At 36.1% G+C, this 144,179-nt stretch overlaps 3 protein-coding genes across 4 annotated transcripts; all 3 read right to left on the bottom strand.

Annotated features, from left to right (window-relative positions):
• Positions 1-36,890: 36,890 nt before the first annotated feature.
• LOC113692409 (uncharacterized) lies at positions 36,891-39,680 on the bottom strand. Of its 2 annotated transcripts, XM_027210822.2 has the most exons (4): positions 38,097-39,680; positions 37,584-37,683; positions 37,383-37,477; positions 36,891-37,216 (listed from the first exon to the last, which is right to left on the bottom strand). In XM_027210822.2, exons 1-3 carry the CDS (start codon positions 38,477-38,479, stop codon positions 37,397-37,399), a joined length of 564 nt encoding a protein of 187 aa, XP_027066623.2. In that variant the 5' UTR covers positions 38,480-39,680; the 3' UTR covers positions 36,891-37,216; positions 37,383-37,396. The 2 variants fall into 2 exon arrangements, with proteins under 2 accessions (XP_027066623.2, XP_071909681.1); XM_072053580.1 differs by lacking the exons at positions 37,383-37,477; positions 37,584-37,683.
• LOC113693212 (putative F-box/kelch-repeat protein At4g22430) lies at positions 38,523-39,207 on the bottom strand. Its single transcript, XM_027211782.1, has 2 exons — positions 38,641-39,207; positions 38,523-38,531 (listed from the first exon to the last, which is right to left on the bottom strand). The coding sequence occupies exons 1-2, from the start codon at positions 39,205-39,207 to the stop codon at positions 38,523-38,525; spliced, it is 576 nt and encodes a 191-aa protein (XP_027067583.1).
• Positions 39,681-70,426: 30,746 nt separating the features above from the next.
• On the bottom strand, positions 70,427-111,965 carry LOC113694014 (dihydropyrimidinase-like). Its single transcript, XM_027212856.2, has 13 exons — positions 111,732-111,965; positions 110,634-110,801; positions 107,624-107,675; positions 105,964-106,233; positions 105,642-105,853; positions 103,946-104,066; positions 97,032-97,119; positions 96,815-96,893; positions 72,222-72,309; positions 72,075-72,115; positions 71,871-71,923; positions 71,564-71,720; positions 70,427-70,835 (listed from the first exon to the last, which is right to left on the bottom strand). The coding sequence occupies exons 1-13, from the start codon at positions 111,828-111,830 to the stop codon at positions 70,644-70,646; spliced, it is 1,620 nt and encodes a 539-aa protein (XP_027068657.2). The 5' UTR covers positions 111,831-111,965; the 3' UTR covers positions 70,427-70,643.
• Positions 111,966-144,179: the final 32,214 nt, after the last annotated feature.

Here is a 144,179-nt window from a genome sequence, read left to right as displayed (position 1 = left end):
ATAACCTAGCCTATACTGAGACTTTTGAAGGTTGTAATCTTTTGTGTAAGGGATGAAATCTTTTGTTGCTTTGAACATGGATGACTTAGCATGTTTTGCTACAATCTTGTTTATTCCCTTTTCTTTTGAAATGATTTGATAAACTTATCCTAACTTGATGAAACTATTATGGTCTTTTATAGCAAATGAAAGTTTACTTTGCATTTAATCAATTTCATGACTTATTCATATATCTAAATTTTGTTACGCTTATAACCTTGTGAGAAGGCCATGTCTATAATATCGAGGCTGGAATCAAGTGGGTATTAGGAATAAATATCTTTTACCTTGCATAAATGAATCATTTGGGTATCTACAAGAGACAGTAGTACTTTCCAAGTTAGATTTAATACAGGATTACAACTAATTGAGGATTCTAGAGGAAGATATGATTAAGGCTAGTTCATTAGAAAAGTAAGCACTTTGAAATTCAATTATGCCATTGGGAGTAATGAATACACCAGTAGCATTAATGGATTTGGGTCTTTAAGTCGTATTTGGGTTAAAAATTGGCAGTAATACTCATAAATGACTTGGGGACTACAATAAGATATTATTGAATGTAAGGTTTCATTTCGTACTTCGATATTTGCATACATGTATACGGAACCAGATATGATTTTTGAAGTTATTGATTCTTGAGGGCTCTTACTATCTATTTTGAAAGATTACTAGGGTTAAGGTCCAGTAGGACAAAACTTGTGTGCAAATAAGATCTTATCGAATTTGATCTGCGAGATATTTAAAGTTCATTGCGTATACCAATTTAGAGGGCTATTACATCATTTGTTCTTGAATTGACAAATTTCTTAAGGCAATTGAATCTGTGAACCGCATGAAGGAATTGTTATCTCGCTCGTCGTGAACATATTAAGAAAACAAGACTTATGTGATATTTAATGCGGAATAAGTTTTACAATTCGTAAGAGTGGGATGCAAAAGTGACATCTGGAGTTTTTGAGTTAAGGTATGAATTTCGAGGACGAAATTCTCTTAAGGGGGAGAGAATGTGAGGACCCATAATTTTATTATTTCAAAATATTGTTAAATTTGTCATTTTAAAAATATTTCGTACTCGAGTTACCCAAAAAAAATACTAAAGTACATGAATTTCTCGAAAATAAATTTTACCGATTAGTTCTTTACGCGTATATTATTTTAATGCCCAGATTTATTCAAGATGAATTGCTTATCGTGATTTTTATTGTTATATATATATACTTGGATTATCATATTTTAGAGTTTTAGAATCGAATAAGTTGAATTTCCAAGTTCAAACGAGAAAACCCTTAAGTTTGACCTTTATACGCGCGCGTGCCGAAAAAGCCCCGACAGGCACATTAATTTGATTAATTGGAGATTTTAAGAACATGATATTAGACTACTAGTAATGTACTATTAATGTACTAGGGAAATTACCTTAGAGGTTTAGTGCACAAAAGTTGCAAACGAGCGCGAAAATTGGACACGCGAAGACCCTAAACGGACCTAGCATGAGTTGACACTTAGACTTAAGGCACCAATTCTCTCCACTTTCATTACAATACCTGATTTCATTCTCTCTCCTCTCACCACTCTCTATTGGGCCGAAGATGGGAAGAAAAAAATCTAGCCAAAATCCTCACAAACTTGCTTCAATCCACCTCCAAATTTCATCATCCATTAGAGGGCTTTGATCCTAGCTTGGAAGAGGGGGCTGTTTATCGGTTTTCTTGGAGGAATTTCGGTCAAGATTTCTGCTCTAAATCTGTCCAACTAAGTTCTTGAGGTAACTCACTCACCCACACTTCAATCTTGCAAAATTATAGCTCAAATGGAGCAAAGGTAGCATGGGTTTGCAACCTATGGTAGAATTTGGGTTGATTGGTTGAGTAATTATGTTCTTGCAATTTCATGACATGCTCGAGGGTTTGAGGATGCTTATTGGTGGCTGATGTGATGAATTAACATGTTGTGGTTGCTGATATTGTGCTATGATACATGTATATAGAATGATTGATGGAATGAAGTTGGAAGAAAGTTAGAAATTTGGAGAAGGTACTGTCTGAAATTTCTGACTTGCTGCCCGACTTTCTTGTTTGCTGCTGCCATGTAATTTCGAAAATTTTCTGGTGCAAATTGAGCTTCCAAATTGGTGTAGATATGTTGTGCTATGTGTATTGTGGTTGTCTACCAAAAATCAACCCAAATGGTTGGTTAAATTTTGAGTTACAAGTAAAGAAGCAAAACTGGAACAAGCTCCGGAATTTTCTGACCAGCAACATTTGTGTAGCTATAACGCTTTGCTCGTTGATCGAAATGGAGTACCATTTGTAGCATTTGAAAGTAGACTCTTAGAGCTTTAAAATGGTACCAAGCTCATTTTCTAGTTCGTCCCGAGCGATTCGTGGCGAGTTTTGAAATTTGGCTGCCTACTTATTACTGTTCATCCGAGACTGTCCAGAAAATCCCTTTTTGCTGCTTGATTTTGAACCACTTATGTCTGGATTTTGGAAATGATTTCTTCTACACAAATATAGCCTTATAAACCTAGTTTCTAAAGCCACCAACCGTTTTCAATTTCACTGAGAATCGAGTGAGATACGGCCTAATTAGCGAAGTGCATTAAATCTGGAAAATATCTGGAAAGGCCAACAGTCCAGGAATTTTAGCGAAACTTCAACTTTTATTTCTTGAGCTTGGAACATCGGAATCGAGTTCCATTTTTTTTATTTGAAACCTGGATTTGAACTATACATACATATCAAATTTCAAAGGCTGGTTTTGATTCTATGATTTTTAACGAAATTCCAACATTATTGGGAAAACTTGGACTGTTTTGACCTATCTTCAATGAATAGTAAACTTTCTTGGAGAAATTGACTTGTTTCTGATTTGATTCTTGGAAAGTGACCTTCTACAAATTTGTTATGCTTCGAATGAAGTTTCTGATGGTGTAAAATTTTCCATTTTTACACTTTCCGAACTTCCGGACTGATTTTTTTTCAAGAATGACTCGAAAAGTGAAAATTTCCAATTTGGACCTAAATGTTCTTTTAAGGGCCTAGATTACATTTTTACAACTCTTAGAGCATTTCAAACCTATTTTCATGGTGAACTTGAGTTCACCTATCACTTGATACCTCATTTGAAAGTCGGTTCCTTATGAACTGAAATACTTTGGAAACTTGAATTTTGGAGTCAAAATTGACTATTTCTTTTCTTTACATGAATACTGTATGACCTGGAATTTGAGATACAATGCATTATTGCATACTTTCAGGATCTCAAGAGGACTTCGGGGGAACTCCCGGCGAAGTGTCTTAGAGCTAATTTCTCAAACTTTGACTTTTGATACTTGGTGAGTATCAAGTGCATGTGAAGTGTTTAAATGAAATGATTCTTGTACTTGCTAGTTAATTAGGCTAGGACGTACTTTATCGCCCTTGTCCTCTCTTTCATTAGATTGCTTGCTTGATAAGTGATACGTGTTACATGTGAATGCAAATGAAAGTGTTTTTCGTGAGCATTGAGCGGCAGAATGTATCGTGCCCTTTTTGGGTAGGAGGTACCGCTCATCCCGTCTCAATGCTATGACCAAATCTTGTCGATTGGAGCTTTGTCTCATCGACCTAAAAGTGAATGGGGGGGACGCCCCAACCCATTGGCTAGCCTTGTAACTCGAGCCGGCAAGGGCTTGGTCGAGAAACTTGGTGAACCTTGGGAAGTGTTATAGCTTGATCCAAATAAGGGGTCTTGCTAGGTATACTTGTTAAGTGATACCACCTACATGCTTGTTTGGTTACGGATCCAAGAGGGTGTCATGGTGGCTGGAGGTAGTAAGTGGAGTTCCACATGGATAACTGTGAAAGTTGACGGAGGGTCAACTACCTGAGCTTGGATCGCGCGTGGATTAGCTCCTGAGAGCTTCCATATCCTTTTATTGTGATTAAATTCCCTAGTTGCTTAATGTTTCGCAGTTACTTGTTACTCGAGTTATTGCTTTATATTGTGTCTTTGCTAGCATGCTTGCATGTTATTCCCTTGGCCTCACTGAGCGTTAGCTCACCCAATTTGTTTTCCTTAACAAGTTTGAAAGTAGAAGTTCCGAGGCTTAATTAGTGACCTCCAAAAATAATTTTTCCCCACAGGGCTCGAGGCCAAAGAAAACGCTAGTATTGAGTTATTAGTGCCTGAAGAGAAATCTCATATATAATTTGAATTCGACTCACTTGATAAGTATTTGATGTAATTATTTGAGAACTGAGGACTTTTGTCTTATTCGGGGAATGATACCCTTACTTGAGATTTGTAATGTATCTTATCTCACTCTAAGTTTGAAAAATGTTATTTCGTTTATTCTTGAGGTTGTACCCTATGTTATTGGATGTGTGTGATGTATTTTATTTGAGAACTGTAGTGAGTTCCGGCAAGAACTGGGCAGGCGGTCCGCCGAATCCTTTGGTTCGCCTTAGGGGGAGGTGGGGCTGTCACAACCGTGACCCCCGAACTCGTCTCTCTGATTTTCGTAGGCTAGGAGTCATCTAAAAAGGTTTTACTTCACTTTTTCAAAAACTGCTTTTTGGGTGACTTGGTACACCCTAACTCAATACCAAGTGGCGACTCCTACATTTTTTTTATCAAAACCTTTTTAGATTATCATTTTGGCCAAACCGTCGCATTTAAAACTCCCATGGCCTTTTCCTTTATTTCTCACATTCACACGCTTCACATATTTTACACACTACATGATTTTCAAACGACTCTTTTTTTCGTTTTTCCAAAAATGGGGCGCGACAATGTTTTTTTAATTTTTGGAAACTCTCTTCACACTTAGAGCCCCATATAAACTTCTCACTTTTCTTAGTTAACTCGGTCATGGGTCCCGTAATCCTAGAAAAATCTTTAATAAACCTCCGATAATACCCTACTAACTGTAAGAAACTTCGAACTTCAATAGAGTTTTCCGGTTACTTCTACTTAGAAACTGCTTCAACTTTGGTCGGATCCATATTAATTCCATCCTTAGAGATTATATGACCTATGAAGGCCAATTCCTTCAACCAGAATTCACGTTTACTAAACTTAACATACAATTGATATTCCCTCAAGGTTTGCAAAACAATCCTCAAATGTTTCTCATGATCATCCAGAGTTTTAGAATATACCAATATATCGTCAATGAATACCACCACAAACTGGTCTAGAAAAAGTTTAAAGATTCAGTGCATTAAATTCATAAAGGCTGCAGGAGCATTAGTCAATCCGAATGGTATCACTGTGAACTCAAAGTGTCCGTATCTCGAGTTAAAGGCAGTCTTAGGTATATCTTTTTCCAAAATCCTCAGCTAATAATAACTCTGCCTAAAATCCAACTTTGAGAATACTACTACCCCTTGTAATTGGTCAAACAATTCATCAATGTGGGGCAAAGGGTACTTAATCTTGATGGTAACATCATTCAAGCCTCGGTAGTCTATACAAAACCTTAAATTCCCATCTTTCTTCTTAACAAACAATACCAGAGCTCTCCACAGTGAATCACTTTTTTTATAAAGCCTCGCTCTAGAAGATCCTGTAATTACAATTTCAGTTTTTTTGATTCAACTGGAGCCATTCTATAAGGCGTCTTAGAAATAGGTGCTGTTCCTGGAGTCACATCGATTTTAAAAGTTATTTCTCTTTCAGGTGGCAAAGATTCTAGTTCCTCGGGAAAAATATCCGGATACTCCTTAACTACTGGCATGTCTTCTAATCTCACCTTATCATTAGAAGTATTTATAAGAAAAGTCAAATATCCTTGAGCTCCTTTACTCAACATCTTTCTAGCTCGAATTCCTGAAATAAGAGCAGATGAGGCTAGCCTGCCCCTTACATTCAACTTTAGGGTTGCCTCTCCCAGAATACACGGTTCTATCATTTTCATCTTACAATTCAACTGAGTATGGTAACAGACTAACCAGTCCATTCCTAGGATAACATCATATTCCTTAATAGCTAAGTTCATCAAATCCGCCAACAATTTTCGCTCTCCAACCCATATCTCACAATCCTGTACATCAAGTTAGCAATTAAACTTTGATTCCCAGTAGGCATTCTAACCTCCAAGTCATAAGGTAACTTAATTGCCTTCACATCCATCCCACTCATGAACTTAAGGTTTACAAAAGAATACGTTGCACCATGGTCAATTAAAACCTTAGCTAAATGGTGGAAGATAGGGATCGTATCTTCAACTACCTCAGTGGCATCAGGAATCTATTGATGATCCAAAGTATAAAACCTAGTCGGCACCTTAGGTCGGCTCCTTCCAGCACTGGACTACTTAGATGCCGATTTCTCTGACCTTTGGGTACTATCTCCCTTTTTTGGTATATTTGGACATTTTGAGATCTGGTGCTCAGTACTATCATAGTATAAACACTTTTTCGATTTATTGCAGCACTCATTCTCCATGTGGTTCAGCTTACCACAATAGCCACAAACTACTTGAGGAGCCATGGCCTGACCACTAAAAGGTGTTCCTCTCGCTTGACCTTACCCATTGCGGCCTCCTCTTGATAGAGCCCTTCTTGGTGCTCCAATAGTCCTTACTCCTCCAGTACCTCTTTCCATCTTAGGAGGTGGGTACTCTTACTTGATTGTCCAGGAGAGTAATTAGGAGTGCTCTTTTCTTAGTATGAAAGTTCCTAACTTGCAATCTTGCATTTTCAACTTTCTGCGCTTTCTCTAAACTTTCAGTGAACGTAGAGATTTGGTGTGAGAACCCGTAAATTTTCGTATTTTCAAGGGTTTTATTTTATTTAATCGCATGTTTTTCTGTAATTTCTTTATTAGAAAATTTTCTAACGCGTTTTATAAGTAAATAGGGTTTTTAAAACATTTTTCTAGTATAATGGAGTTCATGAGATTTTTGAAGCGTATATCGGGCGTGGGACCCGCTAGTGCAGTAAATTCGGCCAACTAGGTTAAGTTTAGTATACCGAGTTTATTTTACCAGGTGTTAAGAGACAAGTAGAGGTTCCCAAATGGATTGGTGTGAGAGAGACAAAAGGATAAGTATACATTAATAAGGGTGACAAGTGTCACCTTGTGATGGAATCTTAAGTTTTGACCACTATTCATAACTTTACCATTTAATCAAAATTGGCAAAAAATCATCTTCATTCTTTCCCCTCTTGGCCGAATTACTCTAGGAAGAAAAGAAAAAAAATCTTCAACTTTCTTCATCTCAAATCTTGCTCAATCATCCAATCTAACCGATTAAACTTGAGTTTCCTCCATAAAACCCTTTAGTTTAGTGGTATTAAGGTTGGTAGTGAAGTGGTTTGGAAGGCTAAGGTACCAAGTTGCTTCTTTTCTTGGGTTTGCAAGGTAAGTGACCAAGGAACCTTTCCTTTAATCTTGTTAATGTTCAATTGATGGCTTATGAGAGTTAAATAGATGGTTTTAGGTGTTGTTTCATGCCTTGTGGTGGAAATTGGTGAATTTTCATATTTATTCATGATTTTCTGTTTTCATATGATTAATATTGTGTGGCCATGTATGATGGTCTAGTATGGGTTAGAATGAAGCTTTGGTATGATAATTGTAATGATTAGTGGAAAATTTCTGGTTTGAAGCAAAAATTTCCAGAATTAGGGTTTCTATTAGGCCTGTTCTGGCCGGTACTGTTACCCCTAGTTAGAGGCTGAATTTGCCTTAGTACAAAACATGAAAGTTTTAGAGGATGATGTTTTATAGGTGTCTGCAAAATTTCAGCTCAATCGGAGCAACGTATCTTGTGAAAACATGGAAATACCCCTGCTGCCCTGTTTCTATCCGAACATGCTAATCAGCTTCTGTAATTGGTTGTTGTGACCAGGAATACTACTGATTTGGTTGTCGATGTCTTCTTAAGACTTAAAACCTTGTATCTTAACTTTCAAATGGATTTGGAATCACTTGAATTAAAGTTGTATATGCTGAGATATGACTAAATGAATCAGGACTGCCACAGTAAACTTCGAATTGGAAAATCTGGAGTTGTTTTGGTAAATTTGACCTAGTTAGGGTGAGAACTGGACTGAGTGGTCTCCATGAAAGTTATAGCTCTTTGTCTTAGCTTCGAAACGGTGTAAATTTCACCCAATCCGATAAGTGTAGCTCCAGTTGTGTCCGTTCCGCTAAATGACGTCAAAACTGTCTTTTGGTTCTAGGGTTTATAATTGGGGCTTTTCTAGGGTTTCTTTGTTGAGCTACCATTTGGTTGTTTTGAAGGGTATTGTGGCTCTAATTAAAGGTGTTTGATAGTTTGTGATTGGGTGTTGTGGTTTGGTTGGAAAGTAAAGAAAGACAAGGGAAATGCTGTCAAAATTTTCGCGGAGCTTCTGCACAGTCTCGGGAAATTTGCTATATCTTGATGTAGGAATGTCGGAATTAAGTTCCGTTTGTTACGTTTTAAACTAGATTCATAGGGCTATAAACCGTGTAAATTTCTATAAATTTCAAACCCTGTTTCTATCTGTACAATTTCTGGTGATTTTTCAAAGTTGACTGAAATATTGTACCTGTTCTGTCTTTCACTGGATAAAGCAGCAACTTGAGGCTTGACTTTGATTGACTTGCGTTCTGAATCTTATGAAGGTGTTCTCTCAAAAGTTATAGCCCTTTGAATGCATTTTCCAACGGTATAACTTTTACTAATTTTGGACTTACAAAACTTGAGATATGAGTTTTCATATAGGGTTGCGCGAAACTGGCAAATCCTGTTTTCCTAGTATCGACTTTACTTTCATTTTCTACTTCAAATTTGGAGTTGGTCAGTCATTGTAGGTAGGGCTTTGAAGTTGTTCATGCCTTTAAGACTAATTGTTACCTTTTCACTCCAAGGTCACCTCTTTGCTTTGCATTAATGGCTCTTTTGACTAGGCATATGGCTCGTAATCGAATCTCACTTGCGAATTTCATAGTAGGTCTTGGAGTCGAGTCTTAAGTGTTTGCCTTGATTGTTCTAGGAGGTGCCGACAATTAAAGCCACACTTGGGAAGGAAACTTTTGAAGTTATCCTTATTTGAACTAGTGAGTGTACCACTCCCTTGCATTGTTGCTATTTGAGTTATCTGTACTTGAAATCTATGACATGAATGACTATGAATCCTGTTTAGTTGATTGAGACGAGGGTGTACTTTATCACACTCGTTCTCTTGCCTGTGTTGTACCAACTGAAATCTATTACTTGTACTTGTTATGAACTTAAGCCTGTTACTTGCACTTGTTATAATGTCGTTTGGAAGTGTATCCAATGACCTCCTTGTTAAACCTGAGCTCAAGCTCATGGGGAGTTAATTAAATTGAGCCATGCAAGGGCTTGGTCGACGAAATTGACAATCCGTGGGTGCCTATTTTTATGGAATCTTTGAGTATTGAGACTCTTGATTCCGGTATACTTGAGTATTACCATTCCTGTTTCTATTTGGCATTCGGACCCCCTGGTAAGGGGTATGATTGGTGAATGGGATTTGGCGATAAAGTGGTGTTCTACTGGACTGGTTTCCTTATTTGAAAGTTGACGGAGGGTCAACGTAGTCAAATCAAGTACCGCAACGGGAAATTTGGCTCCTGAGAGCCACTTGTATCCTTTTATTTAAGTTGTTTTGTTCCTCTCCTTATTTGATACACCTATGTGATTAATTGAGCATGAAGTTCCTTGGTTCTTGACTGTTATTATTTTGGTACCTCATTGAGCTTCTATCTCACCCCATTCTGTTATCCTTGTTTTCCTTACAGGAAACCACATTTTGGAGACTCTGATATTTTGAAGCATGAGTTGAGCTAGTTTTAGTATTCTTTTGTATAGCTCCTCGATGGTTGGAAAACCTTAAATGTATTTTAACTAAACAATTCCCTTTTAAATTGTAAATTTGCAACCCTGTGTATATAAAAGTGTTTAACCATGTTCCTAAGTTGATTGGGTTTGGAAATGTTCTTTTCTAAGGTTATCTAAAGTTGTTGTGCTTGTTTGGGTTTCGGATAGTGAATGTTATCTTCTCGAAGTTCTTTTGAGCAGTTGGTAAGGTTTACGCTCGTTCTGGATCCGTAGTACTGGCGTGATGCAAACTCGATTCTCCAAGGACCACTCGAGAAGAAATCGAATCGATCAGGCAGCGGAAGGATCTATTTTGATCATGTTATGGGTACAAAAGACGAATTCTAAACCAATCAAGGACAGCTCGAGATTGTTTAGAACGGTAGAATGGCGCCACAATTCAACATGGCCTTGAATTGATAAGCCGAAACTTGAACAAATGAGATTCAACTCATTTTGTATCAAAGGACGTTCCCAAAGGAACAAGAAAGAGAAAACTCTCACATTTTATTCATTATTGTCTTACTATTGAAAATATCATAACCTTGGCTATTTATAGCCTTACAAGACTCAAAAACCTAATCTAAATTGGAAACAATACAAGTTTCCTTATTTGACTAGGCTTCTAAACTTGACACAATTTTCTAAACAAATTTGGAAGCAATTAACTACTTCCTAAAACTCTAACTCAACTAGAATCGCAAATTAACTAACTCAAATGGGGTTAACTATAGTCAACATGACCTTAGCCTTTATTCCCCTTATTAAGGACTCAAAAATAACTCAAGACTAACTTTAATTAACTAACAATTATTGCTAAAATTTTAATTAAATAAATAACAAGAAATAATCATAATACAAGTTCAGATCTTCAATGATTCTTGAGCCCGATCTTCATGTTCTCATCATTCCCCTCCTCTTGAAAGACGATTTGTCCTCAAATCGAGTGATTGCGTACAAATGAGTAACTCGGAGAATGTCTTGATATATGTAATTGAAGAAGCATGTCACCAACTCAACTTGATTATGAACACGAACTATTGCACATGCTCCATTTGTCAAAGAATATCTTCACCCAATTGTACTTGGCTAGAATTTGGAAGTTCAGTTTGGTTGATTCTTGGATTCACTTTTGGAAAGCAAATTGCTATTTTGAAAAGGTCTCCTAAGTGTATTTTTGGATTTTGGCAGCTGATAATATGAACCAAATCTAACAAGAATTAGAAATCAAAAAATGTGGAAATAAGATTCCAAATTCCTCTTAGTTTCCAAATCCAACGCAAGGCTGCCTTTTTTTTTTCCTTCTTTCTTCCTTTTATTTTTAACTTGCCAATTCAAGAAAACAAGGTAGCCGCACTTCAAGATTCAAGAGGATGACTTTTAGGGTTTCTAAAGTATCAAGATTTTTTTTTAAGAACCCACTATGCAATCCAAGAACTTCAAGAAATTATCAATCCAACTACAAGAAGCAAGAACAACAAGAAACAAACACAAGGTATAGAAAAAAAAAAATTTCTGATGAACAGTACTGCTACGGTTTGATGAACAGTATTGCTACAATGCAGCGGATGAACAGTAACTGCTACAATGTGAACAGTGCCACTAAACAGTACTCCGTGAACAGTTCCAATTTTTTTTTTTTGATGACTCGACACAAGGTTACGACTTCACTTGGAAGAAATTTAATGGGAAACTTGTTTTCAAGAACGTAATCACACCAAAAAAATTTCAACCTTGATCAATCAAGGGATAGGCTAGACTCAAGCGATAAAATCAAGAAAACAAGAAAAAAAAAATTTTGTTTCTTTTTTTAAATAAAAAGATGGCTAGGGTTTTGGTAGAAAAACAAATAGAAAAAAAAGAAAAGAAAAAAAAGGATATTAACCTGAATCAAGAGCCGAAGCTCTGATACCAGATGATGCAAACTCGATTCTCCAAGGACCACTCGAGAAGAAATCGAATCGATCAGGCAGCGGAAGGATCTATCTTGATCATGTTATGGGTACAAAAGACGGATTCTAAACCAATCAAGGATAGCTCGAGATTGTTTAGAACGGTAGAATGGCGCCACAATTCAACATGGTCTTGAATTGATAAGCCGAAACTTGAACAAAGGAGATTCGACTCATTTTGTATCAAGGGACGTTCCCAAAGGAACAAGAAAGAGAAAACTCTCACATTTTATTCATTCTTGTCTTACTATTGAAAATATCATAACCTTGGCTATTTATAGCCTTACAAGACTCAAAAACCTAATCTAAATTGGAAACAATACAAGTTTCCTTATTTGACTTGGCTTCTAAACTTGACACAATTTTCTAAACAAATTTGGAAGCAATTAACTACTTCCTAAAACTCTAACTCAACTAGAATCGCAAATTAACTAACTCAAATGGGGTTAACTATAGTCAACATGATACTTTTGAGTCTTGTAAGGCTATAAATAGCCAAGGTTATGATATTTTCAATAGTAAGACAATAATGAATAAAATGTGAGAGTTTTCTCTTTCTTGTTCCTTTGGGAACGTCCCTTGATACAAAATGAGTCGAATCTCCTTTGTTCAAGTTTCAGCTTATCAATTCAAGACCAGGTTGAATTGTGGTGCCATTCTACCGTTCTAAACAATCTCGAGCTATCATTGATTGGTTTAGAATCTGTCTTTTGTACCCATAACATGATCAAGATAGATCCTTCCTCTGCCTGATCGATTCGATTTCTTCTCGAGTGGTCCTTGGAGAATCGAGTTTGCATCATGACGAGAGCTGGGCAGGCAGTCCGCCGAACCCTTTGGTTCGCCTTAGGGGGAGGTGGGGCTGTCACATTTGGACAGTTGCGAACCCCTCTTGAATCTCCATGTTAAGTCTTTGTACAAAGCATCTTATCCTTCTCCGTTCATTACCACCAATTCCAGAGCGTACTTAGAAAGTTTAATAAACCTCCCTTCATAGTCGGCCACACTAGAAGTTCCCTATCTCAATTTTATGAATTCGTCCTCCCGTTTCTCTTGGATCAGGGGTGGGAAAAACTTCTCATTAAATTGTCTCACAAAGTTTTCTCAGATCCAGGGGGTTTGTGCCATTTCCCATTTTCCCCTTATCACGTCCCACCAAGCACGTGTTACACCCTCAAATTGGAAGGCAGCGAAGTTCACTCGCCTCTCCTTAGTATAGTCTAGGGCAGTAAATATATTGGTCATTCTCTCTAACTAATTTTTCACTAACTCAGGATCAGGTCCCCCAATATACTTAGGTGGGACAAATTTTAAAAACCTCTCCAAGACTCTATCCTCCCCTCTATCCTGAACCCCGAGTTGGTTAACAGGTCCTGGACCCTGTCGCTTGGCTAACCGCTCTAAAATATCCGTCATTCGGTTAATGGCAGTAGCCACTTGGTTATCCCCTTCATTAACTTGCTCTTGACTTGGTCCAGTAGCCAATCCTTGTTCATTCCTTTGAGGTTGGGGTTACCTAACCCCACCCTCGGCCTCTACCACTTTTTCGATCATCCATGATCCTAGTTATGTCTAGATGCAAGAACGAAAATAATTATACGAGAGAATACTCAAAATAAAAGCCGACATGAAAAATATTGGGAATAACAATAAATAGCATATATTAACACTTCAAGAGTCATACAATTAGCAAGTCATTGGGTATTTACAAAAATATAACACACAGGTGCCACAGAATTACATTCAATCATGCACGTCAAAAGTAAATTCAAGTGCTTCAAAAGATAGGCCACACAGTTAAACAAAATACATTGGCCTTTGAACTAGCACCACCCCAGCTAATCCCACTTACAAAAGTCAAAAAATTCATCAATCCTAGCCTAATTCGCATCCGAACCACTAGCCTGGACCTCCTCCTCCGGATCCTCCTCGAAAGGCTCCTCCTCAGGAGTGCTCTCATGAACCGAGCTCTCGACAACATCTATCACCTCCTCTATCAACGTCGTGGTGTTAGCTAAGATCTCGACGGCCCGATCCCGAACCTCCTCGACTACCCTTGTCAGTCGAGCTCTAGTCTTCTAAAGCTTGACACTAGAGGCATCAGCTTTAGTCCACTCACTACCACCATCCCCTCGAGCTCGATGATTCTAGCACCCTGGGCATCCACCATGGCATTCAGCTCCTCAATCTCCTGAAGTAATGTCCCATTAGTAGTAGCCACCAACTGCCGGTGCTCGTCATCAATGGATAGTGCAAGGTCATTAGAATAAGCATGCCTCTCCCTACAGGGACAACAGGAAAACCTAGAAGAAAGCGAGAATCGAACATGAGCTCTACCACCAAGTGCTCGATAGTAGATAAGCCTAAGAGGCTCCATGTGGCCATTAGCAACATGACCTCTATTTCCTTTCTCTATTTCTACAAAACAACCACAAGTTCTAGATTAGAAACTTAAAATCACTAACTCACACAAATATTAGCTTAAGGTATAACTAAATTATTTAATCCCTATTCTCAAGTGTAAAGTCTCAAAAACATCTCCCAAATAGATTTATAAACCTAGACTCTGATACCACCTGTGACGCCCCTACTTCTCCCTAGGACAAACCCAAGGGTATCCGCGGAATGCCTGCCTAACTCTCGCCAGGAGTCGATACAAGTCTAATTCAAACTTATGGATAACAACCAAATAATAAAGGTTGAAGTAAAGAAAAATCACTTCCTTAAAAACTTTCAAGTCTTACATCACAAGTTCTCAAAAATACATCAACTTTTCCAAAATACAACCACTATAAGTGAACTAGTCAATTACATTCCAACATTCTAATCAGAAGTAATCAAGTCGGTTTCCTCAAAATTCTTTCCATTCCGAGCTCCTATTAAGGAAAACAAACTATTGGGGTGAGCGAACGCTCAGTAAGGCCAAGAAAAACATGCAAATACATAGTTCAAGTAACAATAACACTTGTACAAGAATTAAAGTTAGAAAGTTCAAGTAATTCACAATTAATAATAAAACACGATTAATAAGGATACAAGATCTCTCAGGAGCTAAATTTCACTTGCTTTGCCAAGGCTCGATCCAATACCTCCACATGATGACACTCCATCAACCGGGTAGGTATTAAATCCGTAGAAACTTCACTTACTTCCCCTATCCATCATTTCACCCTCTCGGATCCGTAACCAAACACATACGAAAAGGGCGATACTATACGATTATGCCGAACGAGATCTCAATAGACCAAGTTTTGTTTTATAATATTCTCATGGTTCATCAAGCTTCTTGACCAAGCGCATGCCGGCTCGAGTCGCAAGGTTAGCTAATGAGATTTGGGCATCCCCCACGAGTACATGTATAAGTCGATGAGATTCACTCCAATCGACATTGAGTCAAACACGAGTAAAATTTCACGTATGAGCAAGTTAATTAAATAACCAAGTAAAAGAGAACGAGTGTGATAAAGTACACACTCAACTCGATAAGTCATGTTCACGTATACAAGTAAGATTAATCCAGTAAACACAACAATTCATGAACTTGACACTCACCAATTCAAAAGTAATTGATCGAGTAAAGTCTTTAGTTGTCCCCTCCGAGATTCTCTTCAAGACTCACCTGAGCACCTGAAGAAATAGGGACCATACATCACTCACGTAAACTCACGACCACTTATCATTCAAGGAAGAAAGTGCATAACGTAGAACAATTCCTCAAGAGGGCTTTACTCTATTGAAATTCAAGATTCAAAAGTAAGGATTTAAGGTCATAAGGAAAACTTGTATCCTCCATGAAATTGAGTTTAAAACGGTCTATCAATATCGAAAGAAGGTGAAAAGTTCTCGAAAGTTCATTTCCTAAAGAATAAAAAATTTTCAGCTTTGCGCGACAAAATTTGGAAAATTAGATCTTGAGTTTGGTACATCCAAAAATGGAAAACTTTATACCATTGAAAAAATAAATCCAAAGTAGAAAAAGTTCCAAGAAGACACCCTTCCAAGATTCCAAACAGAAGGCATTCATTTTTCAGCTCAAATTTGCTGATTCATGAAAACAAGACAAAACCAATCTTGGTTTTCAGCAATGTTTGGAAATTCGGTAAAATTCACAGAAAGTGAATCAGCCGCTGAAATTTATAACGCAATAAGAGTTCCAAATCAAGTTTCTAACACAACAAGCAGAAATAAATTTGGAGGTTTGAGCAACAAGATATAACAGTTGAAAGTTGGCTGATTTTTGTAATCTGTTCAGAAAATTTCCAGTTTCCAGTTTTAATGCAGTTTCAAAATTAGACCATATCTAACTCTACACAATTCCAAATTCAGAATGGTTTATAGCGTTAGAAACTAGGTTCAAAATGCTACAACTCATCAGAAGGCATCATTTTGAAAATCTTTTCACAACTAGAACAAAATCGAGCCACAAGATGCAACTTTTCTGTTTCATTCGGACAACCAGGCAAAGCAGGACAGTCCACTTTGCCGACTCCCTATAGTTTGCTCAAAATGAACTAGCAAGGGATTCTTATAGCTCTGAATGTCTAGTTTTGAATGCCATAAACGACACTCAATTTTGACTTTTGTACAAAGAGTTATGTTCAGACAAAGAACCACTGTCCGGTTACCCTGCTAGCGAATTTCCAGATTTCAAACTTTTCCAAAACTCAAGTTTTATGCAACTATTCGACATAATTTTTGAAAGATACTTTTTACACACATTTTACAATATATAGCCATCAATTTAACAGCCAACCAAGCATCAAAATTTCAGATTAAAAGCAGAACAACATGAACAGAATTTCGGCTAGCTTTCCTTTCACAATTTTTCCAACTTTCTCTCCACTTTCTAATCATAATCATCTCATTCATCACATGAACAACAATAATCAAGCAATATAGCCTCAAGTTAGCTACCTAAAGGTCTCCTCAAGACATCTAGCTTAGGATTTAAAGCAAGATAAATGTTTCCTCAAGTCCACTAGCATAAACGCGATTAGGGTTTCAAACCCATGAAAACTAAGCTCTACTCTTCTTAAAATTTGAAAGATTAAAGAGGTGAAGAAGGTTACCTTCCAAGCTACTCGACCCTAAGAGTAAGTGAGTGTTTCTTCCAATTTTCACCAAGAAAACTCCACAAGCCTTCACTTTCTTCTTGCTAGAGTAGAATTTCAAGTGGTATGTGATTTGGTGGAGGATTTGCGAGTAAAATGGAAGCTAGAAGAATGGAGTTTCTTCCCGCTTTTTCCCTTGCTTGGTTCAGCCGAATGGAGGAGAGAGAGATGAGGGAGTTGAGTGTGAAGCTTGTGAGGGAAGATTGGAGGGAAAAGTAGCTCTTAAGTTTTGCCAAAAGTCAACTTTCAATAGTGTCGTAATAAGGTTTCGTACTACCACTTTCTCTCTTGTTTGATACACTTATACACTAATCCTCCAAGGTAGTTCCTCTAACACTTTAATTACTCTTACTTATGAGTCTAATACTAATTCCTCAATTCTCTAATTAATCGGACCGGCACAACTTCTGAGAAACTTTCGACGCGCGCGCGAAAAAATGAAATTTAAGAGAAATTCATGCAATACTAGAATAATTAAATAACACTAGGGCAAATAATTATAAAAATGACTAAATTAAGAAATAACACATGAGTCCTCCCATAATCACTTAGAAAATAAGGTAAATTTCGTATTGAGTAAAAAGTACCGATAATATGATTAGTTTTTTAATCAACCTAATCCACCCCCTCTTAAGTTTTTTTCGGGCCTAACACACTTTCATCAACCCCATTTACCTGCCATCTCCTCTATTGGCAAAATAAACCAAGTATAAAAATTTCTATTTATCTATTTACTAATTTTATTGAATTTAGATTTTTATTAGTTGTGTGATTTAGAAATTTATGTTTTATTTGGTAATTTCTTACTCAACAAGTCTCGTAGGTTTTTAATAGGATATTATTTAGAGTGTTTTCTCAAGAAAGTCTATGAGGACCCAAAAATTATTTTACATTTTTCTCTTATTTTTGAAATTTTAATTTATATTTTCTTTTAATTTTACTTTACTTGCATATTTTCTAGCCTTAATTTGACAGTGATTTTAAATGTTAAGTTAAGATTTTTATCATTTTCCTTTCTATATTTAGTGCATGTTAAGTTTTGTAGTGTATTAAAATAGTGTGACCGACTACTAAGATGTGTGTTTTATATTTAGTGGGTGAGAACTAGTGTGGTACTAGAGAGAATATGTCATTAAAAGTGTTAAGAGTGAATTAAAGAAACACAAGATAGATTAGTTATAAGAAACACAAGAGAGACAAAGAGATAGGAATGGAATTTGATCTTGACACTTGTCAACCATCAAGCCAAGACTTTGACCAAGAGAAGTGTTGTATTTATCTTCCAAATTAGCTCCAAAAACTCTCATTTTTCCTTACTTTGGCCGAGCTCCTCACTCCCAAACACAAGAAGAAAAAAAGATCAACTTTCTTCCTCCATTTCTTGCTTCAAATCTTCCCCAAACTCTGGTTGATTCTTGGAACCTTGTTTGAGTTTGGAAAGAAGTCTTGCTTGGAGGCAACTCTCGGAGGAAACTTGAAGTTGTTGCTTGGTTGAAATTGCTAGGAGAGGTATTGGTTTGAAACACTCTCTTTTTTTCAAGTTTCTGATAGATTTGTAGCTAGAAAGATTGGATCTTTGATGGGTTGATGATGGGTTTCTTTGAAACCTTGATTTAGATAGATGATTTGAGAAAAATTTCTGTTTTGAAAGCTTCTTGCTGGCCGAAACTTTTGAGTGCTATTAGCCCTTATTTTTCAAAACTTTTGGGAAAAATTTTACTCCACAAACTGTGTTAGAGATTAAACTTTGATTGTGAATTAGATTTGAACCAAAAATCATGAGTTTAAGTGGGAAGGTTGAGTCAAGTGTTGCTGAAAATTTTTTTGCAAGAGATTCTGAGCAGTCTTGGAAAATCTGTTATGTCTTGGTGTAGAAAAATCTGAATTGAGTCTCATTTGTTACATTTGAAACTAGACTCATAGCTCTTGAACTGTATAAAATTCATGGTTTGGTTCACTTTCTATAAATACCAGCAAAATTTTCAAGAGGGCTGAAAATCCAAAACTATCCTGTTTTTGCACTCAGTTGAGCAGTGAATTGAAGCTGAGATTTGACTAAGTTATGGGCTGAATTTTATGACGGTGTTTTCTAGAGAGTTGCAGACTTGTGAGTTTATTTTCTAATAGCATAAGATTTATGATTTTTGAACTTATGAAACTCAAGTTATGACCTTTCAAAAGCATTACAAAAACTAGGATTTTTCTTATGAAATGACAAACAAAATTTGGAAGGTTTTAGCCGAATCTTGGATTGAAATTTGTCTCGTTTCCTCTAATTTTAAAGTGAAATTTTGCTCAATATAGCTTGCTAATCAATTGCCTCGATTGTACTTTTAAAAGGAGCAACAATTTTGAATTAAAAGGGGTGAAAAGTGGAGCGTCATGCCAAGAGTTTTGTGGGAAAATTTCACTTGCTTGATGTTCAAAACTTGGAGGATTTGTTGGTGTTTTTGCCAAGAAATAAATGGTGGTTTGGTGAAGTTTTGACTTCATAAGTTTTAGTAAACTTGAACGCTCATTTATATATATCAAAACTTGGGCAAAAGATTAAGAATTAAGGAAATGAAATAGGCTTTCCCTCCCACGTGTGTTTTGTTAAACTCTTGAGCGGTTTGGCTAACTTTTGAATCGAAAACTCTTGCCACGTTTTGACTTACAAATGGAGCACTTTTGAATTTACCCTTGAGTGTTATCTTAGTGGTTAAGTGAAGAGAGTTTCTCTCTTAATTTGACAAGAAATTGAGCATGCTTGAGGGGAAATTGTTTGGCCTTGGTTGAATGATTATAGGTAATCATTGATTGTGCATGTCTCAGGTATTCAAGAGAAATTCGAGGGAAATCTCGAGGAGAACTTGTGAAAGTTTTCTCTTTTCTTGCTTACTTGACTATTGGTGAGTGTTCCTTGCATGCTCTTGCAATAAGTGACTATATGAAAATTTGTGAGTGATTCATTGAATGTTAAACGCATTTCAATGATTGCAAATAAATTTTTGATAGGCGAGTATGTACTTTATCGTACTCGATCTAAGTGAACGTGAAATGATTGAATGATCAAATTATTGAATGTTACTTGTGCATGAATATAAGCCTTTGGCTAAACTGGGCCCTTGCCCTTCATTGCCAGTCGACTCGAGACAGAAGCGGACTCGGTCGGACAGCTGGTGACCCTGGGCAGTGTTTGGTATACTCTAGTATGATCATGAAATTTGGTGGAGAACTAACCAGTGAATACAATGCAATGATTGAAATGAACACTCAAGGAGTTTTCACTATTAAATATTTTCAAATGATGGAGGAAGAAGAGAAATGGTTGGCGACTGAATGACTGAATGAATGGCTCCAAGTGAGCATGTATCCTTCCAATAATTGAATGTTTATTTTTTGAATGACTGTTTATTACTGTGCAAAGTGTTCAAACTGTTAAATGTAATACTTCCATGTTTTATCTATCTGATTGCTTACTTAGGAACCTCACTGAGATTTTAGCTCATTCCTTTAGTTTTTGTTTTCCTTACAAGAGTGGAGGCCAGAGCAATTAAGTGTGAACTAGAGTGTATAACCCTCTTGTACTTATACTTTTGGTAGATAGAATGTATTTCGACATTTGATGTTATATCATATATCTGGCTTTTTGGTTGTAAATAAGTATGAATTTTGATTGAATTGTGGAACTTAAATGTTATTTTTGGAGGATTGCATGGTTAATCTTGACAGTTAATTGAAGAGAATGAGTGAGTCCTGGCGAGAGTTGGGTAGGCTGTCCGCCAAACCCTTGGATACACCCTAGCAGGAGGTGGGGTTGTCACAGATGGTATCAGAGTCGCCTTGCGTAGTCTCTACATGGGGTGAGATTGGGCCAAGTGGTGTTATGGTCCCGATTACGTGAATGAATCTGAAGGACAAAGTACTCTTCTTGAGCATAAATTATGAATCATGAATGTTATTAGCGTAAAACCTTTATCATGATACTTGGAGAAGATAGATATGTACGTCAAGTAGGAATCTCTAATATAGGTGATTTATTCTTGGGATCGGTCGGCTCGAGTTGTGAATTATTTTATTTCGAATTTTTGTACTCGAGTACTCAAGAGTTGAAGGCATTTAGATGAGAGTCGACATCACAACTGCCCTTCAGGTAGATGTGAATGAAAAAGGTTAATGCATGGAAGATTTTAATATGTGACCTAGGAATTGAACTAATTGAGGAGAATGGATCGATGAGTGCTATAATGGACTAATCCAGTAACTGATTTGTTAGGGTTTCTATTACTGGTGGTTAGATTGTCATGCATGTTGGAGAAATTAGCACTGCAGACCTATCTCCTTATAATTTGGTCCTTGATTGACTATCCTTGCCTATGCTTCCTTAATACCTACCTCTCGATGTAAAAGTAGGGATTTAACTTTGATTCCTATCTTGCCCAGATTGAGAGTTTTGGATTAGGCATGGAAGTTTTGGAGAAAAGGGTTTGGATTCTAATCTTGTATATATTCTTTTGGCAAATGTAGGATGACCGCTCCGATTGAGAATAGAAAGGATACTATGGGGGAAAGTAGTCGTAGTATCTTTTGGGTATAGATTTGACAATGACCATGAGTAAATTGAAGGTTGCAGACTTGAGTTTTTATGAGCAAAGATTAGAATTTCGAGGACAACATGTTGTTTCTTGCTTGTTTTGCCACGTATGTATTTTGTTCGTGACATGTCAATGCTAATATGTATGGTACTTTCTTTTATCTTGTGTACTTGGATTTGATCAGGTGATATGCGCAGTATCTTCATGACTTAATGTATGAACTTGGTGTGCTATAAATATGCTAAGCATGTTTTCTTATCTATGGCTTTGAGATTTGAAAATGTGTTTATCCTGCCGCTTTAGCCGATTTATTTTGTTTATGTACAATATAGCCTATTTTGACCAAGAGAGAGAGAGAGAGAGAAAGTTATGGAGGAAAGACATAGTCGTTGACGTGGAGCTGGTCAAGGACGTGGGGCTAGGCAATCGCGGGAACCAAGGAATGAAAAAAAAATAGCGACCGAGCAAAATCGTGAACCTAAAGTTGAAGTAGGGGACCAAGTAGCGACGGTGATACAACAAATGATCAATATCTTAACGCGATTGATAGAAAGGCCAAACTTCAGTGAATCAACCTAGGAACCTTGAGATAGGAGAGGATAGGGCCTTAGAACATTTTCAAAAGTTTTCTCCACAAAAATTCTTTGGAGGGCTTGATCTAGAGACAGCTAAGTATTGGTTGAAGATGATGGCTAATATCTTTGCAGCTTTGAACTACACGAAGGAAAGAAAGACAGGTGAACTTTGTTGTATTTCAATTCGAAAGACTGGCCCAGACATGATGGAATGTTATTAGCGCAGAGTGGGAGAGAGAACAGACTGCATGGACTTTGGTAAACTTTATAAGCGAATTTAATGAGAAATACCTCCCACCTTTGGTTCAAGAGAAGAGAGAGGATGATTTTATTAGGTTACGTCAGGGAACTCTGAATGTGGCCAAATATGAAACGTAATTCACTAAACTGTCTAAATTTACTCCTAAATTGGTGATTACGAAGTGAAGGAAAGTGAGACGGTTTATACAAAAATTGAATTTGGAGATCCAAGAAACTTTAGCGACGGTTCAAGTTAATACTTTTACAGAAACTCTTGAGAAAATTCAAAAGATTGAGAATGCAAAAGCACAGGTAAAAACTTTTCAAACATGAAAAAGGAGTGCACCTAGTAGTACACATGAGGAATCTAGAGAAAAGGTAATGTCTCCCAAAGTGCAAAATGTGAACCATTTACCTTACCCACCATAGGCACTAGGAACACTAAAAGAAAGTTTTACAAGAGGGAGTCAAGTGGGAAAAGGGCAATAAGAGGAAATTCCTCGAGAAGGCCAAAAAGTGGCTTCCCGTTTGGCCTGCGGATACTGTGGGAAGACAAATCACACTGAGGATGATTGCTGGAGAAAGGGGCAAAAGTGCTTAGCTTGTGGGAGTACCAATCATCACATTAGCAACTGCCCGAAGAAGCAACAATGAGAGAATAATGCTCAACAAGGGGATAAAACTAATCCTAGACAAATTAATGAAAGAGAGAACAAACCAAGAGTGCCAACGTGGGTCTATGCCATAGACAAGTAACAAGCTCAAGAGTCATCTGAGGTGATGGAAGGTAAAAATTTCGAGGACGAAATTTTCTTAAGGGGGGGAGAGTATGAGGATCTGAAAATTATTTTTATATTTGTCTCCTATTTTTGAAAAATTAATTTATATTTCCTTTCAATTTTACTTTACTTGCATATTTTCTAGCCTTAATTTGACAGTGATTTTAAATGTTAAATTAAGATTTTTCTCATCTTCCTTTCTATATTTTAGTACACATTAAGTTTTGTAGAGTATTAAGATAGCGTAACCGACCAATGAGATGTGTGTGTTATATTTAGTGGACAAGAATGAGCGTGGTACTAGAGTGAGTATGTGATTAAAGGTGTTAAGAGTGTATTAGAGAAACACAAGATAGATTAGTTATAAGAAACACAAGAGAGACAAAGAGATAGGAATCGAATTTGATCTTGACACTTGTCAACCATCAAGCCAAGACTTTGACCAAGAGAAGTGTTGTATTTATCTTCCAAATTAGCTCCAAAAACTGTCATTTTTTCATCCTTTGGCCGAGCTCCTCACTCCCAAAAACAAGAAGAAAAAAAGCTCAACTTTCTTCCTCCATTTCTTGCTTCAAATCTTCCCCAAACTCTATTTGATTCTTGGAACCTTGATTGAGTTTGGAAAGAAGTCTTGCTTGGAGACAACTCTTGGAGGAAACTTGAAGTTGTTGCTTGGTTGAAATTGCTAGGAGAGGTATTGGCTTGAAACCCTCTCTTTTCTTCAAGTTTCTAGTAGATTTGTAGCTAGAAAGATTGGATCTTTAATGGGTTAATGATGTGTTTCTTTGAAACCTTGGTTTAGGTAGATGACTTGAGGAAAATTTCTGTTTTGAAAGCTTCTTGCTGGCTGAAACTTTTGAGTGTTATTAGCCCTTATTTTTCAAAAATTTTGGGGAAAATTTTGCTCCACAAACTGTGTTAGAGATTAAACTTTGATTGTGAATTGGATTTGAACCAAAAATCATGAGTTTAAGTGGGAAGGTTGAGCCAAGTGTTGCTGAAAATTTTTTCGCAGGAGATTCTGAGAAGTCTTGGAAAATCTGTTATGTCTTGGTGTAGAAAATTCTGAATTGAGTCTCATTTGTTGCATTTGAAACTAGACTCATAGCTCTTGAACCGTATAAAATTCATGGTTTCGTTCACTTTCTATAAATACCAGCAAAATTTTCAAGAGGACTGAAAATCCAAAACTGTCCTGTTTTTACGCTCAGTTGAGCAGTGAATTGAGGCTGAGATTTGACTAAGTTATGGGCTGAATTTTATGAAGGTGTTTTCTAGAGAGTTGTAGACTTTTGAGTCTATTTTCTAATAGTATAAGATTTATGATTTTTGAACTTATGAAACTCAAGTTATGACTTTTCAAAGAGCATTACAAAAGCTGGGATTTTTCTTATGAAATGACAAACAAAACTTCGAAGCTTTTGGCCGAATCTTGGATTAGAATTTGTCTCGTTTCCTCTAAATTTAAAGTGAAATTTTGCGCAACATAGCTTGCTAATCAATTGACCTCGAATGTTCTTTTAAAATGAGCAATAAGTTTGAATTAAAAGGGGTGAAAAATGGAGTGTCATGCCAAGAGTTTTGTGGGAAAATTTCACTTGCTTGATGTTCAAAACTTGGTGGATTTGTTGGTGTTTTTGCTAAGAAATAAATGATGGTTTGGTGAAGTTTTGACTTCATAAGTTTTAATAAACTTGAACGCTCATTTATATATATCAAAACTTGGGCAAAAGATTAAGAGTTAAGGAAGGGAAAGAGGTTTTCCTTCCCACGTGTGTTTTGTTAAAATTTTGAACGGTTTGGCTAACTTTTGAATAAAAAACTCTTGCCACGTTTTGACTTACAAATGGAGCACTTTTAAATCTGTGAGAACCCAAAATTTTCTTATTTTTATCTTATTTTACTGGCTTATTTAATTATTTATTCACCTGTTTTCTCTGAATATTTTATTTTAACCATTTTATATCCATTTACATGGAACGGTGTCTCACTTATATTTTAAAACGTCCCGTTACGAAATTTAATTTTTCGAAGGCTCATTTAGCGAGAAATAACGAGTACACATTTTTCGAGACAATATTCAATCCAAGAGTGCAATAATCTTGGAGAATTAAGAATGATCAATAGCAGACTAAGAAAAGTTAATTGAGGGATTAGAGGTGAGTGAGTTCAAATTTTCGCTTTATCGTGCGTGCGTCAATAGTTTCTCAAAAGTCGCACCGCGCGACTAATTGGAGATTTAAGAAATTAATACTAGACTACTAAGAGTGAATAATTACAGTGTTAAAGGAAGTACCTTGGAGGATTAGTGCATGAATATATAAAACCCGAGAGAAAACGGTGGTACGAAACCCTCGCGCGACAACTATTCAAAGTTGACCTTTTTGCACCTAACTTAAAGTAACTTTCCATCAATCTTCCCTCACAAGTTTCATCACTCAAACCCTTCTCTCTCTCTCTCCATAGCCGGCCAAACCTCAAGGAGGAAGAAGAGAAAGAAAACTCCTCACTTCTAGCTTTCATCTTGCTCCATTTCTTCTAGCCGGCCAAACCTCAAGGAGGAAGAAGAGAAAGAAAACTCCTCACTTCTAGCTTTCATCTTGCTCCATTTCTTCATCCCACTTCCACATCTCTTGGAAATCAACTCTAGCTTGAAGAAAGGCAACCTTTTGTGGTGTTTCTTGGAAAGTTTTTGGGTGAAAAATTCTGGTTTCTACAAGGGTTTAGGAGGTAACCATTCATCTCCTTTAATCTTTCCATTTAATCAAAGTTTAGTGGTTAGATTTCATGGGTTTACAACCCTAAGCAAGAAATAAGTTAGAGGACTTGAGGAATTTCATTTATCTTGCTTTAATCTCTAGGCTAGTGGTCTTGAGATGGATTATAGATAGCTGCCTTGAGGATTTGTTTCTTGGTTAATGTTATTTATGTGTTATATGAGAGAATTACGGTTAGAAAGTGGAGAGAAATCGAAGGAAAAATGGAAGTGCAAGCTGGCCAAATTTTCTGTCCATGTTGCTCTGTTTTAATTCAAAATTTTGGTGCTTGTTTGGCTGTGAAATTGATGGTTATATGTTGTATATTGTGTGTACAAAGTGTCTTCCAAAAATTGTTTCAATTGGTTGCTCAAAACTAGGGTTTTCGAAAATGGAAGAAATCTGGAAATGGTGATCAGGAGGGCCGAACAGTAGTTATTTACTTGAACATATCTCTTTGTATAAAAGTTGAAATCGAGTGCTGTTTGTGGAATTTGAAATTAGACATTCATAGCTTTCTAACGGTATAAAAATCACTTGCTAGTTTGAACTGAATGAACCATAGTGATTCAACAAAGTTGATTGTCTTGTTGTGACCGTCTGTCCGAGAGGAATAGAGAAGCTGCATTTTGTGGTTTGATTTTCTCTCACTTGTTAACTGATTTTGGCAATGACTCTCTCTGATGAAATGTAGCATTTTGAACCTGGTTTACAACACCATAAACCATTCTTAATTTGAACTTGTATTGAGTGAGATATGGTCTGATTTCAAAAGTGTAACAAAGCTGGAAAACTGGAAGTTTTTCCTTTCTTGCTGACCGAATGGTCAAACTTGTTTTGGGATGTTTTGTTTCAAAATTTTGATGTCAATTTCTTGTTTATAGGACCTTGGTTTCAAAAGTGGATCGAATTGGGGCTGATTTCATTGTGCAAAACGTTTGAAAAAAAAGAAAAGCAAGACGGCAGATTAGCCTTGAAACATTTTTCGAACTTCAGTCTTTTTGTTAACTGCCTTCCCACATGAGTTTTTGCATAATATTTGATAGAGAGGTAGCTCATATATGGAAGTTTAAGTGTACCAAATTTGGTGTAATTTCAAGACCATTTCGATATCCAAATGATGCTCCAAACATTGCTTGTCAAATCTGGAAATTCACTGTTCAAGCAGTGAAAATTAACCGAACTTAAACTGTTAAATCTTGGTGCTCAAAACTCCAAATTTAGTTCTGTTTGTCGTGTTTGAAACCTTGTTTAGAACCGTATTGTGTTACAAATTTCAAGGGCTGATTCACTTTCTGTGAATTATGTCAAATTTCCAAAAATTGCTGAAAATCAAGACTGGTTCAAACCTGTCTTCTTGGAACTGAAATTTTGAGCTGAAAAATGAGTGCTTTCCGTTTAAAATCTTGGAAAAGTATCTTCTAGGAAATTTTAGTACTTCTAAGCTATTTTCCGATGGTATAGAGTTTTCCATTTTGGGACGTACCAAACTCAAGATTTGATTTTCCAAAAATTGTCGCGCAAAACAGAAATTTTCCGATTTCTTAAGAAATAAGTTTTTGAGAACTCGTTACTCTTTCTTGATATCGATAAACCGTTTTAAACTCGATTTCATGGTAGAGGCAAGTCTTTCTTAGGACTTTAAATCCCCACTTTTGAACCTCGATTTTCGAGTGATTAAGGTTCTCTTTCATGACATTTTCTTAGTATTGCACAAGTGTGCATTCTTCCTTGTTAGCAAGGGGTTTGTAAGTAATAGTGAGTGATAGTCAATTGTTATTTGTTCAGGCGCTCAAGGAGATCTTCAAGAGAATCTTGAAGCGGACGCCTAAAAGCTTGTTTGAGCACTTACTCACTTTTTGACTTGGTGAGTGTCAAGTGCATGAATTGTTGTAACTATATGAATTGCTTCTTATGGATTAAATGGTTTATAACTGTTGAGTCGAGTATGTATGTTTTCACACTCGTTCTCTTTTAACTGATTGTATAACTGAATTGCTCATAACTGAATTGTATTGGTTGACTGGATGTCAATTGGAGTGAATCTCCTCGACCTACAACTGTAACTGTGGGACGCCCAAATCTCAATTGGCCGACCTTGCGACTCGAGCCAGCAAGGGCTTGGTCGAAAATCTCAGTGAACCATGAGATAATCAAAAACTTGATCTATTAAGAGATCTTGCTTGACATACTCATGGAGTAGTGCCTTTTATAAAAGAAGAGCGGGCCCGGGATAGGGGGTGTAACGGTGAATGGGAATGAAGAGTAAGTGGAGTTCTACGGACTTGATACCTACCCGGTTTTGACAGAGCGTCATCCTGTGGAGGTATTTGATCGAGCCTTGGCAAAGCAAGTGGAATCTAGCTCCTGAGAGCTCCTGTATCCTTATTAAGTGTGTGTTAATGTTATTTATGAGTTATTTGAACTTGTTTATTTCTCGTACAAATGCCATTGCTACTTGAACTATGTGTTTGGATGTTTTCTTGGCCTCACTAAGCGTCAGCACCCCATTAGCTTTGTTTTCCATAACAGGAGCTTGGAATTGAAAGAATTTTGGAGAAGCCGGTTTGATTACTTTTGATTGGTATTTTGGGTTGTATTTGATTAGCTGACTTCTAGTGATTGTACTTTTAGGGAAAGTGATGTACTTTTGAGAACTTGTATTGTAAGATTTGAATATTTATTTAAGGAAGCGACTTTTCTTACTCTGACTGTTATTCTTTGGTTGTGTATCTTTAAGCTTGAATTGAAATTGTATCGAGTCCTGGCAAAAGTTGAGCAGGCGTTCCGCGGATATCCTTGGGTTCGCCTTTGGGAGAAGTGAGGGCGTCACAGAATCTACCCTTGAGTGTTATCTTAGTGGTTAAGTGAAGAGAGTTTCTCTCTTAATTTGACAAGAAATTGAGCATGCTTGAGTGAAGGGTTGAGGAAAAATTGTTTGGCCTTGGTTAAACGATTATAGATAATCATTGATTGTGCATGCCTCAGGTATTCAAGAGGAATTCGAGGGAAACCCCTAGGAGAACTTGTGAAAGCTTTCTCTTGTCTTGCTTACTTGACTATTGGTGAGTGTTCCTTGCATGCTCGTGCAATAAGTGACTATGTGAAAATTTGTGAGTGATTGCTTGACTGTTAAATGCTTTTTAATGATTGTTAAATGAATTTTCAATAGGCAAGTGTTTACTTTATCACACTCGACCTAAGTGAACGTGAAATGATTGAATGATCAAATTATTGAATGTTACTTATGCATGAATGTAAGCCTTTGGCTGAACTGGGCCCTTGCCCTTCGTTGGCAGTCGACTCGAGATAGAAGCAGTCTTGGCCGGGCGGCTGGTGACCCTGGAATAGTGTTTGGTATACTCTAGTATGACCATGAAATCTGGTGGAGAACTGGCCAGTGAATACAATGCAATGATTGAAATGAACACTAAAGGAGTTTTCACTGTTAAATGTTTTCAAATGATAGAGGAATAAGGGAAATGGTCGGTGACTGAATGGCTCCAAGTGAGCACATATCCTTCCAATGATTGAATATTTATTTCTTGAATGATTGTTTATTACTGTGCAAAGTGTTCAAACTCGTATATGTAATACTTCCATGTTTTATCTTCCTGATTGCTTACTTAGGAACCTTACTAGATTTTTAGCTCATTCCTTTAGTTTTTGTTTTCCTTACAGGAGTGGAGGCCGAAACAATTAAGTGTGAACTAGAGTGTATAACTCTCTTGTACTTATACTTTTGGTAGATAGAATGTATTTCGACATTTGATGTTGTATCATACATTTGGCTTTTTGGTTGTAAATAAGTTTGAATTTTAGTTGAATTGTATAACTTAAATGTTATTTTTGGAGGATTGCACGGTTAATCTTGAGAGTTGATTGAAGCGAATGAGTAAATCCTGACGAGGGTTAGGCAGGCAGTCTGCCAAACCCCTGGGTACACCCTAGGGAGAGGTGGGGCTGTCACAAAGTCTTTGTAAGGTTTCATTGTGAACTGACTCTCTTCCACTATTTTGAGATATCAATAATAGTATGAATTATTTTTTTCTCTCCCATATATATATATATATATTGAGTATTTGTTTTAGCCATTCAATTTTGTAACCCCTTTTACCCATTAAATTCAATAACCCTAACACATCAATTATTATTAGAACCCTAAATTTAGAGTTCTACATTGGTATCAAGAGCCAAACAACAAGATTAGTCCAAAGTGTTTTTCGTTGTCAAAAATTTAGGGCACAAAGTTACTAAAAAGTATTCAGTTGATTGAGTTAAACCACGAAATTGGCCTTGAAGTGTGTAGTTGATGAAGAATTCTACTATAAGATTGGCTCGAAAAGTATCAAATTGTTGTGGGTGTAATGACAGAAATAGAGAAAAATCCTGTCAAATTTGTTGATTGCTACAGGTTGTCATCTATGGGGTCAAACCAGCTCAATCTTGGCTCGCTCGACCCGATAAAAATTTCGATAAGCCTAACCTTTCATCCAGTTGAGTTGAGATTGAGTCTAAATATTAGACTCAAATTAAATGTGAGTTGAGTTTGGTCCTTATTAACCTCAAATTCGATATAGGTCTAGCCCATTAATCCGTGTCTATAAATTATATATACATAATACATTTATACTTTGGTATCTACAATTATATATCCAAATAAATATATAATTACTAAATACTAATATTTTGGCATATATAATTACATATCCAAATAAATACATTGCATCACTATTGTCACATATGGGTCTTTTGATGCTCAGTAGATGAGTGGTGGTATTGGTTTTGTCATTTTAAATTATTATGATTGGGTAATACACAAACTCTCTAAGAAGGTATTTGTGATTTGTGGAATTGACAGTTCAAGCAGAAGCATTAGCTTGTCTGGAAGCATTACTCTGGGCAAGGAGGCTTTAAAAAAATGTTATGAATGTCATTATTGATGTAACAACTATGTTGTGGTCGATCAAATTAATGCAAGCAGTGTCCATGACATTAGCATTGCAACAGTTCTAGAGGATATTGAGGAGCTGAAGGAAGAATTTGAAGAGTGCAACTTCTCTTTTGTGTATAGAACAGGCAACACGTGTAGCCATACACTAGCTCAAAATGCAATTAAGCTAGTACATGACATAGAATGGAACAATAAGTTCCCGGTATGGCTGATGGATATTGCTAGGAAAGATATGAGGGCAGTTGCCCCTTTATGTAACTAACTCTTGTATTATCAAGTTTAATATATACAAGTACTAATTCCGTTTGTTGGAAAAAAACTATGTTGTCTTTCTGTTCTAAGGTTGTATTAGGTAAGATTAGTACGGATCCGGCCCTTCTTTTCCCATGAGTTAGCGGTGCAAACTCGCTGTAATGTTACTGTACGTCTATACCTTTCATTAATATTAAGGGATACTTTCAGAAACCTTCCCTAAGGATTCTGACAATTTCATTTGCCTCCCTTGAGGTTTGTAAAATTACACTTATCACCCTTGGCAAAATTGTGGGCCAAATTACTTAGATGACATGGGGAGAAATTACACATATACCCTGATATCTAATGATTGAGTAATTAGAGCGCTAATTAACTATTAGTAACTAATTAACAAAAATAATTATTAAAAATTCCTTTAACGAAGAACAGTGCTTGCAATTATAAAATAACTCAAATTGACATAATGGCACTGTTTTGTGATTGATAGAACTTGATAAGGACAAAAAATCAATTGTACACAATGTGAGAAGAAAGGTTTAGGTAGAAGAAATTACACAAGGCAAATGAAGGTTGTTCATGACGAAATTTTATTTAAAACTCTTCAAATTGTAATAGTTATAAAGTAATTTTGTGAAAATAAAGGAGAAAGGAGAGAAAAGAAAGGCAAAACTCAAAATTTTTTTTATTCAAAATCACAAAAATCATAGCAAACCTCATGTTAAGAGAGATGACTGGTTTGTTTTGCTAAATCTTGTGATTATAGTGTAGTTTTGTTGTTGTGTTGTCTATTATATTGAATGTAAATTTTTGAGTAGTGAAATGTGTGTATTAATTATTTCTAATTTTTAATTATTTTCATTCTTTCACTAATCCAATTTATATACATGTATAAGGGGTATTTATGGAATAAAAGTTTCATCTTTCTCCTTAAATTACTTTTTTAATGTTAGTTTTTCTTATTTTGACTAATTTTGTTACCAAAACCTTAACCCTACGGGAGGTTTGTGTAATTTTACAAACCCCAATGAAGGCTAGTGAAATTGTTAGAAACCTTGAAGAGGTTTGTGAAATTATCCCTAATATCAGTTTCCAGTTTGTGTTTTTTTTTTTAAAAAAAAAAAGGTTTTAATGTTATGGTCTTATGAATGTTAAATTAGCTTCAGAATTTAATAGCTATAGTAATTATATTATGGAAATTAAGGAGCAATAAGTGAGTTTGTATTTAGTCTGAATTAAACTCACAACCCAAATATTTTGTAAGTCAAGTATGAACTTCATTTTTATCAATTCGGAATTTATAACCCGAAAATGATTCTAATTATATGACTCGAGTCTAGATTTGTTAAGCCTTAATTCAGTGGCCCATTTTACAGGCCTACTAGCATGGCTAATTGCTTTGATACAAAAGAGTAAAATAAATCAATAAACACTACGAAGAATGCCCATGCAAAGCATGGGAGTTTATACCTGTGGTGTTAAATAATTTGGTAATATTGGACAATTTGTTTTTACCTTAGGCAAGGCATACAATTAATAGTAGCCAAAAAGGTCATAACATTGCATACTATTATAGTAGATAATCAGTTGAGAGATTTATAAAAGTTTACGCAACCATAATGTATGGATAATAGACATAGTTGTTGTTCAGATTGAAGGTTGATGTTGAATAGTTCTACTATTCAACGTCATACTATTCACATAGATAGATAGATAAAGTAGTAGTGCTAAGATATAAGTAGATAAATAACTGAAGTAGCAGTCTCGCAATCTTTTCTATTGAAGAGTAGGTGATATAGGGATGAGAAAGGACACGATTAAATTTCTGCTTCTCTAGGTACGGTGCTTCTTGGTTGGTGGCTGAGCGCCTTCTGCAGAGTTTTGAGTTTTAGTAATTGTGGTTGGAGTTTTTGGAGTGGAGCTTGGTTTTGTTGTTACTTCCAAAGACTTCTATTTCATGAGTTCAACTAAATTCAGTGAGAAAATAACATTGCATATGAACATAAAGACTTGTCTATTCAAATAGCAATTTCAATCTACTGACACCATCTCATGCACTTAATTATTGAAATAAAAAATTTGCATTATCTGTAATATATTTTTAAAATTGGATCAATCATTCACATATTTGTTAAAGGCTCCACATAGCTGTAATCAATGCAATAAAATTGTAATCACATTTAAACAATAGATGACATGCATCAAGTGAAAATACACAATTAACTTGTACCTTTTGGAACAAAATGCAATCTAACAAGAAAATCTGCCCACACTTCACCCACCTGCAATAGCTACGACAAAAGCTAATTCATGAATTTTATTGTGCAAACAAAGCTATACAGTTCACAAAGCCAAAAACATGTATAAAAATGAAGATACCTCTACAAATCTAACTCTAATGGTCGGAAATGGTAGCATCTAAACCCACAATTTTATATATTAATGACTGCCCTTATTGCCACTTAGTTCAGAAACTAATCTACAAATGGTGGAGAAGATGGAGGGTCCTTAGTTACAGTTGTAACGTTGAACTCAAATGATTCTTAATTCCCCACACTTTAATGAGCTCTTAAACATGCTGCAATTACTGGTTCAAATGAATCTGTTTTGTTGGAAGAACTCAATTAATGTTTCTGAGGTCTAACGATTAAACGCACAAAACTTCTTACTATTACAGTTCACAAATAGTTTTCAAATGGTTCTTCTACTTTGGCCCATTAATAAACACATTTAATTCAATTGAATGGCTTACCCCAATTCACCCCACTGCCTTTCTGTCTTACTATTGTACTAAACGGGTAGTTAAAATGGTGAAACTGTCACTAACTGACATATAAGCACCATTTGTGAATGTAATCATCATCTCACAAAGGACACTTAGGTAAACTCATACTCCAATGAGCATGGCATGCTTGTACTCTGAGGTGAATTACTTGTATGATACTTATGCAATTCCTAAATTGCCCCTTAAAATATTGGATGAAAATCACCCAATAGACAAACTATAACTCGTTTTTATATGTATATAAGAAATCATACTCCAATGAAATAGGGAAATAGAAGGATTGGTTACGCACACATCCTGACCATTGGTTCGTTGTAACAGTTTGATGGGAAAGGACAACCTATTCGTCCTGTAAATATACTTAAAAAAAAAAAAAAAAAAAAAAGGTCTTCTCTTTTTTCTTTTTTTTTCCCTTCTTCCTCTGGTTCGCTCCGCCATCTTGGTTTCCTTTCTGCCCAACACCTTCCACCATTTCTAGTTTTTTTTTTTTATGGCTAATTTGACTAGTTACTAGTCTCCAATCAAAACCTCCCTTCCTACTCTTCTTTTTCTAACTGAAACAAACAAACATGTGTACATGTGTGTGTGTGGCTGTGTGCAACCAAAAAAAAATAAAAGAAGCAAATGTACAATTCCAATTGAAGTGTAAGTATAGCTTCGAAATTATGCCATAAAGTGTAAAGTGCAAAAAAAGTCTCCATTGGAACTTGGAAGGAACAATGGAAATAATGGCAACCAAGAAAGAAGCAACTGATTGAGGCAGTAGATGGCGCGGGGTGAGGGACGAGAGAGATGTGAAAACAGAGTGGGAGTGGCTAATTTGAATCATGATTATGGGCCTTCAAGCCTTAAGGGCTTTCCAGTGGTGGTTATCGGGGATGCCACACAGGTTGATGGAGAAGAGATGAGAAGAAGAGATAGGAGGAGCATGACTTTATATATATATATATAATTAGATTACTTAAAGGACTTGTTTAACAATTAACATTATTAACATAGCAACTAGCAAGTAATGCCGATTGACGTAGAAAAATCTGCAGCTCGAAAGTCGAAAGTGGTTCACAAAAATCTTGGATATAGTCACTCCCAATTCAAATGCAATTTCCTTTCCTTGTTCACGGCATTGCCTAGCTTCCAGATTTTGAATTGGGATCACTATTAAAACATCAAGTTTAAGATACCCAGCTTCGCTCCCTTAATGTGTTTAAACTAGAGATTAACATTTTATAATCTTTTACAAGAATAATAGAAGAACTTTTGTTTCACTTTTTTGGTCTAGTTCCAATTTAGGAAGCTTAAATTTGGTGGAAAGTAGTATGTTTAATGAACTATTCAGGAGCACAAGGAAGGTAGAAATTCCATGCAATCAGAAAATATCTTGCTTTAGTCCAATAGAACTGATAATTGTTCTCACACGTTTTCTGACCTGAATGTGACAAGGGATAATTTCAAAAACCTCCCTGAGGTTTCTAATTATTTCACTAGCCTCTCTCCAGATTTTAAAAATTATGCTAAACCCTCTTGAGATTTATTATCTTGTAACATTTAGGTTCAACCAACAATTAAAAACTGATATTATGAGAGAGAAAATAATATGATTCCACTGTTGCCCCTCATCTACTAAATTATTTGATTAATCTAATACACGCCAAACATTAAAGAAAATACTAAAATTTGCTATTTATCATCAGGAATTAAATCACATATGGCATCAAAAATAGTATATCATTCTATATTTATTTTATTTAATGTAAAATTTAAATTACTCTATTCAGCTACAAATTCGTCAAACATAATCAACAACAAATAATAAAAAATAATTGTAACTAAAATATTACAAAGAGTAAATTTTAATATCATAAAATTCTCAGCAACTAACCTTAATTTGTTGATAAGAATATTTATGATGTTAAAGTTTGTTCTTGTAATATTTTGGTTGCAAATTTTTTGATTATTTGTTATTAATCATGTTTAGCAACAAGTATATAACTAAAAAGAGTAGTTTGGATCTTATATTAAGTGAAAAATATAATATAATATACTATTTTTTGATACTATATGTGATTTGATCCCTAACGATAAACAACAAATTTTTATATTTTTCTTTAATGTGTGGATTAGTATTAAATTAATTAAATAATATAATAAATGAGGGACAATAATAGAATTATATTATCTTTTCTCTCATAATATTACTTTTTACTTATCGATTGGATCTTAAACGTTACAAGATAATCAACCTCAAGAGATTAGTGTAATTTTTCTAACCTGAAAGGAGGCTAGTGAAATAATAGAGATTTCTAAAATTATCCCAGATAACAACTACCATCATAGTTTTGAAGCTGTATTTAGTTTGAGAAATGATCTTCCATTTAAGTTAAACTGAGTCCATCGGGGCGGCCCCGGGCCGGGGGATGGGGGGTTGTTACGGGCGGCAGATATCCTTAGCCACCACCGCAAACACCATTGCATGTTCTTTCGAATGTTCTTTGTTTGTGGACCTACTTCTGGAAAAATAATCAAATTCCATACGGGATACATGTCCAAAATTTCCCCTCCAAACAGCAAGCAACAGTAGAACAACCAGCAGTTCAAAACCATCAGAGGACCGAATTTCAAATCCTGTCGTTGGGATCTATCCTTTCTTTCTCAGGTTCACGTACTGTACCAATCCACCTCCTCCCTCAACCTGTGCGACATGTAATTTTTGTAAACCCTGCCATCGCCTTCTTATTCAGATGAAGTTAATCACAGGGTGCTTCAGAATCTCAGGAAATGAATCTCCCGTTCCTCTTTCGCATGGCACAGCAATGCTGTTAGTTTTATATCTCTAAACAACCAAGTGAACAACTATTGAAGCACATAATGAAACACCCCCCTCCCCCCCAAACTCCCACAAAAAAAAAAAAAAAAAATCCAAATCCTGCATATTAGAATTTTTCTACTAACTGCTTAAATCTTGGAGGAACCAGAGTTTAAGAATGACAAAGTTGCCTGCAAATGTGTGAAACATACGAAGGAATCTTGAAGCCAGATATGAAAACTTTTAATATAGGAAGAGCACTCTAAATATGCCTCAATAAATTGTGCGAAAGTAGCCCATGGCAAATCTTCATCTCCACAACAGGGGAGTCATAACAATTTGATAATACCACAAACATCTAGCTCATTCCAGGTCAATAACAACTGATGAAGAAGCAGATTGATAGCTCAGACCTTGCACCCATTTATGCAGAGGAAATTAAGGAGATCTAAGATGATAGCTAAGAGAATGTCTGTACCATCATCTGCTTAATTTTTCTGACCAAAGTCCCACCAAGATCACTTTAAGGATATTTAACCATTAGAGACAGCAACGAGCTTTTGGTACCTACAGAGAAAAGAAAGAAGCATTTAGTAAATAAAGAAAGCACATATGGAATGGGGAAAAAGCGCAAAAAAGCACATATAAAAGAGGGGTAGTGATAATACTAATAAGTCACAAGTGGCATATTAGTTTTTCCCTTTTCCATTATGTTTCCCTAAATCTTCAGGACCTTTAGAGTAACCATCATCGATTTTCGAAAGCCTCCCCTTGCTTGTTTCTCATAATCATGTTCTTATCAACCAAGATGATAGCTGCATCTCTTTGCTGTCCAATAACAAACAAATAAGTAATCTGTTTTTTGGTAATTAAACATCTAAACTTATGATAATAGTCACGATAGAGGAAGCCACAAAACTACAATGTTAGGCACCTTAATATCTGATAATTTCTGTTTGGACAAGGGAGATTGAAGCAACAACAGCGATACATGTGTGATAACTAGATAAAGGGCAAATTTGCCCACTATGCAGCTGCAAAAAAATAAATAAATAAAAAAATATGGAAATTCCATTCATATGCAAAGTAATCTATCACTAGACACACAATTATCCACAGAAAAGGAAAAAACCAGCATGTACGTCTATTAGCCTACTCAATATTGTGTCTCAAAACCTACATAGCAACTAAACTAAATCTAAAAAGCTATCAGTGGCAAAGCCACAAAACTTAAACTCCTGAATAGCAAAATTGCACCATATTTTGCTAGACTTTGATTGTAGATGCCTGGATCGAGACTGGCCACAGGGGAAGTGCGAAGCGGTAGACCAAATACCAGTGGATATCCTTTTTTAAGGTAACATTATCCGTTTGTAAAGTAACATTATTATCCAGCTCTCGCAATTGTTGACTTAGGAAATCATAGGAGAGAATACTTCTACCATACCCGAGATACACAGTATCAGAATCAAATGGGTGGAAAGCAATTGGCACCAAATATGGCGAATCAGGAAAAGAAATATCACATGCAAGTTCACTTAGGCTGATACAGTGCTCCAATAACCAAAGCCCTTCGTCATAGTCACTGAGTGTCCACATACTTATCCTCAATCCATCATTATAAGCATTAGATACTGCAAAAAATCTCAAATGGCCACGATGAACATCAAACAGTATAGTTTTTTCATCAACCCGTTTGCTCCATTCTCTGTCTATATCCCCCGGAAGTTCTATAATCCGACAAGAATGAGGACCTTTATATGGATCGTAAGCTAAAATTCCAAGCTCCCTATCCATAAAATGCAATATTTCTTTTAAAACAACAGGCATCTTCCTGAGAGGCAAAAGTTGAAGTACTTGCTGAAGAGGAATATCAATATCCCTCCATTCACCAGTTTCAGAAGAGAATATATCAAGCTTGAGGATGCTGGTTTTTCCCCTACCATCTTCAAGTCTATTACTTTGTAACTAGCGACAACACTATCTTTCACCTGGCTGATGAACCCTACACAGCAATAGGGAAAGGGACGCTGTGATGGCGGAATTTCAACATACTGCTTAGTGATGGGATTTAGAATATAATAGCGACCTAAATGCCACCCGCAATTTGAGCCACATAACAATAGCCCATTACCGTCCATGGCAATAATGTAATCAAGTATTCCGTATGCCTCAGTTCCATGTGCCTGTGCGGAAGCAGGAAGATCAGACTTAGTAAGACAGGCTAAACCAACATCATTTGAAAACAAATTCCTGAAAAACCCGTGCTCATGATGAATTTCTTCCGCATGTATACATTTATAGAGAAGAGTCCAGAGTTTTGGTTGTGCAGATGGTGATGCAATTCTTGAAACAAAAGCAAGTCCAAAGGAAGGAGCGTCAATCACGGAGCGCCATTGTTTGCAGACGCACTTGCATCTAAAGACACACTTCATTGGCAAACGGATGAGCAATTCAATCACAACCGATTCTGGAATATAAGGGAAACCTGACCTCGAAGCTAATCCAGAACCAGATTCTGGGACGACCCTTTCACCAGATACTCTACCGCTATCCATCTCCGCCGGAGGAACGAGACTACGATCCCAGATGCCGTCTACCAACTCTTAACTAGGATTAGATGCTTTTGTGGGGAAATTCAACAAACAGTTGGTGGACATCCAAACAAGCTCGTCGATTTGCAATTTCACTCAAATACAAAAGGCTGTAATTCCCACTTTTGATGATGATGGCATCCAATCCAAAAGCTTCCTATCGGTTGCAAGCCGCGGCAGGCAAGAAATTATGCAGTTGTAGTTGTTTTTCTCATTATAACCCACGATCAAAGGGTTAATTGATTAGAATATAGGTGTAAAAAAGAAAAGTCAGACACTTGCGGATCTGACAGAGTCCATATATAAAACTATGGGTACCGGACTGAAACAACCCGGCACCTGACAGAAACTTTTTTTTTTCTAAAACATGTCAGGTACCGGGCTGAGACAGCCCGGTACCTGACACATTTTTTTTTTTTAAAACGATGTCCGTGAATTGCAATTCATCCAACTGAGTCAATTGAGTGAATTGCAATTCACTTTATTTGTTAAGCTAGTTGGTAAATGCAATTCACTTTAATTAGTTTAGTGGATTAATTAGTTTAATTAATTGAGTGAAGTAATTTTAAGAGATTCGATTAAATGCATTTAATTAAGGTGATGGTTTAATTTGTTATTTATTAAATATTCATTTATTTGTTATAAATGATTTAATTATTTAATTATAATGCATTATTTGTTGTTATTTGTTATTATTTGTTGTTATTTAATTACACTTTATTTGTTGTTATTTGTTATACTATTTGTTATTATTCGTTGTTATTTAATTACACTTTAGTTGTTGTTATTTTTTATTATTTCTTATAATTATAGAATCGCAATTATTTATTTATTTGTTATAAATTATATATATTTGATTCAATTAATTAATTATTCAAATAAGCATATTAATGAGGTTCTAAAATGCTATCAACACTCGTCTCTAATAGGTATAACATGTCAAGTGATAATTGCTTGGTGATTCAAGTATATTGGGGTGGAAAAATTATAAACGAAGGAGGGTCAATTTCATATGATCTTTCTAAACCGAAACAAGTGTTGTTCCTTACAGAGATGATAGGTTATGATGATTTGGTAGACAAAATATACAATCTTTTGGGTTTAGATCGGAATCTTCTGGGTAGACAAAATATACAATCTTCATTACATGTTTGCTAAATATCAAATATTACAATATGGGAATTTAGCCTTTTATTATTTGAATGCTTATCGTTATTTTTATATTTAGCCATTTCACTGTTGTCATGCTATGCATTTTTTCTTCTTTTTTTGGTCCTTTTTTTATATATTGCACAATAAATTTAGTTTTATAAAATTATAGTGAACATTAAAAATTACATAAAAATTCTAACAAATTATTTCTCAACAATTTGAGAACTACATCTTATTACAAAATGAATGGTATATTTTGTTTGAAAAACATTGTCGTAGTTTAACATCCTATAGGAGTAATTAGTGATTTTGCACAAATCTATTTTCTTCTTTTTCTTACGTTTCAACTTTGAAATGTAAATTAATTAACTTAAATTTCAAAGTATTTAGTACTTTTAGGTCGACTCAGCTTTTTATTAAACTTTTTTTCTTGTTTTGGTTTTTTGATTTGTTTTTGTATGGGAGATTTATGAAATTATCCTCACAATACAAACTACGAAAAAAATTCAGAACTTAAATAGATGTTCTATTAGTATGCATTATGTTCAATCGGTAAAATGCAAAAATTCAATATAAGTACCAACACGAGAATGAACACAAAATCTAAAATGTTTAGGGTTTAGGGGGCCTGTTTGGCACCCTAGTTTTTTACCAAGTTTTTTAGCTACTAGTTTTTTAACAACTTTTGCTACAGGAACCCCAAAAAACTTTTCAAAGTTTTTTACCTACACACTTCAAAAATCTATACACAAAAAATTTCTCAAAAACTTTTCTTCCTCCCTCACCCAACCCACCACACCAGACACCGCCTCCACCACCTCTCCTGGAGCCGGTCACCTATTCCGGCGCCGCCGGTAACCTCGAAATTTTTTTTTGAATTTTGAGTCCCTCACTCTCAAAAATTTATTATATATATTATATATTTATATATTTATTTAAACATATTATAAATATTTTATTTTATTTAAAATATATTTTTATATATTTATATAAATATTATATAGCATATAAATTAATATTAATATAAATATGTAATTATACATTTATATAAATATTATATATTATATATTTAATATATATAATACATATTATATATATTACACATTTATGTATATATATTTATGTATATTTATATACAATTATATTATGTATTATGTATAACATAATACATTTATACATAATATTAACACACAATATTAATTATACATTTATACATAATACTAATACATTTATATTAATTATATTAATACATTTATACATAATATTATATATTTATAATATATTAATTTATATATTTTTTATAATATTCATTTATAATAATATACAATTATTACATTTGTAAATATATTTATATTATGTATTATATTTAATATAATACATTTATGTATTTTAATATAACTATATAAATATATTTATTTATAAATGTATTATAAATGCACCAATATATATAAATATTTAAACAATAAAAATTATAAATTATAAACAATAATAATTATACATTTATACATAATATTAATACATTTATACATTTATATTAATTATATTAATACAGTTATACATAATCATCATATATATTTATAAATTATAAATTATACATTTATATAATATTCATTTATAATATATACATTTATATTAATTATACATTTATACATTTATAAATATATGTATATTATGTATTATATATAATATAATACATTTATATATTTTTATATAAATATATAAATATATTTATTTATAAATATTTATAAATGTATTATAAATGCATAAATGCATATAAATATTTAAACAATAAAAAATATAAATTATAAACAATATTAATTATACATTTATACATAATATTCATACATTTATACATTTATATTAATTATATTAATACATTTATACATAATCATCATATACATTTATAAATTATAATTTATACATTTATATAATATTCATTTATAATTTATACATTTATATTAATTATACATTTATACATTTATAAATATATGTATATTACGTATTATATATAATATAATACATTTATATATTTTTATATAAATATATAAATATATTTATTTCTAAATATTTATAAATGTATTATAAATGCATAAATGTTTAAAAATATAAAAATATAAAAATTATAAATTATAAAATACTCAAAAATATGTTTTAAAAATACCTCAAAAAATAATCCAAAAAACGTCTACAGTAACATTTCAAAAACTTCTACAAAAAAGTTTTTCACCTTACAAAAACTTCTACAAAATTTTTTCAAAAACTTCTACAGTGCACTACAGTAAAGTTTTAGACAAACTCCCAAAAAACTCAGGTTCCAAACAGGCCCAGGGTTAGGGTTTTGGGTTTTGGGTTTAGGGTTCAAGGTTCAGGGTTTAGGGTTTAGGGTTTTGATCTTTAGAGTTTAGGGTTTTAGGGTTTAGGCTTTAGGCTTTAGGGATTAGGGTTTTTAGGTTTAGAGTTTAGAGTTTAGGGTTTAGTGTTTAGGGTTTAGAGTTTAGGGTTTAGGGTTTAGTGTTTAGTGTTTAGGGTTTAGGGTTTAGGGTTTTGATCTTTTGCATGATGCAACGTGTCACAAATTGCGATTGATAATTACTAATCATATCACAATTTCAGCCTTACGATATTTTCTTGAGAATAAAATGAGAAGCTATAAATGAAAGAGGAAAATTCAAAATTAAAAGAATATGAATAGTAGATAATTGTATTTCAAGTCAAGTGATTTGAATTCTACTGGGAAAGTTTCACTAAGAATTTTTTGTTACTCGGCACATTTTGTTTGGTAGACTTATTAATTTTTTTTATTTTTCAGAAAAATTCGGTCAAGTACCTGGCTGACACAGTCCGACACTTGATAGATTTAAAAAAAAAATTTCCTGTCAAGTGCGATTCTATAATTATAAGAAATAATATAACAAATAACAACAAATAAAGGGTAATTAAATAACAACGAATAATAACAAATAGTATAACAAATAACAACAAATAAAGTGTAATTAAATAACAACAAATAATGCATTATAATTAAATAATTAAATCATTTATAACAAATAAATGAATATTTAATAAATAACAAATTAAATCTAATTCATCACCTTAATTAAATGCATTTAATCGAATCTCTTAAAATTAATTCACTCAATTAATTAAACTAATTAATTCACTAAACTAATTAAAGTGAATTGCATTTATCAACTAGCTTAACAAATAAAGTAAATTCTGCAATTCGATGTGAATTGCAATTCACTCAATTGGATGTCAGGTGGAGCCCGGCACTTGACATTTTAAAAAAAAAAAAAATGTGTCAGGTGCCGGACAGCCCGGCACCTGACATGTTTTTTAAATTAAAAAAAAAGGTTTCTGTCAGGTGCTGGGCTGAGACAGTTTTATACACACACTCTATCAGATCCGTAAGTGTCTGACTTTTCTTTTTTACACTTATATTCTAATCAATTAGCCCAATCAAAGAGTTGAAACATTTATAATATATTTGTTTTTTACTTTGTCGCGTAGGGCACATTTATATATATATATATATATATATATATGTATATACGTTCGTAATTTTGGGCCTATTTTCACGTCCTAGAATATCTTCTTAAGGCTGTGTCCCAAGAAAACAAGCAACAATTAAACATAAAAATTGGGTTTTTGTTTATTTGGTTCATGGCAGAATTGTTAATGGGACGGGCTAGTCCAAACTCGGCCCAATCCACTTATTTAAATGAATTAGTAGAAATAGAGGTAGAATGTGAACATAAATGGATAAATAGAAAAGGATCAAATAGTAAATCATGTTATATTTGTGAAAGGTACCCACCTTTAGCACTTAAATTTCAATGCAATAATTGCTTAAAAGAAGCCTGTAAATTCTGTTTAGAAAAACAAAAGATTGAGCTAGAAATTATTGATAAAAGCAAAAAGAAAGTAGATCCAGTAGAACACCATTTAGAAAGAAGAATAAGAATATTAGAAAATAAAGTAGACAATTAGAAGAATTTTTTTATAAAAATAAAAATAAAGAGGTTTAGGAAAGCAAATTAGAAATAATTAGTGAAACTTCTAGATTCATAGAAATTCTAGATAAAAGAAAAGAAGGAAAAACATATAGCAACAATTTAATGGTTATAGTAAAAATAGACAATTGCGAAATAGAAGTCCTAGCTTTAATAGATACAGGATGTAATAATACAGTTTTAAAAAGCACACTTGTACCAGTAAAATATCATACAGAAGCAATTAGAATAATAGAAGTTAACAAATGGATGGTAAAGTATATAGATATACACAATTTGTCAAACATTTAGAATTTAATTTTAAAATATATACTTAGAGTTATATTAAACCCTATTACATACCCAAAGTATATATGACCAACTAGAATAGATTTAATCATAGGATTAGATTTTATTTTATATTATTATCATGGCTTAATACTTTCTAGAAATGGTATAAGTTTTCTTAGAAATAGCAATATAGAATATAATACCCCAGAAAGCGTTGAGAAACATGGTGGCAATATAGACCCCCTTCACCTTCAAAATGTTTTTAGATAGAAACTCCTAAAGCATTAATATCAGACGATTTAGAAAATTGTAAATGTAAACCGTTAGGAGCATCTAAAAATAAAACCTTTCTAGAAGAACAATTAGATAATAACCAAGAGGAAATATATTTAGAAGCCATGGAAACTAATATAGAACTAGTTTTGTACCCATTCGTTGAATGGGAATTGTTTAAAAATAATAAATTATTTAATGTAGTTCATAAAAATATTTGCATAAAATACAAACATATTGTATAATCTATTATAACCTTTCTTAAATACATTATTATGTGCACATTGTTATTCAAAAATAGTCTTATAATGTAAATTTAAACATCTAATTCAGTGATTAATAATTCAAAAATGCAAAAAAAAAAAACATTCGACGATATGATAACATTCAAAAACTTGAAAATAGACAAGATCAAATCTTGGCTGATCTTCTGTAAACAAAAGAATGGCCAACCTGTTACCAAAACATCAATTTTGGTACTTAAAATAAATGGCTTAAAGGTTAATGTGAAAAGAAAAGAAGCCGAATAAAGTATTAATAAAAGATCAGAATTCAGAATCAATCAAATCATAGGAACGCAGCAACCTTTTAAATCTGTTCACGGCTAATAGAAGCAAAACGAAAACATAAGATGTATTTTGCTCTTAAGTCAAAAACATAAAAAATATAAATAGTCTGATGTATATTGCATGACGTGAACTACTGTATGACAATAAACTTGATGCCTTGCCATTTATGTAATCAGTGACACCTTCTTGTTCTTTAAGAAGATTTCTACCAAAGTCTAAAAAAAACATTGAAAATTGTCAAAGGCAATTAAAAAATCATGTGAAAACACATAGTTTAAAAGGCCACTTTTAAATCACTAACCAAAAAGCAATATGTGTTCTACTTGAATTGAAGAGTGAATCCATAAATTGAAATAACAAATTAATTACAAAAATCTTGCCAGAAATAAAAACCAAACTGTAACTTTTGAAGACTTACTTAGAAAATTCAAATTCAATTACCTATCTATGAAGAAGGTGTAGGAAATTACAGACCACATACAGCGAGCATAAACAAGGGAATAAAAACGGTCCTTGCATTGAAGGGAATAAAAACGAAGTTCCAAATCCGGTCCTTGCATTGAAGTAAAAAAAAAAAAAAAAAACTTTCCAAAAAAATTGGTGGAAAAGTGTAAACATTTTCAGTGCTTGATAAAGTGATGAGTAATAGATCGAGAACCATATATATGAGTAAAAATATAGAGTATCTGCGATAGCGATAATCTGATAAAGATAATCTAATATTTAAATTGATATTTCAAACTTTTGAGTTGAAGATGAGACAGATAAAAGCATAATTCAAAATTATTTATACTAATCCCCAGGAAATTTAGGCTTGACGATTAGGGTTAAGGAAAAAAAAGGTGAAGGAATGGAAGAGATAATTATGGAAGGATTATCTAGAATTGTAAAGGCAAGAGAAAAAAGAGGGATGGAACAGCGTAGGTTATTAGGGGGTTAACTCATAAAGCGCGTTGCACTTACTTGCCCTGTCGTTAAGCCACGTAGGAAAGAGACAAAATAAAAGGATAAGGATGAGAATACGACTTTATTATATATATATATATGATACCTAGATCTCACAAAATATAGAACCTATTAGATACAAGAATAGATGAAACAGATAACTTAATATCTAGACTAGAAAAAGAAGAAATAATAGGACAAAATCTAGTTAAACATTCGGAAAAAGACAAGACATACTATATGTGACGCCCCCACTTCTCCCTAAGGCGAACCAAAGGGTATCCGCGGGACGCCTGCCCAGCTCTCGCCAGGACTCAAGCAATTTCCGTCCAAGCTTAATACAGTACTAGACGTTACGATTAAATATCATAAATACAATCAGTGCGTAAGCATTCAAGCTTACCAATATTCAACATCTGCCCAATCATTACATCGGAATCTCGAAATACATCAATATTCAAAATATACATCAATCACAAGTCTAGCCCCAAAGTGCAACGGAAACCCTAAAACAAGAGTACGCCAAGAGGGGTTTCTCCAACATTTCTCCAAGTCCAATCCTGTTAAGGAAAACAAATCTATAGGGTGAGCTGAACGCTCGTGAGGCCAAGAACACACATGCAAGCACTTTGTTCAAATAGCAATCCCAAATTTAATAAATAAAACCATGTCCTTTCAATAATCAATCATTCGAACAGGAAAAGTAATCAGAAACAATTCAAGGATATAGTAGCTCTCAGGAGCTAAGTTCCACTCGATCTGCCGATGTCATTCGTATACCTTCCCGCGTTGACCCTCCTGTCAACCGGGTCGGTATTTTCATTTCCGTAGATCACCACTTACTTCCCTCCGTCCACCGTACACCTCAAGGGCCCACAAGTCTATTATAAGGCGATACTCCACGAGTATGCCAAGCAAGACCTCTCATTAGGTCGAGCTTATATATATATCTCATAGCTCGCCCCAGTCCCCGACCAAGCCCATTGCCGGCTCGAGTCTAAGGTTGGCCTATGAGTTTGGGCGTCCCCCATTCATTTGAAAGTCGAGGAGGTTCACTCCAACGACACATGCATTCATGACATAACATTGCATTTCATTCATTCATTCAATACATTTCATTCATTCAATACATTTCAATCATTCATTTGAAATTAGAACGAGTGCGATAAAGTACGCACCCGCCCTTATTTTTAAAACTTCCAACAATTACCACAAATAAGCAAGTATCAAATTTCACACACTTGACACTCACCGAGCAATTCAATAAGAATTATTTTCTGGGAGTTCAAGTGTCCACTGTGAGATACTCTTGAAGGTCTCCTTGTGCGCCTGGCAATTAACAGTGGATAATCACACAATTAACCCACTTATCAAGAAGATTGTACACTAGTACAATCTAAGGATTATTTCGCAAAAGGAACCTAAATTACACGTAAATCGAGGTTCAACTTGCCTTTTATTATGTACAACATTATTTGAGTTTTTATCATGCAAATCGAGAGCAAAACGTTTAGGAATATTAAAAGAATAGTTCTTGAAAAACTCTATTTCTTTGAAATTGGAAAATTTTCAGTTTTATCATGAACCTTTGAAAAATCGTAACTCGCTCGGCATAAGTCAAGAATTGGAAAACTTTATACCATTGGAAACCTCTTAGAAAGTACCATAAGTTCCTAGAAGACACTTTTCCATGAATCGAAGTGGAAAGTGTTCAAAAATGAGCTCGAAGATGCAGGTTTGGTTTACAAGGCAGAATTAAGTTGGATTTCGGCCAACTTTGGAAATTCGGTACGATTCACACGTTGCAAATCGGCCTCTGAAATTTGCAGTTCAGTTAGTGTTACAAGTGAGGTGTATAACAAAACAAGCGGATCATGAATCGGAGTTTCGAGTACCGAGATACGGTAGCCCGAAGTTAGGGAAATTCAAGACTGGAGAAGAATTTCCAGATTTGAACCTCCAACTCTAGCAATTTAATTGGGTATCGAAACGAACTTGGATTGGTACCAAAATTGGCAGTATTTTACTCCCATATGAGAGGTACCGCTCTATCAAATTTCAGGGAAAAAAATACCTTCGGAAAGATAGTTAATTAGTCAACCAAAGTTCAGGAAAATTATAAGGCAATCTGCCTTGAGACTTTCATTACCCATTTCAAAACGTTTAATCAAGCAAACTATCCAATCATGGTTCATTTGTGAAATAAAGGCCTAAAAGCATCCATAATGCCTTTGGTAAGTGTTTGGTATCAAGAACATTAATTAACAAGTTCACTCCAAGATCTTGTTCCAAACCAGTCCAACATTAGGGTTTTTTCCAAAACAGAGCAGTCCACTTGTTTCAGTCACAACTCAGTCAATTTAACTCGAAATCGAACATGGCTTACGCCGTTGGAAAATACATTCATAGGGATAAAATATCGCAGAAGAAATCATTTCCAAATTCGGCACCCATCTGGTTCAAAATCGGGCATCAAGTTGCTGCCTGAACACTTCATTCCAGATGAACAGAGCAACAGGACAGCGAACTTAAAACATTTGGTTCGGCTTGCTCACAAAGAATCAGAACGTTCATTATATACCAAATTAAATCCAGGAATGTCTAGTTTCAAACGCCACCAACGGCACATGATTTCGACATCCGAGGACAGAGTTATAGCCGAAATACTACCACTGGTCAGAATCATACGCGAACAGTTTTCCAGATTTGCTAGTTTCTCAAAAAAAATTCATTTGCTCAATCAAACCTCAATATTTTCCAATGAAATTTTTCACACATCTAATACATCCTATAAACATCCAATTCAAGCCATTAGACCATTAAAAATTGGCCTGGAAATGGCCGAACATGGCAGGGGCAAAATCGGAAATTTTAGCTTCTTACACCCAATGAAGTTTCTACTAATTACCCACCACTAATGCATCATTATAACCACTAAACCATAACCACTAAACCAACAATATAAACACCATCAATCATCAAATCAGCAACAACAACCCAAGTGTGGGAATTCCAAGAGCCCACAATCACATTTTTACACCATACACAAGCTAACCAAATGCATGCATGAACTTAACAAGGTAAGATAGCTTCCAAACTTCAAGTTTCCAAGAGTGGATCATCACTTACTTTGGGTTGATGTTCAGCAGAATTTTCGGCCCTTTATTACCCCAGAAAAACCGTGATTTTCAGCCCTTGTTTGCAGCTCAAAATGCTCCTCAAGTATCAAGCTAGGTGTGGTGCAAGTTTGGTTGAATTTGGAGATGATTTGGGGTGGTTTTGAGTGAGATTTGTGAGCTGAAAATTTTGAAGCAAATGAGTTAGAGAGAGAAGAGAGCTGGTCGGCAATGAGGAGAGAGAAGATGGAGAGAAATCTGATTTCCTTTAGCTTCCAAGAGAAGGTGAAATAAGTGGTGGAAATTCACCCAAAAGTCAACTCTCATTAGGGGCCGTTTGGTGCGATTACGGCTCGATTTTCTCGCGCGTTTGGTTCACTAGTGCACTAAACCTCTAATGCATATATATTCATGTAAATATTCTTCACTCTTAATTGTCTCGAAATAAGGGTCTAAAGTCCCTCAAATGAAGTCGCGCGTGTGAAAACGTGTACCGTCCATTTTACCGCTATAACGCGAAACTTCCGAGAAATTCTTATAACGATTGCACTATTAACTATCACTTGAGTTTTTATTCATAAGATTACCTATTTTAGGACCATAGTACAAGTCTCCAATATTCCAAGCTTATTGTGCTACTACGCGGATAAATCTCTGAGCACTATTCACTATTTTTACTAAACGCGCTCCCGGAAATTAATTCTTGGAACGAGTCACTTTAAAAATATAACGAAGTTATATTACCATGTATTTAGGTCTAATAGATCTAGAAAATAATACTCGAAATAAATGAACAAGTAAATAATTAAATAAGCTCAAAATAGGGTTTTAATAGGAGTTTTACGAGTCCTCACATGAGTCGAGTATTAACTCCTCAAATCTCCAATAAATTTGTATCCATGCGTCTTTTGGAAAACTATCCATGCGTGAGTAGCATATGCTCACATAGAACTTATTCACCTTTAATTCTCGATTAACTTTTCTTAATCTGCTATTGTCCGTTCTTAATTTCCCCAGGATAATCATACTCTCGAATACAATATCACCTTGAAACACTCGTGTTCATTATTTCCCACTTAACAATCCTCCGAAAATTGAAGTTGTTAACGGGACATTTTAAAAGCATAATGAAGACATTATTCCATACGAATGGATTTAAAATGGTCGTAATAAATTATTTGGGAAAAACAGGTGGATAAATACTTAATTAAACCATTAATTTTCGATAAAAATAAGAAATTTTTTCGGGTCCTCACACTATAAGCTAGAAATGTTAAACCTAAACCTAAAAATTACAACATCCAAAATAGAAGGAAGTAATGATGAAATAAAAGAATTTGAAATGCATATTGGAGAATTGTTAAAATTAGGAGTAATTAGAAAGAGTACCAGTCCACATAGAAGGGCAGCTTTTATAATAAGAAAACAGTGAATCGAATCTTTTGATTCGCTCCTTGGTTCGATTTTAAAAGCATTGGCTGAGTAGGGAAATAGGTAAGAAGTTAAATTTAAAATTCTAAAAAAATCACAAAAAAATTTTAGATTTTAAAAATAACCCAAAAACTACATGGTTTCTTTCTAGTTTAATTGGTTTTATTACAACCCTACCTGTTTAGCTATTAAATTAGAATCTAGAACATTTTTAGGTGATGCTACAACCACAGAGGAACTTAACTTAAAAATTAAGTATAAGGTGCAATTTAGCTAGAAATAAATATTAGGGCCTAAATTAGCTCTAGTGAAAAGGTTTAGGGATGAAATTTAGCCATGTCCCCTTATTTATATTTGCACATTTATTGGTTACTTATTTATCGTTATGTACTATATATTTGCACATTTACTTATTTATATATTTATCATTTGCACATTTATTGGTTACTTATTTATTGGTTAGCTATATTTTTTTTTTCCTTTGTCTTGCAAGATCAACATTCAATCATCATCCAGGCTCTAATTTGGTAAATGGTAAATTGGTACTTGGATTTTAGCAAGATAATTGGTAATTCAGTAATATCCAAAATTTTAAAGGTAAGCCAAAAATCTTGAATTTCCTTTTAGAAAATTTCATCAATTACAATATGATAGACAAAAGATTTAAGTTTTAGTAGCTCTTAATTTTCCTCATCCAACATAAATAGAAGCGCCTATGCGTACAAACCATTGAAGTTTTATTTATAATTCTTCTACAATGAAGACAAGATGAGATTTTTTTAATGAGACAAGAAATAAAAAAGTCAAAAGTGTAAAAGTCTATAATTAAGTTGTATAAGTATCACATTAAAAATTTAGAAGTAAATATTCAGTAGTAGTCTAGTTAAATTAATATATATTAGTATTATAGTTAATTCATAATTTGAAAGTTCAACATGTAATCAAGGATTTGGGAATCTAATTTCAGACTCCTTTCTTAAACCTTTTTATTAAATATTGGAGATTGGATTTATTTCAAGTTTTACCTAATCCATTTGATCGACATCTGATATCCAATTTAGAATAGTTTGACCAATTTTTTGGATTTTTTCTTTCTCACTCGATGTGAAAGGTTGACAACTTTTAAATTTGTTAGCATTTAGCATTAATATAGATAACTAGGTATTTGTCCTATGTATCATTTGAGATCTATGTAAGTCTACAAAAATTATCATTGTATATATTATGTCATTAACTAATTTAAACATTTTAAATAATATATATAACTAGGTATTTGTCTTGGGACATTATTTGATGTCTATATACCGAAAAAATATATGGTTGTACATGCTCAACCATACGCTAATTCAAACATATTAAAACTTAGCAAACAACTCAAGGAAATCAGTTCTTTGCGTACAAGCCCTCAACTTCTCCTTCATTGGATTTTAAAATTGAAAGGGTGAAGTACATTGGCCGCAAAATTGGAATGATAGATGCAAAACAACAAAGCCAAGGGTCGGGGGCCTTCTAGCTTTGAAAGTGACATAAAAGATTATTGCACATAAAAAGTGATGGAGATAAGTGACAAAAATTCACTAAGGTTTATAGGAGGAGCGGAAAGGATGCATCAAATGCCCAAGTATTGAATTGGCATGCTTTTGATGGCAAGGAACCAACTTGGGAGTTGGTTTGAATCCTATTGAGTTCGTTTCCTGATTTTCACCAGCAGAGGTATTTTAGTAATTTGGTTAGTTGCAAGAATTTTATGTTTATGGTAATTTTTTGCTTAGTAATTATTTTTGGTATTTAGTATTTTAGTTGTTATGAGGAATAAGAAAGCTTAGCTTTCTACTAGAATTCTATTCTAGTTAGGAGTCCTAATTAGTTGGAGTTGGCTTTGTTCTAACACCTATAAATAACCACTTCTCCACAAAGGAAAGTTAGATTTTATCGTCAATAAAATTTTCCTGCAGACTCAATGTCTTTCTTAGAATTGTGTGATACATCCTACTTTAGGTGTAATGCCTAAAGATTCCTAGGAGTGATTTCTAGAATTACTAATCATATTTTCATATTCTTAAACATATTTTCTCATTCTATTCCAAGTTGCTATCTAAATTCGGGTGAAATTCGATATATGAGCTTTTCTACAAAGTTGTTGTGCCTACCAAGTCTTCGTGTTGCATCAGTTTTGGTATCAGAGCAAGGCTTTCCCATGATGATATGAAGTGGGTTGAATTATAGGGGTCGATACACAGACAAGGAACAGGATAACATCATTAATCTTCTTTTGGAGAGGGTTAATATGTAGAAGACAGTTTTTAATACTGAACAACAACAAATTCTTGAATCTAAAGGCAATGGTGGGTCCGGATCTGGGGTCAAAATCAATGGAAAGGAACCAGGGCATCTCGAACAGCTTGAAAACACAACCGAGAATCAATCTGGTAGGAGTGAAAATAGATTAAACCAATCTTTTGGAAGGCCACGAGCTTCTCTTCTTGACATGGCAGATGAGATTGTTCAATGAGCAAAATAAGGGAGACAAGACTCTTATGATTTGGTAGGAGACATCACAAAAAAGGTAAGAGTCGATATTCCTGATTTTGATGGAAGAATCGATCCTAAGGTTTTTTCTAATTGGCTTGCCACTTTGGAACACTATTTTGATTGGTATGATATGACTGATGAGAGAAAAGTTAAGTTTGCTATCATAAAACTTGTTGGACAAACCCAAGTGTGGTCGACAGGAGTGGAGCATGAACTTCAACTTGTTGGATAACTAGACTTGCCATGGGAAGAGATGAAACTGCGTTTGAAAAGAAAGTACATGCCTCTACATTATGAAGCTCATCTTTTTGATAATATGAATAGCTTAAGCCAAGGAGGAATGATAGTTGCTAAGTATATGAACAAGTTTGAGGAGCTAAAAATTCGCTGCGGAGGAACAGAAAGCTCAGCACAAGCTTTATCCATATTTAAGTTTGGTTTGATGCCTAAAATTTGCAAAGAATTGATGGGACGTGATATCTACACAGTTGATAACGCATTCCAAGCAGCTCTTAGATTTGAAAAGAGCCTGCGGCAACCACTAATTAAGAGGTTCATTACTCAAGCCGCCGAGGTAGTTCCTAAAAGATTTGCTGCAAATGGCAAGCCATATAAATCAGCAGCATTCAAGTAACATCCAAGCCTGCAGAGACAAAAACTAAGGCTTCCACAGTCGATGGACGAAACAAGAACAAAGATGGGTGTTTCAAGTGTGGTTTGAAGGGACACATGGCATGGGAGTGCCCTAACAAGAGAAACTTGCTCATTGATGCTGATTCCGGGGATAAGGAAAATCTAGAGGTCAAGGAAGATGAAGGTGCTGATTATGTGACTGAGATAGCATGACTTAATGTTGATGATTTGGAAGACGAAAAAAAAGACACGTCTTATCTCTCGATTGTGGGGCATGTCCTCAGTGTGCTAAAGTCACAAAAGGAAGACTGGCGAAGAACTTCATTCAAACCTTAGTTTGATGAGGACAGGAGACTAGAAAGCACATTATTGATGGTGGTAGTAGCATGAATGTGGTTTTAGAGTCTACCGTACTGTCGCGCCCCATTTTTTAAATAAAATTTAAAGTATTTTATAAAAATGAATTTATGATGAATTTTGAGAAAAATGAATTTTTAATTAGAAAATGAATAAAGAAATGAATTTTGATTAATTTTGTTTGAAAAATGAGTTTTTGATTTTTAGAAAATGAATAAAGAAAATGGGCCTAAAGGGGACTTAAAGTGCGACGATTTTGATCCAAAAATAGTAGTTTAAAAAGGGTTTTAAATAAAAATTAGGAGTCACCATTTGGTTTGGAGTTAAGGTGTACCAAGTCACCTAAAAATTAATTTTAAATAAAAAATTAGAGAAAACCCTTTTTAAACAACTCTAAATCTTCGACAATCAGAGAAAAGGGGTCGAGAGTCAAATTTGAAGAAAGGGAAGGCAAGAATAAAGTCCAAGGCACCCTTTCAACCAGCCTAGAGCTAGTTGTGTGATTTAATCAAAATTTTCTTATTTTAATCTAAGAATTTATCACATCTGGATGTCACTATATGGATGCAAAACCTAAACCTAGGAGGATATCGGGGGGTCAGAATATCTCTTTAAAACTTAATTGGTGCAAATCACATTAATTGTGATGCCCAAGTTGACTCTTTGAAGAGGTCACGAATATGCAAAAATATGAGATTCGAAGAAAAGAAAAGAAAATAATAATTATACGAATATACATGACCTAAAGGAATGCATCATAATGGTTGCGGGGACTAAAATTCGTGACTTTTAATTTTCCCTTTAATAGAGGAAATACGAGTGTGCTAAGGCCAGAGAGCCATACTCGTCTATATCCCATATTTGAGGGGTAATTTCCCTAATCTAATCAAGCAAAATATACTAACCTAGTTCTAATTCTTAAATGGTATGCAAGTCTAATGTCATGTTTTCACCACTACAACAAAAATGGCCTTTCCTGACATACATATGAGGGCACTTGATGGTTTGTGTCATTATAGCACTTCTATCATTACACTTGTTATCAAATCAATAATTTATACTCTTTTTTATTTTATTTTATTTGAAATAAGAATAATAATGTATCTTTAGACTACCTATCATGACACTTGAAAAAATGTGAGATGCACCAAAAAAAAATTAAAACACAAAATGGCGTCGTTTGATTTTGGCGGAAGATTGCTTTGCCAAAACACTTTGTGAAATTTCAAAACCTCATTTTGCCTGCTGAAATTTTGCTTCTCTTATCTCTCTCACAAACTCTCTCTCTCTCTCTCTCTCGGCAAACTATCTGTTAAAACTCTTGGCCAAAATTTTGCTTTCCCCGAAGAGTTTTTTCTATTGAATCTCTCTGCAATCAAACTACCCATGTTTTCCCATTGAAGATATGTAATTACATGATAAATTTTTGCCCTAAATTGATTTTTCTTGGTTGTCTGCCTGAATCTGAAATACCAATTTTTGCCCTCCTTCTCTCTCGGCCAATTTCCTCTCCTCTGCTCCCTATCTCTGCCGTCCAGTCGCCCCATCGAAGAGGACAAGTTCAGATTCTCTAGAAATTATTTCTTAGCAAAAGAATTAGGCAATTCCGGTAAGGAATCTGGCCACAAGCTCGCAGATATCGATGTCGTCGATGAACAGGTTATACTCTACAATTTTTCTATATGTAAATTTTAGTTGGTGGTTTCCTACAAAAAAAAAGTTAACTTTTTGGGCCTTTTCCTTACTAAATAATGTAGGATCTAAGGGAAGCCCTGGCCAATATTGAGCAAAAACATGAGAAAGAAATTGATGAATTAATCAAAAGTTACAAGAGCTTGTATCAAGAGTGGGTTTGTGAGTTAAGCTACGGCGGGATATAAATATATATGTAGTGTTTTTTAATTATTTTTGGGAACATATTGATTTAGACTGTCAATGTAGAAATGTTTGGTACTAATTTTAGATTATGCTGGATAATTAATAGGTGTGGATTTGGGCTTGAAGATTTTGCTTCGACTGCAAAAACTGAGTATTCTGTTGTTGTACTCAATAGTTATCTTCAGTCCATAAATCTCAAGCAGGGACATCAACTTCACCACCCCTATATGCTTTGTATTCTATTTCAGTGCAGGATTTTTGTTGAAGTTTAAGCTAATTTTCAGAGTTTTAAGTTGATCATTGCAGATAAAGCTGTAGAATGATTAGGCTTTACAAGTCATAGCTTGCTTTATTTGCCTACCCGTATGTAGACTTGTATAATTTACTTTAATGCTTGTAATCACTGGGAACTGATTCAGTTTGTTGAGTGCTATAAGAAGTACTGGTAGGCTTTGGCAATATAGGGGTCCATCAATAATAAGTCTTACATGATGTTTGAGAGGCTTGAGTCATAGGGATTGTTGCTTCTGATGCATCTGTGATGTTGAATTGATAATACAATTAGCACTAGTTTATCATGCTATTTGGATAGCAGTTAAAAGTTATCTTTTCATGTGAGAGAGTATATAGACAAAATGCCAAAACTTTAATTTGTCTCCTTGTCGTGGTTGCCTTTGGTGACGTTCTGACCTGATTTTGCATGAATAAAAGTCTCAGCCAGGAGATAATCCTTGAATCATATAGTTATCCTGATATCAAAGGGAAGCAAAATAGTTCTCTCTATTATGCTTCATTGAATCCCTGAAATAGCATGTTAAACTCATAAATTCCAGATTCTGCTGCCTGTGATTTCACTTTCACTCCAGTTTTCTATTCTGCATCACTGGAAAGAAAGTATAGCAGCTTATATTGAATCAACTCCTTTGACCAGTTGTCTTGCAAGATATCTTTCCCTCATTTCCTTCCATTCATCAAAGACAAGACCTTCCCCAAGAACTCTTAGACCTTTGTCCTCTGGAGGAGGCCTTTTGCATACCTCAAGCTTAGCCTCAGCCTCAGCTAGTTGACGATTCAGTTTTTCGAGTGCAGGGGTAAGATGATCAGGCTCCAGGGGAAGCGTGAGATATAAGAAGTGGGAATGGAGAGAAAATATTGAAACCCATGATGTTTAAATTTTAGTGTATCAACTTTAGCTGTTAAATCAAAACCTCCTGAACCACTACACAAGATAATCATGTATCTACTTTGAAAATTTTGTTTTGTCGTTATATAGTATCAATCTACTCTTTAATTATGTGAAAACCAAGTTATACAATGTAAAACTTTTCTCGTCTCTTTTTTTCTCTTTTTTTTTTTTAAAAAAAAATAGCCTGCAGAATCTGTTCAACTGCAACTTGATCCCTATGCTCATCAAACAGCTCTGGTACATAATCCATGTCACCTTTTATGTTCAAGCTCATGATCTTGAACTTGACCCTGCTCTTTAGACCATCCAGCTTGTCATTGGACTCTGGAGGCTCCAAAAACTTGAAAATATTTCTTAGAGATGACTTCTATTTTGAACTTAAAATAGAAGTCATGTTTTTTGGAGTATATATGCTTGCTTTTAGTGGTCAACTTTAGTGTTTTCTGATCTGTATTTAGAATGTATCACTGCTTGCAGTGTTTTCAATCACTTGCTTGACGATAGCCCATTGCCTGCTAACGAGACTTCTTCATCAGTGCTTGTTGCAACCTTTTCCAGTACACACTCACTAAATGGAAAAGGATCTACAGGAGGTGGAAAACTGAGTGGAAATGGTGAAGTAGAGAAGGGCTGCTGACGCTAATTTCCTCAGATGCTCCTGGACTTCAGGTGTTGTAACCTATATTTGGACTTTTTTTTTATGATCAGTAGGTAGGTTGCAACAATATGTACTAATTTCCTGGATTCCTTTTTAACTGCTTATACATTTTTTCTACATTTCAACCAGATCATTTTTGGAATTGTAATGCTTCAACACTTTGTTTTCTTTGATTAATTATCCACTAGTTCTTTCCTATGATTTCCACGTTTGTGACCCCAATGGCCACTGGTACCTGGCTGATAGTGGCTCTATTCCTAGGGACCTTTTACTTCTCACGGGCAAGGCTCTCAGCCATGCTACAGCTGGTCTGAGGCTTGCGGCTTCACATCGCTCTGCATTGGATAGGCATTTCGAGCAATGAGAGCTCGTGGAGCCAGAGTAATAGACATTGCTGTTATTGTAGTTGCTACTGATGATGGAATTCAACCTCAAATAGAAGAGGCCATTGCTCATGCCAAAGCAGCTGGAGTGCGAATTGTTATTGCTATAAACAAAGTGCGCTTGCATTTATTCTGAGATTTTCCACTGTGTGTTGGCTTGTATATCATTTAGTCTCATTTGCATTCTGCTTTTGATGTATGAAACATGATGACAAATCTCCTCTTGCTTATGGGAGTTGGCATTTTCAGTTCTCATAATCACAATACTGCTAAAATTTGATGTTTCTAGATTTTTGCATCATAGCATGTTATCTTATATCCATTCTGTTCTTTGGGATAATTTTAAAAGTCCTTTGGGTTTCTGATTGACGGAATGTATAGCAGGGAGCATTACCTGCAAGTTGCTTCTATCTCAAAAAAAAAAAAAAAAACTCCTGACAATTAAAAGTGTCAGCATAGAATTCGATATTCTAATGTTGTATAATACCTATCCTGACACTTTCAATTATCAAGAAAAGGGATTGTTGTTGGCAGATGGGATGTTATAATAGCATAATTTTCCTGACATGTTGAATAGTATGAGTCTATCCCCACATTGGAAGGAACAACACTCGCCCTAGGTGTGAGGATAGATAAAGTGTCAGGTTAGATTATCTATACTGACACTTTTAAATGCCGTTAAAGACCATTTTTGTTGTAGTGCACGCATAGGGTAAAGGATATACATATGGGGGAAATATGGGATAAGAGATATATATATATGGGGGAATATGGGATAAGGGATGTATATATAAGGGGAATATGGGATAAGGGATACATACATATAAGGGAAATGTCATGCAAAATGAAAAAACTCTAAAAAGTAGAAAATAAGCATGAAAATGTAGTGATTGTCATACAAAACATGATCTAACGCCTGAATGATCCCTAAGGGTCTAGCGTTGGACTAGCCCATGTCTATAAATTCTCACTAGTATTGGACTAGTGAGAAATTGGAAAAAGGGGCCACAACTAGCGTTGAACTAGTGTGGAACCGGAAAAAGTGTCACAACTAGCGTTGGACTAGTGTGGTGACGTCATGCATTTACTATAATCAAATAAATCATATAAAGCAAATAAACAAATAAATCACATAAAACACATAGCACATAAGCATGATATCTAAATGCAAGACCCTAAGAAAGCGAGTAACATGTAACACACAAGCATGCAAAACACACAAAGCAAATAAAAACGAATAAAGACCTAACTATTACACTTGGGGGCCCTAACTACAATCTAGGAGGGGAAAGAATGAAATAAAATAAAATAATAACCTAACTATTACAATTTGGCATTTAATGCCTCTCGAACAACCAAAAATTAAATTAAAATGAATATACAAAATAAAAATAAATAAAGTGAATAAAGAAATAAATGAAGTAGTAAAAAACCTTCAAAAAAGCATGCAATTTCACACATAAAATCACATAGTAGCACATTGGATCAAATAAAATCAAAATAAAGGAGTAGAGTGTACCTCCCTTGAATTGTGACATAAAGAAATAAAATGTTTCTTATTTACCCTCCAAAACAAAGAAAAATGTCAAGGCATCACTTTAATGAACATATAATCACAAGAAATAGAAATAAACACAAAGTTGAATCAACCAAAGCCTTCCAAGGAAAGTAGATTACTCATATTTAACAAATTAAGACAAACAAGGACCCAATTGAAAGGATTAAAGAAGCTTGAGGGGTCAAATTATTATTATTACACATATTAGGGGTCTCAATGAAAATAATAGAATTAAGGTTTAAGATGAACTCTATCAAAACTAAACGCTAAAATCCACAAAAAATGAATGAAAACCCATTTGCTATAGTTAAAGAATAAAATTACCCCAAATTCTACTAAAATTCAAGTCAAGACTATAAAAAAATCGTTAAACCTTCAAATTTCATCCTAAAATTCAGTAAAAATCTATCCAAAAATCACATTAAATCATATCAAAGAAGATTAACATTTTAAAGGGATAAAATTGATTGGATTTTTCAATTTTCTGGGCCATAGTAGCATTAGATGAAAATTAGGGAGTTAAAGTGCTATTTTGAAGAATTCCATGCATGAGCTTACGAAGAAGCTTTCTTCTTCATTTCTGGTTGCTGGGTTTCTGCAAGTCCAGTTCTCAAACGCCGTTTCAAATCTCAACCAACACAGTTTGAACCCAAGCAACAGGATATCCAGATATAAAACCCTTGGATTCACACACAAAACATTCAAAATAAGGAGCATGCAAAGCTGGAAACTTTCTTCTTCCCGTAGCTAAGAAAGAAAGCTTCTGCAACCTCTGAGACTTTGAGTTTTCGGCAACCTCAAGTACATGCTAAGCCATTGTCCGACACAAAAGACAGCAAAAATGAAAAGAATCAACTCCAAAAAAAATCTTTGGTTTCCTTCCTCTGTAACTTCACAGCTTATTAGTATCAGCAACCCAGGAAGATTGCAAAAGTTCTAAACAAAGCCCAAGCCTTGTCAAATTCTATACAACCATCATTAGCACAAGGTTGACTATGCAAACAAAGGAGATCTATAGTAGAGAGGGGCCAAACATGCATTTTCCAAACGTTTCAAGCAGCCCAGGCTAGGACTTCATCTTATTCACTGATTTTCTCAAACATAGTAGGCCAGCAAAAGAGAATTTCTGTATGAATCGCCATTGCTATACCATAGAACAAAGAGGAACCAAAACCTTGTTTGAAATAAACCCGTGTAAACATCATTTTCACAGCAAATCACCAAACATCGGACAGGTTCCTCGCTCTTAGGGAGATCAAACAGATTCTAGGAACAAAATGATAAAAAAAAAAAACAACAAACACTGCCATACCTAAAAAAATGCTAGTAATCAGCAAAAAGCAACAGCTTTGGGCTGCAAACATGCAAGTAAGATGCAAGGAAATAACTCTCCTAACTTTCGGCTACACTCACAGGTTAGATGCGTTAGTAAGATTGAACCTACTCCATTAACTTGTGCAATAACAAACCCAAAATCGCAGCAACCCAACAAACTCATCATACAGTGACAAAAATCACCATCAGAATCGACACAGCAAGCAACCTCATAAAAACAGTAAAGTTCTTGACCCAAACAGGAAGAGAAACAAACAAGTCACATGCTTCTCATAATCCCACATATTTATTAACAGAAATCAAGCGTAGGAAAGGAAGGGACGAAATCTTACGATGCTTTTAGTTCTGATGGCAGTGGTGATGGATGATTTCTGCAAGCGACGGCTGTTTCCAGCTTCTCCTCTGTTCCTTGCTACTGGTTCCAGCCCTTTCTCCTCCGACGCCTTTTCTTGCTTGGTTTCTTTTCCCAGAAAACACTTTTTCCAGTTTTTTCCTCCTCCGGCCCGTCACCCCCAGCTCTCTCTCTCTCTCGCTTGGCTTTTTCGTTTCTCTCTTTTTCCCTTGTTCCGCCGCCCCTCTTGATTATCCCCCCCTTGTTGCATTTTTTTTCTTTTTATAGGAAACCAAGGTCCCTAAACACTCACAGCAATGGTGTAGATGAAAGATGGGTTTCTTGGGGATCATTTGGAGCCTTTAAATCATATTCTCTAGATGCTTCCTGATGATTCGCACTGAGGTGAGCAGTCATTGTACAGGAAAATGCTTGGGGCAGAATGGATGTAGAGGCAAATTGTACCAAGCTCCAGCTCTGCGTCCTCGTTTCTGGTTTTCTTGCCGCAAACATGAAGATGGGCAGTGCGCGTGCAAACTACTGCTTAATCATTCATTTTTTTTTCAAAGTAAAAAAATGTCAATTCCTAATTGCAAATGCATTGCACAATTTTCATTTATCTTAAAGAAATTGAATCTATAAGGATTAAATACAAATTTTTTTTTTTATTTTTGTGAGAATTTTTCCTTTTTTTTAAAAAACAAATTTAATACAAAAATATCTTAAAAATAAAATGAAGAACCTAATTTATACAAATAAGCAGAAATAAACACTAACTATCATTTAATCAATTAAAATAAAATAAAATAAAATAAGAAAAATAAAAATAAAAAAATAAAGCTGAAATTAAATAAAGTTAAAATTAAATAAATAAAATTTTGGTGTCTACACGTACAGTGGTTAAAGTTGCCTATGGAGCCACATCTTGAAGCATACAAGGTTGCTTGGATCAACAATAGCTCTATTCCAGTAACGAGGCCTTGCTTGGTGTCCATTAAACATGTACCTTACAGTAATTCTATATGGTGTGATGTTATTTCAATGACTATTTCCAACATACTTCTTAGTCGACCTTGGCTATATGACCGAGATGTGGATTATAATGGGAAGTCGAACACTTATTCATTCAAGTTGAATAACTAGTAGATTGTCTTTAAACCTATGAATGTTGAAACTATGAAGAAGAAACCAACCAAACAAAAGTATTCAAAGGTTAATGAAGTAATTGAGACAAGGAAGTAACCTCTTTAGATTTTGAGCAAGAAGCAATTTGAAAGGGAAAGCAAGGAGCAAGGAGTTATCATGGTATTAGTCTTCAATGAGGTGAAAATTTCAGTAGTTGTCAGCTCTGAAGAAGTGCCTCGAGAAATTGTCAAATTGCTGTCCGATTTTTCTGATGCAGCTCCAGAAGATTTGCTGCATGGACTACCACTTATGTATGATATCCAACATGCAATAGATTTCATATCAGGCTCTCAACTCCCTAACTTGCCTGCCTATCGCATGAACCCAAGTGAGTTGCTGAACTTAAGAGACAAGTGGTTAAGCTTTTGGACAAAGGACATATTCAAGTCAGCTAAGTCCTTGTACAGTGCCGGCTTTATTGACTCCAAAGAAAGATGGAACCTGGAGAATGTGTGTAGATAGCCATGCAATCAGCGAGATAACAATCAAGTATAGGTTTCCCATACCTAGACTTGATGATATGCTTGATATGATGGTTGGTTCAACTGTCTACACTAAATTGACTTGCGAAAGGGGTACTATCATATCAGAATTCGTCCAGGGGATGAGTGGAAAATAGCCTTCAAGACAAAGGATAGTCTCTATGAGTGGCTCGTGATGTTGTTTGGCTTCCCTAATGCTCCTAACACCTTTATGAGATCATGACACAGGTATTTCGGCCCTTTATTGGCTATTTTTTGGTTGTTTATTTCGATGATATTTTAATTTACAGCAAGAACAAAGCAGAGCACATTAACCATCTTCAACAAGTAATGAGAGTTTTCATCAAGAAAAGCTCTATATCAACTTGAAGAAGTGTACTTTCATGGATCCTAATGTTGTATTTTTGGATTTTGTTGTTTCAAATGAAGAGATAGCTGCTGATCCGGAAAAGATGAAGGTAATAGTAGATTGGCCGGTTCCTTCTAATTTGAAGGATGTTCATAATTTCCATGGGCTAGCTTCGTTCTATAGACGATTTATAAGGGGATTTAGCTTTATTATGGCTCCCATCACTGATTGCATAAAGCATGGACAGTTTTAATGGACAAAAGCTACAACTAAGGCTTTTGAAGAATTGAAGAAGCGAATGACGAAAGCTTCAGTGCTTAGGCTGCTAGATTTTTCTAGGGTGTTTGAGGTCGCATGTGATGCTTCTTAAGTGGGGATTGGCGGACTTCTTAGTCAAGAAGGTCATCCTGTTGCTTATTTTAGTGAAAAGGTGAATGAGGCAAAGCATAAATATTCTACTTATGACAAGGAATTCTACGATGTTATTCAATATCTTCACCATTGGCATCATTATCTTACTTTTAAGGAATTTTTGCTATATTCTGATCATGAGGCCCTCAAATATATAAATTCTTAGAAGAAGTTGAGTCACTGGCATAGCAAATGTGTTTCTTTCCCGCAACAATACAATTTTGTTATCAAACACAAGGCAAGCGTTGAGAATAAGGTGGCTGATGCACTTAGTCGTGTGCATCTTATTCTTAATGCTATGGCTATTCAAGTGCTTTGTTTTGATTCACTAATGCAAGATTATCCTCGTTGTAGAGAGTTCAAGGTCATAAATGAGGATTTAATGGCCTGTAAACAAGTAGAATATGCTAGTTTTTCCGTCCATGATGGCTATCTTTTCAAGGGGACTTTACTTTGTGTTCCTAGTACTTACTGAGGGAGGAGTTAATTTGGGAATTACATGATGGAGGTGCTTCTGGATACTTTGGATGTGACAAGACAATTGCCATGGTGCAAGATCGCTTCTATTGGCCATATATAAGACGTGATGTTGGCAAGACTATTGCTAGATGTTGAGTTTGCCAATTGGCCAAAGGGCGAAAGAAAATCATTGGTCTTTACATACCACTACCCATTCCACATGAACCATGGCAGGATTTGAGTATGGATTTTGTCCTTGGACTACCAAGAACATTATGAGGTTATGATTCTATACTAGTAGTTGTGGATAGATTTTCAAAAATTACTCACTTTCTCCCATGTGGTAAGACTTCGGATGCTATCCATATTGCAAAGAGTTTCTTCAAAGAGGTAGTTAGACTTCATGGACTGCCAATGACTATAGTTTCAGATAGGGATATGAAGTTTATGAGTTACTTTTAACGGACTTTGAGGAAGATGCTACACACAAAACTCAAGTTTTCTTCTTCTTTCCACCCACACACGAATGGTCAGACAGAAGTTGTTAACCACAACCTTGGTGATCTACTTCGGTGTTTGGTTGGTGATCATGTTTCCACTTGGGATCAAATTCTACCAATGGCAAAATTTGCTTACAATAGTTCATTGAATCGATCAACTGGTTATAGTCTTTTTCAGGCTGTAACGAGAAATAATCCTCGCAAACCAATTGATTTGCTTCTATTACTGGCTAGCGCTCGTCCAAGTGCTGAACCTGAGGCTTTTCTAACCATATTTTGGGTATACATGATGAAGTTCGACGCCGGATTACTATTAGCAATGAGAGGTACAAAGCACATGCATATTTGAAGAAGAAATTTGCAGAATTTGAAGAAAGGGATGAAGTTATGGTTTGTATTCGGCCAGAGAGGTATCCTAAAGGTGTCTACAAGAAGCTACATTCAAGAAGTGCAAGTCCTTTCAAGGTTCTCAATAAAATCAGCTCAAATGTTTATGTTCTTGAGTTACCTGAAGATATGGGGATTAGCAATGTGTTAAATATTGAAGATTTGACTACTTATGATGGTCATTTAGATGAATTCAGCAAGTAGGACTTCTAAGGTTGCTTTTCTACCTCCTACATGCTTACGTGAAGCAATTGAAGATGTTCTTGACCACCAAATTGTGTTAACTAGAGGGGGCGACTACCAAAAGTATCTTATTCATTAGAGGGGACGACCAAGTACAGATTGTACATGGATTACCGAATCTGAATTTTAGGAGTTGGACCCAAATTTCTATGGAAGGTATCAGGCCATTAACTCAGCGGGGTTGAGTCTTCTCAAGCCGAGGAGAGATGATAGAGATAAATGACAAAATTCCACTAAGGTTTATAGGATGCGTGTGAAGGATGTGTTGAATGCCCAAACATTGATTTGGCATGCTTTTGATGATAAGGAACCAACTTGGGAGTTGGTTTGAATCCTATTGAGTTCATTTCCTGATTTTCACCGGTAGGAGTGTTTTAATAATTTAGATAAATGCAGGAATTTTATGTTTATGGTAATATTCTGTTTAGTACATAGTTATTAAACTCAGGCGGGGGGGGGGACCCGGTGAAAGGGGGGTCAACGGGTTCTGGTTCAACCAGTGAGTGAGTGGTCTAACCAGTGGGTTACTAAATATATTTAAATCTTATGTCTTATAATTTTTTATATGGTTGAAATTATAATAAACTATGCCTTAGTAAATGTTCAATTAGTCTAATTTATTATAGAATCATTAATTCTTATAAGAATCAACAAAACTTAAATTTGCCTTATGGAAATTTCATTATTTTTAACAGACTTTTGGTTTTAACTTATGGAAATAAACTAGATAATGTTATTTTATTAAAATTTGCCTTATGGAATTTGGGAAATAAATAAAATTTTATTAAAAGATTTCAAATAAATTTTGTTTTGAAGAAATAAAATAAGAATAAATGTCTAATATATAATATAAGAAGAACCAATCAACTAACAAATGGATTGCGGTTCAGTAGTGATTGTACTACATTCTTATACTTGACGTCCCAAGTTTGAACCATCAATGCAACATCTTCTAAAAAATTTTCGCATAGCAACCCGAGTTCCTCACAAAACAAACCGGTTCACCGGGTTGATTCATTGAAAAGTCAATGATTCTACTGCCCAAACGATCTAATTAGCAATCTAGTCCGGTTCTATGGTCGATTCACTGGGTTGACCGGTTGAACCGTCAGGTTGGGCCGAGTTTAATAACTATGGTTTAATAATTATTTTTGGTAATTAATATTTTAATTATTATGGGGAATAAGAAAGTTTAGTTTTTTAGTTTTCTACTAGAATTCTATTCTAATTAGTAGTCCTAATTAGGTTTGGAATTAGCTTTGTTCTAACACCTATAAATATTAACTTCTCCACGAAGGGAAGTCAAATTTTATCATTAATAAAATTTTTCTGCAAACTCAATGTCTTTCTTAGGATTATGTGATACATCCTACTTTAGGTGTGAAGCCCAAAAATTCCTAGGAGTGATTCCCAAAATTACTAATAATATTTTCATCTTCTTAAAGCATATTTTCTCATTCTATTTCAAATTGCTATTTAAATTTAGGTGCAATTCGATATTTGAGCTTTTTTACAAAATTGTTGTGCCTACCAAGTCTTCGTGTTACATCAAAAAGGCCACAGCATGGGGGTGATGCTTCGATCCATTCAATCTACAACATAATTTTCCCAAATTAGATCCATTCAATATACAACATAATTCTCCCAAATTAAAATACATTCAAATGCAAGCTCCTGTATCTATTATGCTATTTTTGGATTCAAGGATTAGATTTTGAATATGAATTTGAGACATCAATCAATTGAATTGGCAAAACAAAAAAAAAAACATTTTTGGAAATGATTAGAAATCGATTGTTATAGTAATAGAAAATATTTGAAATCAATTACCTTCAGATTTAGTCAAGAAAAAATCTTTTCTGTGTCTATTGTATTCGTGGAATAAAATATATAGAGTAAATCTTATATACAATGACAGTATATACACAATCACTATTGGATCCATGAAATATATGCAAAAATTAAATTTTAAATTCAAATTTTACATATTTGTCATTTATCAAACACTGATAGTGTATAACTATGTAATAAAGATTAATTCAAACATTATATGCTTGTTTAGAAAAGTTTAGAAAACAAAGGGCCTGTTTGGAACCTGAGTTTTTTGGGAGTTTGTCTAAAACTTTACTGTAGTGCACTGTAGAAGTTTTTGAAAAAATTTTGTACAAGTTTTTGTAAGGTGAAAAACTTTTTTGTAGAAGTTTATGAAATGTTACTGTAGATGTTTTTTGGATTATTTTTAGAGGTATTTTTAAAACATATTTTTGAGTATTTTATAATTTATAATTTATAATTTTTATATTTTTAAACATTTATGCATTTATAATACATTTATAAATATTTAGAAATAAATATATTTATATATTTATATAAAAATATATAAATGTATTATATTATATATAATACGTAATATACATATATTTATAAATATATAAATGTATAATTAATATAAATGTATAAATTATAAATGAATATTATATAAATGTATAAATTATAATTATAAATGTATATGATGATTATGTATAAATGTATTAATATAATTAATATAAATGTATAAATGTATGAATATTATGTATAAATGTATAATTAATATTGTTTATAATTTATAATTTTTATTGTTTAAATATTTATATGCATTTATGCATTTATAATACATTTATAAATATTTATAAATAAATATATTTATATAAAAATATATAAATGTATTATATTATATATAATACATAATATACATATATTTATAAATGTATAAATGTATAATTAATATAAATGTATATATTATAAATGAATATTATATAAATGTATAATTTATAATTTATAAATATATATGATGATTATGTATAACTGTATTAATATAATTAATATAAATGTATAAATGTATTAATATTATGTATAAATGTATAATTAATATTGTTTATAATTTATAATTTTTATTGTTTAAATATTTATATATATTGGTGCATTTATAATACATTTATAAATAAATATATTTATATAGTTATATAAAAATACATAAATGTATTATATTATATATAATACATAATATAAATATATTTACAAATGTAATAATTGTATATTATTATAAATGAATATTATAAAAAATATATAAATTAATATATTATAAATATATAATATTATGTATAAATGTATTAATATAATTAATATAAATGTATTAGTATTATGTATAAATGTATAATTAATATTGTGTGTTAATATTATGTATAAATGTATTATGTTATACATAATACATAATATAATTGTATATAAATATACATAAATATATATACATAAATGTGTAATATATATAATATGTATTATATATATTAAATATATAATATATAATATTTATATAAATGTATAATTACATATTTATATTAATATTAATTTATATGCTATATAATATTTATATAAATATATAAAAATATATTTTAAATAAAATAAAATATTTATAATATGTTTAAATAAATATATAAATATATAATATATATAATAAATTTTTGAGAGTGAGGGACTCAAAATTCAAAAAAAAATTTTGAGGTTACCGGCGGCGCCGGAATAGGTGACCGGCTCCAGGAGAGGTGGTGGAGGCGGTGTCTGGTGTGGTGGGTTGGGTGAGGGAGGAAGAAAAGTTTTTGAGAAATTTTTTGTGTATAGATTTTTGAAGTGTGTAGGTAAAAAACTTTGAAAAGTTTTTTGGGGTTTCTGTAGCAAAAGTTATTAAAAAACTAGTAGCTAAAAAACTTGGTAAAAAACTAGGGTGCCAAACAGGCCCAAAATTTTCTAATGAGTGGCCATTTGCCAAAACTTTTGCAAAATAGGAACAATAGAAAAAACATATATACTAATGTACAAGACAGAAGCAATGGACAATCCTGCATTGTAGTTTGTGGCACTTGAATATCTCCCTTTCAAACATAGTCCTCAAGTAGGAATTAATTGTGCTGCAAACCTAATCTATCTCTACCTTTCAAACAAAGTCCTCAAGTAGGATTTAGTTGTGCTACCACTGGAAACAACTTCTACTAGTTCTTTTGGATGAAGACATATACATCCCACTCGTTTTGCTGCCAATAATTCGATTCCAATCTCAAAATTGAACAAAAAGGGCTACGAGCAACCAAGTGAACTTAAACTCGCAATGAGTACTCCATAGCACCAACCAATGGTAAACTGTCACCCCAAATGGCATAGCAAATGTTTTCAAGAATTTCTTGACAATATAAACATAATTTTAGGGCAAATCTGATCTTCATCTCAACCAACAAACCAATAAAATCATGGTAAAAGTTCAATAAACTCAGAATCTAAATTAACTCGGATGTACCAATTCTAAAAGAACTCACACAACGCAAGAGGCTAAGGAAGCATCTACAAGGAGGATTTCAAATGACAAGTATAGAGAGTGAATTTGAAATCGAAAAGACGAGAGAATTTCAACTGTGATCTGCACTATAGTATAGCAGCTAAAAACCTCATAAAAACCCAAGCGTGAAATCCAAAAGCAAACATTCGGAACCAAAATCATCTAACTACTGCTGCTAAACAAGGAGGATAACCTGGGTTTCCCTTCGAGGATGAAGTGAACAATTTGTGACAAAGTAGTGCCAACAATCTTACACCCATTTGGCACCATATAACTTTTCACAAAAGAGATACAAAATAAAATACATCAACGTAATCCCTCAACTTATTGCTTTGAAGAAATGAAAAACTATATAGTATTCAGTTATGTTACTTTACAAGTATCATAACTTGAACTGCATTTCATTGCATGCCTTTAAATCGATTTACTGGTGCTCTTAGGGAAGAGATGTAACTCGCATCTGCTTTCTCAATTCCATCAAAAACATAACTGAAAGGTGGCATTTTTATGTATTTGCCCGAACCACGTTTAACCTTTAGTTCGTTATTTTCCCAAACAATCCTTCCACCCGCAATAGTTATCTCAACTTTTCCCTGCAGAACATCAAAAACAAAATCTTCCAAATTCAACACATACAGTAAATATCCAAATATTCAACACATACAGGGCAACCAGAATATCCAAATTTCTAATGCGTATAAACATAATAAAGCAGAATGCCCAGAAAACACAGTAAATACTCATTAATTCATTCTATTAGTTGAACTATATTAATTATAAAACTGATTATATGAAACTGAAGATTAACCACATAAAATAGCAGGTATCTTTCATTAGATTGCACTTGATTCTAGACCTAATTTGAAGGATCTACACATGCCAAATCCTCCACAAATTCAAGGTGGCAATTTTCTTTACAAATAAACAACTGAAAGCTGGGCACTGATATGTCCTTCAAAATATTGTTTTGTAATAGCAATGTCTTAAGCAGATGTCCATCGGATAGTTTTCAAACAACGGGAGTTCATAGCACTTTAAAGTCCATAATGGATGTCCCATTGATGATTGCACAACATTGTATGGATATTTTTTTTTAGTAGAATGCAATATTGTATAGATAATGAAATAACAAGCATGAAATTTTATCTGGACAATGCATCATAAACCTCAAAATCAAAGAAGAATCACATAGGACTTTGACAATCGCTATGTGATCAGCTATAGAACTCTATAAATCTAAATAAGCTCAAAGTAATTTAATCTATAGAAAGCGATGCCACATTCAATTCCTTAATTATAACAAGCAGTAATGAAAAATTACCTTCCCAATCCATCCCTCATAGACATTTGTATCTGATCTTGAATGGTGAGAATTTGAGCTTATTTGAAAACTTGAATTGGGATTTAATATGATTATGTCTGCATCCGACCCAGGAAGTATTGCTCCCTTCTTTGGATAGATATTGAATATCCTAGCACTAGAACGTAATTCATTTCAAAGGCCAAGGTACAACAACTGAGTAGCTCAGGTGAGGTTGAAGAGCCAAAAACTAGGATCTTCAAAAGTATAATAGGTACAACAAATGCTTAAAGTGAATAGTCAAAAGATAAGATTGGCGATGGTATACCATTCAGTGCTTGTTATCCGAACATAATCAGTGACAGATATTTTCCCTGAGGCCTGAAAAATAATAAACCAGGAAACAGAATTGTCCTTTTTTAGGAAAGAAGAAACTCCAAAGACTACCTATCTTGATATGGTTTCAGTTAATTTATTATTGGACACTTGTGTATATAATTTTCTATGACTGATGAGGTCCAGTACAGCTTACCACCATTGTATCCCAAACCAGATGCATTCTCTCCTCAATGCCTACATGTCAATTCCAAGTAAGACACTGCCTTTAGAAATTAGAAAATAACATCTGGACTACATTCATGATTCGTGCTATTTGTAAGCAAAGGACAAGATGGATTACCATTGACACCATTTGGGATTTTTCTGAAATCATCTATTCCAAAAGCTTTCTGTGTTGAGTTGAAGGTACAGTGGTCGGTACCAACTAGCTGCAAAATGTAAAAGCATTAACAGGTTTAGGACACAGGAATAGCATCAAGATCAGAAATAAGTTGAAGACATAATAGACTTTTACTGGATGTAGTACATTATACTTTAAGGCAGTAACATTAAGTATGTCCTCAACACATCAACTTTGAAGAAGAAGAATTCAAGCACAATTCTGGAAAAATTTGGTAAATGGGAATAGGAAGATTCATCATTAATAAGAAGAATGCAAGTTTATGGAAATTTGGGAATGGGAAGTTGAGTACTATTAATTAGTTGTAAATAAAACGATGCCATTTGGAAATTCTAAATTTACCAGTATTGTGCTTATACACTCATACGTGCACATTCGAGTGTATATTGTACACTTTAAAGAATAGAAACATGCTGAAAATATTTGAGAAAATTCGTAAAATGGGAATATTGAATCTTCCTATTTAGTGGTCTCTTGTTGTAAGAGAAAATTCTCTCTAGTTTAGAGAGGGAAAGTCCACTGTGGTGGGTGGTTTCGAAAAATTTCAAAATTCCAAAATCTCTAAACTTTTCCAATATTCCTCAAACTTTATTCATGAACTTCATCAAACCTTGAATCTCCTAAAGCTCACAAATCCCTAGACTATGTAGGAATGCTACCTTTTTAAGTTTTTTCAGACAAAATACTTTGCTTTAGCCTAGTTTTCAAAGCTTTTGTAGAGAGGTGGAGGTTTATTAACAAAATATCTTGGTGATGATCTTCTGCACAGAGCTCAGATGGTTACCTCATAAAAACAAAATCAAATGACATTGCTCTCAGTCTACATATGTTTCTTCATAGCTTTTTCTTCCTAGATCAGTAGTCTTCATAGTAGTAGAATTGTAGGAAAAGCTTTATCTTAGTTTTTTTCTTGTCAGTTCCTTTTCTCGATCTGATTGGTAATAGATTAGTAACGTCTCAATTGTCTCTGCCGACCTTGCTGCCCTCTTGCTTTAGATCTGTGGCTGTCGGATTCTGGGTACTTATTGGGCTCTTAGAGAAAACTCTCTCCTTCTGAGGGTGAGGTTTGGGAAGTCTATACAAGGGCAAGAATAGTCTGTGGAAGTTTCTGTGGAACTGCTATGGAGGATTTAAAGAACATTATCAGGAATTCTGTACTAACTAAGAAGAAGCAAGAAGGTGTAATGCTTAAACATGGATGATGTGAAAGGGTGTAGAGAGGAATGCTGCAAGAGTCTAATTGGAAGGGTCTACCGCGATAAAGTAGCAAAATGTAATGGGGGTCAGAAGCTTCACAACTACTATTTGGGTGTTTGCAAAAAATGTGAAAGTTATGGAGTTGGGAATAAACATGTTTCAGTTCACTTTTCAGGAATGAGGAAGAGCAGGAAAAAATGTTGAACAGAAGGCCGTGGATTTTTGACAGGCAACTGTTAGTCCTCCAACCATGGAGGGAAGGAGTGGAAGAAGATCAAGAGGCCTTCAAGAAAACTCTGGCTTGGTTTCAAATTTGGAATCTGCTAATTAGCTAGCTTACCAAGGAAGCAGCTAAGAAAATAGGCAGGGTTTTTTCAGCAGTAAAAGAGGTTGTCATTCCTAATTTTGGAAGTAGAGATGGTAGGCACATGAAAATCCTGGCTGAAATTGATTTTACACAACCAATTATGAGAGTTACTATGGTTAAAATGAATGGGATGTGTGACGCCCCCACTTCTCCCAAGAGCGAACTCAAGGGTATCCGCGGGATGCCTGCCCAACTCTCGTCAGGACTCAAGACAATTCAATTCAAACTTAATGATACATACCAAATAATACAAGTCTAAAATGAAGGAAAGTCACTTCCTTAATTGAATATTCAAATCTTACATCATGTTCTCAAAAGATACATCAAGTTCCAAAATACAACCGTTAAAAGTCAACTAAACATTTACAATCAAGATTCCAATCAAAAGTATAATCTAGTCGACTTTTCCAAAATTTTTCAATCCACCTGTTAAGGAAAACAAATCTACGGGGTGAGCGATTGCTCGTGAGACCAAGAAACACGCATGCAGGCACATAATTCAAGTAACAATTACAATTTAGCAAGTAAAATAGTAATATTCAGGTAATTAACAATTAGAGTGAGAAAAGTAAATAGAAACAATTCAAGGATATGGGAGCTCTCAGGAGCTAATTTCCACTTGATTTGTCAATGCCCGATCAATTACCTCCCCGCGATGACACTCCATCAATCGGGTCGATATTTAGTTCGTAGAAACTCCACTTATCCGTTCTCCGTCAACCAGACATACCCCACCAGGCCCGAACTTCTATAAAGGCACTACTATACGAGTAGGCCAAGCGTGATCTCTCCAATAGATCAAGCTTGCATACAATCGATCAAGCTCTGATACCAACTGATACGAACGTCGCCAACCTTGTGACGAAACCCGTAAAAGATTAGCTTCAGGATCGACAAGAGGACACCAAGTTTGAAGCGGATGACCTCAACCCGTTAATCACGTGGTTAACGAACCTTGGTATAATGGTAGAAGACGCCACAACCTAGTGCGATTCTAGATTGATAAGTCACGAACACCTAGAGAAATTCTAAGGTATTCAAGAAGCCTTGGAGAAACCAAGAAAACTCTCAAAATCTGATTTATTGATTGAATGCCTAAACCATTGGAAGTGTGGGCTATTTATAGCCTTACATAGAGATGAACAACTAAATGTGGAACTAGTCTAGAGTTGTGGTCTTGACTAAGACTAACAATTATAGGCTTGACCAAACCTTATGAGGTCATCCCTTAGGTAAACAACCTTATGAGGTCATCGCTTAGGTAAATGACCTTATGAGGTCATCGTTTAGGTAAATAAAGCAAGGCTATGGACCATTAAACCCTTATTACAATGACTTAACTAAAACAGCAAATGTGACTAGAGAAGGGTCACACATGGTTCTCTTTGGCGTGCACTACATGGATGACTTTCATTCCTTCATGCTCAAGCCCCTCAATGACCTTGGGGACAATTTCTTAGCCTTGTATCTCATGAACAAGTCCTTGGAGTTCCTTCCTCATCTTGTTAGCTCGTGCTCGAGTTACGGGTCCTAGGGGAACTCGAATAGTTCGCACTGGTGTCTCTTGGTTCGTATCATCCCCCTCCTCTTCAAAAGGATTTGTCCTCAAATCAGCTTCATCGTTTGCAAGAAAAGGAGATAGATCAGAGACATTGAATGTAGCGCTCACATTGTACTCACCAGGTAGGTCCAGTTTGTAAGCATTGTCATTGATGCGCTTGATGACTTGGAACGGCCCATCTCCTCGGGGAAGTAATTTATTGCGTCTTTGGACTGGGAACCTTTCCTTGGGTAGATGTAACCACACCCAGTCACCAGGTTCAAACACAACGCGTTGGCGTCCCTTGTTAACCCGTTGAGCAACTTGGTCCATCCTTCGCTCAATGTTTAGGCGTACCTGCTCGTGTAATTTCTTGACAAAATCTGCTCGTTTAGCACCATCCATGTTAATGTGCTCAGAAGAAGGTAAAGGTGATAAGTCTAGTGGTGTTAAAGGATTAAAACCATAGACTATTTCAAATGGTGAAAAATGAGTAGAACTATGCACCGTGCGATTGTATACGAACCAAGAGACACCATTGCGAACTATTCGAGTTCCCCTAGGACCCCGTAACTCGAGCACGAGCTAAGAAGATGAGGGAGGAACTCCAAGGACTTGTTCATGAGATACAAGGGCAAGAAATTGTCCCCAAGGTCATTGAGGGGCTTGAGCATGAAGGAATGAAAGTCATCCATGTAGTGCACGTCAAAGAGAACCATGTGTGACCCTTCTCTAGTCACATTTGCTGTTTTAGTTAAGTCATTGTAATAAGGGTTTAATGGTCCATAGCCTTGTTTTATTTACCTAAGCGATGACCTCATAAGATTATTTACCTAAGCGATGACCTCATAAGGTTGTTTACCTAAGGGATGACCTCATAAGGTTTGGTCAAGCCCACAACTCTTAGTCTTATGGAAATAGTCAAGCCTACAATTGTTAGTGTTAGTCAAGACCACAACTCTAGACTAGTTCCACATTTAGTTGTTCATCTCTATGTAAGGCTATAAATAGCCTACACTTCCAATGGTTTTAGGCATTCAATCAATAAATCAGATTTTGAGAGTTTTCTTGGTTTCTCCAAGGTTTCTTGAATACCTTAGAATTTCTCTAGGTGTTCGTGACTTATCAATCTAGAATCGCACTAGGTTGTGGCGTCTTCTACCATTATACCAAGGTTCGTTAACCATGTGATTAACGGGTTGAGGTCATCCGCTTCAAACGTGGTGTCCTCTTGTCGATCCTGAAGCTAATCTTTTACGGGTTTCGTCACAAGGTTGGCGACGTTCGTATCAGTTGGTAATCAGAGCTAATTAAGAGGTATCACGTTATATCCTTTTTTTTTTTTGCTTTTCGAGTCAAGTTGTCGAAAATTCTGTTTTCGTGTTCTAAGTTGCTATCCGCAATTTTCAGATTTGTTACTTCGTGTTCTTGCGTTATTTTTCCAGATTTGTTACGACATAAACTTGTGTCTAGTTGTTGTTAATTGCTGTTGTTAGCCTGGTTTGGTCCAGCCTTTTTTTTTTTTTGTGTCTTATTCTTGATTCCTTGTTTGAGTCTTGTTTCTATCCTGTTATATCCATTCAATTCCAGTCTTTTGTTCTATTTGATCATTCGAGGTTACTGTTCATCCGAAATAAATCAGTTTGTAGCAAGGGTTTTAGAGTCCTATCTAGTTATTACCTTGTGTTCTTGTTTACATACAAAAAAAAAAAATAGCTGGCTAACCTTACAAAAATTCCTGGAAATCTGTCTTGATCAAAACTTGGGTTTCTTGAAGTTCCTGATTGTTTAAAACCACAATCTTGAAGTTCTTGGAACTTTAGTTGGGATTCTTGAAGACAACCAAAATCTGTCTTGATCAAATCGTGAAATCTTGGATTGTTTGGGGAGGAAATCATCTTCAATTTCGTGTTTCTTGAATTCTGGAAATTAACATCTTGAATTCTTGAAAGAATCTTGAAGTTTCTGGGTTTTGGGAACCAAATCTTGGTAAACAACAAGGCTGCAAATTTTCAGCTGCCAAAATCCTTGTCTTCACCACAACAATCTTCTTTCTTGACTAAGAACATTTTAGCCACGAAATTTGGCTCTTCTTGGCTGATTAGAAAACAAAAACAAAGGAAGAAGAAGAATATTCAGCCTATTCAAGTCAAATTTCCCAACCTATTCAAGTCAAATTTTCCAACCTGTTCAAGTCAAATTTTCCACCCTTGTTCCCAAAAACAACCAAATCAGTTCCAATCTTGAACTTGACCTTAGAATTTATGGGAACCAGCAAATAGGAAGACTAATCCTTGTTTCCAAAGGATTAAAGAAGAAAAGTCAGCCTTGGGTTTCCAAAACAAGTCCTACCACAACACAAATTCATCTTCCATTCGGATTCCATCTTTGCAACCATTGAGGAATTTCTGTCCAATCATTAATTCTGGAAATTTTTGTGCATCATTAGGTCAGTTTTAAGTGTCATTCTGAATCCTCTAAGTGTCCATTTATCTACCAAAACATTGCCCAAAAATGCAGCAACCAGCAGCTCAAAATTCCAGTTTTGGGTAGAGTTTTGTCTAGGATCCTTAAAATTCAACTTTGAGTCATTCTTTGAGTCGTGGTCAGTCCCTTCATCCTTTATTTATTTATTTTTTTTTTCGTTCAAAGTGCTACAATCTTGTGACCCTGGTTGGTAAGTCGATCCACACTAGAAGGAGTTCTAACTTGTTCGAGGAGTTGACCGAGGAGCCTTGAAAATACCTTGGTGAGTTAATTAGAGTGTTTTAAACACTTGAGTGATACACGAGTGACGAGTGTAAACATGTGAGCTTGTGTGGCGAGGAAAAATATCTTTTGTTTCACTAATTTTTTGCAGGTTCCTCATACATCATGGCGAATACGAGGCATTTAAAAGCTAGCTTACAACATCTTCTTCTTGATCCTAAGGGAGTCAAAGAAGTAGCATTACGTGGTGTAGATGAACAATTGGATATCGTCAAATCTCAATTGCATGATTGGTTTTATACTCGTTGTGGTGTCAAAGATAAAACATGCAGCTTGGCCATTGATAAGAGTTGTGAAGTCAATCTTGCAAGCGCTATCATGGTTCACAAATTAAATCTTCCAACTATTGATCATCTTCAACCGTATAAGTTGCCGAGTGCTCATGGTGATGTTTGGGTTACTAAACACACACTTGTACCTATTCAAATTGGCAAGTATGTGGATGAGGTGTTGTGTGATGTAGTCCCAATTCAAATAACACATGTGTTGCTGGGCAAGGCGTGAATGTTGAGGCGAGAAGTTAAATATGATGGACATACTAATAAGTATTCCTTCTTATTTAATGGTCGTCGTTCTGCACTTGTACCACTTATTTATGACCAACTTTGTACTGATCTAGCATACATGAAAAGTGAGCATGAGCATTATAGTATGAAAAAAGAGCTAGATGAGAAAATTGTGACTGATGAGGTAAAATCCGAGGGAGTTGAAAAGGAGAAAGAGGTTCAAAATAATGAGAGGAAAAAGACAGCTATTGAGCATGAGAAAGAGATTGAAAAATCCAAAGTATTGACTGAGATTTTAAGTTTCAACAAAAATGAGAGTGAGGGGATTTATTGCCATTCTAACAACCTTAACATTGCTCTGTCTAGTGTTCCTTGTTTTGTGCAGGTCAAGCAAAGTGCAATCGCTTTGATCTTACAATGTTCCATCCCAAAGTCACTTGTACAATTTGCGAGTTTCCATGGAGTTTGTCTTCTAGGAGTTAGATCAATTTGGTTCCCATTCATGGAATCGGATGATTTCAACGCTGTTCACGTCTTTGGAGGATCAAACTATGTGTACCCTCAAGACATTAGAATCGACCACGTTCCACGAGTTTACACAAGGAGCGAGGTCTTCAATGGTCACTACAATACCTATGCTCATCTTGTACCTAGTCCACTTGAAGCTCCAACTTCACCAAGTCAGCTTCCATACTTTGCAAGCTTATTCAAGTTTGAGGAGTCTGATTTCATAGGATCTACATCGCATCACTTTGAGGATCCTTACCTCATGATCATAAGCGATCAAGTTGGGCATACATTGAAACTGGTTCGTGAGATTCAAAGTTCAACAAGGTTTACTTTCCAGCTTAGCAAGTGGTTTATGCATTGGATGAAACTTGTGGTAATCATAACAAAATTGACTCGACGGCATGTAACTTTTCTTATCATCATTCATGCTTCAATTTGTGGGCAAATTGCTTTCAAGAGGAGGGGAATGATACGAGTTAAGCTATGCCATTGGATAAGGTTCAAGTCCCACTAGGACTGATTACACGAGCAGGTACACCTAAATATTGAGCGAAGGATGGATCAAGTTGCTCAACGGGTTAACAAGGGACGCCAACGCGTTGTGTTTGAACCTGGTGACTGGGTGTGGTTACATCTACGCAAGGAAAGGTTCCCAGTCCAAAGGCGCAATAAATTACTTCCCCGAGGAGATAGGCCGTTCCAAGTCATCAAGCGCATCAATGACAATGCTTACAAACTGGACCTACCCGGTGAGTACAATGTGAGCGCTACATTCAATGTCTCTGATCTATCTCCTTTTCTTGCAGACGATGAAGCTGATTTGAGGACAAATCCTTTTGAAGAGGAGGGGGATGATACGAACCAAGAGACACCATTGCGAACTATTCGAATTCCCCTAGGACCCCGTAACTCGAGCACGAGCTAAGAAGATGAGGGATGAACTCCAAGGACTTGTTCATGAGATACAAGGCCAAGAAATTGTCCCCAAGGTCATTGAGGGGCTTGAGCATGAAGGAATGAAAGTCATCCATGTAGTGCACGTCAAAGAGAACCATGTGTGACCCTTCTCTAGTCACATTTGCTGTTTTAGTTAAGTCATTGTAATAAGGGTTTAATGGTCCATAGCCTTGCTTTATTTACCTAAGCGATGACCCCATAAGATTATTTACCTAAGCGATGACATCATAAGGTTGTTTACCTAAGGGATGACCTCATAAGGTTTGGTCAAGCCCACAACTCTTAGTCTTATGGAAATAGTCAAGCCTACAATTGTTAGTCTTAGTCAAGACCACAACTCTAGACTAGTTCCACATTTAGTTGTTCATCTCTATGTAAGGCTATAAATAACCTACACTTCCAATGATTTTAGGCATTCAATCAATAAATCAGATTTTGAGAGTTTTCTTGGTTTCTCCAAGGCTTCTTGAATACCTTAGAATTTCTCTAGGTGTTCGTGACTTATCAATCTAGAATCGCACTAGGTTGTGGCGTCTTCTACCATTATATCAAGGTTCGTTAACCACGTGATTAACGGGTTGAGGTCATCCGCTTCAAACGTGGTGTCCTCTTGTCGATCCTGAAGCTAATCTTTTACGGGTTTCGTCACAAGGTTGGCGACGTTCGTATCAGCACTACTATACGAGTAGGCCAAGCGTGATCTCTCCAATAGATCAAGCTTTTAGTTTTTCTCATGGCTCACCAAGCTTCCCGACCAAGCCCTTGCCGGCTCGAGTCGCAAGATCGATCGATGAGTTTGGGCATCTCCCAATTCAATTGTGTATCGAGGAGATTCACTCCAACGATATGTATACAGTTCAGTTAAAAGTCGAGAAGATTCACTCCAATGACATATGCAGCCATAGCATATAATTCAGTTCAGACAATTTAATTTCATTCCATTTAAATGAGAACGAGTGCGATAAAATACACATTCGACTCAGCAGTTATCAATTATTCAGTCCAATAGGAGCAATTCACATAATTGCAACAAAACATGCACTTGACACTCACCTAGTCAAAATAAGAGTGGTGCACAATCAAGTATTTAGGCATCTCTTGTGAGATCCTCTTGAAGGTCTCCTTGAGTGCCTGAGCAATTAATAATTGGCTATCATACACCATTGTTTAAAAATCCCTAGTTAACAAGGGAGATTGTACACTTGTACAATCTAAGAAAATATCATGACAGAGAGTCTTAATTACTCGTAAATCGAGGCTCAAAAGTGGGGTTTAATAATACAAGAAAAAATTGATTTTCATCTTTAAAATCAAGTGTAAAACGGTCAAGTAATATCAAAGGGTAATGGAGAGTTTCTAAAAACTCAATTCCCTTCAAGTTCAGAAATTCCAGATTTGAGGTGCAATTTTTGAAAGATCATATCTCACTCTCTGTAGGTCCAAAATTGAAAAACTTGGTACCGTTGGAAACTACTTCAAAAATACTAAAAATTTCTAGAAAATACTTTTCCATGATTCTAAATGGAAGACGCTCAAATTTCGGCTTAAATTTGCTGACTTATACTTCCAAGACAGATTCGGGGTTGATTTTTGGCAAATTTTGAAAATTCGGCAAAATTCACAAAATGTGAACTAACTTCTAAAATTTGAAACTTAATTAGAGTTACAATCAAAATTTAAAACACAACTAACGGAACCAAAATCGGAGTTTCGAGTATCAAGATATAGCAGTCCAAAGTTAGCTAAAAATAAGGATAGATTGCACATTTTCCAGATTTGAAAAAACGACTTTGGATCATCATTCTTATGTTTAAAGTTTAATTCCATTTCCGGATTTCCCTGGTTTACTCTAGTGCTTATACATTCTTATGGAGCCCTATTTTGGTAGTATGCAGAACTGGTTTATGACTTGTAATCGAGTCTTATTGTGCTTGTTTGAATATTTTAGGGCTTGACGGTGATTAAAGACGTTTTTTGGGCGAAAGTTTATGAAATTTCAATTGCATGCCTGATGAGTGTACTACTCACTTGTTTGTTTACAATGTAACTTTATTATATTTGAACTTGATGCCTTGAGGGCCTATTTGCCATTGAAACTGATTAAAGTGAGGGTGTACTTGATCGCCCTCACCCCTTTTGGTACTATATACGACTGTTTACTGTTTCACTGTGGTATTTAAATGATACCTGATATACTGAATTTGGTGTCATTTGGACGAGTATCCAACGGCCATTACTGTTACTACTGAGCTCAACTCCATTGATAGTCAATTGAATCGAGCCGGCGAGGGTTTGGTCGTGAAAATTGACGAGCCATGGGGACTGTTATATGGAATCTTGTAGTAGTGAGACTCTTGATTCCGGTATACTCGAGTATTACAAAATTTCTACTGTTTGGAGTTCGGGCCCGGTAGGGGTATATTGGATGGAAGGAATGGAAGTAAAGTGGAGCCTACGGTTGGTTACTCTTAAACATTGACGGAGGGTCAATGAAGTCCGATCAAGATTGCAAGCGAGGAAAGGGGCTCTTGAGAGCCGCCCGTATTGTTTTATCACCACTATTAATGTGTGCTCTTGGTTTACTTTTGATGATTTGAAATGAAAAGCTTTATACTTATATGAATTTAGTTGCTTGAGTGATAGTATCTCATTGGGCGTAAGCTCACTCTATTCCGTTTGTTTTCCTTACAGGAAATGGAATACTTTTGGAAAGGCGATGAATAGGGATTGCCGAGTTGAGCTTATGTACATATATATTTTGAATAGCTCCTTTTGGGCAAAACCCTAAACGCATTTTAATCCAACCCATTCGTTGAGTTGAGATTTGTAAACCGTACATGTATAAACTTATGGGATAGCTTTTGTATGCTATTTTGGCTTGTAAAGGTTGAATTTCCATGTATATATGTTGGATTGATATCGGGTTGGATTTCAGATCGATTCGGATTTCAAACGGCGAAGGAAAAAAATTTGGTGGGAAAAAGGGTTGAATCCGGCCAAGAATTCGGCCAGAAATTGGCCGCATTAGCGGCCGGATTGCCCTGAGAATTTTTGGAAATCCGGCTAGATTCCGGCCGGATTCTGACGTGTCACGCACTATTCATATTCGGCTCCGATTTTTATTTTTTTTATTTTGTGATTTTGACTTGTTTAAGCGCGCTTATACTTTCCGGCACGTTTTAGATCGCTTTAAACTGTCCCGTTAGTCCTGGCGAGAGTTGGGCAGGCAGTCCGCTAACCCCTTCGGTTCGCCTTAGGGGAAGGTGGGGCTGTCACAGGTGGTATCAGAGCCACTTCGCGTGGTCTCTGCGCGGAGAGAACTTGGGCCAAGTGGTGTTATGGTCCTGCTTTCGTGAATGCATTAAAAGGTATAAGTGCTCTTTTGAGCGTAAGTTATGAACCGTGCATGTCATAAGTATAAGGATCATTACCATGGGACTTGAGAAAGTTATGTATATATGTCGGGTAGGAATCTTTAATATGGATGATTTACGCTTGGGACCGGCCGACTCGAGTTGTGAATCATTTTAGATGGGATTCTTTCGCCCGGATACGAAAGAGATGAGAGCCTAGGTTAGAAAGGATTGGGCGAACTAGAAATGCGATTCCATGGAATTTCGTGTGGTTTGTTCGGGTATGGTTAAGCGTGATCAACCTTGATTCAGATATAAATGGTGTTGTTCTCGTAGATTATGGACGGAGCCCTAGAGGGAGAGAAGCTTTTCGCGAGTTCTTTTGTACTTGTGACCTAGTCTGTCTATAGTACTTTTGAAGGACCCCTTTTGTTTCATGGGATGATTTTATATGTTCTTGACTGACTGTTCTGTATAATTGCTTGATCCGGTTATTTGTTCTACGTATATGTGTTATGTGTTTACATGCTCTACAAGGTAGTTGTTTTAGTTAATTGTTCTTGTTTAATTGTTCCTGTTTAGTGCTACGAAAAGGAGGGTTATGTGCCCTTTCACATATATTTATTTTGTGACGTAGATTGACTTAGATTGATAGAAGGCACTCGTAGTGGTCGAGGCCGTGGACGCGGGGGTAGGCAACCCACGCCTGAATGGGGCACTGGGGAAACCTCATCTGGACCTAACCCTGAACCTAGGATTGATCCTAACATCGAAATAGCGGCTGCTATGCAGCAAATGACTAATTTACTAGCACAAGTGGTGCACCAACAGGGTCAAAACCCTAACCCCAACCCTGGGAACCTCGGTAATCACGTGGAGAGCGAGGATAGGGCTCTCGAGAGGTTCCAGAAGTTTGCCCCACCAAAGTTTATCGGGGGGCCCGATCCGGACGTGGCCAAAAGGTGGCTAGAGAAGATGGTGAATATCTTTGCCGCCCTACATTATACGGAGGAAAGGCAGGTGACCTTCGCCGTCTTTCAACTGGAAGGGGCGGCCCGTTCCTGGTGGAACGTTATTCGGCAAAAATGGGAACGGGAACAAACGCCCAGGACTTGGGTGAATTTTATGAGAGAATTCAACGCGAAATTTTTCCCTCCGCTAGTCCAGGAACGGAAGGAAGCTGAGTTTATCCGACTCCGCCAAGGGGCTCAATCTGTAGCAGAATATGAGAGCCAATTCACCCGCCTATCCAAATTTGCGCCCGAACTCATCATGACCGAGCAACGAAAAATACGGTGATTTGTCCAGGGCCTGAATGTAGAAATCCAGAAGGATCTCACGGTAGCCCAAATTAACGCCTTCAGCGATGCAGTGGAGAAGGCGCAACGCGTAGAGAATGCTAGGTTACAGGTGAGAAACTTCCAGGCGAAAAAGCGAGGATTTCCTGGAAATAGTTCGGGGCAGGAGGATGAGAGTACCCCTCCCAAGTTTGGGCGGGGAACGGGGGGAGAAAGGATATCGGGAGTATCACGAGAAGGCCTGTCACGAGGCGGCCAAGTGAGGAGAGACCAGAGAGGAGGCTCGGCTTAGAGTGGAATAGAGTTTTATGGCTAAAACCATGCAAAAAATGGGCTTCTGTAATAAGTGGATTAATTGGATAATTGAATGCATCACTACTGTCTCTTATAGTATTAGTATAAATGGGGAAAAAAAAGCTATATTAGGCCCACTAGAGGGATAAGGCAGGGCGATCCCTTTTGCCCTTATATTTTCTTGATATGTGCTGAAGGTTTCACTAGCCTTTTAAATCTAGCTAAGGACAGAAAACAAATTTCTGACATGAAAATTGCACACAAAGGTCCAAACCTGACACATCTTTTCTTTGCAGTTGATTCTCTAATTTTTTGTAAAGCAAGTGTACAGGAAGCAAAAGCTGTGATGCAGGTGATTAATGACTATGGAAAAGCATCTGATCAGGTGATAAATGCTGACAATCATCAATATTCTTCAGCAAAAATACATGGGAGCAGGTGAGACATCAAGTTCTACAGATCATGGGAGGAATGAAACTGGTCAAGAAGCGCCAATATTTGGGGCTGCCCATGGTGGTGGGAAGACCAAAATCTGCAGTTTTCAACTACATCAAAAAGAAGATAACAAAGAGGATGCATAATTGGAAAGAAAGCTACTTAGCCTTGCGGGCAAGGAAATTCTACTCAATTCAGTAGCCCTGACCTTGCCATCATATGCAATGAACTGCTGCAAATTACCAAAGGGGTTATGTAAAGAGATAAGCAGTGAAATGACAAAGTTCTGGTGGGGAAAGGGAGAAAAAGGAAGAAAGGTCCACTGGGTGAGTTGGGAGAAGTTATCAGAGGTCAAAGCAAAAGGTGGACTGGGATTTAGAGACCTGGAAAACTTCAATGATGCTATGCTAGCAAAACAGCTCTGGAGAATTATGTCACAACCAAACTTGCTAGTAAGCAAAACTTTGAAAGCAAGGTATTTCAAAGGTAAACCAATATGGGAAATGGAATGCAAACCATCAGATTCATGGATGTGGAGAAGCTTACTCAGCTCAAGGTAATATCTTAGCATGAGGGATGAGGAAAAGGATAGGGGATGGGAAAAATGTCAATATACGGGAGGATAAATGGCTGCCAGATGGGAGAGATGGGAAAGTGAGGACAGCAAAACCAAAAAATAGCAGGGTGGCAAAGATGAGTGAACTGATAAAATGTGGAGAATGGGATAAAAAGCTGTTGAAGGAAATAATGCACGAGAAGGCTAGAAATGAAATCCTGACAATCCCCTATTGAGGACGAGACAGGATGTACTTGGTGGGAAATGAGAAAGGATTTTATAGTGTAAAATCTGGGTACCCGTGGGCTAGGCAGCAGAAGTAGAAAAAGAAAAGAGATGACTGGGAGGAATCAAATCAGAGCAAGAACATGCAGGGGTCAAGAGTATGGAAAGAGCTACGGAAATGCTTAAGAGGGGTACTAACAGTAAATGAAGTAGCAGTGAACAAAACTGGAAAGGGAAACCCCATGTGCAACAGATGTGGAGAAGCAATGGAGACATTAGCACATCTGCTGTTCCACTGTATAAGGGCAGGACTGATTTGGAAGGTAGCACCTATACGGTGGGATGGCTTAAATGGGCTAAGAAATTCATTCTGGCACTGGTGGGCAGAACTAATGCAGGCAACAAAGAGAGAGGAAGGCAATGATCATATTGTATTAACAGTGAACCTGCTGTTACAAGTCGGGAAGGCGAGAAATGACAATCAATTTAATGAGGTGAAAAGCGATCCTTTCTCTCTGGTCAACAAAACCTTACTTAAATGGAGAGAATGCCAGGAAGCAACAAAGAATCAGGAAGATGAGGGAGATGAGAGGATCATGAATAGAAGTGAATATACCAAATGGGAACACCCTGAGAAGGGAGCATAAAGATCAATACAGATGCAGCTTTCAACAAAAGATTGATAGTCGAGGAAAATGGTGGAAATTGAATCATATTGCAAAGAGAAACTCAACAAGATAGTAGAGAAGGAGTGGAATGATAAATGGGTTAGCATGATACTTGAAGATATCTCCGGGTTGAGCTGTACGTTTGAGAAATGTTGTTTTTCTTTTGTTAAAAGAAAATTCAACTATGTAGGTCATATTCTGGCAAAGTTTGCCACTAATATTTGTAAGGAAACCACTTGGAGGAATTCTTTCCCTGTCTGGCTAATGAGTGCAGCTAGGGAAGACTCCATGAGCAGTTGCTCAAAGATTTGTACTTAAGACTTAGTTTGATATGAAATTCTGCCACTTTTGGCAAAAAAAAAAGAATCTTCCTATATATATTTTCCAAAATTTCCAAAATATTTTCTACAGTTTGGTTCCTTGGATGAATGCAAGTTAAATGTGTTACTACTGCTAAACAAAACCATCTAGCCTACTGTACGGTAATTACATCCACCACCAGACTTCTGATCACCTTCAGACTTTTCTCCCCTCTATAAGAACTTAATTACCACAACAAAAAACATGTCCTCCTCCATTGTGATGAGAGAACCACCCAACTTTCTCGAATCCCATTCTTAATACATCAGTGTCCAAATAAATAACACCTTAGATTGCTTTAAGATTATCATAAAGTTGCTTGAAACGTTATTGTTGAAGATGTGATCTGATATTATGGAAAGATTTGATATTGTAAATATTAGGAAAGATATGATTATAGTATCATGTATTAATTAGGTAGTAGATTGATTTAGATTAGCATGATTTTAGGATCTAAATTAGGTTACACTTATGTATATATATATGTATATTGTGTAGTCCAAAAATATGAAGAAGAGTATTTTCTCTCCCTTTGTCTTAGTTTTCATGGTATCAGAGCCCTACTATCAAGGTTAGGGTCTCTGTCCGTTGCCAGAAAATTCATTAGTCATCATTCGGTTCATCTGGTTCTGTATAGGACATATCTGTGCTCTATTTTTCACTCTTGTTTTAAAGAGTTCAGATCTGTCCTCTTTTGTTTTTTTTTCTGTTAATTCTAAACTCATGGCAAAAACAAAATCTGTCATTACGTCTGATGTGGCTCCTGTGATGTCTAAGATCACTGACCACAAACTCAACAATTCTAACTATCTTGATTGGAGCAAAACGGTTCATCTTTATCTGCGAAGCATTGATAAAGACAATCATTTGACTGATGATTCTCCAAAAGATGGTTCAAGACAGACATGGCTAAGGGAAGATGCTAGATTGTTCCTGCTGTTAGGAGAATATCAATATTCTTGTAGATAATAGTAGTAAGGGTATTCTTGTAAATAATTGGTTAGGTTTGTACTCCTATAAATACTAGTTGGTCACTCGTAATACAGTGACTAGATATTTTCGTCCCAAGATACCTGTTAACATGGTATCAGAGCTAAAATCCTAGGGTTAGGATTAAACATCTAGCAAAAGTACTGTTCACGCGCGCACTGTTCATCGTGGTACTGTTCACGAGCACTGTTCACGAGTACTGTTCACGCGGCACTGTTCGTCTCGAGTTTTGACCCTTTTTTTGTTTGAAGTGCTATTCACTATGGTTGAAAGTTTTGCTAATGGGATTACCACTGACCAAGTTGAATCAAGTTCTTTAGCACATGAGTCCTAGAAGACTGTTACTATATCCGAGAAAGATTATGTTAAATTCCTACATTACCAAATTACAAATCACGCATCTCTTTCCTCTGCTTCTTTAGCACAAAAAGATAACGACTCATGGATTGTTGACTCCGGGACTACTGATCATATGTCAGGTACCTCTAAAAAATTTTTTAATTTTCAAGAGTCTACTTCCTTTCCTCATGTTACCTTAGCTGATGGATCTACCACTAAAGTTAAAGGATTAGGCATTGTAGAAGTTAACTCATCTCTTCCGCTGTCTTCTATTCTTTACGTACCCACTTTGCCCTTTAATCTAATGTCTGTTAGTAAACTCACTAAATCTCTACAGTATTCAGTTACTTTTTCTCCTGATTTTGTTGTCATTCAGGATTTGAAAACAAAGAGGACGATTGGTGGAGGGCATGAGCATAATAGTCTTTATTTTCTCAACTTCAATGGTCCGATTGCATGTCCTGCTTCTGTTTCTCCTCTTGAAATTCACTGTCATTTGGATCATCCGTCTTTACAAAATTTGAAAAAGTTGGTTCCTACTTTGAGTCTGTTGTCTTTGTTAGAATGTGAGTCTTGTCAGTTAGAAAAGCATCATCGTGTTTCTTTTGCTCCTAGAGTCAATAAACGGGTTTCTGAACCCTTTATGCTAGTTCATTCTGATGTTTGGGGTCCAAGTCGAGTCGCTTTCAAGTTAAGTTTTAAATATTTTGTAATCTTTGTTGATGAGTTTTTAGGAATTACATGGTTTTATTTAATGAAAGATCGTTTAGAATTATATTCCATTTTTTGTGCATTTGTTACAAAAATAAAGAATCAATTTGGTGTGCCTGTACGTATACTTCGCAGTGATAATGCGAAAGAATATTTTTTCACTCCTTTTAATACCTTCATGACTAAGTCCGGTATTATTCATCAGTACTCTTGTCCTCACACTCCACAACAGAATGAAGTTGCTGAAAGAAAAATTGGACACTTAATCGAGGTTGCTCGGACACTTATGTTGCACATGAATGTGCCCAAACAATTTTGGAGTGATGCAGTTCTAACTGCATGTTATTTAATTAATCGCATGCCATCTAATATTCTTGGAGGCCAATTACCTCACTCCGTTCTTTTTTCTCATGAATCTGTATTTAAATTACCTCCTCGTATATTTGGGTGTGTTTTGTTCATCAGCTTGCTCCCGGAGTGGATAAATTAGATTCTCGTGCCATTAAGTATATTTTCTTAGGATACGCACGAGCGCAAAAGGAGTATAGATGTTACAGTCCAGTTTTAAATCATTTTTTCACTTATGCTGATGTTACTTTCTTTGAATCCACTCCTTATTTTATGAAGCAAGGTATGTCTTGTGAGTTAGACCAGTAATCCTCTTTTCTTTCTCCTGTTTTGCCAATCCCTTCACCTTTATTACCTGAGTTATCTAATTCATCAGATTCTACAACTCGATTATTTCATCCTAATCTTCAAATTTATTCTCGTCGTTCCATGGTTGAGAAAGCTCCTGATATGTTACACACTTCACCCATTAACTCTCAATCTTCAAATCCAGGTATGACGCCCTCCTGTGAGTCAGATCTTCCTATTGCTTTATGTAAAGGTAAGAGACATTGTATTTCTCATTCTATTTCTAATTTTGTCTCTTATTCTCGTCTCTCTCTGTCATATTTTTCTTTTGTTGCTTCCCTTGATTCGGTATCTATTTCTAAATCTATTACCCATGCTCTCAATGATCCTGGTTGGAGATTAGCTATGCAAGAAGAGACGCTTGCTTTGGAGAAAAATAATACTTGGGATCTTGTTTCTCTTCCTTCTGGTAAGCCGGTTGTTGGTTGTAAATGGGTGTACACTATAAAAGTACAACCTAATAGTTCTATTGATAGATTGAAGGCTTGCTTGGTAGCTAAAGGATTTGCTCAGGTGTATGGAATCGACTACTTCGAAACTTTTTCTCCTGTTGCAAATATTACATCTGTTCGTTTTCTTATCTCTTTGGCAGCCACTTATAATTGGCCATTGCATCAGTTGGATGTAAAAAATGCATTTTTGTATGGAGATTTGGAAGAAGAGGTATATATGAAACAACCTCCTGAATTTGTTGTTCAGGGGGAGAATCCGCGGTTGATTTGTCTTTTGAAAAAATCCTTGTATGGATTGAAACCGTCTCCGACGGCTTGGTTTGGTCGATTTAGTAGTGTTGTCATGGAGTTCGATCTGCCAAGATGTGGAGTAGATCACTTTGTATTTTATCGGCATTCTAATGCTGGTAAAATTTTATTAGTTGTTTATGTGGATGATATTGTGATTACAGGTGATGATATTGTGGGGATCCAGAAACTTAAATCCAATCTGTAGGCAAACTTTCAAACAAAGGATTTAGGTCATCTACAGTATTTTTTGGGTATTAAGGTAATTCAGTCTAAATATGAAATTTATTTATGTCAAAGGAAATATGTACTCGATATGTTGAGTGAAGTTGGAATATTAGGTTGCCGACCTGTTGATACTCCTATGGATCCCAATGTGAAATTAGTAGGAGATCAAGGTGCATTACTTGATGATCCTAGGCAATATCGAAGACTTATGGATAAATTAAATTATCTCACTGTAACGAAACCTGACATTTCGTTTACAGTGAGTGTTGTGAGTCAATTTCTTGATACCTCTCGTACTAGTCATTGGGATGCTGTTATACGAATTTTTAAGTATCTTAAGAGTGCTCCTGGAAAAGGGTTGCTGTAAGAAAATCATGGACACACAGATATTTAAAGATATAGTGATGCAGATTGGGCTGGTTCTACCTCAGATTGAAGACCGACCACAGGATATTGTGTGTTTGTTGGTGGTAATTTAGTGTCGTGGAAGAGAAAGAAGCAAATAGTTGTATCCAGATCAAGTGCAGAATCTGAATATCGAGCTATGGCTCACACTGTGTGTGAGTTGGTTTGGTTGAAGAACATGTTACTTGAAATTGGATTTGAGTATAAACAGCCTATGAATTTAGTGTGTGATAATCAAGCTGCTGTCCATATTGCGTCTAATCCAGTGTTTCATGAAAGGACAAAATACATTGAAATTGATTCACTTCATTCGAGAGAAATTGCTTGACGGAGTCATCAAGACATCTCATGTACCGTCTGTAGATCAATTGGCTGATTTGTTTGCCAAGAGTTTAGGGGACTCTAGGGTGAAATACATTTGTAACAAGTTGGGTGTTTATGATATATATGCTCCAACTTAAGGGGGAGTGTTAGGAGAATATCAATATTCTTGTAGATAATATTAGTAAGGGTATTTTTGTAAATAATTGGTTAGGTTTGTACTACTATAAATACTAGTTGGTTACTCGTAATACAGTGACTAGATGTTTTCGTCCCAAGATACCTGTTAACACCTGCAAATACGGAATTCTATTGACAGTGAGGTAATTAGCTTAATTAATCACTGTGAATTTATTAAGGAGTTAATGGAGTATTTAGAATTTTTGTATTCTGGTAAAGGGAATATTGCTCGCATATATGAGGTGTGTCAAGCCTTTTATCGTGCAGAGAAAGAAGATAAGTTTATCATGACTTATTTTATGAATTTTAAGAAAACTTATGAGGAGTTTAATCTGTTATTACTGTTTAGTTCTGATGTGAAAGTTCAGCAAACTCAATGGGAATAGATGGCAATTATGAGTTTTTTGGCTGGTCTTTCACCTGAATTTCAAGCTGTTAAATCTCAGATTCTTTCCAGTCTTGATATCTCATCCTTGCAAGATATGTTTAATAGGGTGTTTCGCACAGAGAATACCCAGTCTGTTCAGTCCAGCAGTGCTCTTGTTGGTCTTGGAAAACAGCAATACAAAGGTGGTGGTAAAGGAATTGACACTCGGGGACAGAATGCAGAAGTGGTTGTGTCACTATTGTCATAAGCTGGGTCATATGAAGCGTGACTGTAAGAAATTGCAGTACAGGAACTAGAGAACTCAATCCGCACATATTGCTTCTACCAATGATGCTATTAACCATGAAAAGTTTGTTACGATCTCTGCATATGAATTTGCTAAATTTTCTCAATATCAAGAATCATTAAAGTTTTCATCTACTCCTGTAACTGCCATCGCTGAGTCAGGTAAACCAAACACGCCTTGTGTCCTCGTCCTCCAAATGGGTAATTAATTCTGATGCCACAGATCATATGACAGGTAATTCTAGTCTATTTTCTACCTTTCAGCCACACACATCTGCACCTACAGTTACCTTAGCTGATGGGTCAAAATCTTGTGTTCTTGGATCAAGCTCAGTTAACCCCACTCCATTAATCTCATTGTCATCTGTCTTAAGTTTGCCTGAGTTGTCTTTTAATCTAATTTCTATGAGTAAACTTACTCGTGTCCTCAATTGTTCTGCCCAATTCTTTCCTGACTATTGCTTGTTTCAGGATCTTACGACGAAGCAGATTATTGGTAAAGGGCATGAATCTAGAGGTCTTTATATTCTTGACACACAGATACCAAAGTCCATAGCTTGTTCTGGAATTGTAACTCCATTTGAAGCACATTGTAGGCTAGGTCATCCTTCTCTCCTGTTGTTAAAGATACTTTGTCCACAATTTCAGAGTCTGTCTTTATTAGATTGTAAGTCTTGTCAGTTTGCCAAACATCATCGTGTTAATCTGAGTCCTAGAGTCAATAAACGAGCGGATGCTCCTTTTGCATTAGTTCATTCAGATGTCTGGGGACCTAGTCCAGTCATTTCTAAAACTGGATTCAAGTATTTTGTTACTTTTGTCGATGACCATTCTCGTATGACTTGGTTATATTTGATGAAAATCGATCAGAGTTGTTTTCTCATTTTTGTGCTTTTTGTGCTGATGTTAAGACCCAATTTAAGCGTTCTGTACAAATATTGCGAAGTGACAATGTCAAAGAATATTTATTCGCACCTTTTCAATCTTATATGGTGCAAAATGGCATTATTCATCAAATCTCTTGTGTGGATACACCATCCCAAAATGGAGTCGCAGAACGAAAGAATAGACATTTGCTCGAAACTACAAGAGCCTTATCATTTCAAATGCATGTTCCTAAACACTGTTGGGCTGATGCAGTGTCCACAGCTTGCTTTCTAATTAATCGTCTGCCTTCATCTGTTCTGAATGGTGGGACTCCTTATAACACTCTTTTTCCAAATAAACCTTTGTTTCCCATCGAACCTAAAATCTTTGAGTGTACATGTTTTGTCCGCGACTCTCGTCCCCAAGTCACTAAATTAGACCCCAAATCATTGAAATGTATTTTTCTTTGTTATTCCCGTGTCCAAAAAGGATATAAATGTTATTGTCCTAGTCTCGGCAGGTACATTGTGTCAGTTGATGTTATTTTTCTTGAAAATACACCTTTTACTCCATCATCATCTCATTCATGTCAGGAGGAGGATGATGATTTGTTAATCTATACTGTCACATCCTCAAGTTCTTCCCCTGCTAAACCTTCAATTACTCAGGTATATTCTCAACGACAAAAGTCTCCTGATGCATGCCCTGAACCAGTTCCTTCGTTACTAGATCCTGTCTCAAGTGATGATCTTCCTATTGCTATTCGCAAAGGTAAGCGTCAATGCACTTATCCTGTGTCTTCGTGTGTATCTTATAATCATTTACCCACCTCTTCTTGTTCCTTTATTACATTTATTGATTTTATCTCCCTTCCTAAAACTGTTCATGAAGCCCTATCTCATCCCGGATGACACAATACTATAATGGAGGAGATGAATGTTCTAGATGGTAATGATACTTGGAACTTAGTAAATTTACCTGCAGGAAAGAAGGCCATTGGTAGTAAGTGGATTTTTGCAGTTAAATTCAATCCTGATAGGTCGGTTGCTCGGTTAAAAGCTCGCCTTGTTACCAAAGGCTATGCCCAAATCTATGTAGATGATTATTCTGATACTTTTTCCCTTGTTGCTAAGTTAATATCTGTCAGGTTATTCATTTCTATGGCAGCCACTCATAATTGGCCTTTGCATCAACTAGATATCAAGAATGCCTTTCTTCATGAAGACCTCCAAGAGGAAGTTTATATGGAGCAACCACCAGTTTGTTGCTCAGGGGGAGTCTGGGAAGGTTTGTCATCTTCGGAAGTCCTTGTATGGACTGAAACAAAGTCCTCGTGCTTGGTTTGGAAAATTTAGTCTAGTAGTTGAAAAGTTTGGGATGCAGAAAAGCAAATCTGATCATTCTGTTTCTACAAATAGTCTGAAACTGGTATTATTTTGTTAGTAGTATATGTGGATGATATTGTTATCACTGGAAATGATGCTGCAGGTATTTCATCTCTTAAAACTTTTCTCCATAATCAATTTCAGACAAAAGATTTGGGGCTGTTAAAGTATTTTTTGAGTATTGAGGTAGCAAAGAGTAGGAAGGGAATATTCCTGTCCCAAAGGAAATATGTTCTTGACTTACTATCTGAAATGGGAAAATTGGGGGCTAAACCAGCTAGGACCTCAATGATTCGTAACTTGCAGCTCACAAAAGAAGGTGAATTGTTAGAAGATCCTGAGAGGTATAGAAGATTGGTTGGAAAGTTGAATTATCTTACAGTGACTCGTCCAGATATCGCGTATTCAGTTAGTGTTGTTAGTCAATATATGTCTAATCCTACTGTTAATCATTGGGCATCGGTAGAACAAATTTTGTGTTATTTAAAAGGAGCTCCTGGACGTGGTATTCTATATAAAAATCATGGTCATACTAGGATTGAGTGTTTTCCAGATGCTGATTGGGCAGGATCCAAGGCAGATCGAAGATCCACAACTGGATTTTGTATCTTTGTTGGAGGAAATCTGGTCTCATGGAAGAGTAAGAAGCAGAATGTTGTCTCGCGATCGAGTGCAGAGTCAGAATATAGAGCTATGGCACAATCGGTATGTGAAATCATGTGGATAAATCAACTTCTAACTGAAGTAGGTCTCAAAACCTCAATGCCTGCAAAATTGTGGTGTGATAACCAAGCGGCTCTTCATATTGCATCCAATCCCGTATTTCATGAGCGAACAAAACACATCGAAATAGATTGTCATTTTGTTTGTGAGAAAATACAGCAGGGCTTGATTTCTACAGGATTTGTAAGGACTGGAGAACAATTGGGAGATCTCTTTACGAAGGCTCTACATGGGGTTCGAGTTGATTATCTTTGTAACAAGTTGGGCATGAGCAACATCTATGCTCCAGTTTGAGGGGGAGTGCTGAAGATATGTGATCTGATATTATGAAAAAAATTTGATATTGTAAATATTAGGAAAGATATGATTATAGTATCATGTATTAATTAGGTAGTAGATTGATTTAAATTAGCATGATTTTAGGATCTAAATTAGGTTACACTTGTGTATATATATATATGTATATTGTGTAGTACAAAGATATGAACAAGAGTATTTTCTCTCCCTTTGTCTTAGTTTTCAGTTATGATATAAGTAACTTTCTCCTTCTAAGTCAAGTACTAAAAGATTGTTCAGAAATCAATTCTTTGATATTTGGACGGAAACTATCTTCAGACAAAACACATTCTACATGTTGGAAAAGAATCAAAGAGATTTTATTAATTCTGTATCTTTCCTACAATTCATTCTAATCTATATATACAATTTTCTGGTACACTAAACAAGGAAAGTCTACATCTAATTCCCTTAATTTTGGAGACAGCTTATTCACCCTGATTTCCTTCACTAATTTATCTCCTAAGATTACTCATTCAAGATTCCTACACTACATCCACCTAGATGGAGGCTTAAAGGTCGTAAAACTGTGCAACCTGCTTAAAATTCTCTTGCACTTCATGGAATACCTTACGACATGAAAATAATCTTATGTTTGTAAGATGAACCTCCATCCTCCCATATTTGAATATCTTGCCCTTTCGGCTGGTCCCAAAAGACACCTATTCTTAGACAGGAATTATAATAGCCTTAAATGGCTTGCATACACTAAGAGGTAGTAATCCTATGTCTTCTCCATTAACTTTTCAATTGCAATGAGCCAAAATGAATTGAGGCATCTATTTCACACTTATTTATTTAAGCAATTGCACCTTTGCATCCTTCTTTTAAACCTTGGATCCAGTCAAACAAACAAATTCAATAAGGGGTGGAACTTAATTTATGCCAATCATCAAGAGAAAACCTGTAGGACACCAGTTGAAAGTGCAGCCTGAAGAGCCTTTCCATGCCCTGCTGCTCGAATGGGTGGGCTCATGACAAACCTGAACATAAAAAGGAACAAAATTGTTCTCTATTTTACCCTGTTGAGGTAAGTGGCCATGAGCCTTCATAACAGACTCCATAGCCAGAGAAAGATAAAGAAAAGAAAGGAACTGATGGAGAGGGAAATGGGTTCTTGCTTCGCTGCTGTGTAGAAGTCTGGGTCCCAAAGGCCAGAATCATCAAGAACTAGACCTGAAGCCACTGGTTCACCAACAACTCGCTGACCTGCAATTGAACACAAATAAATAGATAAATAATATACAAGAATGAAATCAAAGAAAAAAAATTCCAGATCTATTCGAATATTGAACACCTATTATTATTCTCACTTGTGGATGTTATGGCTACCAGTGCACCAAATCATAGACTGCTAAAATGAACAAGACATATCGAAACAATCATAAGAAGCTCTATACCCGATTTCCTTGGGGACAAGCGAGTGTGCATAAATGGGAAAAGAGGATGCACGCTAAACCTTTGTGGCTACACTTAAAAGAGTCAGAACTGGAAGCTTGCCGTTGATTCTCCAAGGCTAATTCCACCAATAAGAATTGCCCCTTAAGGCAGACCTGACTACCAAATTTTATAGCTCAATTCTGTGGAAGGTAGCACTCAGCAGAATTAGTCGCTGAACAGATGTGAGTTGAGTACAAGCATTTTTCTCCAACCAAAGTTTGTCACTGTTAAATAGGCAAGAGCTGATTCTGAGCATCTTTTTGGTTAAGTTTCTTTTTGATTGATAGGTCAAGTATGAGACCCATTAATTCAGATCCAGAAACTAAATCTTAGAAAGAACAAACAACGTAAATCCAATAAAGGTTGAAACTGAATGACTAGATTTAATCAAGCCAGGATGGGTTTGATACACAAAATAGCCTATTAAAGCAAGCACAAGTAGGACTTCACACATCCAAGTAGCTTCAGCACAACTCACTTACAGCCCACCGTTGAGCTATCTCTTGCAGCTCTAACACAAAATTCACGCTCTTTTAGCAAACCGAACATGTAGAGAACACCAAGATGTAGAACTATACCTTTTTCTTCTTTTGGCATTTCCCCTACCCTCTCCCCGTATGTATAAAATGGTGGTCTTATGTTTTGTCATATGTTGGTGTCCACTAGTTCAACATGAATATATCTTAAGTACAGGAGATCATAGTCAAAGACAGTATGCTTTTTGGATAAAAAATAACAGAAATCAAGACAGACAGAATTTTCCTTAGCAGCCACTCATGAGTAGTTTAAAGTCTCTTGTTGATGTAAGTTACCTCTAATTCTCACCTTGTGTTTTATCCTGTGCATTGTGTGGGTGAGCACAACAGGTATACCTAGAACTGTTATACATCACAGATATGCTGATAATAACTTGTGTAAAACAATCAAAGGCAATAAGACATATTATGTGCAGCATGCAGATCCCTATATTTTTAACAATTTATCTTTTGCTAGCTGATAATTATTTGTACCAGAACTCATAATATACGACACCAAGAGTGCCTGATGTTATGATTCGAAAGATTTCTGAACATGATACAATGAATATCCTAAACACGAGCTAAATTTTCCCTTGTTCATGCAATTGAGCTGAATGAGCTGAAACTCATGTTTGCTTGAAAATTCACGAACTGAACTAAAGTACATATACATGAGCAGACACCTGACAGGTACAAGGCTATCTCAACCTTTAATATAAAAAAAAATTGCAGACATTCTCTATCTATTTTGGTCCAGCTAGTTTAAAACCATCTAGACAAGTGAAACGCATATCACCACACTCTTTCCAGATTCTGTAATTAGGCGCATTAGGTCGTGCATTTCAAAATGAAAAATTAAGACATGCAAGGCCAACTAAGTTAAAATGTTTGAGATTAAAAGAAGTGATAGAACCGTTAGATGCAATTCAATAAAAATATATCCTTGAATAAGCCGAAAAACAAGAAAAGGCCTGTTGAATATATCTAGATATGTGTGATATATTATACATCAATTATAGGGATTAGATAGCCTGATTATCCTAGTTTAATTATAGGAAGTAGATAGCTAATTATTCTAGCTTGATTTTAGGATCTAGATTATTTCAATCTTGTATATATATGTCAGTTGTACTACTCACATAAGGGTGTGTAGGAATGTCATCCCAAAAGATCTTCCTCTCTTGCTTCTTCTCTTTCATGGTATCAGAGCAAGTGAGAAAGAGAAATTCGTTTTCTAATCATCCCACCCGGTGATTTTCTTTAACCCAATATCATTATGTCTACATCCGATACATCTATAACATCTACATCTAAATCCACAACTCCTCTCATGGCCAATCCATCTATTACTGGTTGTACTATTATTACTACCGAAAAACTAAAAGGCAGTAACTACTCTACTTGGGCTGCTGACGTTGAGCTATGGTTTATGGGACAAGGATATAAAGATCATCTTACTACTAAACCTGATGATACTATGACTGATCCATCCAAGTGGGAGCGAATCGATGCTCAATTGTGTAGCATGCTTTGGCAAACCATTGATTCTTCACTAAAGCAAATTTTCCGTCCACATAAGACTTGCTTTAGTGTTTGGGAGCAGGCCAAAGCATTATACACTAATGATATAACTCGTGTTTATGCCGTTTGTTCTGATTTGATGAGTCTCATTGCACCTCGAAAACTTGATATGCCTATGAGTTCTTACTTAGGCAGAATTCAAGGGGTCCTTTCCGATTTCAATGAGTTGCTACCCCCTGCTGCAACTCAGCAGGAACAACTCTCTCAGCGAGGTACATTTTTTATGCTTTTGGCTCTCTTTGGATTACCTGCAGAATATTCTACCATTCGTGATCAGATTCTTGCTAGCCGCACAATTCCTACTTTGTCTCAAGCTTTTTCACGGCTGTTACGGCTCCCGGATGAATCAAAATCATCTTCGGAGACTATCGTTGTTGATTCATCAGCTTTGGCATCTCAATCCAGCCAAAGAGGAGGTCGTGGACGTGGCCGTGGTCGAGGTGGTTATAATGGTAACAAAAATCGACCCTACTGTGACTATTGTAAAAAGGTTGGCCACACAGAAGATCGGTGTTGGCTCCTGCATGGACGTCCTCCCCAACAAGTGACGAATATTGTTCAATCCGAACCTTGCGCAAGTTCAGAACCAACTCTCAAGCCCGAGTATGAAGATTTTGTGAAATGGTTTACAGCCAAACAGTCTTCCACACCTACTGCCTCAGTTGTACACACTAGTAATGTTAGTGCATGTGTCTCTCAATCTCCATCTCTTGGCCCATGGGTTTTAGATTCTGCTGCCACAGATCATATTTCTGGTAATCCACAACTTTTCTCTTCACTCCACAGTTCTACTTCTCTACCCAATATTACTCTTGCTGATGGCTCACAAACCCAAGCTAAAGGGATTGGCAAGGCTAATCCTCTACCTTCTGTGCCTCTCGATTCTGTTCTTTTTGTACCCAATTGTCCTTTTAGTTTAGTATCTGTTCGTCGTTTGTGTCGTTCTCTTAACTGCTTAGTTACATTTGATGAGGAATCTGTAATTTTACAGGATCGAGGTACGAGGCGGACGATTGGCACAGGGCGTGAGTCTCAGGGACTTTACCATCTGTCTTTACCAACACCAGTATCTTGTTCTGTCGTAGATGATCCTCTGCTAATCCATAGTCGTTTGGGTCATCCAAGTTTAAATAAGTTTCGAAAGATGGTGCCATCTATTACTATGTCTTCCTTAGAGTGTGCATCATGTCAGCTTGGAAAACACACTCGTAGTCATTTTCCGAAAAGGGCTAATAGTAGAGCTGAATCTCTATTTTCTTTGGTCCATACTGATATTTGGGGACCGAGTCGTGTTATTTCTACTTTAGGTTTTCAGTATTTTGTCACTTTCATTGATGATTATTCTCGTTGTACTTGGGTGTTTCTTATGAAGAATAGATCTGAAGTGTTTTCTATTTTTCAAAGTTTTGTCTCTGAAATTCAAACACAATTTGGTGTTTCCATAAAAATCTTACGTAGTGATAATGCACATGAGTATTTCTCCACCTCTTTCAAGTCCTTTATGGAGTCTAAAGGGATCATTCATCAATCATCATGTTCTCACACCTCCCAACAAAACGGGATTGCTGAAAGGAAAAATAGACATTTGGTTGAAACAGCACGTACTTTACTTCTTCATGCAAATGTTCCGTTACGTTTTTGGGGGGATGCCATTCTCACTGCATGTTATTTGATTAATCGCATGCCATCATCTGTCCTTAAGGATCAAGTTCCTTACTCTTTTGTATATCCTAATGCTCCACTATTTTCTATTTCCCCTCGTACATTTGGCTGTACATGTTTTGTACATGATTTCACTCCTGGAAAAGATAAGCTGTCTTCACGTGCTGTCAAATGTGTATTTTTGGGGTACTCTCGAACACAAAAAGGGTACAAATGTTTTTCTCCTGATCTTAGACGATACATCATCTCTGCAGATGTTACGTTCTTTGAGTCTACTCCTTTCTTTCAGCTTAACAAGTCTGAGCATTCTACAATCACGGAGGATATTCCTGTTTCTACTTATTTTGTTCCTCTTACTCATGACACTGACATTAGTCAGCCTCCTAAAGAGTCCTTACCTTCACCCGCATCACCACCATTGCTCACTTACCAGAGACGCAATGTAAGGAATTGTCCTACTACAGTTCCAGATAATGGTGTTGGAGAATCTGCTGATGTCCCTGATGCCTCACGAACTATTCCAAGTTCGTCACCTACCACGATCTTCTCTCCAGCCAGCCCACCCATTGCTGTCCGCAAAGGTATTCGTTCTACTCGCAATTAATGTCCCAACTATACTTGTCTCAATTATCAGCGCGTGTCTTCATCCTATTATGCCTTTTTGTCCTCTTTGTCGTCCATGTCTGTTCCTCAAACTATAGGTGAGGCTATGTCCCACTCTGGGTGGCGTCAGGCAATGATAGATGAAATGGCTGCTCTTCACTCCAATTCTACTTGGGAGCTGGTCCCACTCCCACCTGGTAAATCAACTGTTGGTTGTCGTTGGATTTATACTGTTAAAGTTGGTCCGGATGGTCAAATTGATCGTCTTAAAGCTCGTCTAGTAGCTAAGGGTTATACTCAAATTTTTGGTCTGGATTATACTGACACCTTTTCTCCAGTGGCCAAGATGTCTTCTGTTCGTCTCATCTTATCTCTTTCTGCTATTCATCATTGGCCTTTGCACCAATTAGACATCAAGAATGCATTCCTTCATGGTGCATTGCAGGAGGAAGTTTATATGGATCAACCACCTGGTTTTGTTATTCAGGGGAAATCTAGTGGAATGGTTTGTCGACTAAAACGTGCACTCTATGGTCTCAAACAATCTCCTCGGGCCTGGTTTGGACGCTTTCGTGATGTTGTCCAAAAATATGGCATGATCCGTAGTGAGGCTGATCATTCAGTGTTTTATTGTCATTCTCCATCAAAAGGTAGCATTTATCTTGTCGTTTATGTCGATGATATTATTATCACTGGACAGGATCATGATGGAATTGCTCAGTTAAAGAACCACCTTTTTGGCCATTTCCAGACGAAAGATTTGGGCAAGCTTCGTTATTTCTTGGGTATCGAAGTTGCCCAATCCAAAGAAGGTGTTGTTATTTGCCAACGAAAATATGCATTGGACATTTTGGAGGAGGCAGGCATGTCAAATGCTAAGCCTGTCGAAACTCCAATGGATCCCAATATTAAATTATTTCCAGGACAGGGGGAGCCACTTAAGGATCCTGGAAAGTATCGTAGGCTTGTGGGACGGTTGAACTATCTTACAGTAACACGTCCTGACATATCTTTTTCTGTCTCAGTGATCAGTCAGTTTTTAGATTCCCCGTGTGATATTCATTGGAATGCAGCTCTCCGCATTCTCAAATATATCAAAGGAGCACCTGGCCAAGGATTGTTGTATACTGATAAAGGAAACATGCAAGTAATTGGTTACACTGATGCAGATTGGGCAGGATCACCTATTGATCGTCGTTCTACCACAGGCTATTGTATTCTGGTTGGTGGCAACTTAATATCTTGGAAAAGTAAAAAACAAGATGTGGTTGCTAGATCCAGTGCTGAGGCTGAGTATCGAGCCATGGCTATGGCTACATGTGAGCTAATATGGCTTAAACAATTGCTCAATGAGTTGAATTTGGGGACTAGCCCAATGAAGTTGATTTGTGATAATCAAGCTGCACTCCACATTGCCTCCAACCCAGTCTTTCATGAGAGGACTAAGCACATTGAAGTTGATTGCCATTTTGTTAGAGAAAAATTGATCTCCAAAGTTATTGAGACGGGTTTCGTTAATTCAAGTGATCAACTTGCAGATTTTCTTACCAAGTCCTTAAGAGGTCCTCGTATAAAATATATATGTGGCAAGCTTGGTGCATATGATTTGTATGCTCCAGCTTGAGGGGGAGTGTTGAATATATCTAGATATGTGTGATATATTATACATCAATTATAGGGATTAGATAGCCTGATTATCCTAGTTTAATTATAGGAAGTAGATAGCTAATTATTCTAGCTTGATTTTAGGATCTAGATTATTTCAATCTTGTATATATATGTCAGTTGTACTACTCACATAAGGGTGTGTAGGAATGTCATCCCAAAAGATCTTCCTCTCTTGCTTCTTCTCTTTCAAGGCCATTATGAAGACTATGATATACAGTTACTTAACCGGTATGCCTATTTCCTAAACTATTTATGTGATCTACATTCTAATAAATGAAAAGAAAGAATAAAGAGAATTTCATTTTAGTAGATTGGCAGGTCAATAATCTCCTTTCTCTTTCTGTTTTTCTTGGTAAATAGGTCAATAATCTATTACATTACACATAACGATTAACAGCTAATAATATAGTTCATTGAAGGCAGAGATAAGTGAAGCAGACAAAACAGGAAATGGGTATATTTTATATCAGAAAATACAAATGAAGCATCCCACACAAACTGACACCGGAGGCACAGGAGCAAGTCATATAACAGCATCTATTTTATGGTTTTAAAAGACAAACCTGATTGCCGAGCTTTAGCTATTTCTTCCATTGCTTCGACGCTCATGACATGTACAACGTACAAAGGTGTGTTAACAAAACCAGCCAAACGGATAGCCCGAGCAGTGGCCTCTGCTTCTAGCTGCATGAAGATTTTGCTAACGGAACTGTCATGAACTATAAATCAAAAGGATCATGATAAAAAGTAAACCATTACTTCTCTTAGTTTGGGAAGACAATAATTAGAAGCAACAAATCTGGTCATCAAATTTGACATCTATTAAAAGTCAAACAAAAGAATTGTTGTGTTACTACTGTTAGAACTGCTATATATGTAACTTTATGGTGGTAATAAGAACTGGTGAAAAGGAAAAATCCAAAATTCATTAACAGGATAGGGGTGAACTTTTCAGATGGACAAAACCACAGCTTTAGGTATTTGAAGACAACTAAGAAACACATTTTAAACTTGCATGACAAGTACTGACATAAACAGTGGTTGGCCCTTGAATATCCCCAGATCTCATGGATTTAAGGAGTTCCAGTCACATTGAGATCAAATACCCATTGAAAGAATCAAATAACAGTCCGCATTTCATGATAATATGAGACAAGAAACATAAAGGCCATCTCCAAGAGATCAACATCAGGACAGCAATGTATTTTTTGTTTTAAATCAAGACAGCAATGTAGAAAGTGCTGAAGAACATCAGTGCATATGAAGTAATTCTTCAATTTTCTGTTTCATAAATTTAAAAATAAATTGGAATTGCAGTATTTATATCTCGTTAACTGGGTATAGTATTCTACAACCAGGACAGATAATGTTCAGTTTGAGATTAATATATGTTTTAGCTCTTTAGACAATACGGATTTAGCATCATGTCATATACTCTAATAAGTGTATGACAATCTGCAGCAAACTAGTTACTATCTAGAGGTTAACTTTACAGCCAGTTGATTATTTTCATCTGAAGTAGAAAAAAGAGACAAATTCAGCCATTTCATCCGTCTTTAGCAATCTACTGAATCTGATCCTTCCAAATTCCCTCATGAAAAATGCAATTTTATTCAGAAAATAGGACCAAGCTAATCAGCATACTCTCCCTCATGGTGTACTCACCACATACTGCTGAATGTAGTCCAATACAACAAAAGGAAGATTGGGATAGAGAGTAAAGTAGGACAATAAAGTTTAAATTAGATCCACGACCTAGAGGTCATGAATATAGTAATGGTCAACTATTATTAAAGAAACAAATATCTTAACTATAAATCCCCTCATCATAACACCCCCGGGTCTGTCAAATCATACTAAAACTGATTTTGAAGAATTGCTCTTCACGCTTCCTTATTCCATCCAAAAACATTTTGAATAAAAAGTCACATAGAGATTGATTTGAGGAGATGAAACAGAATGATAAATGATCAAGAACATAAATTTAGGGTAACCAAAGAGGTGTTAGAAAAGCCAGAGCCTCCTTCCTGTATTTCCAAAATTAAAGCAAATCTCAGATGAAAATGATAGTCTTAGGCTAAGAAAGTAGGCCCAAGTACAACAAAGGAACCATTTGAGTGAGTAAAGACCGCATGCAATTGTTTTATGAGCAAGAACTATGCAACTTCTCTGGAATAAGTAATAAAGACAAGGAAATAAAGGAAACACCCACATGGACAGTATCAACAAGGGACGTCTATTTGTACTCAAAAAGATTACCAAAGGGGGCCTTGAAAGTGCATGACCCTCTGGACCAGTAATACCAAGTTCAATCATTCTTTTCTGGCCTTCAAAAACAGCATCCCCGTTTTCCGCATGAACCATGGCTAAAGCACCAACAGACTTGCATTTTTTAAGTCCCTCCAACAGAAGCTCATCATTAATCATGAGAGCACCCTTGTACGCTAGGAAAAATTTGAAGGAGTTGATGCCTGCAAGGCAGGGAAAATTTGTGCAGTCAATCAAAAGGGAGGTATAACTTCTTGATAAATTACTGTATAAGCGCAACTCATGGAATTTTAACCTAGAATAGTATACAAACCTTTCTCTTTAACCATAATTTCCATTTCTCTTGCAACAGTATCATCCCATTTGGTTATTGCCATATGGAAACCATAGTCCATACAAGACTTCTTTGCTTTTTCTACATATGCTTTAAACCCTGAAGATAGACTCCCATTCACCGGGATGACAAAATCAATGTGCATGGTTGTTCCACCTGCTAGTGCAGCCGCTTGCCCGCTGAAGAAGTCATCAATTGTTTCAGTACCCATAAATTCAAATTCCAGGTGAGTGTGAGGATCAATTCCCCCTGACATTAATGGATCAAGGCAATACATCATATAAGGATCATCACAAAATAGAATATGCAAACAAAAACAATCGGCAATTTTAAATTTCCAATTTAAGATAAACAACTGCAGTTTTGGAGAAAAAAATATACAGATTATAGAAGCTACCAAAGTGACAATAAAGTGAGAAATTAAGGAAAATGAGAAGGCAGATTACTGAAATTTCTAACCAAATCTAGAAGAGCTGTAGAATTATGACTAACTATAGCAAGAAGGTTCTGCAAACTTCAAAACAACTGTGCTATAGCATTAGCTCTGGCGAGAATATACTAAGTTTGCTCATATTTGTGTTCCACAACCATCAAAAATTTCATAATAGTTTTACTATGATTTTCACAACAATCCACTTTCATTTAATGCTCTTGCTTGGTTAAGTCTGTAATGTTTATCTGGTCCCAAAGTTGTATTTTGAAATATGTCAAAACTTGTGCACTTGACCAAATGCAAGTTAGCGGGCTGTCATAGCTACTGTTTCACCAAATTAGTCAGCCAGATGCCAACCTCTCAAAATATACTTGACCTGGATATGTATGAATTAATGGAAATAACAAGCCATAACAACAAAAAAAAAAAAAAAAGAAGCAATTAACGGAAAAGAAAAAAATACTACATATTGAAAAGAAAAGAAACTTAAAACATTATCCAAGCTTCTCGATGCTCATGAGAGTAAGAGGTCTGTCCATGTGCAAGGGTCTCAGTCAAAGGGGCTGATAGTAAAGAAGAAGGCTTTCAAGGCATAGCAAACTTTTCTAGTACAAACTCATGACACCTCATAATATTCACATGATGTCATGCCATGCCTTCTTGTGCTGCATTTTTTTCAATATATGTTATGCCTTGACCTTTTTCTCCATTAGGGACAGAATTATCTTTCCTTCTAATTCATTTATTTAGATGCATCAGTAAGCCATCCATTTTATGCATTTAAGAGTGTAACACCCCAGCACAGCTCCTCACTAATCTATGCATCTCATTTAAGTTACTCAGTAAACAACTATGGCACTTAAAAAGCTGAGATAAGAAAGCTAAAATTGAAAGGTACAAGACTTTGGACCAAAGGACTATTTAATAAATCATCTGCACTTTCACAACCATCTGCACAGGCTTTACTTGTTTTGCTCTGAGAACAACTAACTTACCATATTCAAAATTCAATCAGCTATACGCTTAAATTGATATCTTTTGGATGTGCTTTTCAAATGAAAGCAACACAGAAACAAGATCAATGGAATAACATGATTCATGTGAACTATATAATAGAACACTAAAATTGTTCTCAAAACAATTTTAGTTTCTTTAAAAAAAAAAAAAAAAAAAAAAAAAACTGCACCCTGAACGAGAAGATATTACCTGGCATGACAAACTTTCCAGTGGCATCAACTATTGTAACTTCATCACTGACCTGAAGATGGGACTTCTGACGTTCAGATAGCAATTATGTGCAGTAAAATCATATACAAAAGAGGCATAATAGATTGCAAAGGCATCTGAGGTCATGTAATTTACAATCTAAATGAGAAGATACTGAGTTCTGAATGCTCAGTAAACCAAATTACAAAAGATGCAAGTAGACAATAGTGCTAAGAAGCCAAAATCTATTGACTTGCAGCCACAGACTTCATGCTACAACTAATTTCCCATTACATCTATATACATATACATATATATATATATATATACAACTAATTTTCCATTACATCTATATACATAAACATATATATATATATATATATAAATGAACAAATTCAACAACCAATGCAATGTATAACCATTGCTTCAAATTGTATATGACACACAACAAATCAAACTTCGCTCGCCATATAAGTCATGCTTTAAGATTCAAATTAACAATTTGTATGTGAACTTACTCGTTTTCATCAATTATTTCGTTCATGTTGTATGATTTGGTTTTGCAAAATAAAATCTGTCCTGCAAGCACATTTAGATTAAGAATAATTTAAGAGGCAAAAAATCCTGCCGGCCATTCAACTATTCAAATAGTATAATTTTGACCACTCAACCATTTTAAGTTTCAATTTGGCCACTTAACTCGATAAACAGGTACACTAGTAGCCATTCTGTCTAATTTGGCATGGACGGAGAAGACAAAAGATGAGGACATAATTGTCTACTCACTATATAGGGAAAATCATGAAAAGTCCCCTTAAGGTTCGTAGTGTTTTGCACTTTACCCCCTAACATTATCTTTTTAGCACTTTATCCCCTTGACTGGTAGTCAAGGCATTCAAGTAGTAATTGTGGTGATGGTTAACAGGTAAAGGACAATGGTATCCCTGGTAAAATAATGGATAGACAAAACTGCCTACGGGTTCAGGTCGGGTTTTTTTTTTTTTCTTTTTCTCCATCTCTCATATTCCAGCTGCCACTTCTATGGCTGCACAATGACCTCTAACTTAAGAATCAACATCCAAATATCAACTTCTTTTGTCTTTTCTTTAGGTTTCTCTGTTTTTGTGCTTTAAGGTCAAAGATAAACTTCTTAACTCAATAAATAGAAATGGGTGCCATTGGCTCTTGGATTTTGATCCAAAATTCATGCCCTTGGGGCTGTTATCTGTCTGTTTTGGTTACAATTATGCTTTCCTGGATGCCTCCGTGATTTTGTATAAGTTTTGTGAATCTAATTATGTTCTAAAAAGGGAGCTGGTGCATTGTCTATACCTATTTGGCTGATCAACAGCCATTTTTGGCCCAATCCAATGTTAGAATTGCATTCTATGGGAAAAATCGACTCCAACAATGTCCCTTTCATCCAAAACTACATCTGTAGTGATGAGCATGGCAGCATGCCGGATTACTGCAGCTGTCATGGCTTGATTGTCTTCCAAAACCAGCAAGGAAGATGAAGGTGCAAAATGAAAACAAGAAAGAAATTAGTGAGAGGTGCTAAAATTATGTAGTTTAGCCATGTTTGTAGTAAATCATATGATAAAAAAAAAATTCCATGTAACCAGAAAATATTTGGAAAGTGCTAAAATAATATATTGTTGACTAGTTCAAATTTTTCTTGTTGATAAAAAATCCTACATTTAGTGCTGGACGATCTTAACCCCGTTTTTATGCATGTTCTTTGAATTAATGGCAAATCACAATGGAATGACTGTACAAATGCCTATTCTGTGAGTTTGTGACCAATTTTTTCTTTTATGTAAATCACCAATCATTTCTTGGGGGTGGACTTGGCTACCCTTTTTCTTATTATTATTATTATTTTTTTGTTGAAGCTTGGTAACCAATATGAAACTCAAAATACTTGAGTTACCAAAAGTTTAATGGCTGGTAGGATTGTTTGCCTGCCCTAATTTAAAACATACTTCATATTCCTTGATTGGCATGACATTCACCCACTCATAATCAATATTACATCCTAAACATTAAAACATTGCCACCTGCTAATTTTCAAAATGACACCAGAACTTGGGCAAATAGAAATTTCGATACCAGAAACCTTACCTGAAGGCCATACTACAAAATGAATGTAAAATGCAGCAGTCCACCCCATTCTATAGCAGTAACCAACATTTTCCGATTCATATTTGTTGGTTCAGGCTAAAAGGGCTGTTAATATTTAATTTAGACATAGCACTTACAGTTGTTCTAGCTTTAACATAAATCCATCTGAAGTCCAAAATAAGACAGCAAAGAAAGGTGATTTGATCAAATTTATTAGCATATATTGTAGATGTCACAAGTTATTTCAGTACTTAGCCATGATTTGATGAGATTTTCTTGACAAGACCTTATAAGACAGGACATGATTTAAACAGCAACATAATGGGATTAACATATGGGGTAAGCCCTGTTTTAGACGATATTAGGTATGATATGCTCACTCTGTTCTACATACATCTAATGCACAATTCCATCTCTTTTGAGTATCATATAGCAGTTCACATATAGTCCATGAGATGTTACATATATTCAAATATTATAAATACTATTTTTGATATTTAGTGATTTTCTTAACGCACATACAGCAGTCTATTTTGCAAATAAATAGTGAATGACATTGTTTTAAAGAAAAATCTGATACATTTTCAAGATAATTATTTGATTATGCAAGAAATCCATAACTTAAGCTTTTCAGCCTAAAAAATTGAATAGAAGTTGCAAGAAAAAGAACCCAATTGAATGAAAAAAAGAGATGAGGGTTGACACCATTATATAGAGGTAATAACACAAGATGAAGACAAATTGACTGAGATGTGCTTGATGGTTTTAAAGCAACCCCTGTAAAAAAGACAACATGAAACATGGCACCCATGGCTAGTTTGTGCCATAATTAACTTCAGACCAGTTCTAAAATTTGTGATTCGACCATGCAACAACGAAATAGTACCTTGATGTTAGGTTTCACATCAGTAACAATCCCATTGTCTATAAAAACATCAGCGACCTGTTGATGGTGAGCATTTACAACTGTCCCTCCCTTAATCAAGATCCTTTGTGAAGTGGAGTCAGATCCTCCACATCCCACAACACTGTAATCCATCCTAGCATCACAAAACTACAATAAGGGACAAAATTATGTCAGAAACATTCATCGATACTAGGTTTATCTACATTATTTCGTCAACTAAATTTTCTGCCGCTTGCTTCTCCAACTTAGCAGAGAAGCACAAAAAATTGCCCATGGAGAATGTTTTTTAATCAGGTTTCGTGTTCTCCCATGGAATAATACCAAAAAGAGATTCGAGTCTTGGAAGTAAGATTTAAAGGACTAAGCATGTCAGGTTATCCATTGCAGTGAAATTTTGATTTGTTATTTTATAGTCGACACCAAATCTCCGTTTTACTCTCTCTGTCAATACTAAAACAGTCAATTTTGCAAATGGACATCAAATATCCCAGTTTTGAAGACAGAATGGGACCTTCTATCTTCAATGAAGATGAAAAATAGCTCAATGTTCAAATTACTGATTTGTCATGTTTTCATCATTCTAACGCAAAAATTTTACACTAATGACTCACCACACATCAGTAAATAACCCACAACTCGCACAGACATCAGTACAACAGAACGTTACACTAAATACAATTGCATCCTCTTTATTACATAGGCAACATAAACCACCCTTTTCACTAATTTTCCCTAGACAAGAAACACCCACGAAGTACGGATGAACATGTAAATCGAAGTAGTAGTATTAACTTCATCAATAATTTAAAAGTCGAATTATCAAGAAATACAAACAGCAAATTTCTCGATTCATTCAATCATATCTCATTTCAATATCTCCCACTGCATTGCAATACTACATCATATCCAGGAAGAAGAAAATTGAAGCTATAAAATATACAATAAAAGAAGTAAAGGGAAAAAGAACAAAAGGAAGAAACTTTTACAATATTTCCAAGCAACCCATTAGAGTAAACTTGATGAAAATCCTCGATAAAGAGTTGCTGAATTTAGAAAGAGGAGTATATGTAGTAGTACCTCCTGAGAAGCAGAGGCTATTGTCAGCGAAAGCAACAAGAGAATAGCGATGATTCCAGTGAATCTCTTCGTCATGGTGAGAAAACTAACAAAACCCATTTGAGTGAGTAGTTGCTGGAATCGAATCAATGGGGTTTTATATTACTGGACTGAGCAGTGGATTGATTGAATAGACTGATGAGAAATCATTGAGGATCGATTTTTCAATAATCCAACAGTTGACTATTTGGTACTTGGCGCCTATTGACTTTAGTTACTTCCCGAATCTGGAACTCGAATTTTGACCAAATAATAGATACCACAGACTCAATTTAGAAGACCCAACGCTTGTGTCTGGGCTTTTCATTTTCATGTATTCCCTCATTTTATGGCGTTAGTTTGACTCAATTTATCAGTGCTAGTATTTTGGAATCGAAAATTTGCCAAATTAGTCCCTAATATTTTTACAAAATTTTTTTTTAATCTCTAACATTTAAAATCAGCCAAAATAGTTTCTAACATATAAATTATAAACCAGTTTGATCCTAATGCTCGTATTTGCTCTTTTTACTGGTTAAAAATAGCATACCGACATAATTTTAAAGGCAAAATCGAAAACATTCGTTAATCCATAATTTTCTACCATCCTCTTTCTTTTTGATGGTTTTCGCCATTTAGCAGCATAGAAGAGAGGAGTATGATTATTCACATCCCCAAGGTAAGGCAAAATTGGGTTCTTAGTCACCATTGCTTTGGCAGCATCCATATCTGCTGCTAAGGCCGCGTGATAAAGAGCAGTTTGGCCAAGTTGGTCTGCGGCTTCAAGCTGCTCCTTAGCTAACTCCTTCACAAGCTTCTGCACAAACTTCGACCGGCCACAGCTAGCTGCCACATGAAGGGCTGTCATGCGAAGGTTGGAGATTTTTGCTGTCTTTGCATTTTGATTGGAACGAAATTGGTCACTAGCTTCTTTCCAATCTCCTTCCATTGCTGCTCTGTAGAGTTTTGGGAGCTTGGTTGTATTAGCTTTAACATTTTGCTGACTCCCTTCTCCAGCTGCTTCGCAGACAAATCCCAATGTCTCGAGATTGAAGCAAAAAGAAGAATGGAAACTGCAGTTGGAATTCAATAATAAACAAGAAGAAGAAATTATGAAGTAGTAGTATGTTGAAAACCAATCGAAGAAGCGGTAGAAGAGTTTGAGGGATGCAAAATTATGGATTAACGAATGTTTCCAATTTTGGTCTTGAAATTATGTCGATGTGCTATTTTTAGCTTGAAAAAAGAGCAAATACGAGCATTAGGATTAAACTGGCTCATAATTTATATGTTAGGAACTATTCTAACTGATTTTAAATGTTAGGGACTAAAAAACTTTTTTGTGAAAATATTAGGGACCAATTTGAAAAATTTTCCTTTTGGAATTGAAGCTTAATTGGGACCTAACCCAAATTAATAAGATATTTCATTTTCTATAAGTGATATTTTGATATGAGACTCAATTTATTTGATTTTTTCATAATAATTTTTTGTTTAATGAAGATACGAGATTGTAACTAAGCAAATCAAAAGTGTTAGATACAAACTTTTTTTTAATATTAGAAATATCTTAATTCATATTATTTGTATAAAATTGCGTCACGCCGCATTTTTAACTTGAAAATGGAAATGAAAAGAAAAATGTTGAAATGATTGAAAGGTGACTTTTTTTTGGCAATTTAAATAAGGGTTAATCTTGTATACACTAGTGGGTATGGATACATACCGCTTAATCCTAATTTGAATTTGAATTTCAAAATTTGCACATGTAGTATATAACCATATTTGCTTGGATATATAAAATCAATCTTTTAATTACAAAAAACGAAAAAAAAGGAAAAAAGAAAAACAAAGAGAAAAAGGCATGTAGTGGTGTAAGGATCGAAAACAACCTAAAAGGGGGGGTGAATTAGGTTTTCAAAAAAATCAGTTAAGATATAGGTCACTTTTCTTCAAAGCCTACCTTTTTTTTCTCAAAAACCACCCAATGGATCAGATTACAAGAAAGCACAGGTATTCGTAAGATAAAGAGGAGAACAGTTTATATAGAAAAGCTGTAAACAAAAATAGAGAAACAAACCAAGCTTCAAACTCAACTGGAGTTTGAACAGCACTTTTATATACCAGGTTACTTCAAGTTGAACAAACTGGCAACCAATATCCTGTGTACAAGGGAAGGATCACTTCCTTCTTACCCTAAACCACACTTGGTCAAGCAAGGAAGTTTTACAAACTCTCGAAAAACCCTCACAATGCTACACTATTGAAGAAGTTGTGTCACACTTGAAAAACTACAAGAAAATTGCACAAGCTAAGAATACAAATGTTCCTTTGGAGTATTCTAACACTTGAATCACTCACGATCTGATGTAGACTTGATGTGCAAAGTTGTCCTGAGGTGGTTGACTTTGTTCTTTTTATAGGAGACCAGAAAATTCTTCAATTAATGCTGTCAACGGGTAGAAGGCAACTGAAGAGTCAACTAGCCGTTGGTGCTGTCGGACGTCCGATATTCAGTTTTTATGCGTCCGAACGAGATCAATGAGTTCTGGAAGTTTTCTTGAATCTCTTAGAACGTCCGATCCCTTATCACCATGTGTCCGAGGGTAAGATGCACACTTGAAATTTCCTCTTCAATTCCTTCGGACGGCTGATGCGTCCAGAGTATTGCGTCCGAAATGCAGCAACGCTTGTCGGACGTCCGATACTCAGGTGTTGACCGTCCGATCGTGATCAGTAATCGTAGAAGCCCTGGCTTGTCTTCTTCGGACGTCCGAATCTGAGTTCTTCACACGTCCGAAGATACTCAAAGGATGTCGGACGTCCGATACTCTCCTTTTGTGCGTCCGACATTTTCCTCAGCACTTTTCATCCTTTTTTATCTTTTTTTTTGCTTTAAGTCCACAGACCTGTTTAGTGTCATTTCTGAAAAGGGTCTCTACAAAAAGTATTAGTAACATCCATTTGTTTTGTAATCATCAAAAGATATGAATTGAGATAAACAATCTCCCCCTTTTTGATGATGACAAAACATTTGGATAGAGCAAAAATATACGAACTAGGATATAACAACTCCCCCTAATGAAGTGCATGAGTATACAGGAGGAAACGCAATCTACACCATCAGTGCTAATCCAACGCAACTCCCCCTGAAACTGACTCCCCCTAACTAGTTACTCTACACCATCAGTGCTAATCCAATTCTCCCCATTTTTGTCATCACAAAAGTGAGTATCAGTTTTGATACCAGCAGTATCAGATAACATCAGTACGATCCATTAGAAACATTATCAATAACACGCAATATCAGATAATATCAGCAAAATCCATTCATGTTCAGCACAATTTGGAATCAACATAAACATTCATAACAAACACATTCATTCAGCAGATTCCATAACAAACACTTAATTATAACATCCATAAACAGTAGAAAATATCCAGTTGTACAGACCAAGTGTACAAAAAAGTTTTGCAATGCAAAAGATGAACTAGAGTCCTAGATTAAGGTGCAGTGACCTAGTAGTGCTTAGATGGTGATTTTAGATGATCCAGGCCTCCTCCTGACCAGACGAAACTGTTCAGGGTCCTCTTCTTTCTCAGTTTCTTCATCATCATCTTCATATGCTTCCTCAGTTGCTGGAGTCTTGCCTTTATCCTGGGGCTGAGAACTGGAAGCTGGTGTGGTCTCAATACTAGTAGTTGGCCCTATGGGTTCAGGTCTTGGCTCTTTTCCATGAACATTTGCATTGTTTTCAGGTATTGGAGGGACAAGAAGATTTATTTTTTCAATGAAGGAGGATTGTTGGGCAGGGATCATGGTCATCATGAGACCATTTTCAATAAGCAAGACATGCTGTTTGAGCTCTTCAAGCAAGGAGATGACTTCAAAATTGGATGTGAAGGATTTGCTGGCAAACGTTCTAGGATGAATGATGAAGGAAGAGACATAGTCTGACTGATCACGAGGAGTCCTAGGAGTGACAGGGGTTTCATGAAAGTTTTTCCTTCTAGACTCAGCCACAGTCTCCTTATAGCACCAATGGCCATAAAAAAATTTTAAGTTCTTTCGTTCAAAGTAAGCTTTTGAGAAAACTGATGAAACACTGTCTTTGGGAGATTTTCCAGAAAAAGGTATTTCAAAATGGGCAAAGATAGGGGTCAGAAATTTGCCATAAGAGAGCTTCATACGACTGTCAGTGCTAATTTTGAGCAGAAAACAAATCCAAAGTCAATGCGAATTTTTTCAACAAAGCAGTAGAAAAGATAGAGTTCCATTTTGTTTGCATCTGTTCTGTGGCCATCAGTTGGCACCAACAGATTCGAAATGATGGTGAAGATGATCAGACTCTGAGGACTGAGATCATCCAATCTTGCTTCAGTAGGAGTATTGAAGTGGGTTTGAAAATAGGTCATGAGTTTAGCATTGTAAAAATGATGGTAGGCAGAAGGAAATTCCTCATACGAAAAGAAATTTGTAATTTTTCCTTTGAAACCAGATTCATACTAGTTTTCAGAATGGAATTCACAATGTCAGGAGTTAACGTGATGTCTACAGAGTTGACCTTAGAGATGAGTTCAGTGTGTGATTTACCCTTCCTAAGGTTAGCAAAGAATTGATAAAGCATGTCAGGGTAAAAGACATTAGGAATGGTCAGAAGATGAGTCTATTTCTGGAATTCAAACAGTTTAATAACAGGTTCAAGATCAAGCTTACGAAATTCATAGGGAAGGATGAGCCTTTGGGTGATGAACCCTTTTTGAGAGACTAATTCAAATCTGTCTCTGGCTTCATCATCAATGAATTTTGGAAGAGGAGTGGGTTCTTCTACGGGCTGAGAAACAGGAGCCTTTCCAGAACGTTTCCTATTTGAGGTTTGTGTGGCAGATGCCCCAACATTTTGAGTCTCAGTCCTTGTCCTTGGAGACTTCCTGATGAAGGGTTCAGGTGTTTGTTGATTCTCAGTAATGTTTCCTTCATCCTGCTGATCAACAGAGGGATCAGCAGATTGTTTTTTCTTGGATTGGGGAGTGATCTTCCTCTTTGCAGTTCTCTTTCTTTTACCAGATGACCTTGTGACAGTTTCATCACCCTGGGTAGCCTGCTCTGGTTCCTCATTTCCACTAACAATGTTCTCTTCAGAGTTCTGCCATTCCATCTGCTCATCAGATGATTCAGCAGTTGGAGTAACCAATTTTCTTTGGGCAGTTTGCTTCACTTTATCACCACGGTCACAATCTTCTTTTTAGGTGCCACAAGAGGTGGTTCCACAATCTCAATGTCCTCATCTCTAAGCCTAAAGGACCGTCCGGCACTAGTAGATCCTCCTCTGATTCTAACCATGATGCAATGTGGATATGATTTTTGATGCAGAATGTGGTGTATAAAGGAGGAATGCAGTGTGAGCCAACTAGAATGCACTAAAATGCCGCAAGGAGAGAGCTATGTGAAGTTAGGGTTTCGTATGTAAATTGGGAGCTTTGGGGTAGTTAGGGGTTAGGAGTGATTTTTATGAGTGGTTAATGAGCAATAGAGGTGTAATGGAGTTGGTTGAGTCAATTTCTTGGAACTTGGTTTGATGAGAGAGGAATTTGAATTTCAAATATGAGAGGAAACTGAAAGGTTGCGTTCGAGACTGTGGAAGATAATGAACTGGGAAGAATGGATAACTGCCTTATAGTGCTCAATTTTTGAGTGTCGGACGTCCGAACGAAGTGAAGCGTCCGACACAACCGTCCGAACCAGGGTTTTTCTGAAACTGGATGAAGAACACTGTCAGACGTCCGTTCCAATTCATCGGACGTCCGATAAAGATTGACCAGAAACGAAACTTAGAATATTTTTTCTGAAACGCCCAGTTTTGTTCTCAGGAACACAAATTGATCCAGTGGAAGAGCTTTTGTGAGGATATCAGCGATTTGCTCTTTAGAACAAACAAACTGGACACGGATTACCCCCTTTGAGACAAGATCGCGAATGAAATGATGCTTTATATCAATGTGCTTAGTCCTAGAGTGCTGAATGAGATTTTTTGTCAGATTAATTGCACTAGTGTTGTCACAGTACATAGGTACACATTCATACACTAAACCAAAATCATTCAATGTGTTTTTCATCCATAACAATTGAGCACAACAAGCACCAGCAGCAACATATTCAGCTTCAGTAGTGGACAATGAGATAGCATTTTATTTTTTACTAAACCAAGATACCAAACAATTTCCAAGAAAGTTGCATATACCAGTAGTACTTTTCCTATCTATTTTACAACCACCGAAATCAGCATCAGAGAATCCATATAAAGGAAGTTCATGACATTTTGGATACCACAAACCAAAGTTTAAGGTTCCTTTAAGATACCTAAAAATTCTTTTTACTGCATTCAAGTGTGATTCCTTTGGACAGGATTGAAATCGAGCACATAAGCATACAGCAAACATGATGTCAGGCCTACTGGCAGTTAAATAAAGTAAACTTCCAATCATACCTCTGTACTTCTTTTTCTCAACTTTTGTACCTTCCTCATCTTTGTCAAGTTTGGTAGAGGTGCACATAGGTGTTCCAACAGGTTTTGAATCCTCCATTCCAAATCTTTTCAGCAGCTCCTTGATGTATTTTGTTTGATTTATAAATGTTCCATCTTGGGTTTGAACCACTTGGAGTCCAAGGAAGAAGTTCAGTTCTCCCATCATGCTCATTTCAATTTTTTTTTGCATGATGATGGAAAAGTCCTTGTACAAGCTCTCATTAGTAGCACCAAATATGATATCATCCACATATATTTGCACAATTAAAAGATCTCATGAGTTTTATTTTGTGAAAAGTGTAGTATCAACAATGCCCCTTTTAAAATCATTTTCAATCAAAAATCCACTCAGACGTTCATACCATGCTCTAGGAGCTTGCTTTAATCCGTATAAAGCTTTTGAGAGTTTAAAAACATGATCTGGATAAAATTCATTTTCAAAACCAGGAGGTTGGTCAACATAGACTTCTTGATCTATAAAACCATTTAAGAAAGCACTCTTAACATCCATTTGAAATAATTTAAAATTCTTGAAACATGCAAATGCTAGAAACATTCTTATGGACTCCAGCCTAGCTACAGGTGCCAAGGACTCATCAAAGTCTATTCCCTCTTCTTGAGTGTATCCCTTAGCCACCAACCTAGCCTTATTTCTAATAACCTCCCCTTTATCATTCATTTTGTTTCTAAAACCCCACTTTGTGCCAATGATAGGATGGTCTTGTGGTCTAGCAACCAGGGTCCAAACCTTGTTTCTTTCAAATTGGATTAACTCTTCTTCCATAGCTAAAATCCAGTGCTCATTATTCAATGCATCAACAACATTTTTAGGTTCAATATGTGATACTAAAGCAATATTATCTACTAGGTGTCTAGAAGAATGAGTTCTGACTTTTTTAGATGGATCACCAATTATAAACTCCCTGGGATGGTTATGAACAAATTTCCAGGTTCTTGAAAGATCATTAGGAGTAGTGGTATCTGTCATTCACTTCTCCAGCTGGACTGTCCTGAGTATCAGCATCCTTTAAATCAGTTTCTAGTGAAGCAAAGTCATGATCATTGATTGCTAACTTCTGTCGCGCCCCATTTTTTGATAAATAAATGAATGGTTTAAAAAATGTATTTTTTGTGATTGAAAAAAAATGAATTGTGATTTAAAAGAAAAGTGGGCCTAAATGGGGGTTTGAGAATGCGACGATTTGACCCAAAATTGTAGTTTAAAAAGGGTTTTTGGAATAATAAAATTGGAGTCGCCACTTGGTAATGAGTTAAGGTGTACCAAGTCACCTAAAAAATGAGTTTTTTAAAGGAAAAATAGGAAAAAGTAGTAAGAAACCCCTTTTAAACAACTCCTAGTCCACGTAAACCAACGAAAAAGGTTCGGGAGTCACATTTGACGAAGGGGAAGGCAAGGATAAAAATCCAAGGCACCCCTTCGACCTAGCCAAGGCTAGTTGCGTGATTTAATCAAAGTTTTTCTTGTTTTAACCAAAGAATTTATTACATTTGGATGCACTACATGAATGCAAAAGAAAAGAAAAAAATGCAAACCTAAATTCTAAAATGTATCTTGTAAGGTTTTTGGTCCCAACCACATGAATTGTGGCGGCCAATAAAGGAAAACCTTATAGAGGTCGATTAATGCAAATGATGGCTAAAGTACAAGTGTGCAAGTGTATAAAAAGGTGCACGTGTGAAATTGTATGAAAAATCCAAGTGTTTGTGTGCCAGTGTATGAAAAGGTGCATGTGTGAAATTGTATGAAAAATCCAAGTGTTTGTGTGCAAGTGCATGAAATATAGTGATAAGTGCATATAGGTGTAATTAAGTGCACTTTTGTGAAGTAGAAATCAAAATGAACAATAAGGAAAGGAAAAGTGATAAGGAAATGTGAATTGAAAAATGAATAAGTGATAAAATGAGAATGAATGAAACTAAAGGAATGCATCAGGTTGGGTATGGGAATGACTCCTAACATTTTCGACTTCGATTTTCCCTTTGATTAGAAAGCAAAACTAGCGTGCTAAGGCTATCGAGTAGCCACACTCGCTCGTTTCCCTTATCAAAAGGGGACTCCTCAGGCAAATGTACCCTAACTAGCATGAGATGTAAGACCTAAAGTGAGGGGAAAGGGGAATCGAGGAGCATGCAAAATGATAAAACTACAAAGAATGCATGACATGTAATGAACATGCAAACATGTACTAACGAAAGGAAATCCCTAAGGGTCTAGCATTGGACTAGCCCATTCTATGAATTCCGACTAGCGTTGGACTAGTGGAAACGTACATTCATCCATTCCATTCATCCACACTACGGAAAGCTAGTAGACATGCCAAACACTCATAAACACGTAGCACGTAGCACTTAACATGCTTGACTAGATGCAAAACCTAATAAAGCAAGTAACACGTAACACATAGGCATGCAACCAAACTAATGAACTTATTACATTCACTAACTAAAACAAAAGGGGAAGGGGAAAATGGACCAAATTGCTCGCCAAAGCCCTATCTATTACAAGCCAAGAGGTGTACACATACCCCATTAAAAGAATAACTTCATGAAAATGAAAGTAAATGACATAAATGAAAGGAATTAAGGAAAGGCTAGGAAAGCAAAGTAGGCATGCAATTCACTTAGCACGTTGAGTCACATGAGAGAAAAAAAAGATAAAAGGAATTATACCGCCACCTTGAATTGATGCTCTAAATGGAGTGAAATCACTTATTTATCCTCCAAAATAAAAGAAATGGTCAAGGTACCAATTTATTTGAAGAGATTAAAGAAAATAGGCAAACAAGAGCTCATTCGGTCATAAAGCCCCTAAAGTCATGGCTTAAGTGCAATTGACAAAGCATGGTAGTTAATTTGAAGCAAAGCAAGCAATGGAGTTTCAAAAATTAAAACTACCAAGGACTAAATTGAGGAGATTATTCAAGCACTCAAACTTAATCAAACACCTTTAGGAACTTCAAGGGTCCAAAGACGAAGAAAAGGGCAAGTAATGGCTAAAATGCAACTACTTCATGACTCGATTGCAAGAATTTAGAACATTATTGGGCCTTTGTAACGTTGCTTCGAAATCAAAAAGACCAAATTGATTAGTTTTTTCAATTACTTGGGCCATAGTGACATAAGGGGAAACTTGAAGGGTCAAAGTGCTACATTCAGAAATTGTTTTCCATGCATGCTACGTAAGAAGCAAATTTTCTGCCATGAACACAAATAAAAGAATTGCTGCAACATTGTATAACTTCATCAATCTCCTTTCTTACAACCATTTCCATGCCAACTCCTTATTCAAATTCAACTCATTCATGCCAACACAACAAGAAGGAACATGCTGGAATTACTATCTAACAAAAACAGCAAAGTTTGGAACCGCACTGGAAGAAAATAGCAAGACACAACCGTAAATTTCTGGTGCAGCAAAATGAATATGCTTTTTCCAGCAAGCACTTTGGCATGATTCAAATGTTTTTTTTTTATTTTTTGTAAACCCACAAACACAAGCTCAGCACCAAGATCTCCAACTCTTCCCTTCGCCATGAGATTAAGCATGCAAGTTGAGTATTCAGACTCAACAGACCAGCCATGAAGAAGAAAAGAAAACAAAACGTCATAAAAAGGATGTAGCAGCCTTACTCTTTGATATGGATTTTGCAACTTCCAATTCATGCAAATGAGATGCCAAATGCACAACTTAAAAGTTTTACTACTGGATATCAAACAACCAATTTACGCAAACAATCAAGGTGATCAAGCTACTGCAATTTCATCATTCAAAAGAAAAAGAAAGGCTGCGGCAACGAGCTGACAGCCTTCAAGTTCATTGCAATCGACTCCCTACGTGATGTTCAACTCAAGGAAGTCTAGACTTAAACAACAGGTAGGTCATCAAACATTCCAAAAAAAAACTATCCAACCAAGAATGCAAATGAACAGGAAATTTCTTGTAAGTAAACAAACACATCTTGCTCCATTGCTGAAACGGAAAAAAAAAAAAAAAACACCATGAGCTCCGCAACTTGACCCAACGCCTTCAAGTTCATGTGACCAGAATCAAAATTATCATTTTTAGCCAAAGACCCGCATATTCTTTAACCTTTTGTTGCTTATAGAGATCAGGCCGAACCAGAAAACATCCCACGAGGAGACAAAACAAATCCAAAGGTCATGCAAATCAGACAATAGAGAAAAAAATTTTCAACTTTTCTTTGCTGAGCTAACTTATCATGCCTATCAGCCATAGATCCCAAACCAAAATCATCTTAAATTCATAACAAAACACTACCGAGGACCCCTAAACTATTGTCCATGCATTCATCAAACACATATCAGGCATTAACAACAGGAAAAATTCAAACTTGGCATGAGTTTGTGACTAAAATACCTTCGGTGAAGACCTGTTGATAGTGATGGAGGACTGGAATGGCAGCAATGATAAATCTCTACTTCAATGGCTGCTGCAACTTTCCCTCCCTTGCAAAGCTCTCGATCTATCTCTTTCCCAGCTTTTACAACCGAAAACTCACTCTCAGGTTTCTTTCTCAGTTTCTGCTATCCATTTTCCGTTCCTGCCTCCCCGTAGCTTGTTTCTTCTTTTATTGATCCCTTGTCCGCCGCCTCTTTTTCTTTTCGTTCTGTCCGTCTGTGTCTCTGCTTAGCTCTCAAGCCCCCGGATTTCCTTCCTCTCCTTGCTCTGCTTTTCCCTCAGCTTCAGAAACTCCTTCACAAGCTTTCTCTTTTTCAGATTCCCAGCCCGTAGCCCTCTCTCTCACTCCATCTCTTTCTTACCCTTTGATGTTTTTTCTCCCCCTCTTGTTTTAGCCGTCCAGAAAAACTCCCTCCTAAAACCCTCACCGTTAGTCTTTCCTAAAACTCCATCTTTTCGCTGTTTGTTTTCCTTTTCAGACTTTGGCCGTCACCCCTCTCCCTTGCGGCTACCCCTTCTTTCTTCTTGTTTTTCCTCCGCCGTTTCTTTTGTCTATTTCTTTCCGTCCCTCCCTTCTCCAAAAAAAATCTCCCCCCTTGCGGTTGGCTTTCTCTTTTTCTTTTTATACCAGAAACCTCACAACCCTAAACACTCCCAGCCATCTTCTGTATTTGCAGCCCAAGGAGCCGTCCCAAACTTTCCTTGCAAGCTGCTACAAATGCAGCTTGCCGCGGCTATCCCCTTTTTTTTTTTTTTTTTTATAAAGTAATTTAACAAAAATGATAATAAAAACTAAGTAATAATAATAAAATAAATAAATAAAAAAAACAATAAACAAACTAAAACAACAAAATTGCCATTTTCAATCTTTTCCTTTCATTTTTCATTTTTCATCATTTTTCACTTCTTTTTTTTTATTTTTTATTTTTTCACTTTCAAGAAATCATTGAATTTAAATTACAAACGACTAAATCATATTTTTTGAATGTTTTTTTTTTTAAGAAATTCTATGTTAAAACTTAAAAATAAAAATAAAACTAGAAACTAAAATCTAAAAAACGAACAAAGCTAACACGGCAAATAAAAAGCTAAAAATAAACGGTAAATGAAATTACACCAAAATTTGGTGTCTACAGTTTGCCCCTCTTTGTCTGAGTTTTGGAAAAACTTGAGACAAAGAAGTAGACACCAAATACTTACCTGCTTTATTCGGTGGCAAACGTCACGAACGGGGACGTTTTAGAAATAAGGGCTGACCCCTTTTGACAAAACTTTTAAAATGGAATTGACTTAGACAGGAGATTTAAAGCGGGATTGATCCGAACGAAATTTAAGGACGGGACTGGCCCAAACAGGAACTTAAAGCGGGACTGACCCGAACAGGAATTTAAAACGGGACTGACCCGAACATGGATTGAAAACGGGACTGACCCGGACAGGAATGTAAATGGGATAGACCCAGACAGAAAATGTAAATGGGATAGACCCACGGGATAGACCCAGACAGAAATTTAAATGGGATAGACCCAAACAGAAAATTTAAATCGGGGAGTGCTCACTAATGGGACTGACCCACGGCTAGTGGCAGACGAAAATGGAATGCGCACTAGTGGGACTGATCCAATGGCTAGTGGCATAGAAATGAAATGCTCACTGGCGGGACTAACCTCACGCTCCAGTGGCTGTGAAAATGAAATGTTTGACAATCGGACAGTGAGATTAAACCCGAGCCTGCCATGATGAACTTGATTTGATTTTTTTTTTTTTTGATTTTTTGATTTTTTTGATTTTTTGATTTTTTGATTGATGATTTTTTTTTTCTTTTGATTTTTTTTTTTGATTTTTCCTGACTGAGAGAGACTTGTCGAAATAATTTGCCCCAGTGTGATGAATTGGTCAGTGGGATTAAACCCGAGCCTGCCTTTCATTTGGTCAGCGGGATTAGACCCGGTCCTGCCATTCCTTTGGTCAGCGGGATTATACCCGGTCCTGCCGTGATTGGCGGGATGAAACTCGGTCCCAATTTGATAAAAGCGGTCAGCGGGATAAAACCCGGTCCTGCCGAAATAAGCGGTCAGCGGGATAAAACCCGGTCCTGCCGTTCATTGGCGGGATGAAACCCGGTCCCAATTTGATAAAAGCGGTCAGCGGGATAAAACCCGGTCCTGCCGAAATAAGCGGTCAGCGGGATAAGACCCGGTCCTGCCGAAATGAGCTTGATTTGATTAATTGATTTTTCTTCTTCTTCTTTCTCTCTCTCTCTTTTTTTTCTTTCTCTGATTTTTCTGCTTGATTTTTCCTGATTTTTCCTGATTTTCTTTATTTTTGAAAAATTTCTAAAAAAAAAAAAAAAAAAAAAATTTGCCCCAATTTCAAATATTGTGTCACCGATCTTCCGATCTGTTTTAGGGTATTATTGTTTTTCTCAAAATTTTGATTCAGTCCCTTTTCTTCAGCTCAAACCATGCATATTGAATTCTTGAATGACATCTCATAGCTCCAAATTTGCCCCGGTTTCGTTATTTGAAACGAACATGGACCTGCAAAAGAAATAAACAAATAATGCCACCACCATCCGATCAATTCCTCCTTCAAGAAATGTGTAAACATGAGTACTTTGATGTTTTGCCCTTGATATTCCGAATCTCAACTTTGCTCTGCGATCTAATCAAATTCCATTGACTTCGCACGCTAATAAGGCCCTTAGTATCCAGGGATTTTCAATAAATCAGGGGGATTGCCCTCTAATGAACCCAAAGAGATAAATAAAAGTATGAAACTCATGAAAGAATATTCTATTTACACAACAACATGATAAAAACTTCTGTAACATGAAAACAATCATTTATTTTGAAAGAAAATTTATTTTAAAGCAATGAATCTATGAATTTGACAATTTATGCTTGAGAAACCAAAGTGTTCCGACTTCAAATAAAAATGCCACGTTTGACCCTTTAGATATCATCCGCCTGGAGTTCAATGTCGGCAATAGGAAAAATCGCCATGCGAGGAGGAATCCCAAATGAACCGAATCACCAGCTTTCTAAACCCAACCTCACTTTTCCTCATGAAACTCTACCTTAGCGCCCTTTCAGGTTTTCACTAAGGCTACTTCCACTTTCTTTCTTTTCATTTTTTTCTTTTTTCCTTTTTTTTCTCTTTTTTCTTTTTTTTTTTTCAAAGGTGCCCCTTTTCGAATTTCCACCTGATGAACAAATCTTGCCAATAGCCTTTATCAACTCAAAAAATGTGTTTTAAGAAATAATGGCATCAGTGCGACAACCCTTCCCTTACAAAATAAGTGAAGGCGTACTGACCTCATTTGCCATGTGACTTAGAAAATTTCCTTAAAAGAGGTGATGTCAAAGAACGGAAGCCAGGACTTTTTGGCTTTTGTAATGGGGTCTGGTGAGGTGCTTAGAAAAGTTAAGGCTTGAAAGCGGATTTTTCAAAGTGGTTTAAATGACCTGAGATCGCATTATTGCAAACCCCCCCTTTTTTAGGGTTAAACCAAATTCGCCCCAGTTATTCTCAATTTGAGGCTCTCTTTTTTTTCTTTTTTGATTGATTTTTCCTTTGGCTTTTTGCCATTCCTTTGAAATTTTTGAAAATTTGCCCCAGTTTATGTTTAACCGAGGTTCTTTCTTTTCTGTCTTTTGCTTTCTGTTGTTTTAGCACTTTTCATCTCTTGGGTCTTTTCTTTCCTTTTTCAACTCAAACTTGCCCCAGTGCGGGGTTTGCGATTCTCAGGGGTTGCCAAACGAAATATTTTATTCTGAAGGCTCAAAAGGGATAACTAAGGATAAAATGTCTCAAAGGGAAAAGAAGAGGGCCTGACTTTTATTCCGTTCTTTGCATTAACCCTTGAAAGGAAACTTTCGTTTTTCAGATGAAGAATTTCTTACACATATCCGAATTGATCGGCTGAGGGAAAATTTGCCCACTCCACTTCACGTGAGAACTAGTACTCTGCCATGCGACACCTTCTTGATGGTAAAAGAACCTTGCTCATTCACGGTGAAACCTCTCCTTTTCCTTTTCTTTTTCTTTTTTTTTTCTCATACCGACACAAATTACCTCAATGCTTTATTTCTTTGGGCCATTCTCTTTTGATAGCACTGACAATAGCAAATGGCATTCAGATGTTTCTTATCAAGTGACTATTGAAATCGTTATCCCATTTCAGCTTGAGTTTCTCTTTATACCATTTGTGTTCCTTTGAAACATTCACTGATGTCTTTTCGCTATTCCCCTCATTTTGAAATCAAACTTCGGAACAGTGATATCCAAAGAGTCAGAGGATTTTATTCTCGGCCATCTGAAAAGAATGGGTAAGTAATACAGTATATATGAAACTGTGTATTTTCAAAAGAATGACAAAACGTCATAAGGACAAAAAACACGCTATTTAATCATAAAAATTTGCATTAAAAAGACGTTGGAGTTAAAACTATTTACAAAAATGAAAATGCAACATGAACAATGCAAAATGATTTCTCCCATAATTCATAATCAATGGCAATCCCCTAGATTTACCAAAATTCCCTTCAGAAGGGAATGTAACTTGCAATCCACTTTTAGATAACTTCCAAGCGCGAAAAAGGCTTCTGGATTATTCCATTCTCCCTCACAGTGTACTTGATATATTTCTCAAAACTCTTCATCAGTGATAATAGTCTCTGCAGTATCTTTGTACGCAGGAAAAGGGTTTTTGCTAACACTTGGGCCTTGTTCTCCTCTCCCTCTCAAAATTATGTCTCCGGCCTCAATCATGTCTTGGATTTTATGTTTAAGAACCCAACAATTGGCAGTAGAATGTCCAGGAGCTCCAGAATGATAGGCACAAAAAGATTGGGGATCATAACTGGGGGGAACTCCTTTAGTATAAACTTTGGGAGGTATTGCACCAATTTTCCCCGCGGCCTCGAGCTGCTCATATAGTTGATCAAGGGGCCGACCTAGATTGGTAAAAGTTCTATATCGGGCCGGGTCTTGGGTGCCAGTGGCTTGATGATAGTTGTAGTTCGGGTTGACGGGTAAAGTGGATTTTGGATGATAAGGAGGGCGAGGTCTGGTTTGAAAGTTAGGTGGAAAAGTATGATATGGTGTAGTGGGTGTATTTGGGTAATTTGGCCGAGGTCGAGGATGGTTAATAGTGGTATGATAAGCAGGTTGAAGGTATGGTCGGTGTGGATAATGAGGTGAATAGGTGGGAGATTGCTGGAATCTAGGTCGGAAAGCAGGGCCTCGACTCGAGACAAACGAAGCTTCCTCTTCTCTCTGTTTGAACTGGGATTTCTTGTTATTGCTATCTTGACTTTGCATTGCTTCCACTTGTGACTTCAAAGCTAAAACATTAACAATTTTCCCTGCTTTTATAAACTCGTCATATTCTTCCAATTTATTGACAATCTCTGCAAAGGAACACCCAGTCATTCGAAAAATTTCCTCAAAATAGGGCGGGTCATGAGCTTTGATGAACGTGCGAATAATCTCATTTTCAGTCATGGGAGGCTCTACTTTGGCAGCCAATTTTCTCCATCTTTTTGCATACGTCTTGTGGTCCTCCGATGGCTTCCTTTTGGTTCCCTCAAGTGTGGACCTCGTTGGAGCAAGCTCGCAATTGTATTCATACTGCCTCATAAAAACGGTTGACAAATCCATCCAAGATTTCATATCCTCAGGCTTCAAATTGGAGTACCAATCCAACGCGTCACCTTCTAGACTCTCGGGAAATAGGCGCACAGGTAGATTTTCATCATCTATCGGCTTCCCTAGCTTGTTTGCAAACATCCGAAGGTGTGTTTTGGGATTGCCATTTCCATCGTACTTGCTAAATTTGGGCGCTTTGAAACCCACCGGCAATTGCATATCTGGAAACAAGCATAGTTCGCTGTAGTCTAGACCTCCTTGCTTGCTCACACCTTGGCTTTTCCTTATAAACTCCTCAAATCGATCTAATCTCTTTAGCAAGTTCTTATCCATCGGTACAGATGACTCCCCAACTTCAACTTTTCCTTGAGCGGCGGTATTGAGGATGAATGGCTCAGCGGTGGGATAATAATGAGGTCCCTGTGATTCGAATGGCATGCTCATAGTAATTGGCGGATAATTTTGGGGAATTTGGACATGAGGAGGGTTAATTTGGATGTTGGGTGCATAAATAGGTGGTGGGCCATGAGTGGGATATGTAAAGGCTTCTTCAGGTGGATTCATAGCTTGTGAAGTAACAGAGATTTGAGCATAAGGTAAAAGTATTGGTTCAGATTGGGCCAGGGGTAAGGATTCATGTTGCTGCTCACCGCTAGCCCCTCCAGTGACCAATTGATCGATTACGCGCCGTTGGGTCATCATTTCAACGCTCAGCTCATTAAATCGGCTGAAAACTTCACTCAGCTGAGCTCCCAGATTCGCCAAGTCAAACGGTGATGTGGTTGCAGGCCTATCAGATGACTCTGGATGGGTACTCATGTTTACACTATCTCTTGAAGCTCGGCTACGTGATCGAGTGATAACGGGGCTTTTTCGGGTAGCTATATTTAAATATTACCTGAAAATATGAGATGACTTGCTTTTAGATTTTAGCCCTCGCTTAGCTTTTTCCAAAAGAATAAAGAAAAAAAGAAAAAGAAAAAAGAAAAAGACAAAAGTTAGTAAATATCCAAAAAAATTCGGATGCATGTCCTATTGAGGGAGCCCTTTTTGTGCCAAGGGTAGGCCTAGAATGAAAATGCAGTCCTCCAGAGCATGCACTATACAATACCTGACGGATCCAACCAACTTATTGAGTAAAAAAATAATTTGAAAATTTTGGCCAAATGAATGAAATGTACATGATTTATTCAAAATCGGCCAAATCACCCTAAAAAAAAGGTCAAATTGGTCAAATGAATCGACGATTTATTCAAAAATCGATCGGATGACCCTAGAAAGGGTAAGTTGGTCAAAATCGACTACGTGACCCTAAAAAAAAAGTGAATTGGTCATATGAATTGAATGAAATTGATGATTTATTCAAAAATCGACCGGATAACCCTAAAAGAGGGTAAATTGATCAAATGAATTGATGATTATTCAAAACCCGACCGGACGACCCTAAAAAGGGTAAATTGGTCAAATGAAGTTGATTTATCCAAAAATCGACCGGATGACCCTAAAAAGGGTAAATTGATCAAACGAATTGATGATTTTAATGATTTATTCAAAAATGATTGAATTATCTACCTATTGGGTAGTTTTAAAAAAAAATTAATCTATGAGCCTTCTAAAATCACGATTTGGCCTCAATTTATCGTCTCAATAGTGAGGAATTATTTGTGAATTTCTTCAAATTAATGTCCTTTTACGCAAGGGAATTTTACTAATTTTGATAAAATGGCCAAAAAGTGATTTCTAGACGCTCATATTCTAATGTGCAAAAATTGCTTTATTCTCTTCAAAAGGATCGGATCCTTACCTTACCTTATGCACTACCCCTTTGGATGGTACGAAAAAGGTAAACGTGCAAATCTCTTTGGATTAAGTATCCGAGACAAGAGGTGGTTTATTCCTAAAACGGGATTCCCTATGTGGCATTCCCTTTCTATGGTTTATGCGTGATGCCATTTATTAAAGCAGTAAAATATGCAATATGACCTAAAGGACCCTTGATTTGCCAGGGTAGGCCTAAAATGACATGACATTATTATTTATGCACAAAAATATACAAAAACTTCTTAAACGTGCCATATCCTATCTACACGGGTAGGCTTCTTAAATGAAGGTCATGCCAGACCTCTTATTTGCTAGGGTTGTGAATGCAAAAACAAGAAACAAGGAAAGTTAGTTCCACATATAATCACATAACACGTTGGACAATTAAATGATAAAAAAAAATAGGAAAAGTAAATAAGGAAAAGGATGGGATCCCTCCCCTCGTGAGTGGTGTCCCTAATAGGGTAAGGCAGACTCTACCCTAGGTGAACTATATGGATGCATGAGGTTGGGGTTCACTAATGCATCTAACTCGATAAGCTCAGGTCCCCAAGCCTTCAGACTTAGGGCCAAGGGTCATCAATTCCATGGCCCTTTGTCGGTGGCTCGAGCGATTCCCCAAACACCGCTACGCACACGTCGTGTCACGGCCGCATGTTTGAGTGAATCTATAAAAATCCTCAACCTTCGACTAAAAACTAAAGGTTAGTAACCCAAAGTTTAAAGCGGAAGATTGAGTGACCCATTGGATCGTGCTACGCACACGTCGTGACACGATCACACGTCCAAGTGGGTCTCCTAATCCTAAAAGGGTGGAGTGGCGTGACAAGCCACTAAAAGAAAAATAAAGGGGGATGAATAGTAAAGCGTATGCGCGTATGATAGTGCACGTTTTGGAGGGGAGGGATCGAGAACCAATGCGTGGCTCTAAGGGTGACACACACCCCCCCCAAGTGCAATGACAAGCGCGGTATAAACAATTAAACATTCATTCAAACATCCAATCATACATACGTGAGTGAGGAAGTAGTTGGACACGCGTGAAATGCAAAATCCTAAAAAAAGGAAAAAATGCAACCCTAAAACACCCAAATGTGATATATGAAAAGGTAAAAAGAAGAAAAAGGTTGATTAAATCAAATTTGCTCGGACTCTCGAATGTCCCCAGTGGAGTCGCCAACTGTCGCGCCCCATTTTTTGATAAATAAATGAATGGTTTAAAAAATGTATTTTTTGTGATTGAAAAAAAATGAATTGTGATTTAAAAGAAAAGTGGGCCTAAATGGGGGTTTGAGAATGCGACGATTTGACCCAAAATTGTAGTTTAAAAAGGGTTTTTGGAATAATAAAATTGGAGTCGCCACTTGGTAATGAGTTAAGGTGTACCAAGTCACCTAAAAAATGAGTTTTTTAAAGGAAAAATAGGAAAAAGTAGTAAGAAACCCCTTTTAAACAACTCCTAGTCCACGTAAACCAACGAAAAAGGTTCGGGAGTCACATTTGACGAAGGGGAAGGCAAGGATAAAAATCCAAGGCACCCCTTCGACCTAGCCAAGGCTAGTTGCGTGATTTAATCAAAGTTTTTCTTGTTTTAACCAAAGAATTTATTACATTTGGATGCACTACATGAATGCAAAAGAAAAGAAAAAAATGCAAACCTAAATTCTAAAATGTATCTTGTAAGGTTTTTGGTCCCAACCACATGAATTGTGGCGGCCAATAAAGGAAAACCTTATAGAGGTCGATTAATGCAAATGATGGCTAAAGTACAAGTGTGCAAGTGTATAAAAAGGTGCACGTGTGAAATTGTATGAAAAATCCAAGTGTTTGTGTGCCAGTGTATGAAAAGGTGCATGTGTGAAATTGTATGAAAAATCCAAGTGTTTGTGTGCAAGTGCATGAAATATAGTGATAAGTGCATATAGGTGTAATTAAGTGCACTTTTGTGAAGTAGAAATCAAAATGAACAATAAGGAAAGGAAAAGTGATAAGGAAATGTGAATTGAAAAATGAATAAGTGATAAAATGAGAATGAATGAACCTAAAGGAATGCATCAGGTTGGGTATGGGAATGACTCCTAACTTTTTCGACTTCGATTTTCCCTTTGATTAGAAAGCAAAACTAGCGTGCTAAGGCTATCGAGTAGCCACACTCGCTCGTTTCCCTTATCAAAAGGGGACTCCTCAGGCAAATGTACCCTAACTAGCATGAGATGTAAGACCTAAAGTGAGGGGAAAGGGGAATCGAGGAGCATGCAAAATGATAAAACTACAAAGAATGCATGACATGTAATGAACATGCAAACATGTACTAACGAAAGGAAATCCCTAAGGGTCTAGCATTGGACTAGCCCATTCTATGAATTCCGACTAGCGTTGGACTAGTGGAAACGTACATTCATCCATTCCATTCATCCACACTACGGAAAGCTAGTAGACATGCCAAACACTCATAAACACGTAGCACGTAGCACTTAACATGCTTGACTAGATGCAAAACCTAATAAAGCAAGTAACACGTAACACATAGGCATGCAACCAAACTAATGAACTTATTACATTCACTAACTAAAACAAAAGGGGAAGGGGAAAATGGACCAAATTGCTCGCCAAAGCCCTATCTATTACAAGCCAAGAGGTGTACACATACCCCATTAAAAGAATAACTTCATGAAAATGAAAGTAAATGACATAAATGAAAGGAATTAAGGAAAGGCTAGGAAAGCAAAGTAGGCATGCAATTCACTTAGCACGTTGAGTCACATGAGAGAAAAAAAAGATAAAAGGAATTATACCGCCACCTTGAATTGATGCTCTAAATGGAGTGAAATCACTTATTTATCCTCCAAAATAAAAGAAATGGTCAAGGTACCAATTTATTTGAAGAGATTAAAGAAAATAGGCAAACAAGAGCTCATTCGGTCATAAAGCCCCTAAAGTCATGGCTTAAGTGCAATTGACAAAGCATGGTAGTTAATTTGAAGCAAAGCAAGCAATGGAGTTTCAAAAATTAAAACTACCAAGGACTAAATTGAGGAGATTATTCAAGCACTCAAACTTAATCAAACACCTTTAGGAACTTCAAGGGTCCAAAGACGAAGAAAAGGGCAAGTAATGGCTAAAATGCAACTACTTCATGACTCGATTGCAAGAATTTAGAACATTATTGGGCCTTTGTAACATTGCTTCGAAATCAAAAAGACCAAATTGATTAGTTTTTTCAATTACTTGGGCCATAGTGACATAAGGGGAAACTTGAAGGGTCAAAGTGCTACATTCAGAAATTGTTTTCCATGCATGCTACGTAAGAAGCAAATTTTCTGCCATGAACACAAATAAAAGAATTGCTGCAACATTGTATAACTTCATCAATCTCCTTTCTTACAACCATTTCCATGCCAACTCCTTATTCAAATTCAACTCATTCATGCCAACACAACAAGAAGGAACATGCTGGAATTACTATCTAACAAAAACAGCAAAGTTTGGAACCGCACTGGAAGAAAATAGCAAGACACAACCGTAAATTTCTGGTGCAGCAAAATGAATATGCATTTTCCAGCAAGCACTTTGGCATGATTCAAATGTTTTTTTTTTTATTTTTGTAAACCCACAAACACAAGCTCAGCACCAAGATCTCCAACTCTTCCCTTCGCCATGAGATTAAGCATGCAAGTTGAGTATTCAGACTCAACAGACCAGCCATGAAGAAGAAAAGAAAACAAAACGTCATAAAAAGGATGTAGCAGCCTTACTCTTTGATATGGATTTTGCAACTTCCAATTCATGCAAATGAGATGCCAAATGCACAACTTAAAAGTTTTACTACTGGATATCAAACAACCAATTTACGCAAACAATCAAGGTGATCAAGCTACTGCAATTTCATCATTCAAAAGAAAAAGAAAGGCTGCGGCAACGAGCTGACAGCCTTCAAGTTCATTGCAATCGACTCCCTACGTGATGTTCAACTCAAGGAAGTCTAGACTTAAACAACAGGTAGGTCATCAAACATTCCAAAAAAAAACTATCCAACCAAGAATGCAAATGAACAGGAAATTTCTTGTAAGTAAACAAACACATCTTGCTCCATTGCTGAAACGGAAAAAAAAAAAAAAAACACCATGAGCTCCGCAACTTGACCCAACGCCTTCAAGTTCATGTGACCAGAATCAAAATTATCATTTTTAGCCAAAGACCCGCATATTCTTTAACCTTTTGTTGCTTATAGAGATCAGGCCGAACCAGAAAACATCCCACGAGGAGACAAAACAAATCCAAAGGTCATGCAAATCAGACAATAGAGAAAAAAATTTTCAACTTTTCTTTGCTGAGCTAACTTATCATGCCTATCAGCCATAGATCCCAAACCAAAATCATCTTAAATTCATAACAAAACACTACCGAGGACCCCTAAACTATTGTCCATGCATTCATCAAACACACATCAGGCATTAACAACAGGAAAAATTCAAACTTGGCATGAGTTTGTGACTAAAATACCTTCGGTGAAGACCTGTTGATAGTGATGGAGGACTGGAATGGCAGCATTGATAAATCTCTACTTCAATGGCTGCTGCAACTTTCCCTCCCTTGCAAAGCTCTCGATCTATCTCTTTCCCAGCTTTTACAACCGAAAACTCACTCTCAGGTTTCTTTCTCAGTTTCTGCTATCCATTTTCCGTTCCTGCCTCCCCGTAGCTTGTTTCTTCTTTTATTGATCCCTTGTCCGCCGCCTCTTTTTCTTTTCGTTCTGTCCGTCTGTGTCTCTGCTTAGCTCTCAAGCCCCCGGATTTCCTTCCTCTCCTTGCTCTGCTTTTCCCTCAGCTTCAGAAACTCCTTCACAAGCTTTCTCTTTTTCAGATTCCCAGCCCGTAGCCCTCTCTCTCACTCCATCTCTTTCTTACCCTTTGATGTTTTTTCTCCCCCTCTTGTTTTAGCCGTCCAGAAAAACTCCCTCCTAAAACCCTCACCGTTAGTCTTTCCTAAAACTCCATCTTTTCGCTGTTTGTTTTCCTTTTCAGACTTTGGCCGTCACCCCTCTCCCTTGCGGCTACCCCTTCTTTCTTCTTGTTTTTCCTCCGCCGTTTCTTTTGTCTATTTCTTTCCGTCCCTCCCTTCTCCAAAAAAAATCTCCCCCCTTGCGGTTGGCTTTCTCTTTTTCTTTTTATACCAGAAACCTCACAACCCTAAACACTCCCAGCCATTTTCTGTATTTGCAGCCCAAGGAGCCGTCCCAAACTTTCCTTGCAAGCTGCTACAAATGCAGCTTGCCGCAGCTATCCCCTTTTTTTTTTTTTTTTTTTTTTTATAAAGTAATTTAACAAAAATGATAATAAAAACTAAGTAATAATAATAAAATAAATAAATAAAAAAAACAATAAACAAACTAAAACAACAAAATTGCCATTTTCAATCTTTTCCTTTCATTTTTCATTTTTCATCATTTTTCACTTCTTTTTTTTTATTTTTTATTTTTTCACTTTCAAGAAATCATTGAATTTAAATTACAAACGACTAAATCATATTTTTTGAATGTTTTTTTTTTTAAGAAATTCTATGTTAAAACTTAAAAATAAAAATAAAACTAGAAACTAAAAACTAAAAAACGAACAAAGCTAACACGGCAAATAAAAAGCTAAAAATAAACGGTAAATGAAATTACACCAAAATTTGGTGTCTACAACTTCTTTAGTTCTTCTTGAACATCTATATCATCATCTTCACCACAACTCATAGAAATGTCACCATTAGATTCATCAAACGTAATGTGTATAGCCTCCTCTATAATCAGTGTTCTACGATTATAAACTCTGAAACCTCTTTTGTTTTCACAATATCCCAAGAAAATTTCCTCATCAGATTCTTGTCAAATTTTCCAAGATGTTCCTTAATATTCAAAATGAAACATTTACAACCAAGTACTTTGAAGTAACCAACAACAGGCTTTTTGTCAAACATGAGCTCATAGGAGGTTTTGTTCAAAATTGGTTTTAGGAGAACTCTGTTCATGGTATAACAGGCTATGTTTATGGTTTCAGCCCAAAAATATTTTGATAAATTGCATTAACTAAGCATGGTTCTAGCAGCCTCTTGGAGAGTTCTATTTTTTCTTTCTACAACTCCATTTTGTTGGGGGACTCTAGCAATAGAGAATTCATGAGTAATGCCATTATGATCACAAAATTCTGGAAAACCACAGAGCTTGAATTCTGTCCCATTATCACTTCTAATCCTAACAATTTTCAAGCCAAGCAGATTTTGCACTTTAGCAAATAATGAAGTAAAATTCTTAAAGGCATCATCTTTATAAGCAAGAAATATCACCCAAGTATATCTAGAGTAATCATCAACAATCACAAAATAATATCTCTTACCACCAAGGCTTGTAGTTTGTGTAGGACCAAACAGGTCAAGGTGTAAAAGTTCAAGTGGTTTTGAAGTAGAAACACATTTCTTGGGTTTAAAAGATACCTTGACTTGTTTACCAAATTGGCAAGTATCACATATCCGGTTCTTTTCAACTCTGATTTTTGGGAGACCTCTAACAAGATCCTTTTTAGAGATTTCTTTTAGCAAATCCATGTTGAAGTGACACAGTCTTCTATGCCATAACCATGGGTCCTCATTTGCTATTTTGAGACATTTGAGATAGGAGGAATCAATTTTTTCAAGAACAACTACATAGACATCATTAACCCTTTTTCCTTTGAAAACAATGTTGAACTTTGAATCAAATATGAGACATTCAAACTTTTTGAACAATACAAACAGATTCCTATCACACAGTTGACTAACACTTAATAAATTATAACTCAGATTGTCAACGAGAAGAACATTGTGGATAGAGGTTTGACCATTCTTACCAACATCACCAATACCAACATTTTTGGCTTTGTTATTATCTCCAAACGTTACCTTTCCACTTGCTTTTTGCTTGAGTTTAATGAATTGTGATGCATCACCAGTCATATGTCTTGAACATCCACTATCAATGAACTATTTTGATTCTTTAGCAATGTTATCTTGGTTCACCTACACACAAACCCACAAGATAATACTTGGTACCCTTTACATGTTGGGTCCTTGAGAGTTAGTCTTATGTCTAACTATCCACATGCATCTCATGCCATTCCTCATGTTTTTCTTAACATAACAGTTGCTATTCATGTGACCAAATTGACAATAAAAGTTGCATACTGACATTGGATCAATCAAATGAACAAGTTTAATGAATCTGACTTGCCTTCTCCTGTGGATAGCAAACTCATTTGCATTTTGATTCAGTCTTATTTGATGAGTATTAACATAAGGTTCAGTGTCATTCTTTTGAAGACGGTTCTGTTTCATATGGTGTAACAATTGACATAAATCATCCATCATTTTTCTTAAGCTACATTGCTCACTTCTGAGTATGTCACAGAAATTTTCTTTTTGTAAAGTTCAGCAAGCACATCAGTTTCAGTCCTTTTCAAGTTCTCATTTTCATGCTTAAGACACTTGTTTTGTCGAAAAAGATTTGCATTGTCTTGTATTAGAAAGCTAATTTTCTGCTTTAGTTCCTTGTTTTTAACATAGGATTCTTTCAAGCTGTTATGCATTTTTTCTAGAAAAGAATTAACATCATCATCAGATTCACTATCACTATCTGTTTGAGAGTTGCATTGTGTTACCTCTTCATCTCCAATGGCCATGAAAGCCACTTGAGCAGATTCCTCTTCTTCTTCAACTTCGCCTTCTGAATTGCAATCATTCCAGGTAATCTGGAAATTGTTGAACTTTGGTTTTCGTTCAACCTTGTTCTCCTTCTTTTTCTTCATTGGACACTCATTTGCATAGTGTCCTGGTTGGCCACATTCGAAACACTTATCAGTCAGCTTCTTGTTGAACTCCAGTTTCCCTCTGTTTCTGAAGTCATTAGACTGATTTGGGAAGGAATTGCTGGATCCGCCTTTCCTGAATCTTCTCTTGTTGAGAAATCTTTTGAAACCTCTTGTGATGAGTGCAATATCACTGTCATCACCTTCCAAATCATTTTCATCCTGTGAAGCTGTTTCATCTTCGTGTTGTGAAGCTTTCAGAGCAATACTCTTTCTTACTTTTGTGTCTTCTTCATCCTGCATCTTAGATTTAAGTTTCAGTTCGTAAGAAGTTAGAGAGTTAATCAGAGATTCAATGGATAAAGTATTTAGATCCTTGGCTTCCTCAATGGCAGTCACTTTGCTTTCCCAGTCCTTTGATAGAGCATTCAAAATTTTTCTGTTCTTCTCACCTAGAGATTACTCCTTCTCAAGCACCTCTAAATCCTTGATCAGATCATTGAATCTATAATACATTTTGTCAATGTTTTCATGAGGCTCCATCTTAAAAGATTCATACTTAGTGACCAGAATGGATTTCTTTTGTTCTCTCACATTCTCGCTTCCCTCATGGATCTCTCTAAGTTTATCCCAAATTTCTTTTGCAGATCTGCAGCCTTTGACTCTAATAGATCATTTGAGTCTAATGTACTGTATAGAACGTTCATAGCCTTGGCATTTAGAGTGAGATGAGTTCTATCTTCAGCAGTCAGCTCACTTCTGGCCTTTTGTCTCGACCTATGAGTAGTTTCATCAATAATAATTGCGTCATATGGACCTTCACTAACAATAAACCACAACTCAATATCAATAGATTGTAAGAATATAATCATCCTTTCCTTCCAGCTCACATAGTTTGATCCATTGAACATTGGAGGTCTAGTAACAGATTGTCCCTCAAAGAACATGGCATTGTTGGTTGTCATATCTACTCCCAAGCCGATTGAGCTTAATCTCTAGGAGACCAACCTCTGATACCAATTGTAAGGATTGAAGACAACCTAAGAGGGGGGTGAATTAGGTTTTCAAAAAAACCAGCTAAGATATAGGTCACTTTTCTTCAAAGCCTACCTTTCTTTTCTCAAAAACCACCCAATGGATCAGATTACAAGAAAGCACAGGTATTCATAAGATGAAGAGGAGAACAATTTATATAGAAAAGCTGTAAACAAAAATAGAGAAACAAACCAGGCTTCAAACTCAACTAGAGTTTGAACAGCACTTTTATATACCAGGTTACTTCAAGTTGAACAAACTTGCAACCAATATCCTGTGTACAAGGGAAGGATCACTTCCTTCTTGCCCCAAACCACACTTGGTCAAGCAAGAAAGTTTTACAAACACTCGAAAAACCCTCACAATGCTACACTATTGAAGAAGCTGTGTCACACTTGAAAAACTATAAGAAAATTGCACAAGCTAAGAATACAAATGTTCCTTTGGAGTATTGAGTATTCTAACACTTGAATCACTCACGATCTGATGTAGACTTGATGTGCAAAGTTGTCCTGAGGTGGTTGACTTTGTTCTTTTTATAGGAGACTATTTTTCAATTAATGCTGTCAACGGGTAGAAGGCAATTGAAGAGTCAACTAGCCGTTGGTGCTGTCGGACGTCCGATATTCAGTTTTTATGCGTCCGAACGAGATCAATGAGTTCTGGAAGTTTTCTTGAATCTCTTAGGACGTCCGATCCCTTATCACCATGCGTCCGAGGGTAAGATGCACACTTGGAATTTCCTCTTCAATTCCTTCGGACGGCCGATGCGTCCAGAGTGTTGCATCCGAAGTACAGCAACGCTTGTCGGACGTCCGATACTCAGGTGTTGAGCGTCCGATCGTGATCAGTAATCTTAGAAGCCCTGGCTTGTCTTCTTCGGACGTCCGAGTCTGAGTTCTTCACACGTCCGAAAATACTCAAAGGATGTCGGACGTCCAATACTCTCCTTTTGTGCGTCCGACATCTTCCTCAGCACTTTTCATCCTTTTTGATCTTCTTTTTTGCTTTAAGTCCACAGACATGTTTAGTGTCATTTCTGAAAAGGGTCTCTACAAAAAGTATTAGTAACATCCATTTATTTTGTAATCATCAAAAGATATGAATTGAGATAAACAAGTGGAACTTTAAGGTATATATATACTAGTAGGGGTGGACAATGCCCATTGAGATTAATTGATCACTGCCAAGAAATGTGGAAAATTTATAAAGCAATATGAAAAGGAAATTTTTTGTTTAATGTTATCAAATAGTTCATTTTAAAAAGTAGTAAATGGAAAGAAAAGTATTTTATTGAAATATGGCTGAAAGCTAAGTAAAGATATGAAAATTTTATTTAAAAGTGAAAAATTTTAAATAAACAAAAATCATGCAAAGTTGTTTTGTTTGCTTTTTAAATATTAAACGTTTTGAATTTGACAAAAATTGTCACAGTTATTTCTACACTACATTTCCCAAAAAGTTAAATATCTATAAATCAATGAACATACGTAAGCTATGCGTTCTAAATTGTAATGATAATAGAAATTTTTTTCAATATAGCATGACTTTGCTAAACCCCAAAAAAAACAGGTACACTGGATTTTCAAAATAGTTAAACAATAAAGAAAAATGTAAAAAAAAAGGTTTAGTGGTTAAGGCAAAATATTACATGACATTTATTTATGATGCAAAAATTAGGGGCGAAAAATTAGCTGACAAACTTTCGCAGTGACACGTTCATATTTCTATTTAAATAGACAACCTTCCATTTAGATTGAAATTTATTAAGGTGTCCATTTAATTTTGCACGTTCAAATCAGCGCACAAATCAACACTCAAAATAAATATTGTTAGATATATTATTTGCAGAACATATATTGGCATAAAAAAATTTTCAATTGTTTTTGTAAATTTCAGGTGGACCAGCTGTATAACCGTTTGAAATTTAGACAATATTTTTTCTTTTATATTGCTCTTTGTGTGACAGCCCCACCTTCCCCTAAGGCGAACCAGAGGGTTCGGCGGACCGCCTGCCCAACTCTCACCGGGACTCAGTCGTTCACTTCAGTCCTTAATTAAAATCGAAATAAATCACAGGAATGAATATAACAACAATCCAAAACTTAACGCAAAACTTATGTACATTACTATCTCAAAAGGGAGTACAAACATCGAATATACAAAGGTTCTCAGTTTACCACACATCCAGCCCGTACCAAGCACTAGGGCGAGAACCATTACAAATCAGAAACTAGTCTAGGCTAGTCTAAACCGAGCTCTCGTCCTTGCTCACCTTCCCCTGTTAAGGAAAACAAACTAAAGGGGTGAGCTAAAAGCTCAGTGAGTGTTCCGTGTTTGTTATATTCTCCTTGATTTCATGACTTGTTGTTGTTGTTTGATAATGTGTTAAGTGCTTTCAAGGATTTCCAAAACGAATTTTCTAGGCGAGCGTGTACTTTATCGCGCTCGACCTAAATGAAACGTGAAATTTTAAATGATTTAATGATTAATACATTAGTTGTGCATGATGTAAGTCTTTTGGCTGAATTGGATCCTGCCTTTCGTTACCAATCGACTAGAGCTAGAAGCGGACTCGGTCGGGCGATATGGTGACCCTGGGTGTGAACGTTGGTATACTCGAGTATTACCTTGTAAGTTGGTGGAGCCTAGCCAACATCCAGGAGGGGGTGAATGAAATGAACAAACGAACGAACGAGGGGTTTTACTTACAAAATTTCATTTTCAAATGATTAGAGGAATAAGGGGAACGACAGGAGAACGAACGAACGAATAAATGGCTCCCTGTGAGCCCGTATCCTTTTAATGAATGTTATTATTGCTTTATATTGTCATGTTTCTTGCATTACTTGTTATTTATGGTTAATACATTAGCTTTATTGTTTGATTATGTGTTCGGAACCTCACTGAGCTTTTAACTCACCCCTTTAGTTTGTTTTCCTTAACAGGGGAAGGCGAGTAAGGACGAGAGCTCAGTTTAGACTAGCCTAGACTAGTTTTTGATTTTGTAATGGTTCTTGCCCTAGTGCTTGGCACGGGTTGGATGTGTGGTGAACGGAGAATCTTTGTATATTCGATGTTTGTACTCCCTTTTGAAATAGTAATGTACATAAGTTTTGCATTAAGTTTTGGATTGTTGTTATATTCATTCCTGTGATTTATTTCGATTTTAATTAAGGGCTGAAGTGAATGACTGAGTCCCGGCGAGAGTTGGGCAGGCGGTCCGCCGAACCCTCTGGTTCGTCTTAGGGGAAGGTGGGGCTGTCACACTTTGTAATTAAGATGATGTTATCAAAGATATTCGTCATGTGCATATGTAGATGGTAGAAGAAGTATACTAAGAAAAATTTGAAATTAACTAACATTTTTTGCATTAACTTCAGTTACGTTCATATTAGTGCTGCTGAGGCTAGATATCAAGAGTACAGCAGAGCAACGTAACTACTGCAGTCAACGTTGAAGTAGATAGAAACTATACTACTTATGTTGGCATTAAGACTCAAGAATCAGCTATCTTGAGCTACGAAACAAAACATCATTGTACTTAATACAGGCTGCTTATGAGTAGCCAAAGTTAGGTTGTTACAGTCAAAATAGAATTTGTCCACAAGCTTGTTGGTAGGCAGTATTTTTGCTTTCTGTCAAACGTGCTGAAGAGGTGTGACTTCTTCTTCATTGTAGCTTGTAATTATAACATGATTGGTGCCCTTGATTGTTTTTTCATGTGGACTTGATAGTTTGATGTAACAAAGTAGTATTTTGCCTTGGATAGCTTGAGTGATCTGATGCAGCAGATTCATGTCCTAGGCATAGAAAATAGTAAGTATGTTGCAGTTAAAAATATTAGTAATCAATGTGGGTTTAGATAAATATTGTACCTTATTGTCAATTTGCTATAGGTGACTGGCATTGATGCACATCAGTGCTTCAGCTGCTTCTCCCAATGTGACAGCATGTGTGACGACCCCACCGTACCCAAAGACGTACCAAAGGGCTTAGCGGATCGTCTGCCTAGTTCGCGCCAGGACTCGATACCAAATACGAAAAAATAGATTTTATGCTAAAAGAAAGTTCTATTTACACTATTACATCTTCAAAAGTTGTATAAACTATTACATTAAGGCATACACACCACTAGTACTAGAAAGTAAATCCTAGAGAAACTGCTAACTATAACCACTACAACAAATATATACATCTTACTAGTCAACTTATAACAAGTATTAGGGCAAAATTAACTATTCTATAAACCAAAAGTCTATACACCTTTCCGGGCGATCCCCGCGTCAACCCCTGCTAAGGAAAACAAATGGAATGGGGTAAGTTATATGCTTAGTGAATAATCGGGGCAAAAACGTAAAATCACATCCAAATAAACATGTAAACCAAGATATTTCACATCAATAAACAGAAATGTAACATCACAATGGTAGGATACAAGTAGCTTCAAAGCCAATTCAATTCCCTGAGCTTGACTACCTGTTGACACTTCGTCAACTAAAATACTCATAGTCCGTAGACTCCACTTACTTTCTCCATTCACCTTATCAACCCCCACTTGCCAGTCAACAGCACATAGCAGCTCGAGCAAAAAGCAAAATCACTTTGCTTTAACAAAGAACAAAATCCCAAGGTTAGCATAGAATTGATTTTGACCAAACTCCGGCCGGCTCGAATAGTCTGTCTACCCTTGGAACCGGGTTGGAACCAAGTCCTGAGATATCCAATCTTTCAACAAAGGATATCTCTCAACAAAGTACTCATCAAAATACTCAAGTCATGTAATCACCCTAACAGCATATAGCAGAAGGGGTGATACTCAACACAAGGCATGTATTCTTACATTAAATCAAGAACAGAGAATGAGTTTAGGTCGAGTGAGATAAAGTACACTCTCGTCTAAGTACCCATTTAACATATACAAACCACTTTGACAATTTATCACATAAACAAACCCAATTACTCACCCAAAATAACTAGCACGCAAATCAAGGCAATTTATACGGGTCCACCGACTTCGTCCGGGTCGTCACTCTCTATGATAAAAGATTATACTTAACTATTAGTCAAACAACCATCATAATGAAAATAAGGACTAAAACGGCCAACACGGCAAAGAAATGCATGCGCGTGC

This window comes from Coffea arabica, chromosome 6c, assembly GCF_036785885.1.
Source record: "Coffea arabica cultivar ET-39 chromosome 6c, Coffea Arabica ET-39 HiFi, whole genome shotgun sequence".
Taxonomy (NCBI): domain Eukaryota; kingdom Viridiplantae; phylum Streptophyta; class Magnoliopsida; order Gentianales; family Rubiaceae; genus Coffea; species Coffea arabica.
Note: the sequence above shows the minus strand (reverse complement) of the source record. Positions and strands in the feature narration are given on the sequence as shown.

Coding starts and splice junctions, on each gene's coding strand:
- LOC113692409 (XM_027210822.2), bottom strand. CDS start 38,479: ATGCCTGTTGTTTTAAAAGAAATATTGCATTTTATGGATAGGGAGCTT. Junction 37,684..38,096: donor TCTGATACTGTGTATCTCGG/GTATGGTAGAAG, acceptor ATTTTTTTGCAG/CTGCATAGTGGGCAAATTTG. Junction 37,478..37,583: donor AGAAATTATCAGATATTAAG/GTGCCTAACATT, acceptor GTTATTGGACAG/CAAAGAGATGCAGCTATCAT.
- LOC113693212 (XM_027211782.1), bottom strand. CDS start 39,207: ATGGATAGCGGTAGAGTATCTGGTGAAAGGGTCGTCCCAGAATCTGGT.
- LOC113694014 (XM_027212856.2), bottom strand. CDS start 111,830: ATGGGTTTTGTTAGTTTTCTCACCATGACGAAGAGATTCACTGGAATC. Junction 110,802..111,731: donor TAGCCTCTGCTTCTCAGGAG/GTACTACTACAT, acceptor CCCTTATTGTAG/TTTTGTGATGCTAGGATGGA. Junction 106,234..107,623: donor TGGAAAGTTTGTCATGCCAG/GTAATATCTTCT, acceptor CATTAATGTCAG/GGGGAATTGATCCTCACACT.